The sequence below is a fragment of the Ascaphus truei genome, chromosome 1, assembly GCF_040206685.1.
Source record: "Ascaphus truei isolate aAscTru1 chromosome 1, aAscTru1.hap1, whole genome shotgun sequence".
NCBI classification, from domain to species: Eukaryota; Metazoa; Chordata; class Amphibia; order Anura; family Ascaphidae; genus Ascaphus; species Ascaphus truei.
Window position 1 is genome coordinate 84,518,546 of NC_134483.1, and position 144,179 is coordinate 84,662,724.

The 144,179-nt window shown below is 42.3% G+C and overlaps 3 protein-coding genes across 4 annotated transcripts; all 3 read right to left on the bottom strand.

Moving 5' to 3' along the window:
- Positions 1-2,434: 2,434 nt before the first annotated feature.
- Positions 2,435-64,708, bottom strand: CMYA5 (cardiomyopathy associated 5). The gene is made up of 12 exons (XM_075590747.1): positions 60,560-64,708; positions 51,996-52,091; positions 47,355-47,588; positions 45,844-45,866; positions 44,489-44,610; positions 32,680-32,829; positions 28,999-29,145; positions 16,679-16,826; positions 15,943-16,076; positions 14,391-14,490; positions 9,049-9,225; positions 2,435-5,614 (listed from the first exon to the last, which is right to left on the bottom strand). Exons 1-12 carry the CDS (start codon positions 64,706-64,708, stop codon positions 5,362-5,364), a joined length of 5,733 nt encoding a protein of 1,910 aa, XP_075446862.1. The 3' UTR covers positions 2,435-5,361.
- A 73-nt stretch (positions 64,709-64,781) lies between these two features.
- On the bottom strand, positions 64,782-74,123 carry LOC142489641 (cardiomyopathy-associated protein 5-like). The gene is made up of 2 exons (XM_075590759.1): positions 73,825-74,123; positions 64,782-65,169 (listed from the first exon to the last, which is right to left on the bottom strand). The coding sequence occupies exons 1-2, from the start codon at positions 73,941-73,943 to the stop codon at positions 64,782-64,784; spliced, it is 507 nt and encodes a 168-aa protein (XP_075446874.1). The 5' UTR covers positions 73,944-74,123.
- A 32,972-nt stretch (positions 74,124-107,095) lies between these two features.
- Positions 107,096-138,876, bottom strand: TENT2 (terminal nucleotidyltransferase 2). 2 transcript variants are annotated; one of them, XM_075590780.1, is made up of 14 exons: positions 138,417-138,876; positions 135,475-135,603; positions 130,483-130,735; positions 127,253-127,367; positions 127,038-127,129; positions 125,729-125,795; positions 125,349-125,415; positions 124,466-124,542; positions 123,646-123,774; positions 122,649-122,692; positions 117,764-117,876; positions 116,908-116,999; positions 110,229-110,308; positions 107,096-108,210 (listed from the first exon to the last, which is right to left on the bottom strand). In XM_075590780.1, exons 1-14 carry the CDS (start codon positions 138,581-138,583, stop codon positions 108,157-108,159), a joined length of 1,479 nt encoding a protein of 492 aa, XP_075446895.1. In that variant the 5' UTR covers positions 138,584-138,876; the 3' UTR covers positions 107,096-108,156. The 2 variants fall into 2 exon arrangements, with proteins under 2 accessions (XP_075446895.1, XP_075446888.1); XM_075590773.1 differs by having other exon boundaries at positions 117,764-117,900; positions 138,417-138,875.
- Positions 138,877-144,179: the final 5,303 nt, after the last annotated feature.

The window sequence follows — 144,179 nt, forward strand, 5'->3', positions numbered from 1 at the left end:
GAGTATTAAAACATTGATAGCTCCAAGCAAGTTAAAAACTAAAAAAATTAAGTTGTCCGATTCAATCAGAGAAGTGGGGAAATTTGAATGCGGAAGAGGCAGATGTCTCACTTGTAGACACTTGGTGAAAACAAATAAATTTACATCATACTCAAATGGTACCTAACATGAAATAACAGACTATATTAACTGTCTAACTGAATACGTTGTATATCTTATTTCATGTGAGTGTGGCCTACAATATATTGGCCGCACATCGAGGGCTCTGAGTACACGATTCTTGGAGCACCGAAGAAATATTCTTCATGGGTGCCAAACACATAGCCTCTCCCGCCACTTTTGTACCAAACATCTCAAAGATCCAAGATCCCTATCAGTTATGGGCATTGAATACATTCCCTCTTCATATATGGGGGGAGATCGTTTCCAGAGACTCTGTATGAGAGAAACATACTGGATGTATATTTTAGATACCACCAGCCCAAAGGGACACAATGACCATATTGACATAAGTACCATAGTGTGATCACTCTATTTAGGGAGATCCTTCGGAGGTCTGCTTCGGCATTCCCTCCGAACTTTGGTCATATGTCAGGTCTATAATAATCATTTATATATGTATACACATTATCATCATGTACATCCATTGTATTTTCAAATTATGGGAATTTGGATAGATCTCGATAATTTTGCCCTATTAGATTCATATCTCCACTGCGAATGTGTCTGTTCAAAGTTAAGTTCATTTAAATCTATGTAAAGATATATCTTTTCACATATAATTTTCACATATAATACATAATATTTATATTCATCACAATATATAATTAGTTTTGCACACTTTTTTAGGTATATATCTATTTTTAATATTTACAGTCATTATGACATATTAATATACATGTACTAGCCACGTTGATGTTCTTCTGTCCTTGCTTCAAATTCATTTCCATCTGCTGCTACTCCTCTGACTCCACATGGAATCCATATTCTAGACTAAGTATACTTTTTGTTTGTCCTATGGGTGAATAATCTGAACCAATTCTGTTACTGATTATTAAAAGTTCAAATAGGTTAATTATATGAATCACAAAGTAAATATTCGTTGTTTTTTATTTTTATTTTCAGTTTTTTAAAATTTAGGGACACTTTTATATTTACATATATTATTATTACACTATATATATATTCATAGAGAGTATAATGATTAGATTTATCACACAGCAAACTAAATACTATCTCTCCCCTGTTTTTCCATTCAAGCCAACTCCTTCAAATTCTCCAATTATCCCGTTTAAGAAAAACTAATAATAGTGGTTTAATTACAATATGTATAAACATCATTTAAAAACCCTGAACCCTGTGTGATTTATACATCTATGTCCTGTTAATAGACTGACTTTCCAGCTATTCCAATGTGGTCCTCACAATAAGTGGTTTCCTGATTATATCTGTACCATATGTATATCGTTGAATTTGTTAATTGGTTAATTAATGTATGCAAATTGCCTCCCTATATATACTGTGGAGGGGCACCCAATGGGTAACCCCTGATGAAGTCATCATAGATGACGAAACGCGTAGGGCGTGGTCTGTGAGAAGCCATCACTTGCCCATGATCATTTGCCACTGCTGGTCAAAGAACATTGGTTCCTGCTCCCCCGTGATTTTATTGCTGCCACTAAGAACCTGGTGTTGCTGTTGCTGTTTTCCGGAGGGACTTCCTGTGTCGGGCGCCGGTTCGGAGAGACGTCACTTCCGGTACCTGAATACACGAAGGAGAGACGCGAGTGGACGCCATTACTCTATCCTGACGGCACTTCTGGCACATGAGAGCCAATCTCATACCCGCTATTTTTACCTGTACTCTTGTGAGTGGGCATTTGTTGATTTTAAATGGTCTATAAACATTTGTTATTACGTTAATGCACTAGGTGTGCGCCTGTTTTCTTTTTTCTTTTTCATATATATATCTCTGTCGAGAAATCCAATATACTGGCAAAGCACAAGAGATAATCACATAAAGTGGTTTATTGGGTCCAAAATGCACACACATGCCCAACGTTTCGTTCCCCAGAGGGCAGCAACCAGAGGACTGGCAGACAGACAAAGAAGTTGGGCTCGACATCTGGTTGGGTCCAACTTCCACCACCGGCTTGGTGCCCCACAGCCACTGGACCCGGGACACTTGGTCCGGCTCCCCTTTCCTGTCAGCCCTGACTAAGCTAGACTTTTTAAGACATTCTAATGACCTAGGTGAGCAGGCTAATCAAGTCAGCCTGTTCTCGGACTCAGATTTTTAACCCATGAGCTAGGAACATGCCAATACGTCCGATGTTGCAATAAAGTTCTCGAAGCTACTAGAATAGGCCACTGAGAAGGGAAACTTTGAAAAATATTTGACACTGTCTATATATTTAAATCAATTCAAATGAGACAGAAGAGAAAAACTCTTTTATTCAATCGCAGTCTGACAATTTTGGAAAATGAAGAAATATAGACATAGCAAATAAAGTTACACATTCTTTCAAAGAAGTAGAAATGCTCTCTAAAACAGACAAATAATGAAAAGGAAAACCTTGAATAGAGGGATGATGACACCTAACTTGAGTGAACATATAAGACGGAGAAGCTGCAGAATCTGTCTGTACAATACTTTGCATTTTCAAGCTACACTAATATTAAAAAGATTTCTGCTAAAATACCAGTGTGTTATTTCTGATTATTAGACAAGCAATTGTAAAACAAGACATGCATTGGGGAGATCAAGACCACCACTTTCTATGCCTGTAACATCATATTAGAAAACCACAGAAATGTATACCTACCAGCAAGGATAGTTGAACTTCATTTATGTAGCCCCACTTTATTTCAAGCTCCATTAATGATCTGCATAGTGATCCACACTCATCCCACTCACTAAAAATGTTTTACTTTGCAATCACTCGGACCATAACTTTAAGCTAATATTGGCCACTTCAGCGCAAATAACTTTTTTTTATTGCTGCCCCCAATGATTCCACATTTAAAATGCGTATCCATGTCACGGCCCACATGCCATGATGTGCCTTTGTCCCTTTACATCAAGGATGTTCTTCGCAAAAACCATTGGGTTTTCTTACTTATGCGTTACAAATCATTGTAAGTAATACATTAAACTAGTGTATCTGATAAATGGAAAGTACTGTATGTTGGATTCATTTTTTAACTTGGTTAGAAAATGTAGTCACAGATGTGTCTGGACCATGTGTGTCAATGCAAGTGTACAAAAAAACTAGTATGTATTACACAGAGTCATTTCAAAAGCCCTATTTATAAGCCACATCATCAATGCATCCCTTAACCTAGGGGTGCGCAAAATTCTTGAGCTGTGGCCCCCTTCCCGGGAGCCGCAGCATTCGCTCCCCCCTCTCCCAATAGCTTGGGTCAAATGACGTCGCGGGTCATGTGACGTCATGTGACCCCATCGTGTCACTTGACTCGTGTTGCCACGGCGACGCTTCGCCAAAGACCCGGCTGGCAGCAAGTAAGTGAGTTACAGAGGCCTCACGCCTCCCCCAGCATTTAATTTAAATGCCGTGGGGAAGAGTGCGGGGCCTCTGTAACCGCCGCGCCCCCCTAGAAATGTCCCTCCCCTCCCCCCCCAGTTTTCGCACCGCTGCCTTAACCTTTCTAACTGCCAGAGGGTCATACATAGCAATGTATTGTAGGTCCTTCAGCAAAAAAGAACACCTGTTTTTTAATCCGTTATAACTGCACTGTGGTTCACAGATACAGCAGCACATATAGCTCTCCTACATTTTACCGCATCCCATTCCATTGGATATCATTGTTTTGTTTCCTCTTCTCTGTATCCAGTGGAGGAAATACACAAGGACACAGTGTAAAATTAGTAGCGTAGGACCTGCTGATATGGTCAACCAGGACAGAGGCGCAGGCTTGATACTGTATGTTTTGGCCAAAGGATTGAACTAAATGACCCATACTTATGAGAAGACAAAACATGTAGAAATGAACTAAATAATTTGTCATATTGGACATGCATCTGGGGCTTCTTTATTTACTGTAGTAAAAAGCACATTACAGAAGCAGTACCAACTGGGAGGAAAGAGGATTAAGGATAGTGACGTGTTTAACAGGTAAATGTTGCTGATTGATACCTTTAAAAAAAAAAATCATATTTATTCACAAACTAGAAAAAAAAGAACAGTTGCCATCCTACAAAAGGTATGTTTGCTTGTACAGTATGAATATGCAATACTGTGAGGGAATAACTGAACATCAGTTAGACATATAAACAGCTATAACCATGTGATTAATGTATACACTTCAGTACATTGCTAAAACCTAGTTTAAAAAAAACAACTTACAGAATATTACAGTTCTACTGTATGTCTTCAGCACTGGAGAAGCCTTAAAATACATGGCAGGGCAACTTCCCCAGCACTCAACAGGTTAAAGATGTTGTCCTAAGATACCACCTTTGCTTTGCTACCAGTCAGAACTGAGTGCCATTTTGAAAACACGGCCTAGAAGTATACACCAATAAAGCCTTTCGCTCCCGACTTTGTGTTTTAGCCACAGATGTAAAGCTTCCTCACAATGTGGCTGTTTCATTTGTATTTTCCAAAGTACAGGGGAAAAAAACACGATGCTTAATAATGTTAATTCAATGCCAACTGTTAACAATCTTCTGTCTAGCGTAACACAGTGTTTGGATTTCCTGTTTTAAACTGGTGGCCTTCCCGTTAATGCAGCTAATTACATTAATGTGCACACTTCAAAGAGTTTTTAGGGCATTATTGATTTGGACGGTTAACGATTTGCCCTAACAAAAAAAAAACAAAGAATAAATGTGAGGCAAATGTAAATTCAAGCATACTTAAACAGAAATGCAAGACTCACTTATCTCAGAAGCATTGACGGTGTGTTTCATTCCTATGATAATTAGCTGCTTCCCCTACAATTCCATTTAGAAGAAAAGCCAAGAACAAAACAAAAACAAAAAATAATAAAAACTTTTTAGGAAAGAAACCAAAATACAAATAACCATTCGAGAGGCCGTTTTATTAGCAAAAACTCCTCTTTCTCTACGAGATTTATGCCTAATTCCACTATTTCCACAATCTCCCTACACATTGTTTTCTGGTGGAGCAATTATTTTGTCAAAGTAAACACTATGCGGTTATGTGTCAAGGCAAAAGTGGAGCAACGCTGGGGCAAATTAACGGCACTCTAGGTATCAAAGTAAAAAACCTGTTTAAATGTTTTTGCCCCAGAATTGCTTCATTTTTGCCTTGATACATGGACCCCTTTATTGATGACTTTTCAGCAAGCAGTGAACACGCTATTGGATACAAGCTGTTAGTTGCGCCGGGCAAACTGTGGCAGTTCTATCCCAGTGTGTAGGTGAATCTCCCCAGTCGTCTCCAGAGCGAAGGTAGGGTGGGCTGCCTGTGTAAACTTGTGCCTGAAGGTGAACAGCACATGTCCCTTCTGGACATTGAAAAAAGAAAGTCTCCCAGTTTTGTAATCCAGAAGAATTCCGACTCGGACAGGAGGCTCGGTGAGCTGGACTTCACTCAGGACGTCACTGTGGAGGAACTTGTAAGAGAAACTGAAAAAAAAAAAAAGGATAAAACAAAATACAAATTATTACGTGTTTCAAGGATATAAATTAAAATAAATAATCAGCAGTAGCTGCCTCATTCACACCTTTGGCTGTAGTTGCAAAGGGTCACGTTTGTTGCATAAAAAAATATATGAGTGCTTGTCAATATCTAAAGTTGTGATAAGCAACGAACGGGGAAAAACAAACAAGGGGTTAAATGATAGTATTTTGTAAAAAAAAAAAAAAAAAAGTACAGGGAATTAATGAAAGGTGGTTAGTGAGTGTCCCAATGATCCAGTAGTCTTTCAAGCTGTAAAATAGTAGTTAATCTACAGGGAATGGGGGCTGCTGCTCACAAAGGTGGTCCAAGCACCAGTAATTCAAATGAAGATATGTAGAAGGCGAGTGCACAGCAGCCTCCAATAGTGCATTAAAATATGTTGTTAACAATATTTGTTAAAAAAAAAACAGTGGTATTAATTTGTGAGGCAATAACAAGACTCAAAGTGTACCCTGGTGCTCCTCTCCCTCAGCGTAGTGTTATGATTATCTCCGTTCAGACACCTTGGGTGTGTCCGTGCCTCTCGGCATCCTGTACTGTCAGATCACTTCTCTGGTGTCGGAGATATAGAGTCTTACAGGGGGAAGAAGATGACAGTGCACCAGGAGAGCTCCGGGATCTTTGGTTCTTCCTTTCCTCTGTTCCTACGCGTTTCACAGGAACCTATAGCTGCTTCCTCAGGGAATTGGAGTATTACACTGATGCTCCATGCATAAAGGTAAAGCAGGTGTATGCACACAAACGTTACTAGTTACTTAATGAGTATATAATTTAACATTTCTTTATATAATTATCATATTGTGATTAAAAAAAGGTAGAAAATAATAATAAATACATCCCATGAATATAAGAGAACTAACATGTCAGAAAAAATACTGTTAAAACACTTCTATTTTATATCACTCAAATAGATAAGTCAGTACAAAGGTACATATATTAGAATGTAACAACAAGACACAGGTGAGGATTTCCTAAATAAAATTCCATTCTTTGGTATAAGATTATACCTATTCATAAAACAGTATATAGTATTCAATGTATTAACCAACGATTCATTCCTACTGGATGCATGACACACCGGTTACTTATAAAGTGGAGCAGAGGGCACAGACATTTTATTGTTTTGACAAGCTGACAAAGGCAGAGGCACAGTTATACACAGTAGGGCAGAAGCCCATAGGTTACTGGGTGATAAAGATAGCTACCGGTATGAGACACTTAATAGAGACCCTACCAGCACCTATCTTATCGAGTACAAAGCCTTAGTGGAGAAAGCAACATAAATAGGAGTCCTAATGGAGTCAGAAATAAAATTTCTTAAGAACGACCACCTTAAGAGTATCAATATGTTATAATCTCCCGAATATTCCTAAACAACGTAATGACCTGCCAGGACTACCAATCATCTCGGGAATCAACTCTCTAACGAGACCACTGTGAGAATATATAGATCACTCACTTCAACCACTGGTTCAAACAATACCATTGTATCTAAGGTATACTATACACCTACAGTACTTACAATTACAGGAGCACCAGTGGAATGAGGATTATATTTGTGTATCATGTTATGTATCATCACTGTATACATGTATACCACATGACAAATGTGCCTTAGCTATCAAATATTTTTTTGGACTACCATGAACACTTTGCCTTGGAGCATAGGGGTTTTATATTAGATTCCATACGTTTTATCTTTAACATAACAATTGTTATTTTTGTACAGTACCTTATAGGTTCTCAGATAGCTGCACCCACTCCAGTAGTCTGGTCTATACTAGGTAAGTGTGTGCCCCAATCCCTTCAAACTATTGTATTAATAGGTATAATCTTCTTATACCGAAGAATGGGAGTATATTTAAGACATCCACACTTCAGTCTTGTTGTTACATTCTAATTTATGTACCTTTGTACCAAAAAAACCTTTAACACGTTACATGCCGGCATTTCATCAGAGACAAATGAAACCTCTGCACGGCATGAAACGCGTTAGAGGATTTTTGGAGTGATGCTGTGTTTGTTTTTACTGCCTCAATAAATATTTTCTACACGGATTTTTAGTCCAGCTACTCTCTTACCGGACGGCAGTGGCGTCTTTGTTTTTCTTTTTTGTACTTACCCTCGGCCTGGAGCTCGCCATCGCCAGGAGGACTTCCTTCATACCGCAGACGGAGCAGTGTCCTGGAGCTGTGAGTAATTCCTCTACATCATTTGCTTGCCTGGTGTGACCACGGAAATCTTGGGGGCAGTGGAGCTGGGAGGAGCAGCACTTTGTGGGTCTCTCGGAGCCTTTACACCCCCACCCCCCTTCCTTCCCCTCCCACACCCCACTTCCTTCCCCTCCCCCTACCTGATATATTAGCCCACGGATTATATGGCTTATAATAATATTGCTCACATCAAGATTCTACTATCTACTATCTATCTCCTGGACAGACAATAGTATTGACAATTTTGATGGACTGTTATAAACAAATACACCTGTGACTTGATTTAATATCTAGAGCATCGCTCAGCGATCATCTCCCTTATCCCATTATACTCATAGGATTTTTTTGTAATTATTTTCTACCTTTTAGAATCACAATATGATAATTGTATAAAGAATAGGAAAATGATATAGTCATTAAGCAACGGATAACTTTTGTGAGCATACACCTACTTTACCTTCATGCAGTTGTAAACTTACACTAATTTTCACATATAAATAAACATATGTTTTATTATTTAATGTTTATTCTTCTTCATTGTCAATTTTCAAATGTATTATCATTGGCATACTGTTTTGATGTGGTATATTAAATTAGTGATTGGTCTGTATAGCACATTTCATTAGGTATTATGCCATGCCTGGTATTATTATTACACAAATTCATAGTGATAAAATTTAACTACTTAAGACGGTTATTTGGAATCACTATATATAGTACCCATGGAGCATCAGTTTGATACTCTAATTCCCTGAGACGGCAGGTATAGGTTCCTGTGGAACGCGTAGGAACCAAAGATCCGGAGCTCTCCTGGTGCGCTGTTATCTTCTTCCCCCATGTAAGACTCTGCATCCCTGTCACGTCTCTGACACCGAAGGAGTAATCGAAACAGTACGCTGAGGGAGAGGAGCACCTGGGTACACTTTGAGGCTTGTGATAAACCTCACAAAACTGGAGTTTAATTACCACAGTTTTTTTTTACAAATATTGTTAACAGCATCTTTTAATGCACTATTGGAGGCTTCTGTGCGTTCTCCTTCTACAGATCTGCATTTGTCACCTTCCTAGATGCAAATAGCCAAGTTTAGCGAATAATATGGTTTTCTATACTCTAAATATATTACCCCTCTCTACATGTGTGGAAGGCCTGACAGGCTTGTGATTACCTTGCCGGGGTACTGCAGCATTGCATACACCATGAAGTGCTGTCCTGTGCCACAGGATGTTCTTCTTGTGAGGGCTGAAACGTTGCGCCAACGCTGTATGCTTTACATCCAGAAACCATTATCTCCCAGTAATGCTGTCCGCGGGCAGGCAGCAGCTCCCCCAGCACCAACGGAATCCTATATACAAGACATTTATTATACAAGTTTGCAATTAGGAATCATCATCATTTTTTTATTTTTTTACAAGTCCTAATACTCATGCAGGCTACTATTATGTGCATTAACCCCTCGTGTGCCAGAGTGGCCTGCAATGCACTGGCACACAAGGGGTTTACGTTTATAGTGGTCATATGTATAAAGGCAAAGAAAAGTGTGTTTTGCACTGCACAAGTGCACAGCATATTTGCTTACAGTTGTGTCACATGTAAGTAACAGCTTGTTACATTTGGTGCAATTTAAGAGAGATATCGGCCACTTCAGACTTGGCTGAATTTGTGTCACAGAAAAAGGAAGACATTTGTAAAGAACTACCCTGATGTGTGTGTGGTATATACAGTCATGTGAAAAAGAAAGTACACCCTCTTTGAATTCCATGGTTTTACATATCAGGACATAATAACAATCAGCTGTCCCTTAGCAGGTCTAAAAATTAGGTAAATACAACCTCAGGTGAACAACAACACATGACATATTACACCGTGTCATGATTTATTTAACAAAAATAAAACCAAAATGGAGAAGCTATGTGTGAAAAACTAAGTACACCCTTACTGCTTACATAGGAATTGAGATGCTAAGTAGCAGACAGGTGCTGCTAATCAAATGCCCTTGATTAATTGATAATCAGCAAGTGTGACCACCTCTATAAAAGCTAAAGTTTTAGCAGTTTGCTGGTCTGGAGCATTCAGGTGTGTGTTAACACAATGCCAAGGAGGAAAGACATTAGCAATGATCTTAGAGAAGCAATTGTTGCTGCCCATCAATCTGGGAAGGGTTATAAGGCCATTTCCAAACAATTTAAAGTCCATCATTCTACAGTGAGAAAGATTATTCAAAAGTGGAAAACATTCAAGACAGTTGCCAGTCTTCCCAGAAGTGGACATCCCAGCAAATTCATCCCAAGGTCAGACCGTGCAATGCTCAGAGAAATTGCAAAATACCCAAGAGTCACATTTCAGCCTCTACAGGCATCAGTTAGCATGTTAAATATTAAAGTTCATGACTACAATTAGAAACAGACTGAACAAGTATGGTTTCTTTGGAAGGGTTGCCAGGAGAAAGCCTCTTCTCTCTAAAAAGAACATGGCAGAACGGCTTAGGTTTGCAAAGTTGCATCTGAACAAACCACAAGACTTCTGGAACAATGTCCTTTGGACAGACAAGACCAAAGTGGAGATGTTTGGCCATAATGCACAGCGCCACGTTTGGCGAAAACCAAACACAGCATATCAGCACAAACACCTCATACCAACTGTCAAGCACGGTGGTGGAGGGGTGATTATTTGGGCTTGTTTTTGCAGCCACAGGACCTGGGAACCTTGTAGTCATTGAGTCGACCATGAACTCCTCTGTATACCAAAGTATTCTAGAGTCAAATGTGAGGCCATCTGTCCGACAGCTAAAGCTTGGCCGAAATTGGGTCATGCAACAGGACAATGATCCCAAGCACACCAGCAAATCTAAAAGAGAATGGCTGAAAAAGAAAATAATCAAGGTGTTGCAATGGCCCAGTCAAAGTTCACACCTCAACCCGATTGAAATGCTGTGGCTGGACCTTAAGAGAGCTGTGCATAAACAAATGCCCACAAACCTCAATGAACTGAAGCAACGTTGTAAAGAAGAGTGGGACAAAATTCCTCCACAATGATGTGAGAAACTGATAAAGTCATACAGAAAACGATTACTTCAAGTTATTGCTGCTAAAGGTGGTTCTACAAGCTATTGAATCATAAGGTGTACTTAGTTTTTCACACATGGCTTCTCCATTTTGGCTTTATTTTTGTTAAATAAATCATGACACAGTGTAATATGTCATGTGTTGTTGTTCATCTGAGGTTGTATTTACCTAATTTTAAGGAACAGATGATTGTTATTATGTCCTGATATGTAAAACCATGGAATTCAAAGAGGGTGTACTTTTTTCCTCACATGACTATATATATATATACAGTGTTCGACAATTATATACATTTACTCGCCCGGGGCGGGTGGATTTAACCCCCGGGCGAGTAAATATTGGCACAAGCAGCACACGTGTATTTTTTAAATTTCCCGCGCTCGCGCTGCTGTTTTTCCCGCACTCGCGCTGGAGAAAAAAAAAAGCCAGCTCTCTGATCACTGCCTTCGCTCCTCCCCCGCCTCTCAGCAACTTTCCCTCCTCAGCTCTTCCACTCCTCCCCCTTCCGCCAGCCAGCCCCTTTCACGCTTGTCTGCCTCAGGCCCCTGCAGGGCCATCTGTCACCCCCCCTCCCTCCCATCGGGCCATCCGCCCCCCCCTCCCTCCCATCGGGCCATCCGCCCCCCCTCGCATCGGCCATCCACCACCCCCTCCCATCGGGCCATCCACCACCCCCTCCCATCGGGCCATCCACCCCCCCCCTCACCCCAATCTCTCCCTGTGTCGCCCTCTCCCTCCCTGTGTCGCCCTCTCCCTCTCTCTGTCACCCTCTCCCTCTCTCTGTCGCACTCTCTCTGTCGCACTCTCTCTTTGTCTCTCATTCTCTCAGTGTGTGTGTCTCTCATTCTCTCTCTTTCTCTGTGTGTCTCTTTCTCTGTGTGTCTCTCTTTCTCTCTGTGTGGGTGTGCCGCTCTCTGTGTGTGTGTGGGTGTGTGTCTGTCTGTCTGTCTCTCTCTGTCTCTCTCTGTGAAGCGCCGACGTCCAGACACTGGTTAAGGGGTTCAGGAAACTAGTCATTCACATCTGGCTTTTATTTCTAGATCCGACATTGACACACACACACACACACACACACACGACTAATTGTAGTATAATGTAATACAATAAATACATTTGTCAAAAACGAATGTTGTTCTGACTAGGAATTTATTAAATGTATTTTATTTATATATTTTATTTTAAAGCGGGGTTGGGGGCGGGACTAGGGGAAGAGTTGGGGACGGGACTAGGTGGCGAGTAGATTTTTTGGTTGGGCGAGTAGATTTTTGGGTGATTTGTCGAACACTATATATAAATATATAAATGAATCATTGTTAGTGTATTGTATTGTGCTACAGTTTATAAAGTTATTATGGTTTCAGCTTTTTGTTTATATGATTTTGCTGAAATGTTTATGCTGCACATTCTTATTTTTTCCCACATGCCAAGAGTTAGTGTGGTTTATATACACACTCTACAAGCAGTTTGACATATCTTATAATATGTTTAACTTGCTCATAAAAAGCAGTTCTCCACAATCCCTGCTTACAGTACATGCTGCAGAGTTTGTTCTACACTTCCTGTATATTAGACTCTGGTGGTTGGAAACATATTAATAATCATTGTGCACATTCTAACATTTCTGCACCCGTCTCATATTTATTCTCTGCAGGGCTGAGAACAATGTCAGTTCAATATTTAACATAGTAGAATAATACAATATCTAGAGGTTAGGTGTGTAAGTTGCAGTGAGATATAGTGGCTTGCTGGAATTCAACTATAAGTTTCCGTGCAAAAAGCCAACACTTGAGATGTGGAAAGCTGATGTCAGCTAGCAGTCTCCCTCCCCCCACTAAATGTCGCTATGTTTGCGGAGGTGTGCTCACTTTTCACACATCTTTAGCCAACACCTACACCACCCCTCCTCCCTGTACAGATCTAGTAACTGTATAGGAGAAAACTGGACTCCTTACAGGATCTTAAAATGTCAGGAGGCCACAGTATGTGTTCTCACGCAAAACAACATCTATTTTTAATCCCCATGTTATCCCGAGCTATTCCAACCTGCAAATAATATTTTGTTTACAAGGCTGACAAGCCCATTAACTTCCACATAACTCAGCAGTGCAGAAGTCCCACCCAGAGTCGCAGTGTCTCTGAGGCTACTGGGCAAATACATGAACCTGATAAACTGCACAGTTCACTAGATTTTAATTCAACCACGTACGGGACAAAAACCATCTGTGTCGCCAACACAACATACATAAAAAGTAACAAGTGAGTAATCCCCATATAAAGTAGATGACTACTTACAGACGTGAGAAAAGTCAAAGTGGATTTATTGTGGAAGGCAACGGAAACAGCAACAACGTTTAAAGTCCTACATGGACCTTTCTTCAGGGAAGGAAGGTCCATGTAGGGCCTAAAACATTGTTCCGGTTTCATTTGTCTTCTGTAATAAATCCACTTTGGGGCCTATGCAGAGAGCAGCGAATTTTAAAATTGGCGAGTTTAATAAAAAAGTAGCTTTTTTGGAGAGTTTTATTCTCCATATGCAGAAATGTGCGAATTCTGCTATGTTTAACATGAATGCGTGTGGCGAGTTTAAATTGGCGAGATGCGCGCTGCAGAAATGTGTTAAAAAAAAATTGCGCCTTTTTTTCCCCTTTCCTATGGCCGCGAGCGGCAGCTTCTTGCCAACTTTTCCTGGCGAGGCAAAAAGGAGACAATCGCGCCATTTTATTGGCGCGAACAGCCGCTAGATGCCGTTCGCGCCTCTCTGCATTAGGATATTTTTAAAACTGGCAAGATGGAGGTTCTCGCCAGCCGCGAGGCGAGTTTTAGAAATAGAAAAAAAAAATTGGCGCGTTTTTCGTAACTCGCCATTTTCTGCTGTTTTCTGCGCGAATTTCTCCAAAAAATGGTGAGTTTTGAAATAGCGCTGCTCTCTGCATAGGCCCCTTTGTCTTTTCTCACAAGACGTCAGTAAGTAGTCATCTACTTTATATGGGGATTACTCCCTTGCTACGTTTTTCGTGCTTTTTTTTCAGCGAGATTTTGCTTTGCAGAGCGAAGCTCACTGGAGCTCAGCAGTCTGTGACTGTCCTCACTGCTGCCGTACCAGGGAGTCTTCTCGTTACTTTTTAACTCACTACAGGGGCAGCCTATTTTTGAGTTCCAATAACAAGGGAACCCTTGGTAACATGAAATGATTGCTAGCAGTGTTAACCCCTTTGCTGCCAGTGGGTGCTTGCAATGCATTGCTCTGCGTTGCAGCACCCCCTGTCAGGGAAGGGGGCCGCCGTCATGTTTTATGACTTAACTCCTTAGCTGCCGGCACAGACATCCCTACCCTGACCACAATCACACCCCAAACTTCTCACTGACACGAGTAATGCGAAGCAGCGCAGCAAAGAATAATATGTGCTGCGTAAAAGTTTACATTTCGCAGAATGCCGATACCAACCCAGTAATCATATTTTGTTCCGTAATACTGATTACAGTTCCACCGGGCGATATCACCATAGCTGGATGTGCGGTGTCCCTCAGTAAGTGAAATCTAGTGCCTGCAACAACAACAAAAATGGCAAAAGAACATACTGTAAACTTCATGAAAACTATTCAATGATCTCAGTATTTCAGCGTGAATAAGGATAGTCTGTTCTACCTGTTCCAGCTCTAGGGTTTCTGCTCTGCTTCTCCTGACCTGTGTGCAGCTCCTACAAATGTTGCCTCAGTTCCACAAGACGATACACATGGACAGTAGACCTGGCAACCCAGGACATCCCCGGCAATATATTTTCTCACCTGTTTCTTTCCTTTGCAGTAGTAGGTATGAGGAGTGGGCACTGTATATTTCCTTAGTAATTACATCTTTATTGTGCCAACTTTATGCCAATAAAGATGTAATTACTAAGGAATTTGTTAGTGCGCACTCCTTATTCATACTATTATTATACTATTACTATACTACACTGCTGCAGGAATTCCCGGAGTAAGGGAGCAGCGTTACTTGTTTTTGCTTCTGATTGATGCAGCATAAGTAGGCATACTCCACTGTATGCTACTCTCTGTCATTGTTATTGCCACAAAGGTTGAGAACTTAACGTCCCAGATCCACTCAGTGCTAATAACGAGATGTCAAAATCATTAATGTATGTTGTTTTCCCTGAGGTTAATGCATATCTACCCAGCTAATTATATGCAAAAACAAAGACCATTGTATATCTCATTAGCATAGGCTTAGACTCTTCTTTGCTTCAGTCCCAAGTTATTTATTTACAGGGTCGCCAACAGATTTCCTGGGCCCCAGGACTGGAGTTTTAACTCTGTGGATGGGCGTTGTTACAGGGAACACCTGTCCTGCATAACATTAGCACTAACGGCAGTTATAGTTAACACAATGCCCTTTCTAGCCCAAAACAGCACTTAACACTGCCTTAGTGAGCTTCAAAGATAACCGTTAGCACTTAACGAGGTGTTAACTTGGGTTAACAACTAGTTCAGTCAATAACAGACCTCGTGGATCTAGGCCAAAGGATCTCAATATGGTGAGAAGGCGTTCACACATAGTTGACAATCGTTCATGAACAATTTACTATGTGTTAGCAACTTGTTATTATATTGGAAGAATGGAGAAGCAACAAGGGGCCATTGTTGGAAAAACCAAGTGTAAAATAATAAGCGTAGCAATCTATTAGAACGGGGATAGTTCATAGTAGACATTAGGAGTTGTACCGGTAACACTTGTCATTCTTGCACACTGCTGTGTGTTGATTTTCGAGAGGAGTTGGTATGATCCCCAAACATAAACTGGTCATTTAAGGCACTTGCTATTAGACCAGGTTTAAAATCTGACCTGCAGATAGAAATAGAGAACTTGCCAGCTCTTTGGTAGGGAATTGTTCTACTGTACCTTACCCAATGCTGCCCTTGCTATCAATGTGATTCTTCTGTCAAAATAAAATAGAAACAGAGATGAAGTGTTGGGAGAACCACGCATGGATTGGACCTCCTACCTTTGGTTGATATAAGGGCAGCTTCACTCTGTTCACTTGACCCAAAGGCGTTAGCAGCTCTCACATAGAAGAAATAATTCTCACTCGGTTGCAATGTGACCTTCAGCTGATGATCTTTGACTCCAGAGATGGATCTGAAATGAAAGTAGTTAACATCTTGGAGCCTACCTGTCTCCCATGACAGTTGATAATTGTTGCAGCACTTGGTAATCTCCATGGAATCCAATGCTTAGTCCTTTAGGGATATCCAGAAACCGAGGGCATTACTCAATGACTGATTTATGAATGCCTCAGCCAAACATCCATCAATATACTGTAGGATTTCATGAGTGGGAATACTGGGTTGCGGTCATGAACTATTTACAAAGTATGTATATGGAGGCAGTTTCAAATTCTTTTGCCATTGTTGTAGAGCTGTATTTAGCAACACTTTGCCTTGATTGTCAGTGCCATAAGTGTATACTTCTAATACACCAATACCCCTATCAAGAACACATTTATTTTACCGACATGCCCCCCGTTTTCTATTCAAATGAGTGGGCCTCCTAGTATAGAACAGCATCAGCCCCCAAAAAATGAGATTCCCTGAATTTATTGTAATTGCAACTTTATATAAGATAAAGCTGCTTGCTTCCTGGATAGCCGCCAGCGGCTTCCTGTTGTCATTAAAAACATAGATTGCTGCATGTGAAGGTTAACCCTGCAGGGGGAGGTGCATTTTCTATGTGGAAGGTACCTCAGGCCCTCGCCTTCAGATGAGTACTGCTTACACCACTCCAGTGTAAATGACTCTGTGGCATCAGGATTTGCTGTGCTCCATCGGATGATAGCAGTATCCCAACACACTGTGCACTCCTCTGTCTTGATTACAGGCGTAGAAGGAGCTGAGAATGAGACGTCATGTTAGTAATGTCATTGGAATGCTGACTCAGTTCTAATGCACACACAAGGGGGATTTATTGTGATGTACCCGGTGCCGGAATGAAAATGTTGCAGCGCCTCTCCCTCCTTCTTCTGCAGAGTCGTGGCATCAAATGACGCCACAACGTTGTATGACGACGCGTTTCCATCACTACGCAACGCCATGTGATGTCACGTTGTCATGGTAATGCGTCGCCATATGGTGTCGCAGTGTCATTTCTCGCCGCGATGCTGCGGAAGGAGGGCTTCGAAAAGGTAGGAGACCTTTACAGAGGCCCCGTGCCCTCCTCTGGCAGTCAGTGGTGAGGAGAGCGGGGCCTCTGTATACCGCCTCCACATTTTGCTGCCGTAGGGCCAGGCCTAACGGGCCTAATGGAAAATCCGCCAGTGGATGTACCAACGGTAACCTCAAGCTGTCAAACTCTGTCTCTGCCTGAGGGGCTGCAATGAATTCCAAGCAGCCCCTGAAGTGCAGAGGGTAATACTCTTAAGAAATAAAGAAGCTTGTAACACATTGACCTGCAATGAGTTTCACATGTCTCTGGTACTAAACAAGATGATAGGTGCATCTTTTCTGGGTGGTAATGAAAGGGTTCATCTCGCACAAACATGCATTATTTCCGTTTCTTACATTTCTGAAGGTGTACAAATTCTTACAACTTTGCATTTTCTATTTATATGTAGAGCTGATCTTGTACTCGGCGCTTTACCAAACGAAAAATGAAGGAATATACAGTATGTATTAATTTAACCATGGAGTAAACTTGACATCTATACTGTGCTGACATTTCTACCTTGTCTCTTAGCGTCAATGTATGACGGTGCTTTGCTTCACTTTTGCTCCATATGCTTCAGCCTTTGATTTGAGGAATATCAGTGGGAGGAGTTAGGAATGAAAGGATGTGGGTGACTGTCTCTTTAAGAAACTTTTTCTGTAAAGCTCTTGTTTGGTGTCTGTCTCCGGTTGGTACTTTTCTTTTTCGCACACGGGGCACTGGTCTTGGGCAGCAGTCATTTACTTTCTCTGCTAAGACATCCCACTATATTAACATCCACATTCTTTACACACGATACTATTTTAAATGAGGAGATGCCATTTCTATCCTCCTATCAGACACTGGTATGAGTCATAGATGTATCACTCTATCCAAACACAAGTTGCTAAATGTCTGCCACTCCCATGTATGAGGAGACTATAACTGCTTTGAATTCTCTTTGTCTCTTTATATGAGTGGTATGGCATCTTAGCAATTAGTAAAAACCAGCTGAAGAATTACTCCATTTTTTGTGTTTCAACGTATTCCTAACTTATTCTTTATCGGGAACACATTACACAACGTGTGGAAGAAACTCCGACAGGTGTGAGGTGTCGAAAAAGTCCCTGCAAATCAGGCTCAAGTGTCAGTAACTTATATTATCAGGTTTCCTGAGCTGTGCGCACTCAGACCGAAATGCTTTTCTTTTCATTGATGTATCTCCCCAACACTGCTTAAAGAAGAGAATACAATAGGAAGCACTAAAGGCAGGCAGGCATACTGTATGTATCAGGGCAAAAGGGGTGCAATTCTGGGGCAAAACGAACTGCACCGTATGTACCAAAAAAAATATCCTACTTGCTACATAGGGGGTTTCTGTTCCAGAATTGCCCCCCTTTTGCCTTGATACACATGCCCCAGGGGCCAAAACAGTAAGAGCTTGAAATAAAAAACAAATCTATTGATGATTTTTGGAATTGAAAACAGGCCAAGGAGAGAAGCCAAATTCTAAACAGTGCTAGTGAATGCAAGGGCTCCTGGTACAGCATATTGTAAACAGCAGTATCAAATACAGTACATGTAACATGTATGCAGTTATAAGGATGCGTGCTTCTTATTTTGATATTTCCCTTTTTAAGTAATAATAGTTTGTTCTTGTATAGCGCTGCTAGTTTTACGTAGCGCTTTACAGAGACATTTTGCAGACACAGGGAGGCAAAGTGACTTGCCCAAGGTCACAAGGAACCGACACCAGGAATTGAACCAGTTTCCCCTGCTTCAAACTCCATGCCAGAGTCGGTGTCTTTACTCACTGATAACCACAGGATAAGGATTCAGTGTAGCCTATTTATTAAATGTTCGTTACTGGGGTAACGTAATTGAAGTGAAGCATTATTAGAACCTGGATTAAATGTTTAGTGTATAACCCTCCGTGACAGCTATTAACTTGCATGTGAAAGTCAGTACTACCAATCTAATTACGTTATCATGAAATTTCAATACATTTCTTACTCTAATCAAAGATAATTCTGTGTTACAATATTTCAGCATTTCTGTATAAAGTTAGAACTGGGAAATCCATTCATGAACTCCACTCTCATGATGACATGGAGTTATGTTAGTAATAGGGTGATTGTGTGTCAACAGTTCTATAATCGGCTTCTCAAGCTGCAGGCCAAGCAATATCCTATATGTGTGCTTTTTTTTTTTTTTAAATAAATCAGTTCTGTACTATGAGAAAATACTTATAGCATTTTTTTTAAACAACTCTGAAAGCATTTTTTATTTCTATAGCAACCATTTACAAAGTCACATCCCCTTCCTTTTCTGAAACAGGCTCTGGCACACCCCTTTTTGAGCCATGCCCACTCTAGCAGTGCACCATTTGTATCTAGTGACTGCCTGGTCACATGATCTTCCTCACAGAACTTTACATCTTTGGTCCTCTTCTGCTGCACCATTTAGTAAACCCCCGAGCCGAATCTTCGTCGATAGATCACAGGGGAACGGATCGATTGGCAACTAAGCGAATTACTTATCATTGTGTGGATTGTATTGATCCACATATTAAAGGGGAGAAGGGAAAAAAAACGGCAGCTTGGACTGCCGCTTTAAACTGGAAAAATGTTTTTATTACTGTACTGTAACATAGATGAAGAAGACAGAAGATCATTGTTACTGGAACATATGGGAAATGTTCAAGGTAATAAATATATGCATCTACAAAATCATGGTTATCTATAAATTTGTAAGCATTCTCTTAACATTTGGAGAAGGACTTATGGTCATACACTAAATGGAAAAGAGCCAGTGATTTTCTAATCCAGGGAAAGCTGCCTTAACGTCCGGCCAGAATTTGAGAGGGATTAGTGTTTTGGAAAATCATAAATCGTAAATCACTGCCAACAGTTGGAAGCCAGACTGTCTATTCAAAAATGCACCCGGAACAACGTGTTCGATTTCACAGATAATGATATAGTAATACAGAGTTACAGCGCAAAGAGTCTTCACACCTTTAAAGTTCTCAAATACGTCTCAGAGAAATATAGGTAATACTATACAGCCCTGCGATTGGACGCAGCTCTAAGTGTGCAGTCGATCCAAAACTCTGTAAAAGAATATCCAAAGCAGAATTGGGTGTGAATGATCTCAGGGTAGGGGTAAAGGTAGATTTAAACCTTTCCTGAAGTAGATAACATCACCTCATCTTCAATGTTGTCTACCATTGCTTAGAGATGAAAAAGAGAGAAGAATCCATAGTATAAAGCTGTTTACAGAATTAATAAAAAGGTATAAAACTCACATATTAAGACTCACAAGCATACAGTAAGTGATTCAATAGCATTGGGATGGATAACGGTCATCGAGCCTCCGTTTAGGTGTAGTTGTGGTGTCGGCGTTCTCCCAGCGCTCAGTTTGGCGCTTCAGCTCCGACCTCCCGCAGCTCCCCTGTTGTCACTCAGCAGGTCTCCTAGACTTGCTGTTCGGAATCCTCGGTGCTGCCTCATGGTCTCAGTCCCTCCAATTGCCCCGCTGAGTGTATACTGAGGAGCTGCAGGACTGGTGGGATGTCAGAGATCAAGCGGAAACGGAGCACCGGGAGAACACCGACACCACAACTACACCTAACGGAGTCTCGGGGAGACCTTTATCCATCCCAATGCTATTGACTCACCTACGTTTGTGAGTCTAAGTGGCCTATTCTAGTAGCCTCGTGGAGTGTTCGTGGAGCGGAGACAGGTTTACAGGACGGGCAGTGAAGACACGGGTCGGGTAAGGGCAGCAGGCTGTAGACTGCCGTGAGTTCATGAGGGAGGCTTCCACGGTTGCTTCTCCTCTTGCCTCTATCTATTCCCTGCATACTAGCCCCCCACCCTGGTTTAGTCTGCTATTTACCCTCCTTATTACCTCATTATTCAGTTGTTTATCCTGCAGCAACATTGCCTACTTTTCTACATATATGCCAGAGGTTGCTTATACACAAACAGTCATATACACTTTTTAGAGCATAGGACACTTGGGGTTTATTCCCCTTTCCTTTTTTCACTAGTAGCCTCGATAGCCCACTTATTGAGGCCTTTTTGGCCAAAATACCTACTGCTATTGAGAAAGCCTCGATAAGTGGCTAACCGCTAAGGCAATGAAGGGGTTTTTACCAGTGTCATGTTTATTGTGGGTAGCGGAGGTGGGGGAAGGTGGTATTTGGCCCTTGGTGGTTGTTTAGGCCTTGCTGGGGTTTGCGGGTGAAGTTAACCCCTTCATTGCCATTGCGGTTAATACCGCTAAGATAATGAAGGGGTTAACCCCTCCCGCTACCCATCTTGTAGGTCAGGGGAGCACAATATTTTGGAGCTGCGCCCCCTACCTGCTCCCCCTAGCTTTTGCGCCCCCTCACCTCGCTCGGCGGCGTCAAATGATGCCGCAGGGTCACGTGACCCCGTTACCATTGAGACAGCGGTGTGACGTCACTCCGCATTACACCACGGCGTCATTTAACACCGTGTTGCCATGGTGACGCGTCACACCAACGCGTCTGAGCCCCGGTAAGTTTGTGGCAGAGGCCTCACGCGATCCCCTGGCATTTAATATTAATGCCTCGGGGAAAAGCGCAGGGCCTCTGCAAGCGCCCCCTCAAAAAAATCCTGCGCCCCCCCACTTTGCGCACCACTGCAGTAAGTATAAACACCCACCAAGGGCCAAATACCAACGTCACCCATCCTCGCTACACACAAACATTCAAAAACACAACAACTCTAATACCCACCTCCTCTACCCCCAACAACCCCCCCCCCCAACACATACAGTACATAAATGGGCAAAATTACTGTACTATTATCCACATATGGATATTATATGGATATAATATGGGCATGATAAGCCACTATAGCACTCAAAGGTTAACCTAATACAAATCATTAAGGCCAAAAATACACAATAATAAAAGAAATTTGCAAGCACCTAAACACCCCAACAATAAAATAAATAAAAAGCCTAATGGTACACATGAATAAAATGTATCTATCACCAAGACAGCAAAATAATTAAAATTAAGTTATTCCAAAACATAAGAATAAAATTAAATAAACACCTATCCAACCAATTCAATAAATAAAAGCACTAGCCAACAAATCAATTAAATAAATAAATAAAAGCACTAGCCAACAAATCAATTAAATCATTAATTAATTAAAACCACTAAGCAACTTTAAAATGTACTAAAAAGAAGCCATCCAAATTCCACACAATTTAATCAAAACAATAAACAGAAATAGAAAAAATAACAATTCAAAACAAGCATTTGCCAAAAAATGCATTGCCTGCCACTGTATTTATCTGTACCCTAAATTGGCACAGATTGCCCATTGACTGCTAATGTATTAATCAAAAACATAAAAATAAATAAATACAATAAGAAAACCTGAAAAAAGACATTTACATATATTCAATATTTATCTTACCTTTAGAAGTCTTCACCCTCCGAATCCCGGCGTATCAGGAAGCTCTTGACCTGCGACGTCATCACCCGCAATCCGTCTCCATCCACCGTGAAGATCAGCATTAGGTACAAAAATCTTCTTTCTTTCATCTTCTTTCACCGTCTTCTATCTTCTTCTGTCATTCTTTTCTTCTATCTTCTATCTTCTTTGTTTCAATCCAAAACCCAACGGTAAATCCAAAACGCATGTTGCCACATCGAGATCTTCCTCTAAAATGCCGGGGAGACAGGGCAGAGGAGGCTTGGAGGCGTGGCCTTGAGCGGTTCGCCCTCATTGGCTGAAACACTCACGTGACACGGCCATCGCAAGAGAAAAACACATTTTGAAGTCTCTTCCCCAGCCGTCTGCTTTGCAGTATGGCGCACCACGACCATCCTCATCGGTATGAGCACTTCAAGTGGATTTATGCTACTTGTTTTGGCGCCGCATGCGCATTTTTACGTATAATCACGGCTTAATATGTGAGTTTTATACTTTTTTATTCCTTCAGTAAACACTTTTACATTATGAATTATTTTGTCTTTTTGATTTCTAAGCAATCGTAGATGACCTATCCCGCTTTGAGGACAAGGTGATGTTATGTACAGTACTTCAGGAAAGGTTTAAATCTACCGTTACCTCTACCCTGAGATCATTTGTTTTCAATTCATCTACTTTGGATATTCAGATCCAAGTCTCCTAGGGGGAACCACTGCAAATAAACGGCTCTAGATTTATCAAACAAAAATAACTCACTGAAAGCTATTGTTTTTTTTGCTACTGTAAATCTGGAGTCGTCTTTTTGCTCCTGTTTTGCCATGTTTTTTCAGCTGCGAGACTCTGATCCTAAACCTCCCTAGTATTTGTTTTGCCGCAGCTTTGCAGATGGGAGATTTTTAATACGTATTCCCATAGATGTTTAGTCTGATGATACAAGGGGTGATGAATAAACAGAAATGTACAGTATGCCACCTCACACTTGGAAGATTTTCTGACACTAGTAAGAGGTGAGAAGGTTACGAAGAATATGATATTTTCCATTATATTATGAGCATCATGTAACTCTTCCCGTCATGTAACACCTCCTCCCATTGACACTCCCCAAATTGCAAATTGATGAACATGGGGTAACAATTGTAGCAATAACTTGCTGCATAAATACTAAGAGAGACACACAATGAAAATAATGATATTTCTGTCACTTTAGCTCCAAAATTGCCTTAATTTAAGTATTTTCAGGATATTTTCTCATGAGAAGTGTAAATTTAATTTAGGAATTCATTTAGGTTTCTCACAGTGGACCCTATTAAAAATGAATCCCCTTTACTTCATATTGAATAGTAGCCTATGTTTGATTTGGAACCACAGAACTGCATGTAAATATAGGGTATTGGTGGATGACCTACAGTATATACAGTAAATTACCCTTATTTAAAGCTGCAGTTCAGTCTTTTTTTTTAAATTTATTTTTTTACTTCAATAGTTTCATGTGGGCAATCTCTAATTACCTAAAGAAGTGCATAGCTGCCGGTCAATTCGTTCTCCGTCTATTGATCGGCAAAGTTTGGCGACATCTTTAAATATGGGGAATGTAAATCGTTGCTATAGGAACAAGCATGCTTGTTAAAATAGAATACAAGAAAATTGGTCTTTCAAAGTTGTTGATTTTTAAACAGAAAATGCTAAAATTATTTTTTCTTACTACAGAACTAATTTATTTAAAAAAACACACATGTAGGATATTGCCTGAACTGCAGCTTTAAGAGAATATATAAGTATTTCACTGTGTATTTTTGTCACATTGGATGTAGCATTGGGCTTTTCTGTCTTTTCTTTTATAAATTTGGCCACACTCAGTAGCACTCCTTTTAACACTAATTTATACAGCTGAACCCCGCTATAACGCGGTGCTCGGGGTCCACATAATGAGACCGCGCTATAACCGCGACCGTGATTTAAAAAAAATGGCCGTCGCGATCAGGGGTTCCACGTCAACCGGAGGGGGAGAGCTGGGATAACTCTCAGCTATCCCTAAAGCCGGCGTCGCAGCAGCACCCCCACGTAGGACTGACCTTTTGCAGCAGCTCGTCTGTGTGCAGTGCAGGAGAAGCTGGTGAGTCTGAGAGTGGGGGGGAATGGGGGCAGGATCTCACATAGTCTGGAGAAGCCGGGATGTCAGCTGTCTCTGTCTGAGTTGCCCCCCCCCCCTCTCTTCTCCCCCCAGGCGGAGGTACAGGGAGGGTGTGTGTGTGTGTGTGTGTGTGTGTGTGTGTGTGTGTGTGTGTGTGTGTGTGTGTGTGTGTGTGTGTGTGTGTGTGTGTGTGTGTGTGTGTGTGTGTAAGTGAGATAGAAATGCTATTAAAGAACATAGACACAATGAATATAGTTTTGCTATCAAATCAGTTGTGGCTCCCACAAACTTTTGATCATAAATACCCTGAAAACCACTCTGATCAAAGAGGTCACCTCCATATGCTCAGCTATAAAACAGCAAGGAACAATAGTCTATTAAGGTCCACACTGATATTTCGCAGCATGTGGCTGGGGCTATAAAACCTTTCCTTACTTTTAATCAAGACACCAGGTTGAATTACCCCAAGGCATGTAATCTAGGGGGGAGGGGGGAGGGTGTGTGTGTCGTAGCTGTGACGCCAGAGGAGAGGAACATCTGATGCAAGATGGTGGAAGACGCTAATTAAGAGGCTGTCACAGGAGCACTATACACTGTGAGTGATTAAGAGTCAATGATCTCATGAAAGCAGAGATACATGCAACAATCTATAAATTGGATATTTGATCATAGATACCATGTGGGTTTCAGTTGTCTCATGTTAAGGGATGGTCTGGGACATTAGTTGGGCTCTGTAAATACTGTGAAGCTGGTAATAGAAGGTACTTGACCGGAGTCAAACAGAACATACTGGGAACACTGTACCCTGTTGTGCTCAGACAAAATATATGTGATTAGCTCCATGCATATATTTTGGTTCTCATGTTAGCCATTACTTTAAAAAATGTTAACTGTCTGTGAGGAATGTAGAGGTTTGGTGCTCAGTGTATATATAGTCTTGTATGAACAGAATCTATTTATATATATATTTTATTCTATATATGGCATTACTAAAATGTAGGTATTTTTATAGTGTATTTTTTTCTGCACCACCTCAACTACTGGGAGGATGGATTATGACATTGTGAATTATATATATATATATATATATATATATATATATATATATATATATATATATATATATATATATATATATACATATATATATACAGTGTTTGACAAACCTATACATTTGCACGCCCCGGGCGAGTGGATTTAACATCGTGGCGAGCTCCTATTGGCCCAAGCAGCACACGTGTGGTACTAGGTGGCGAGTAGATTTTTTTGTTCGGCGAGTAGATTTTTTGGTGATTTGTCAACCACTGTATATATATATATATATATATATATATATATATATATATATATATATATGTGTGTGTGTGTTTGTGTGTCTGTGTCAGCTATTGATGAACTCTCTACCAACCATCTTACAGAAGGTACCCGTGATGCGTTATTAAAGTTTGCAACAACAAAAAAAACAGGAGCCACGCTAAGGCCGCTTTATAAGCGGATCCGCGTTGTAGAGGATTGCACTATAACGGGGTTAAGCTGTATATATATATATATATATATATATATATATATATCTGTGGACAGAGCTTGAGAAAAGACCTTGTGGTCTAAATTTACGTCGCTCTGGAGCTTATCTGACTGCCTGATGATTTACTGAGATTAAATAACCTTTTTCTATTTGTGAGTGCTGCGGAATATATATATATATATATATATATATATATATATACATATACATATATATATATATATACCTATATATATATATACCTATATACATATATATACCTATATATATATATATATATATATATATATATATATATACCTATATATATATATATATATATATATATATATATATATATATATATATATATATATATATATACCAATACCTATGGGATAAACACCTATCTTTTTACCATTTGTCCTTGTTTACTATATATATATATATATATAATCGTGAAATTTAACTCACGGGCAACGCCGGGTCTCTCAGCTAGTATATATATATATATATATATATATATATATATATATATATATATATATATATATATATATATATATATATATATATTACCTTTGGAATACAATATTACCTTTGGAATACAAGTTTCTTTGCTCTACATCTGAGTGCTGTCGTCTCTTTTACCATCTGCCTTGGTGGTAAAGTATTATATACTGAGCTTGCTGGGATTGTGTTTATTAATTTGATTTTCAACTGGTATCAGTTGATTGGAGGTTAGTGGCCCCTCCTCCATGGGTTTCAGCTCAACCACCCCACTTTTTAAGTAGCAGGGTTTTTTCATGTTCTTGTGCAGGTCCATTGTGGCAGTTCTCCTTCCAGCAGAGGTAAATGAGAATGTGCATAGGATAGGTAGTGTTAGGACCTGCTTACTGGTCATGACTTGATGGGGCTCGCAGGCTTGTAACGCTTTGGCCAAAGGGTTTAACGAAATGACCCTTATTTAAGAGAATATATAAGTATTTCACTGTGTATTTGTGTCACATTGGATGTAACATTGGGTTTTTCTGCCTTTTGTTGTATACAGTATATACTTTATGTAACGTATGATCTGTTGCACCAATGACTAATTACTAAATATGGGAACTATTTAACATGTTGGTTCTTTCAGTGCAGAGAATACAAATCTGTACAGGGTTTTAATAGTAGATGTACAGTAGCAGATAATATAAATAGCAACTGTACAGTTTAGAAAATGACAGAAACTACTTGCAGTTAACTCGGTCCCATAGGGCAGGGGTGTGCAAATTTTTCTGTTTGTGCCCCTCTGTCTATTCTCACCTCCTGCTCGTGCCCCCCACCCTTGGGCATTGCCATTTGATGCTGCGTTGTCATGGCAATGCATCGTCAAAGAGCTGGCTGTGAACAGGTAAGAGGGAGTTACACAGGCTTCACGCCTCTCCCAGCATTTAACTTAAATGTTGTGGGGAAAAGCACAGGGCCTCTGTAAATGCCGCGCCCCACAGTTTGCACACCCCTACCTTAGGGGATCTTCATGTGACCTTCACACAAAATGGTAGTTACTTTACATGCTCCAAGTGATTATAAAATGTGTCCACATCTTGTTTTCTAACCCCCGATCTCTCTACATTTTAGTTCTCAATTGTTGTACAATTCTTGGCAGGAATGAGACTTGGGAGAACCAGAACTAGGTCATCCTAAGGCTGTAATAATAATAACTTTATTTCATATAGCTTCTTTCTCCCAATGGAACACAAAGCGCTTCATAATCACAGTATAGTGCGCACAATTGCATAGTGCAAGAAAAGAAAATATATTTAAGTCACAACATAGAGAGCAGACGTTTCGGTCCCCTACGGAACCCCTATAGAACCTTCATAAATAAAGTTTCATGAAGGTACCCTCAGTTTCAATCAATCCTCCAGTCAGTGTCACTCAGCAGCTACAGTGAATTCTTATATTACTACGGCAACATTATCTATTGTGGCAGTGTGCAGCTCAAACTTCTGGGAATATTGGCAACAAATCATCTCAAACAGCAAAGTGCTACAAAGATTTAACATTTCTGGGGAGGTGGGCAAAAACCTGCTACAGAAATCAAAGGATGATCCGTATATTGAAACTCATTAAAAATGGCATTGAGTTGAACAAAAAATAAGGTAGTGTATATATATATATATACCTTTATTTATATATATATATATCTTTATTTATATTGCCCTGACAGTGTACTCAGCGCTTTGCAAAGACAATGCACTACAGGGAATGATAATAATACAATAAGCGCAGCAAAGTCAGACAATGCTACATAACTGATTTATTTAAAAAAACAAAAAAACACATACATGCAGGATATTGTTTGGATTGCTCCTTGAAAAGGCCATTATATTTATAGACTATATTTGCACAAGAACTATATTTCTTTCATTGCCTTGAACAACATTTTACAAGATATTTTTTATATAACTACGGGTGGGGACTTTCCATGGTGTTCTGGTTTTGGTTCTAAAAATTGGTTTGGGATTTTTATTTTTAATAACGGGACATAACTGAAAATAAGCAGATATTTTTTTTAATTTTAATGTTTAACTTTTTCGGTGAAACTCTGAAGTTTGCCTCCGGTTTTGGTTTGACATTTGCTGGGATGCGAAAGTTTGTCGTGAAGTTTGGCTCGAACGCCCGAACAAACGTCTACATTTGTGGAGCGCGGGTTTCGAGCCCGCGAAGCTGCTCTATAATTATATATCACCAACGTGTAATATATGGGCGGTCTGTTATACATACCGGTCCTGAAAGTAGACTTGTCGCTGGGTAAGCTGCACCCTGTATAGTTTACTGCCATAAGCCATACACTGTAGCATTTGTCTGGTTCGAGGTCCTCCAAGATGCAAAAACTCTCCTTCACAGTGACTCTGTATTCTTCCACCAGTCCTACAGTGATTCAGTGATTAAGCAGTCAAAATTAATTCACATTATTATGCACACCGATTTCTGTACATTGATATAATTGGCATTGTGAACCAAGCACATTAAGCATTATATTTGAATTGCAGATGCAGCCTTACCTATAAAATCTCCAGTCATTTGATGTATTATTCCGTGATAAATCTTATTATTATCATTCATACATAGCAGGACCAGCTGTAAATTCCCATTTCCCCAAACATGTGCAGTTAATAGGTCATTATTTATTATTGGGAATGAAGCTGTAAAGGGATGTAATCCTACAGTACATATCACTGCTGTAAAATAAGCAATTTTAATAAACTCCTACTGTCTCTTTAAGTCTCCCAATAGAATCACAGTGGGATTCACTAAGCTGGATCTAGCGTTACCTGCCATTGACTTGCATGGGCAGCTAATGTGGAATCAAGCTCCAGTCCCGCCCACTCCCCCTCCCCCCTCAGACCATGGGTGCTCAACTTCAGTCCTCAAACTCCCTCCCCCCCAGTCAGATTTTCAGGATATCCCAGCTTCAGCACAGGTGGCTCAAAGACTGAGCCTCTGATTGAGCCAGCTGTGTTGAAGCAGGGGCTGATAGAGCCACCTGTCCTGAAACTGAGACTGACTGAGCCACTTGTGCTGAAGCGTGGATATCCTGAAACCTTAACCTGTTGGGGGATGGGGGCAAATTCCAGGGAATTCGAGAGAACCACTTTCCCCAAAGCATATTTCTCATCTCTAGCAAGAAAGAGAAAAGAGTCAAATGTGAGGATACAAGCAGACCTGTATGACTGTGCTGTTTAATACTAGGCTCCATTGGAGAAACATCTGTTTTTACAGCCACGTGAAATTAACATGTTGCTAGTAAAGAAAGAGCAGGTCCAGCCTTCAGCCCAGATCCACAAAGCTCTGTTATTGATTTAACGAGATGCCAACATAAATTAATCTCTCGTTGAGTGCTAACAGGTATCTTTAAAGCTCCCTAACGATGCATTGAGTACTGTTTTCAGCCGTAACAAGCCCATGGATTACTATAACGGACATTAGTAGAGCTGGGCGAATTCGCCCAAATTCGTTTCCCGGATTTTCGCTGATGTTACCCCCAAAAAAACATTTTGTGGTGTAAAATCCGCAAAGGAATTATATATTATCTGTAGCAATATATTTCCATTTTTTATATATGTCATAATTATATATAATAATAATTATATATTCTAAAGAAATATTAATACTTAATACATATATATATTTTATTCACAGGTATTATTCACACATTATTATATATTTTTAAGTGAATTATTATGTTGTCACAATTTGTATATATGCATGTATTTTTATTATATAATTTGTGTATGCATAGCTAACACACAGTTTATTATGAGTTGTAACTTTGCCTAATTATCTTCCCCCAATTGGTATTTATAGCTAATAGCATGAACTCCATCATAGCCCACCCCTGGGACACCCCTGATGAAGTTGACGTCCTAGCCGACGAAACGCGTATGGTTGCGTTATCACGTTGGTATAATTGAAGCAGCTGTTGAGGATCTCCCTGAGTGCTAAAGTCAGAGTGTTCAAGTTGTCCTTAGCTGCGAAGCCCTACGGGACCTACTCGCATTGCCAGACACCTTTGTCATATTTCCTCTTGCTGATCAGGTACTCCGTGTATATATACAATCTGCCAAACAGACTTTTCCCTCACATAGACTGCTCCTGGACATGGGGCTCTTAGCTGACGGGCGCGCATACAGCGTTGATCCCGAATCCGCATATTTGGGGCTGCACAGCCAGGAGTAAAGGAGATATATCCCTTATATTGGAAATTGTCTGCAATTTATCCTATACATTTTCGGAGTGATTATACCACCTCTACCACACATCTCCTGAGGCTCTATGGACTCAGTCTCCTATTCACCAACACCCTGTACATTCAGGGACTCCATTAACCCTCAAGGTTTATATCTACCTCTCCTACTTAGGAATACAGCTTTCACTGATTTCCATTTTGTATTTATTTTTATTCTGTTTCATATATGTCATACCTTCTATTATTGTTATCGGGTATAGGATGTCTGATTTTTCATTAAATATGCATACATTTTTACGCCTTGGGTGTGTGCGCTCATCAATTTGTTGTTTTACATGTGTTCTAATGCACTGGTTATTCCTTGATGAGCTGCCTTTAACTCCTCTCATTATATAGCTTTAGGTCCCATATACATTCATATTTATGGTTGTATTTTCCTCTGTATTATGCATGCACTTTTATAATCATTTGTATATCTTGTGCGCTGTTTGTTTCTGTATTTCATGTATGTACTGTATGTATATATATATATATATATATATATATATATATATCTTTATCTGTATAGCTCCATCTATGTACACAGCGCTTTACATCAGTAATACACGTGACATAATAACATAACACATAGTGGGAATAAGCGAGCCAGACATAAAAGTAACAATAGGAAAAGGAGTCCCTGACCCAAAGAGCTCACAATCTACGTGGTAAGTGGGGAGAACTTGCAGGGACAGTAGGAGGGAGTTATGGTAAGCGCGGCTGCAAGGGGCATGGTAAATTCATATGTGGTGTATAGTACTAGCCAATAGAGCTACCCAAATGCTTAATGTAAGAGGTATGTTTACAGATAGACCTTAAGGGTGGAGAGAGAGAGCGTGGTTGTTGGATATTGAAGGGAAGGGAAACACAGAGGTGTGGGGCAGTAAGTGAGAGGTTTCAGGCAGTAGAAGGCTTTAGATACAAAAGGGGTAGACGGAAGACGCCCTTGAGCAGAACACAAGAGCAAGCAGATGTGTAGTGAGAAATTAGGACTGAGATGTAAAGTAGGGCAGAAGGGTGTATAGCCTTAAAGGAGAGGAGGAAAGGTTTGCGCATAATACAGGAAACCAGGAGAGGGATTTCAGCAGGAGAGACGCTGAGACAGATTTAGAACAAGAGTGCAGCGATTCTAGCAGCGTTTAGGATAGATTGTAGGGGATACAGATGAATGGCAGGAAGGCCGGACATTAGAAGGTTAAAATAGTCGAGACGTGAGAGCATGAATGCCTGTGTCAGAGTTTTAGCAGTAGAGCGACAAAGGAATGGGTGTATTTTTTTTAATGTTATGGAGGCTTTGCAATTGTGCTTTATTATCATTTTCTGACTTACACTTGTCACTTTTGATGTCCCTCATTTGTCAAAATAACATATGACAGGTTTAATTGGTCAAAGAGGATCACAAATATCAAGAAGAAGAAAAAGGGATTGGGTTATCATTGAACAAAACACTGTTGCCCCCAGAGTGAAAGGATGGTGCACTGATGATATCTGGGCTCATTTAGTTTGTTGTACAATTCTAAGCGCATCATACAATTAGTGCTGAAGGGACATACAGCAAAGAAATGCTTTTCATGCACCTCCAGCAATGAAAGGTTTAGCCCTTTGTGTGAAATGCGTTGGAGCACTTTCAGCGGTGGCACTCAAGACTATGTGGCATCATACTGTACACAGCTCACCATTTCCTTCACGGTTTCCTTGAGGCTCCTCCATGCAGTACACTTGAAAACAGTCAATAACATCCTCCTCACTCATGGTCCAGTAAACTGTAATTGAAGTGCTGGTAGCCGAATTGGGTTCTTGTGATGTTAACATTGGCGTCCGAGGAACTGCAACATAAGAAGAAAAAAAACTGTTACAACATTACAATATTGTGACGATACACAAATTCCTATTCAGTAACTCCCGAACGATCTTATATAAAACCATGTCGAAAAAACTATATGCTGACACCCAACAATGACATTAGTCACTTGGAAAACTAGATTTTGAGGCACATTTGCCCAAACCCACAGACCATTCGGAAAAATTAGAATTTTACTTTAATAAAGGGCATTGAAAAGTTGAAAAATCTATTATTACAACTGTTAATTTCCATGTAGGAATAACCAGCGGTTAAAGTTTTATGGTGCAGAATACCGCTACTTTTTTTAAGAACATGGTATATTGTCCACCAACTATTTTGTTTATAAACGTACGGCTCCACTTTCTTCTTATGAAAGAAAAGACGTGTGAGCTACAGGGAAAAAGCTAAATGCTTGTAGGTTTTCTGATGTGTGGGAGATCCGTAGAATAGCAAAATGGACATACAGTTAGAGAGGAGGAAGTGTTGGTCTGGCATAAGATAATGTGATAACTTGGGAACAGTCAGGAAAACCAGGGGCTAAGGAGGTGGCCAATATAGTGGGTAGGTTACTTGGGAAAGATCCAAAATAAATCCCCACATTTGTAACTCTCTACGACAGAGCTCATTCTTACATTTAAGATGTCTTTGCGATTCATGTCCAGCACTGCCGACAATCTACACCCCTCCTCCCTTTTCACAACCTCCTGCAACTCCAGAATACAATTACGTGTGATTTCAAGGTTGAAAAGTAGAAGGTGTGGCAGGATTGCATTATTTGGAAAGGCCAGATATAAAAGAGGTTAGTGCCCAGGCTTGTCTTTGTTGTGAGACAACCATTCGATATCACTGAAAACCCAGTTAATAAGACTATTAGCAAGAGAAACACTATTTGCTGATGACAGAAAGATCACTATTTTTTGTGATTTAGCTATGAAGAAGATTCTAACTGGCTTTCCTTTCATGTGTTTCAGCAAAGGGTCTTCTAGCGAAAGGAGGTGGACACTGTATACAGTTAACTCCCCAGGTCAGTAAAAAGGTGAATATTTAAGAACAGCACTTTTTTTGTTATTTATACAAATATTTTATCATGAAAAATACATTGACAGTTTACCTCTCATTTTCAAGTATGTCCTGGGAATAAAATAATAAATTGACAACATTACAAGTTACAAACATGTTACAGTAGAGGTCTTGAATGAATTTATACAAGAGGCGGTTTGAGAGAGTCCGGTAATTGTTATTTTTTTTGCAGAAGTGGGGTGTTTGGTAAGAGAAGGAAGAGCGACCAGGTTCTTTATTGAACTTTGGAACCATAAGCAGGTTTCTGGAGGCAGATAAAAGGACATACATGCTGTGTGTACAGTAGGCAGTGGCAGATTCCCATTAGGCCAAGGCCTAGGGTGGCAAGATTTGGAGACGGCAAAAATTGCGGCCCCACATGCTTTTGGCGCACTCTCAGGCCTATCAGACCTAATGGGAATGCACTTGCCTGTGTCACCCTCCTTTTCCTTTGGAATCCCAGCATCAAATGACGCCGCGGACTTCACAAACGTGGTCTCACACGGCATATCGTTGCCATGGCAAGGTGACATCGCAACATCAAATGATGTCATGACATCGCGATTCTATGGCCATGCGCCGCCTTGCAATATCACATTCGTGACGTCCGCTGCGTCACTTGACGCTGGGATTCCAAAGGAGCAGGAGGGCGGCAGAGAGGAGGCGGACAGGCAGGCAGGCAGGCAAGTGCCTGGGGCAGGCGGATTTGGAAATCTGCCGCTGACAGTAGGGATAAGAAGCCTGCTCAGATAATTGGGTAATTTCTCCAGAAAGCATTTGAACGTACGACAGGAAAGATGTACATTGCATCTGGACCCATGGGATAGCCAACCTAGTCCAATTAACACATCGCAATGGTGGAATGTTAAGTTTGTGGAGGTGAATTTGGGATGATGTACCATACACTATATCCTCATAGTCAATCATTGGAATTAGCATCTGCTGAGCTATGTGCTTTCTGACCAATGGCAGTACGCAGGATTTATTTCTATGAAGTACACCCAGTTTGGAATAGTGTTTAGATGTCAGTTTGTCAATATCCAACCCGAATGTTAGATGGAAGTCTAGCCACATACCAAAATATTTCAAGCTAGTAGCTGAGGCAAGATTAGGATTAAAGCTGGTTCTGATCAGTAGCTCGCAATCGGAAGCTTTACAAATGTAGCTTTAGTCCCAAGTATCATAGTTACTGTTTTGTTAGTGTTTAAAAATACATTGTTCTGAGTGATGCAGTTTTCGACATTTGAAAAATCAGATTGCAGTACATTTTCAAGGTCAGTGAGGCTGGGGATGTGTGCATATATTATAGTATCATCAGCATACATGTGCAAAGAAGTTGTCTTACAAACCGTGTAACAAAAAACAAAACAGAGCCTTGGGGGACCCCACAGGTAATATGCGAACTTTAGATATGTAACAGGGTATGTCTATTCTGCCTGTCTTTCCACTCTATGTTATGTAAATTTTGCTAGCTGCAGGCTATGACAGGTTAATCTGTGGCGTTTGACCCCCCTTATGCCCTTATTAAGGGTGACAGAAGTGGGGTGGTGACTCATGGCCTGTGTAAGCCTATCTGGTATAGGTATAGACCATGAGCCCACCCCTTCTGGTTCCTCCTAGGAGGGAGTGGTACATTTAGTCAGTCCTGCTCTGAAGGAGTAAGAGAGCAGTTGAGCTGTGAGTCTCTCCCATCATGGGATGAGCGTGCTCACCCCCAGCCCCTGGCCTGGGGGAACATTTGATTCGATCCACAGATGCCCTGTAAGATCAGGGGCAATCACCATCCAGAGACCTGGGACCTCTGAGACTCTGCACCACTGTATGGAGCCATCTACATTGAATGCATGCCAATAAAGACCCTTGTTCATTACACTCCTAAGTATCAGCCCCTGGGCAGGAGGGAGATGTGTGCAATAGTGGGGGCTGATCTCTGGACACCCTGGAGCCCACTTCGGCTGGAGGCGCTAACACCAAGAGAAGAACTACAGAGAAAGAACCTGAACCTGTCCTGGTCTCCATACCATCGCAGATCCAACTCAGCTCTCCTGATCCTAACAGGTATCCGCACCACACACCAGGTAGCAGAAGCTGTATATCTCCCAATGTGGGGGGGGGAAGAAACAGTGCTACATATAAACAAAAATGTCAAGTCTCGTCTACAGTCAACATAACATAATAGATGGTACAAATTACAAAATATCTAGAAGATACCCCACATACCCAGTCAGGAGTTTTCTTAAAGATACATATAAAATAAAATGAGTTCCACTCAGGGGTCAGCAGGAAGTCATAGTTAATTTGTGATGTGCTTTCTGACACTGCAGTTATCACAAAGGTTGTAGTGCACTGGGACTGTATTCAAGATCCTCTAGATTCTGGAACAATGTGTTCTTCAGGGAGTGTTTTACATGGTAATGCTGATAACATGGACAGGTTTCTGCTGTTCTGAAAGATCCAAAGCCTAGAGAGCGTAATGAGGTACCTTCATGCACGGCAGCCTCCATAATCCACCATCATTATTATGATTTGTTGATAAAGTGCCTACTGTACATATTCCGCTGCATGATATAATGTATATAAACAGAATAACGTACCAAAAGGCAACGAACAAGCACTAACAGACACAAAAAATAATGAGGGCACTGATCACAGCCTAGGACATTTGGTCGCAGCCATTTCACCACGACCAAATGACCGTCCGTGCTTAGCTGCAGCTCATCTCGCCACCCAGTCACTCAGCTTCGCTGCTAAGGTAGGTCACTAACCATAGCCCTTAACCTAAACCCCCCTAAAATTAACACTACAGCCAACCCTAAAAACCGTAATCCCTTACCCTAACAGCTAAATCCCCTAAAGTTTACCCCCTACCCTAAAACGTACCTTCTCTAGAAGCAGCCAGCGGCGGAGCGGCTGTGGTGGAGGGTCCCCTGTGGCTAAACACTGGCGTGGAGATGGTCGAGGCAGGACGGCCATGAGCAAATGTCCCAACCCGCCCGTTCATGGGAACTTTTTTTTTTTTGTTGCAATTTTTTATTTTTTACATTACCTGGCACGGGGACCCTTTCCAGAACTAGAAATTCTTGCTGTGACGGTCAACAAAAAGCCACAAAGTCATTGGAACGTGGCCATATTGATTATTTTTTTTAAATATATATTTACCAGAACATAAAACAGTGAATACACTGTATCTCTGGAACCAGGAGGGTCCCCAATTACACATTACTCCAGGTAGCACCCTAGTTAGTGTAATAACGCAACCGTGTGCGCGATTCTCGGGCAGACAAAACATTTTGATTTGCTCGCGCGACGGCCGGGTCACATGTGCGTGGTTCAGCCAATGATGGGGAACCGTTCACGTGACGTCACGGGCACGCCTCTGCAACACCTCCCCTTCACTGTGGATCACAGGCCAAAGATCGCTTGGCTGACAGGCGTGCGCGACGCCATGCGCTCGTACTATATCCGCAGCCTTAGGCTTCGGGCATGGTGCCTCCAGCCGCACTCCTCCGTGCTGCTGCTCAAGCCCGCCTGCTCAAGCAGGAGCTTTTTAGGTGTCCTGGCAGGCGAGGCAGCGAGCGCGCTTGAGAAGCGGGTGGGAATTGGGGCGCCGATGTGACGGGGTGCCATTGGCTGTTTGCCGTCACGTGCCGGCCCTCCGCTCCCCTCAGCGCGCAAATTTTAAATGGAGTTGTCTCCTGCAATTCTGCACGCCTCCGCACGCCTGCGGAAGCGCCTGCTAAAGCCGCACTCATATCTGATGCAGAGGGTTGTGCTGGCTCAGTGCGGGTCAGCGCTGTCTTTTTGACCATGGCCCCGGCCTTGGTGATCATAGCCACCTCTGCAACTCCGCAGGAAGTGCGCAATGCTATTTCAGTGAATGTGTTTTTCGATTAGATTTTGTGTAACTCCTTACACTCATACTGTATAAACCTTTCGGAGACATTTTGCAGCGACATTTTAAAGAGTGTGTAGTTTGCCTCTCCATATCCGCACCATTTGCATCCCATTGCTCATCCTCCTTTCGCAAACGCGTTATGAAAGGGAAAATAAATCTTGGTCCTGCTTAGCAAAACATTTCATCTGGCCACCAAGGTGCATTCAGATGAGAAACCGGCTGTAATTAGAGGAGATAAAGCTTTATACCTCACTAGCAATGGCTACAGTGGAACACACGGTATTGATTGTGTTCATGTTCTTCAATTCGGAACATCTAGAAAGTGTTGCTATCAACAAAAAAAAAAGAAAACATTCTGTTGAAAGTAATGTGCAAAGTTGACGACTGGGAGCCATAAGGGCCAAGGAACTTCCAATAAAGATCCCACACTAGGGAATAGTGATACATGTGATGACACTAGAAATCCAGAACTGTCAGCAATTTTCGAGCCACCGCGTACAAGTAATGTGGAGGATATTTATTGCAGCTGTGGACAGCTGCTGAGTAAACAGGAAAAACCAAGAAACGGAAATATGTTTATTATTTACTTTTCCCTCCGAGGCATCAGTGATACTTGTTTAAGATAGATCTGCATCAGTTAACAAAAAAAGATGTAAGTTATGGCACTGGGGGGAAACAAAATATAACCGTATAAAGAAACGCCGCTGGTTTACCGCCTCTGCCTCACAGATTCATCTATGCAGTCTCTGCTGCTGCAAATTAACATGGAAACGCCGCGGATATTCATAACATGATCACCTCTGTAGGTTATAAGCAATGACCCAGTTTTAGAGAGGTGCAAAACATTTGCGAATATGGCACAAATCAGATATTCACACCCATGAAATGCACATTCTGTTACTTAAATAGAGTCAGTGTCAGCGTGCTAGCTTATATAGTGTCACATTTCCTCCTCCCACACACAACATCCTCCCATTCCTGAGTATCTCAAGCTGCACCCACCTCTGGAATTCCCTCTCTGTCACCCTTCACACATTTAAATTAATGAAGTAAAGATACCCTGACACCTTCCTCGTATCCTGGCTCTTCCTTCTGCAGCCTCAACTATGGCACCTACCAACCAATGCGAAAGAGACAATGACCGTCCCAATTTCTAGGTTCACAGCGAGCAGCCATGAACCTCAGCCACACTAGTCTCTCTCGCTTACTAAACATCGCTCTTCCTCCCTTATCTTGTAACATCCCTTTGACAGGTTCCCTCATTACCTATGGCATTCGTATATATCAACATGATATATTTTTTAATGTATAATATTCTTATTGTTTTTTTACACCATTGAACACTTTGACGATGATGTTGGTGCCTTATTACTTTTTGAGCACAGTATTACTTGTGAGCAGATTCACATGTCTAAGGCTAAGGCCCCGGTAACTCAGCTGCAACGCACGCCCGCGAGATTGGCGGTGCATGCAGCCGATTACCTGGTCTGCAGGGAGCTGCAGGAAGAGAGACCAGGGGGGGGGGGGGGGCGTGCTGGGGGAGTGACGGGGGCGCGGCCATGACGTCACCCGGCAGGTTCGCCCTCATTGGCTGAACCGCCGGGGGCGTGCCGTATCGCTCATCGCGAGTCCTGCTCTCAATTCTATTGAGAGCAGGAGCAACTCTCGCCCCAGCGCTGCGGCCCCCCCTCGCAGCGGGCCCGGCGCCATTGAGGGGAGGGCTCTCGTCCATGCAGCGTCCGCCACAGCGGGCGCTGTAGTAGGCAGCGGGGGCAAGGCCTAAGGCTGAGTCCATGCTCCCTGCTTGCGTGCTGATGTGCGCTGAGGCTCAGGGAAAGCGGGTGCTTTCCATGGCCTTGCGGTTGCTTACCGCACGCGCCGTCAGCGGGCCGTCAGGGGGCAGGCGCGTCACTGGCCGGAGACGGGGCAGTGACGTCACGGAGCTGGTTCGCCCTCATTGGGCGAACCGCTCACGTGACCGGCCTGTCGCGCCGGCAAGCGGGGGAATTTTAAATTCCTTTAAGTCCTGCGGTTCCCCAAGCGCGCGGAAGCGCAGGTGAGCCGCTACTAAAGCCGCTCTAATTGCAGCTGTAGGGGCTCAGTGCTGAGCGGGAGCGCGCTTCAGCACGCTTCCGCCAGCAAGCGGTTAACATGGCCGAGGCCTTAGGCTAGGTCCATAGTGCCTTTGCCCGTGCGGAAGCGTACACAGCCGTGACGTCACCCGCATTTTTTGGCCATGGTACGCGCGCCGTCCGTGGGCATGTCCAGGGGCGTGCCAGTGACGTCACGGAGCTGGTTCGCCCTCATTGGGCGAACTGCTCACGTGACCGGCCTGTCGTTCCAAGAAATCAGTTTGAACTGATATCTTGCGCAACGCGCTCCCCCTCCGCGTCCGCGTGCATGTGCCCGCACACCGCATGGGCGCGCAACACTGCTTTTCACCATTATCACCTAGCATACAGTGCTCCACAGCAGCAAGGGATTCTGGGAATTCACATGCGAATGAGCACACAATGTCACCTTTTCTTAAATATATATGTACAGCACAAAAGATAATGACAAAAAGTGGTTTATTGGGTCCAAAATATACACATGCCTGATGTTTCGGTCATACATTTATATATATATGTATAAAAATCAACCCCACACTGATGAGACCCATCAAGGTCGAAACAGCTGTCTGTGGGTGGTTTTCTGGGTATGCACCTTAACCCTGGCTGTGCTCAAAGCTGTGACCATGCAGCAAGCTTAAGCCTATAGGGAACCATGTTAAAAATGGTTATTGAGGCAAAAAGTGACACTGTGTGCTCATTTGCATGTCATTTCCCAGAATGCCTTGCTGCAGTGGAAGTGCTGTATGCTGGGTGATAATGGGGAAAGGCGGGGTTGCAGACCTGCCTAAGGCCTCGGTCCCGCTGCGCTCGTTGGCGCGGGCGGCAATGTAGCGAGTTCCCCACCAGCAGGGGAATCCTCGCGAGCCGGTCCCGGTCCCCACTGGCGGCACAGCTGACTACACGCTGTCGCGCGTCAGCCGCTGGAGACACCAGAGAATGGTGTTTTCTAGCTTTGACGCGTGACGTGTGTGGCTGTGAGCCAATGGGGAGGGGAGGCTGCGGGAGGAGGAGAGGCTTCGGGGAGCGGGGAGGAGTGTGGAGTGAAAGCAGGTGAGTGCCTTTCTCTGTGTGTGTGTCTGTGTGTGTGCGTGCGTGCCTGTCTGTGTGTGTATGTGTGTGCCCGAGTGCGTGAGTGCCTGCCTCTGTCTGTCTGTGTGTGTGTGTGTATGAGTGCGTGAGTGCCTGCCTGTGTGTGCGCGCGTGTGTGTATGAGTGCGTGAGTGCCTGCCTGTGTGTGTGTGTGTGTGTGTGTGTGTGTGTGTGTGTGTGTGTGTGTGTGTGTGTGTATGTATGTATGAGTGCCTGCGTGTGTGTGTGTTTAATACAAACCGAAGCTCCAGCTCCAGCCCGAGTCCGTGGAGGGAGGGGGGGGGGAGAGTAGCGGGTCCCTCCGCTCAAGCCACGCCCCCCCTCCCTGTCAAACCGCCCACCACCCGCCCACCTCCCGCTCCGGCTCCCGCTCCCTACAGACCACATATCGCGGTCTGTGTATCTCAGCGCACCGCCTGTCAGCAGTGCGGGTGCGCTGACTCTGGGAGCGGGGCCTTAGCCTAAGACATGCAGATGAGCATACAGCTATATTTGTATATATATATATATATATATATATATATATATATATATATATATATATATATATATATACATACAGAGTGATAGAATAGGAGAAGTGCCTCCTATGCAATGCTCACAGGGAACGTCCATGCATAAATATATCCTTATATCACACTTTATTGTCTTTCCAGAAAAAACAGCACACTTGAAATCAGACCTCCAGATTTTGTGTACTATATTCTTTGACAAAGGCCCTTGCGGCTGAAACGCGCCAGAGTGCTTGCTGTGCTGTTTTTTATGTGCCAACAAACTTTTGTACCCAGTATCCAGCAATTTCTGGTCCCACGTTTTTTTCAAAGGCAGTTGCATCGCCATCCACGACTTCCTGCATCTTATATATATATACACAGTGGTCGACAAATCACCCAAAAATCTACTCGCCGAACTAGTAGGTGGGAAGTTGAGTAGTGTGGGGGGGGGGGGGTGAGGAGGGTGGGGGGGGTGAAGTTGTGGGTGAGTGGGTGAGTTGTGGGTGAGTTGTGGGTGGGGGGGTGAGTTGTGGGTGAGTTGTGGGTGGGGGGGTGAGTGGGTGAGTTTTGGGTGGGTAACTGCAGCATGTTTTCTCAGCGTTACATCAGCGCAGTCCCCCGGGAACCCCCAGTGAGGCCTTCCAACCCCTACACCCAGACAAGGCCGCGGCTGCCACAGGGACATCGTGAGGCCTCCCAGCCCCCACACATGAGACAGGGCCGCCCTGGGCCTCACTGCACCCGGAACATGGGAAGAGCACGAGCTGTGGCGATGTCCCGCTTCCCCCCCAGGGCACACCCGTTACCTGGCCTGGGCCCTCCCCGTAGTGGGACCTGCGGATGACGGAGGTGGTGAACCTGCAGACGCTCTGACCCAACATGATGGGGCCGGCGGCAGATGGCCCGATTGAGGTGGGGGGGGGCGGCGGATGGCCCGATTGAGGTGGGGGGCGGGCGGTGGATGGCCCGATTGAGGTGGGGGGCGGCGGAAGGCCCGATTGATGTAGGTGTGGGGGGGAGGGGCGGATGGCCCGATTGATGTAGGTGGCAGGGGGGGGCGGATGACCGATTGAAGTGGGGGGGGCGGCAGATGGTCCAATTGAGGTGGGGGGCGGGCGGCGGTTGGCCCGATTGAGGTGGGGGGCGGTGGAAGGCCCGATTGAGGTGGGGGGGGGGGTCGGGCGGATGGCCTGATGGGGGAGGGGAGATGGATGGCCCGATTGGGGGGGGGGGGCAGATGGCCGATGGTGGGGGGGGTGGCGGATGGCCCGATGGGAGGGGGGGGGTGACAGATGTCCCTGCAGGGGTCTGTGGCAGACAGAGGCGCGGAAGGGGCTGGCTGCCGGAAGGGGGAGGAGTGAAAGCGCTGATGAGAGGAGGGAAAGTATTGCTGAGAGGCGGGGGGGGAGGGAAGGCACTGCTCAGAGAGCCGGAGGCGGGGTAATCTCCCTCGACAACATGAACCCGCCTCCAGCTTTTTTTTTTTCTCCAGCGCGAGCGGGGGAAATTAAACAGCAGCGCGAGCAGGGAAAATTAAAAAAAAAAAACACGTGTGCTGCTTGGGCCAATAGGAGCTCGCCACGGGGGTGTTAAATCCACTCGCCCGGGGCGTGCAGATGTATAGGTTTGTGTATATATATAAAGCATTTTTTTAAAGATAATTAAAAAATTAATTTGTATATTCTAATTATTATCAAATCCTTATTGAAATGTAGTCAAAAACTGCTTTGCCATGTTGATCAGGTCTAGGATCTTATGAATTGAGACACATTACCATTTTTTTCATGGCGTTACAAATGCTACAGGTATAAGAGCATAGAAAGACAGCATAAAGAAAAATAATGCAGATATCCTCATGCTAAACATATACATTAGATGCATAGACAGCTCAGTTATCACTGCACTGAATAGAATTTGGACTGGAAACCTATTTCAACTCCTTGTGACTTTGAACAAGTCACTTTATTTTCTCGCCCCTCCGGTACCAAAATTAGATTGTACAATCTTCTGAGGAGGGCCTCGTTGTGATTTTGAAAGTGACAAGACATCCTGAACTTCATATCACAAGGTGAAATCAAGAATGATCGTTTTCATTTCATACATGTGTTTAGCCATCTACTTGTTATGGGACAGGCAGCTGTAAAGTTCCACGTCACTGGACACTGAAGGCGATTCTTTCATCTAATCCAGTACTAATGTTAAATCCCTAATGTCAGCATTGCAATCACGACTGTACCTGTGAAATTCCTCATGTTTATAAAATACCGTTGGCTGTTACCAAAGATCAAGTAATAGTCACCCTATAATATTACCTGATAAGCTCTGTGGTGCTACGGGTTACATACACATTTATTGTATAGCACGTGGGTAATATGATCACTCCAGAATAGACAGGAATGAATGGGAGGCAAAGTATTCATGTTACAAATACATTTGCTGGCATTGCCCAGGCTGAGAATCCATTCCCAGTCTTGTCATTCATTAAAGGTACCCTGTAACGTCCCATACGCAGCTCCACAATGTTATTGTTTTGCTTTACAAATTGCTTTTTCCTCCCTTTATTTTGTCCCGGTAACACAATTTCTATGGGTTTAAAGCAGTTTAAATTCTACTGGGCTTATTCTATATCTACCCAAGTGGATGATCAGACCATTTTTGGTCCAAATTCCACATGGAAGTCAACTGCAAAGACCTTCACTGAATTTACTAAAACCTTAAACACATTTTTCAATGGTACTTTAGATACTTAAATGCTGACATACAGTATGTCATACAATGCTGTGGATGCTATTGAACATACTGTAAAAGTCTAACATCCAGTAGTAGCCTTTAAAGCCATGGAGTATCCCTACAGTTATAGTGCTTTAAAGATCCTTTATGCTAAAGAAAATATAAATCCATTATGTAGTTATGTGATGTATGGCAACAGAATGGACCTCTGCAAAATATCCAGTATTAACTTTGTAACTTTAAGTCAAATAAAGTTCCTACCTGGTACAAGTTTCAGCATCCTCTGAGCTCCTCTAGAAGAGCTTCCAGCATAGTGTTCGAAAAGCGAAAAGGCGCTGGGCATTTTCTCTAGAGACACAGTGCTCTCCATGGCTGAAAGAAGACTGCATGAAAAGATCACATTCTGGTAACCGTGCTTAAAATACCTGAAAGCAGACAAACTCGCCACAGAGTGGTACGCCAATGGTGAAAGGGTTAGGGCTGCTGCCGTTATTGTTTTATGCATGCACGTTGTTAATTAAATCAGCAATACATTTAAATAGCTCTATACAGCACGTTGCTAAGTGGGGAGGAGTTAGACCCACATCATTTTAAAATATATATAGGCAAAAGAGTGGACAGGCACTGCAAAAAAGGTCGTTTAATACTCAACGTTTCGGCTCTCGCAGGAGCCTTTTTCAAGAGCGTTTTAGAGGGTTTTACAATCTCTAACTAATGTCTTCTGGTAGGAAGACTAAGCCAACTACAGTCATGAGTTGTTTCTGAAACATTTTTTGGACCCGCTTGGATGAACTGCCCCTTCGAGCATCTAAGAGCAGGGATTAGCTTCTACTAAGGTTACTAAGGTACTCTTATCCCTGAATTGATTTACAGATGTAGCAAACATTATTACCCCTGTTAAAGAGGGAATCCAAGCGATTTTTTTTAGTTGGGTTCATGTAATGGCGGAGTTTCAAAGCTGACGCACCAATAGGAAGCCGTGACGTCATCAGGTTCGGCTTCCTATTGGCCCACGTGTTGTGGGAGCTCAGGCGTTGGATATAATTGTTATATTACAGTTTAGTGTTGATAGCGTGTCGTGGCAAACTAGGAAGAGGGGCGGATTTGGTGTAGAAAGTCTGTGAAATTCCGAGAAAACAGATTTCGACTAGTTCGCCTATCACTAGTAATGGCTCTGTACCCTGTGTACAGCCTAAACTTGGTATTTTTAGGGAAATCTATCTCTGGTTTGCTGTCCTGCTGCTAATTTCCCCTCTAACCCAGTACCATTTTTGTTGACGGGAAGAACTACTGAAGCACTAAAGAAAGTTAAATTAGCTGGAGTGATGTTGGGGCCCAATCAATAGTAATATGCAACCGGAATCTGGACTACATTGGGATGCTAGTTTATTACACCCAGAAGACTTCTTAGGGCTGTTTTGTAAGTGCTGACGACAGAACCACTGCAGTGAACCTTCCCTTTATTGTGCTCCTGTAATAACATCATTATTTGAGGTTATGAGATTTATATGGAATTTACATAGTCTCCATTGAATAGACTCCAGTATTTTAGCAGCTTTTAATAGGCATGCATTGAACCAATGACTCTCTACAGAGCTAAGCAACTTGCCATGTACCTGTTATTGATTTCGTCATGTAACTAAAAGAAGAAAAAGGAAACATCTGTGAGATGCACAACTCCAAATAATAAACTCACAAAAATAGATTTGTACATGGATCTGTGTGGCCTGGAATTCGGTATTCAGCTCGTGCACATTTATAAATAAGCAGGGAAATCAACTTAATCCTACTGTATGTATAACCAGAAATGGCACGAGTATTCTCCTTCGCGAGTCATACCAATGTGCCAACAAAGGGGGGGAAAGTGTCAGGAGAGCGTAAAGCTAACCAGAACATTACATCATTATTTTCCTACAGTATATAATACTGGCACAATAATCAGGCACAGTGAGCTTATAATTTAGTTTAAAGTTGACAACAAGTTACAATTTAAGTTTTGAGGGCTGTGGCTCAGGGAGACACAAAGGGCCATATTTACTAAGCGCTGCTATTCCATAAGATACCTGTGCCAATATGGCTTACCTGGAGCAAAGCAGACATAAAACAGCACCGGGTTTGTCAATGATACTATCGCTCTTAATGTGATTTCTTTACTTGAAAAATCTTGTGCTATTTATTCCCACCAATTAGATACATTTTTATACAGAAAAACTTTGATTATACATACCCATAGACTCCCCTTTATTAAATATAGTCTCATGTTGTTAAAATGTTCTTCTACGCCAATTAAATTTGAAGGAGGTTGTCTTTGCATTGTGATGTCATTTATGACACCGTAAGGCAGATGTCCACAAAAAAACATTACTCAGCACTCTGCCTTCTGTGTCTTCTGGAACACCACAAAACTGTCCATTCTCTCACCATCTGATGTTTTAGGCAGCAGTAGTGAGGAAAAGGCAGGTTCCGGCATTTCCAAAAATATATGAACCAGAAAGATTAGCAATGAATCTCAATGTACTTCAACCTTTTAATGTCCTAAATTACATCTCAAAACAAAGACGGCTGTCTCCAGAAAACAGAGTAAAAAAAACACCTAATTATTTCTTAATTATTTTATTCTAATCGTAACTTTGCACATCTCCTATATACATATATTGTATACGTGTTATGGCTACATTTTAAAAAGTGTATAGTGCGCCCAGCAATCCCCCATTACCAACCCCACTTCTTTTTTACTGGATGTACAGCTCCGACAAAGCTTATTCTAACAAAAGCCGCCAGCACGCATCCTGCCGTCCGGCTTTTGTTAGAATTAGCTGTGTCGGAGCAGTAAGGCTAAACTCCAATAGGATGCTGTAACCGTTGACGTTACGGCTTCCTATTGGGGCATGGTTTGGTGGCCAATGTGTTTCCCCTGGAGGAGATTTAAACACTGTAACAACACCAGTAAGTGTCTCTCGGGAACAGGGAGGTCCACGAAACAAAAACAAAATAAATACAGTTGAAGTCTGGACAACCCTTTCCCTGGTTCCCGTCCTGTAAACAAAAAAACTGGGGTACAAAAAAAAGGAACGAGTAGGAGGGACTGCGGCTTTAAGAACTACACCGAGAAATACATTTGACTTACACTGAGAAAAACAACAGGATCAAGCTCTTCAATCTCCTTTACAGCTCTCTCTAAGATCTCTTTTGCTGTATCAACATTTAGCTGGAAGCTAAGCATCTGGTCATACAGGTATTCCATCTTCATTTTCTTCACTTCCTCAAAGCCCTCTCTCTTTGCAGCATGTTGGGCAACTACCGCCTGAATCATCTTTTCATTCTGATCTTCTAAAAGCATCTCTGATTTTGTACAGTTTTCCTGCATGATACAAAATATTTATATGGTAAAATGGCAAAAATACCATATGCAAATAACAACACACACACATAATATACCCACAAAGGCTATATATATATATATATATATATATATATATATATATATATATATATATATATATTGGAAATATAACTGTATGCTCATTTGCATTCTTAGATAGGTCTGCAACCCCGCCTTTCACCATTATCACCCAGCACACAGCACTTCCACTGCAGCAAGGGATTCTGGGAAATGACATGCAAATGAGCACACAGTGCCACTTTTTGCTTCAAAACCATTTTAAACATGGTTCCCTATAGGCTTAAGCTTGCTGCATGGTCACAGCTTTAAGCACAGCCAGGGTTAAGATGTATATATATAGTCAATAATATAACAGTTGGCACTACCATAAATTCCAAGTGATCCTAAAGCTTATCCCATAGAATACAAAAGAATACATAGAATACAAAAGTTACCAGATGTGAGTACAGTAGAAAGGAGACAGCACACAGATGAGTGTAATCCAAAAGTATGTATTATAAATACAGGGCACCGCAACCGACATTTCGGTCCACGTAGAGGGACCTTCCTCAGGGTTGTGCGGCAATTGAGTGACTGGGACAGACATTTATACCCTCACCCATATGTGTCCCAACACCTGACAAACATTTAAAAATCACCAAAACCCGCGAAAATGGTCCGCTGTAGTCAATTGGCTGATACATGCCAGTAGTCCGATATCCTCAAGATCCATCTGATTGGTGCGCGTGCAGCCAACGTAGACCGGAGCCCACCTATCAGGTGAGTCCTGCACCTGACAACAAGAAGGCATCATCGGATTGCCATAGTGCTATTATCTCGGCATTCGCAGCGTTCCACACATGCGTAATGGGTGGAAGCGCCCCCCTGTTGCCATGATACATGTCCTGTGGTCTGCCCAGCAAGATGCGCATGCGTACTGGATCCGAGAAAATGCTCGGCATGCCAGAGAGAAGTATAGTGTACCAAAACACGAGGGACACCCAACATATAAGGATGAGTGATAAGGAGTGGAGGGAGTGTGTGGAAATGGGGAAAGGTAACCATGGAACCCAGGAATTAACTGTAGAGGTGGAGAGGTACCAGACATGAAGAAGTAAAGCATGGCTACATGCTTGTATGAAAGAGGTTATTGCCCTAAAGACATTGAGGATGCTCTTGTGAAAGTGAGACAGATGGACAGAGATATACTGCTTACTCCCTCTGAGCGAGATCTTGGTTTGTACTACTTTAATATAGTGAGCACTTCCAGTTCTATCAAAAGGAGCATATAGAAAAACTGCCACATATTGGCCAATGACAACATTAGCAATTTTTTTCAACAACCACCATTGCTCTGCTATCGGCGTGGGCATAGTTTGGGGGATTTGCTAACACCAGCTGATCCAGTGACCAAATATGCACCCTCTAAAACATGGCTGGCAAGAAAGCCTGGAGCATACAAGTGCCTTGGGTGTACTAACTGTCAGATCATGCAGACTGGACCAACATTTTCGCATCCTCACTGGTGCTTCCATTAGAGCAGAAGCCTGCTGGCCCCGCCCCCACACTCCTCTGCAGCCATAGCCAGACTGGCTTCTGCTCTCTTCCCTGCCGGCCCTGCCCCCCAGCATTATCCCTGCAGTACAGAGAAGGCAGCCAACAGAGGATGCGAAAGAGCAACACGGGACCAGGCGGACGGCTACAGACATGGCAGGGTGATGTGGCCCGGCTCCATGGCGATGTGCAGAGGCGGGACCAGAGCCGTGCAGAGGACCTGAGGCAACAGTCGATGGAGGGTGTCGGACCTTCCAGGGGTCGACCCAAGCGAGGGGGTAAGTGCATTTGTCGAGCCCTGATAATAAGGGTGTTTCAGGGAAAACCTGTTGCAGTCTTGTATCTTCTTGGAGAATGGGTTGTAGTTTCCTGGCGATCTTGCGTAGGGCTTCTAGGTGTGGGTTATATGTGACACCAAAGGTACGCTGTCGCTTGTCTCTAGTACAAAATCAGAGGAAGGTTCACCTGTTCCTCCAGCAATGTCGTGTACCTTATCATGTGCATGAAATGCCCAGGGGGCTGCTACTACATAGGTGAGACGGGACAGAAGCTAAACAGGAGAAATAATCTGCATTGCCACAGCATCACACGCGGAACAAGAGACAGTCCTATCGGTGAACATTTCTCTGGCTATAAGATGAACAATCTGAAGGTGGCCATACTCAAAGGTAATCTTAGAACACTGAGAGACGGTTGCATGAATACAAAGTTATTAAACTGTTCGGGACACTTAGCTGTGGACTAAACCGAGACTGCAGTTTCATGAGCCACTACACAAGAGAACTCTCTTCCCATGAGTGCTAAATTCCATGTCTATAAATACTGCGCTATATGAATGCACACACACCTGTCTCTTGCACATACATATGTACAATTTAATTCTATCCCTATATACCAATAGGGACTACATAGCATCCACACACATTTATAGTAATGCAACACCCTCTTACATTTCAACACCCACCAGCACCATTGGTATTCACTCCCCCTCCACACACACCTTTTGTAAAGCTCTGTATACACTGTGGGCGCTTTATGAATGTGTATTTACACACATACACACACTTACATCACAAACATTCAGGGACCATTTATCACCTAAAGTCATAAATCGCATACTGCACAGGGGGGAGGGATAGGTTTCATCCACAGATAACATTCCAGGCTGTTTTAAAGTAAAACTTTTCTTGCTTTATCCATTGTAACATCGCCCGAAGAAGAGATCCGTGTATCTCGAAAGCTCACACATAAAAAGCATTTCCTTAGCCACCGAACGGTATAGAGTATTTGTTTTTGATTATTAAGCTCGGCTAACACAGTACAGATATCTCTACCTCTATAAATATATATAAGCTACATGTATGTATATGTATATATGTAGCTTTTATTTATATATATATATATATATATATATATATATATAAGCTAAAGTGTAGACAGCGCTCAAGCAATGATAAATGTTGAAAATCTTAAGTGATACAAGTGTTTAATAATGTAATAAATATATAGTGAAGTGAAATATATACTTGATCAAACTAAAAAATTTTTTTTATCATAATGCAATAATAGTGCAAAAAAAATAAAAAATATGTATGTGTGTCCCAAAAAATAATACACAAATAGGAAAACAAATCAGATTTGTGAAAGGGAAAATAATAAAAAAATACATCCAGAGAGGTTAATAAACAGGGGCAGCTTCACATCAGGAAAATATGAACAGCAATGATGAGAAGTGCTCTCTCCAAGGTACAGTCAGATGCAAAAATATTCAATAGCTAAGAATAGCACAGATAAAAAATGCACATATAATTGATCACTTGAAATGTATAAACTGGCAAGTGATTAACCAGATAACAATCCCTCTTGAATAAATCCCCAAAATACAGTAAATAAACAATAGCATACAGCAGATGGAATCACCGTAGCAGATATTAGGCGTCTTTTGCGGATCCAAATGTAGTGGAAATCAGCAGGAAAACAACCATCAGGACAACTCCTCTGTAAACACGACTGGCAACAAGATGAATCCTCGTGCAGAAAAGTCAAATTAAGAGCTCTCAGGAAGGCAGGATTACTCCCAGGAGTGTCTGTGTATATAGTGCTAGCAGTGTCTATGCAGACTGCTTCAATGCACAAGTAAAACGCAAATATCAATGCAGCTAGATGGATTAGGTGCAGGAGTGGGCAGAGAATGATCCTGACTGAACTGAATGATCCAGAATAGTGTCCGCTCGAAAGGAGTAAAATCTCTCCAGTGTGTTAGAAAACAACTGACAGTGAAAATGTGGAAGTCCGCAGATGTCACGTGTCACTTGTCAAGAGCCCAACGCGTTTCGTCACTTCCGAAGTGACTTAATCAGGGTTATTTTGTGCTGATTTCCTCTACCTTTGAATCCACAAAAGAAGCATAATATCTGCTATGGTGATTCCATCTGTTGTATGCTATTTCTTATTTACGGTACTTTGCTGTGAACTATTCAAGAGGGATTGTTATCTGGTTCATCCCATGCCAGTTTATACATTTACAGTTATATACCTTAAATAATATCTACAATTGTACAGAAATATACATCAATTGCCCATGATATATAAGATTTTTTACATCAGGAGTTTCATAAGCATGTTTAACTCCTTTCATGCCAGAATGCACTCATCCATCTATACTTTCTCTCTCTACCAACATACACAATATTCCCAACTTTTTATTTTCTAAGAAGTATGTTTCCATGCGAATTTTCTCTGCAGATTGCAGTAATAACAGGCGTATTTATTAGGAAACATGTCTGTGTTGCAAAATTAACTTCAGCTGAAGCATGGAAGCCTGACACTTACTTCAACTTCATTAAAGAGCGATTCTATTGTGCCGACGCATTCCTCCGTTTTCAGGGAGCGCTCCTGCAGGTTTTCTAGGAGTTTCTCCAAATTATCCTTTAAAAAAACAAAGCAAATAGTTATCAGATTGGATTTGAAAATGTATGTTTTATTTTGTTTTTTTAATTAAAAAACAGAAGGTCAAGGGTTTTAGATGTTGTGGACAAAAAAAGACATTTGCTAATGGAAACAGCATGTGATTTGTGAGAGCGAGGGACTGTTGAAATCTTTGATACTGTTGATGCTTGGAATGAGAGACTGTGTTCCAATGAGTGACACTAATGCCAAAGGAATGAGGCTGGGCAGGGGAATGAGACCTGGCTTAAAGGTGCAATCCTCGAAGGTGACAAAAAAAAAAAACTATATTCGGGGAAGAATTTAACAAGCTTCCTTAAAGAAATGTAACCATGATGGAAGCAAAAAATGAAACGACAGCTTTTGTTCTGTGAAAATGAGACATGATTTGTATTTCATCTGACTGCAGATGTGTGAGACTTGCTTTGCTAATGTTTCGCTGAAACGGTTGAGATTTTGAAAAAAGCGCGCTACAACTTTGCATCCTAAAAAGAAGCGAAATTCGACATTTGTGACCGAACTTTGTCAGCGGAGGAGAGAAGCAAACCCCATATTTCAAGCTGAGGAGACATTTACTCAGAGAACTGCTTGCAAGCTTTTAAAAAGTTAGACTTTCTGCTATCCACTTTTCCCCCCCGAATGTGCAAGTGAAAAGTTCCCTCATCTTTACTTCTGACCTGTGAATAGGGAGGGGAGTGTTTGCCAATGAAGTGTTTCCTCTTCCCTTATCTCACCCTGTCCTTATTAGAAAGCCAATTAAGGGCAGAGAGGGACTTCAAGCAGCAATTCCGCCTAACTAACCCCCCATTCTTTTACAGCATGGGAGTCAGGGTATCCCACGGAGCTGAACAGTGCTAATCAGCCACGGGGACCATGAGGACCCCACCTCCCAGTTCCCTGAAATAGTGATGTAGCTACCAATGCAATTTTAATGTGCTATGAAGCCACTGTCATTAGATTGGGGATGAAAGCTTTCCTAACAAGGGGTTCATAATGAATAGGGTCCACAGTGAGAGCCTAAATGAATTCCTAAATTAATTGTGTTCAGACAAGCCATTAAATATTAAGGTGGTTATGTATAAAGAATTGGTTGTTTTTTTTTAAACGAATTGAAAGAGTACAATGCATCATAAAATGTATTCTGCATATTGTGGTATATGTAATTATTCCTGTTCTTACGTTAGCGACGCACGCTTGAAATGTTGTAATACATATCATTTGCATATGTGCACCTGCGGCAGCCTCCAAACAGCACCTCTAACTCCACACCATAGTGACATGTGTTTCTTAGTGACAGGAAGTGGGCGCATGTGCCAAACAACAAAATCGTTTTTAGTCATTTGCGCACTGAGGCGCATGAATTTGTTACTGTCGTGTTAAACTTTTACGACAAAACTGCTGCTAGAGACTCGTTACACATAGGCCCCTAGGTATCCAAGTATTTGGTATTTATAAAGTATACTATGCACTAAGAATCTCAGGAGCCAGGGGAGCCTGAAGCAGAAATGAGAGATTTGCCTGATTTATAGGGCGACCCTGAATATAAGGCGACCCCCTCGATTCCAGCCTCTGCTAATTTAAAAATAGGTAAGGTAAAAATGTAAGCTATTAACACAGTAGGTGTCTGCGCATGCGCTCCTTTCGGTCCTGTGTAAGCTATTAACACAGTAGGTGTCTGCGCATGCGCTCCTTTCGGCCCTCTGTAAGCTATTAACACAGTACGTGTCTGCGCATGCGCTCCTTTCGGTCCTGTGTAAGGTATTAACACAGTAGGTGTCTGCGCATGCGCTCCTTTCGGTCCTGTGTAAGCTATTAACACAGTAGGTGTCTGCGCATGCGCTCCTTTCGGCCCTGTGTAAGCTATTAACACAGTACGTGTCTGTGCATGCGCTCCTTTCGGTCCTGTGTAAGGTATTAACACAGTAGGTGTCTGCGCATGCGCTCCTTTCGGTCCTGTGTAAGCTATTAACACAGTAGGTGTCTGCGCATGCGCTCCTTTCGGCCCTGTGTAAGCTATTAACACAGTACGTGTCTGCGCATGCGCTCCTTTCGGTCCTGTGTAAGCTATTAACACAGTAGGTGTCTGCGCATGCGCTCCTTTCGGTCCTGTGTAAGCTATTAACACAGTAGGTGTCTGCGCATGCGCTCCTTTCGGTCCTGTGTAAGCTATTAACACAGTAGGTGTCTGCGCATGCGCTCCTTTCGGCCCTGTGTAAGCTATTAACACAGTACGTGTCTGCGCATGCGCTCCTTTCGGTCCTGTGTAAGGTATTAACACAGTAGGTGTCTGCGCATGCGCTCCTTTCGGTCCTGTGTAAGCTATTAACACAGTAAGTGTCTGCGCATGCGCTCCTTTCGGCCCTGTGTAAGCTATTAACACAGTACGTGTCTGCGCATGCGCTCCTTTCGGTCCTGTGTAAGCTATTAACACAGTAGGTGTCTGCGCATGCGCTCCTTTCGGTCCTGTGTAAGCTATTAACACAGTAGGTGTCTGCGCATGCGCTCCTTTCGGTCCTGTGTAAGCTATTAACACAGTAGGTGTCTGCGCATGCGCTCCTTTCGGCCCTGTGTAAGCTATTAACACAGTACGTGTCTGCGCATGCGCTCCTTTCGGTCCTGTGTAAGGTATTAACACAGTACGTGTCTGCGCATGCGCTCCTTTCGGTCTTGTGTAAGGTATTAACACAGTACGTGTCTGCGCATGCGCTCCTTTCGGTCCTGTGTAAGGTATTAACACAGTAGGTGTCTGCGCATGCGCTCCTTTCGGCCCTGTGTAAGCTATTAACACAGTACGTGTCTGCGTATGCGCTCCTTTCGGTCCTGTGTAAGGTATTAACACAGTAGGTGTCTGCGCATGCGCTCCTTTCGGTCCTGTGTAAGCTATTAACACAGTACGTGTCTGCGCATGCGCTCCTTTCGGCCCTGTGTAAGCTATTAACACAGTACGTGTCTGCGCATGCGCTCCTTTCGGTCCTGTGTAAGCTATTAACACAGTAGGTGTCTGCGCATGCGCTCCTTTCGGTCCTGTGTAAGCTATTAACACAGTACGTGTCTGCGCATGCGCTCCTTTCGGCCCTGTGTAAGCTATTAACACAGTACGTGTCTGCGCATGCGCTCCTTTTGGTCCTGTGTAAGGTATTAACACAGTAGGTGTCTGCGCATGCGCTCCTTTCGGTCCTGTGTAAGCTATTAACACAGTACGTGTCTGCGCATGCGCTCCTTTCGGCCCTGTGTAAGCTATTAACACAGTAGGTGTCTGCGCATGCGCTCCTTTCGGCCCTGTGTAAGCTATTAACACAGTACGTGTCTGCGCATGCGCTCCTTTCGGTCCTGTGTAAGGTATTAACACAGTAGGTGTCTGCGCATGCGCTCCTTTCGGTCCTGTGTAAGCTATTAACACAGTACGTGTCTGCGCATGCGCTCCTTTCGGCCCTGTGTAAGCTATTAACACAGTACGTGTCTGCGCATGCGCTCCTTTCGGTCCTGTGTAAGCTATTAACACAGTAGGTGTCTGCGCATGCGCTCCTTTCGGTCCTGTGTAAGCTATTAACACAGTAGGTGTCTGCGCATGAGCTCCTTTCGGTCCTGTGTAAGCAATTAACACAGTAGGCGCCTGCGCTCCTTTAACTCCTGTGTTAACTCATGCGCAAGCGTGAGTACATGCGGCTACTGTGTTGCTGCCTTACGCAGGACAAAATTGTCCGCAGCAAAATGTGTGGAGCCTGATTATAAGGCGCGTAAGGACTTTTCAATCTAACTAGTAATCAGGGAATCGCTACCCAAGAGATCACGTGGATGTGATCCCAGAAGTGTTCAGGCATGGAAGGAGTTAAAAGAGAGTGGCGCTAGAAAGCCCCATTACTTGTTTGGGGGAATGTCTCCCTGAACTGGGTGCAACAAAAAGCAAAACAAGGAAGACAAAGCACATTCAATCATTTAAAGCTTATTTCCCATTAACAAAATAGCTACCGTGACCTATTCTTACTGAGGCAATGAGAGTGACAGGGAATGCCTTATTGCAAGTAAGCTCTCTCCTGTTGGTTTATGCTGTTGGCAAAATAGCTGTGAGGGAGCACAAAATAAATATTTAGGTTTCCTCCCCCTTTAACCAGCAATCCAACCGGCAGCATCTTTTGAACTAAAGTAGCAATCTAATTATAAAAGTTATAATTAAAGTATAATAATAAATTAAAGTACAATGTTATAATTAACGTATAATGGCTTATACCATACTTTTTGTATGAAATCATTACTCAAGGATCTTTAAGTGTTTAATCAAAAGTGTGTCCACTTCCAATTCTAGTTTAGGTTTAGGTATATAAAGATACACGGACATGTACATCTTTAGTTTTTGGACGTACTAGGCACCATTTTTTCTCGTCAAATGCAATGATGCAGACATATACGTAACATCTTATGTTGGAGCTGCAATTAAGTGGAAAAACTCGGCCATTTAATACATTACTGCTATTTTTCAGAACTTAACATATGTCCAATAACATTACAATCTCTGAATGGCAAAACTACTGAAAAATCATGTTACTGGGGGATGTCACATATACGTGATTGGGATAAGAAAGAGGTAAGGGTAATCTGAAATGTAAATACACACATATCCATAATGTACATACACATACATAACCATACTGTACATACACATACATATCCATTTACAGTACATATCCATACTGTACATACACCTACTGTACCTGAAAAAAGTAATCAGCACTCAAAAAGATAAGTATCAAAAGGTATATTGACAGGAAGATGTCAGGACATACAGCAAACACAACTGACAGCATCGTTTCAGGTCTCCGTGGCCCTTTCTTCGCATTCATACGGACACAAATATCATTTGGACTGAGTAAGGCTAGTATTCAGTATGATGTGACGCTCCTTCCTAGAGCTGGTAAAAAAAATCAGATGCATTCAAATGAATGGGACAGATATCTTCTTCTTCTTCTTCTTCATTACAGGAAAGTGGCTTAACAGCATATTGAATAAGGGCTTCAGGTTGGTTCTTGTTCCTAATCTTTGCCCATATGTAATTTCTCTGTTTTTCTCACTGAGAAGTTCAGGGACTTTGAGTTAGACTTCCAGTGATATTTGGTATTTCCATTACTGCTATTACTCTTCTCCTATGTCACCTACTGTTTCTATTTCAGGCTTTCTAATGTAAGACGTCTGAGAGAGCAGATGAAAGATAGCTGAGATATCCGTAGGCTAAGACTGTCACTAATCTTAGCTGGTATCAACCTGGTAACTTGCTTAAAGCTGCAATGCAAGTTACACTCACGTGGGGCTCCATTGCAGCAAAGCCACTGTACATCATAGAAACATGCTAATAGTAGATAGATCTGATAATACATAAGGCCACCATTCACTATTTTCCAAATCTGTACCAAAACTATAGACGCCAGATCTTCCAAATCTGAGGTTCTCTTGTGTCAGTCCCAACTACTGCACTAATTTACTGCGTTTACCCCAACCACTTCTGCTGGTAAGCGGTTCCATATCTCTTCCACTCTTTTAGTGTAGAAGAACTTCCATCCATCATTTTAAACCGCTTTGCTGCCAGAAAGGCTTTTGTGAAATACTATCCTGTTATTGAAGGAGTTAGTATACAGAAAGGAAATTAAGGGCAGCGGAAATCACGTGAGGTGTTTTATTTCCCATCACAATTTAAAAACCTAGCTTGGCTGAACTTGTTCAAGTGATCTGGTAACCTAATGGCAGGTTGGAGTCAGCATTATCTCAGTGTCTTCATGCTAGCCATGTCCAGAAACCCAATCAGCTGTTACTGTAAAATACTACTGCTATAGTAATGAGGCAAAGAAATGTCATTAATATATAGGGTGGCACAAGGCTTGAAACTTGCCTTCCGAAAACCAGGAAGAACTATATTTAAAAATGTAATGTGGCTGAGGCTTTCATTTATGTTTTAATTCAGATTATAGCTCTATTGATAGCGTTATGCGGTTCAGGATGTTACACTTTTCCTTACGTCTTTTAAAAACAGTAGGGTCTTTGTATCAAAGATATTTTGGAGCAGAAGTAGGGGGCACTGTCACCCTGTGCTAATGTATCAAAATACTTTGTTATGATTTCCTGTCCCCTTCTCCCCCCCACCTGCACCATCCTGAGGTACATGGGTACATCCTGAGGTACGAGGTACATGGTGCGCATATTATAATGGGATACATCACATTCTGCATCATTCTCTTTTGTCGAAGTGTAACATTCCGCATAGATGTAAGAAACTGATTCTTACATATGACGCAACTATGCTTCAAAAAATTAAGCAGTGAGTCAAAACACACTTTTCTTTGAGTTGATACATGCAGGGCTGTCGACAGGGCGGGGGGAAGAACTGAGACAGGGTCCCTGTGGGCCTGACCAGCTGATCCTGGAAGCGTGGCCTGGCCCAACTCCCGCATCCGGCCACCTGGGCCTCTGTGTGCGGCAGGGGGGGGGGGGAGGCGCATCTCGCCTCAGCTGCGGAGACTTCTCATGCCAAACAGAGAAATCGAGAGGGGAGAGAGGGAGAAGGGGCAACGTGAGAGAGAGGAGTGAGAGGAGGGGAGAGAGATGGGGGGATGGTGAGAAAGGGGGGGACTTGGAGAATGGGAGAAAAGGTGGGAGTGCGACAGAGAGGGAAGAAAAAGGGGAGTGTGAAAGGGGGGAGTGTGAGAGTGAGAAGGAGGCGAAAAATAGCGAGGGAGGGACAGTGAGAGAGGGGGATGGGGGAGTGTAAGAGAAAGAGAGCGGTCGGGCTCGCAGGCCCCACAGGGGTCCAGTTGGAAAAACTCTAGTCCTGAGCCCCACACAGCTGTCGGTGGCTCTGGGTACATGAACTGCAAAGGGGTTTCTTTGAATGGAGTTTCACAAAAGATAGAAACCTCTTGTTGTACAGTATATATCCTTGTCATCCTAGCAGGTGTACTATTACTGTTTTATGTTATGCTCTTTGTATCTGCTTAATTTACTCCAAAGTGGATGCTCTCCTTTTTATTATCCTTTCACCCTTTTTTCTTTTCTTTCTCTCTTTGGTATCCCCAAACTCGGTTTATACAGTATGTTGGCTGATATTTACCTTGATAAACTACAGCTCTCAGCCTATCTGAACGGCTCTACCTCGCAATTCTCTGAGATTTGGGCTCCTTGGTTCCGTCATGCAGGTATATCCCCATATAAAGACTAGAACACTTGGAACAGAGTGATACATGTGGTATTTAAATTGTTGTTTACAGTGTTATATTGTTACAAATGCTGTCCCTTCCCCCCCCTTCCCTGATCTCCCTCCCCTTTATTGTTTCATAAACAGTTTATTTTTATTATTGTATTCCCCCTTTTTTTGTTTTCTGTTTTGCATGCCTTACTTTTTTTATGTATACAAATGATCAATAAAAAATGTAAGTAATAAAAAAACCATGGGCTGTATCTTTATGTCCTGGTGATTAGAAGCCTGGTGATAACCTTTATAGCTCCAGATCTGTCGGACTCAACCAGGCTTCCTTTTGCATTCTCATCGGCACATGCAGCTGAGCTGTTTTTGTAATAACACCTGCTGTGCTGGGACTGGTGGAGTCACAGACCCACAGAGCTCTGTTAAGTGCAGGCTCATAATGTCATGTTACCTAAAACAGTAAAGGCCATTATTTTTCCTGCGGTCACAACATATCCACAGTCACCATTTAACGTATTAACATAGGCTAATATTGTAACACAATACCTGTACTGCGTTATCTGCCAATAAAGTCATGCTAAGTATGTCTTGCTAAAGGTGGCTTTCCTCCCATCCAGATCTCTCTCTCTCTCCCTCTCTTCCCCTCTCTCTCTCTCCCCCCCCCCCCCCCCCCCCCCCCCCCCCCCGCTCTCTCTCTCTCTCCTCTCTCTCTCCTGTTATAGTGAACACAATGCTCCTTCTGGGAGAAAACATAACATAATGTTACACTTATTACACTTGTGAATTAGGTAGTAGACATGTTACTCCAGTTGTTATATCACCTAAGGTACAGTATTAGGTATCACCTAATATTGATATGCTCATTTACTCTGCAATTATTACCCTTTCTTTATACAGGTAAAGGCTCAACTTAACATCACTTAACAGAGCTTTGTGGCTCTGGACTTAAGTCTGCGGATACTGTTAAAGCATGGAAGGCAGCCCTGGAGAAGCTCCCAGTTATAACTTTTATGTCCTATCATTAAATCCCTTACTGGTGCAGATCCTTCAACAACTAAAAAGAAAAAGTGTTAAACTTAGGTGACTAGGTGATAATGAAATAAAAAGCAAAGTTAATGGCTGTAGGGGTTTAGTTTCAAACTGTACTTTCCTAGCCCCAAAAATGCATTTGGGGTGGGGAGCAATTTTAAAGGGGAAATTAAGAAAATAGGTAAAGGGTGAAGGATACATGGACCATGATTAAGGTATTGATGCAAAAACTTACCGTCATCTCGGTGATTGCCTTGTCTAAGGTTGTGACGTCATGGTTCGTATGGTCACCAAAAATCTTATCAATGGCAGATATGGGACTTCTACAACTGTAGCAATAGGTGTCAATTTGAGGCTTCTTCACGTCTGATTGTGATACTTCCGATAACTCTGATGGTGATTGTACATGTTCTATCATCTCAAAGCTAGAATCTTCATGACCCTGAGCGCTTAGTTGCTCTGCATCCATAAAGAAGTCATAGCCACCATCACTGTCTTGCTCCAAAGATTCTCTGTCTTCAAATGTTATCTCTTCAGGTGACATCTCATCTTGCAGTAGTTCGTCATGGTTGATGATTTCATAGTCTAAGGATTCAGCAGTTACCTCATCGTCTTCTAGGAACAGTTCTTCTACTCTTTCATGCCTGACTGTCTCAGTTGACAATGTCTGTAAATCCAATGTAGTTTGTGCTTCTTCACATGGCTCCTCTGCTTTTTCATGTTCTGCATTCACTAGGACTGTATCTTGTGCTTCTGGTTGTTCAAGTATTGTTTCAGTAGCATCAGTTACCTCTTGAGCTATAACATCTCCATGTACTTCCTCAAGCACATCTTCTGTTCTGTGCTCATAATCTAATGTGGTTTCTATAGGTTCATATTCAGAAATAGAAAACTGCACACATTCTTTTATTTTTTCCTCCTCTAAATCTTTTACATCTGTCATTCTCTCATTTATTGGGCCATTTATAATTACTACAGGCTGATAATCTAGCTCTAACCCTTCTTGGTTGTTAATATCAAGTGGCTCATTTATGGCAGATGGTAAAATATTTCTTACGTGTGTGGAAGATTTATCTTCTTCCGTCTCAGATTGCAGAGTTTCAAGAGAGAGTTCTACATCACTTATTGGACTCTCTTCAGTGACTTGATTTTGTTGGTTGTTATCAGCTGATAATGTGTTGCTGATCACACAGACAATATGCTCCAGCACTTCATCAGCAATTCTCTCAACAGATTCAACGTTCGTCTCATGTTCTGTTCTTTCCTGCAAACAAGTTTTGGCTACAGGTTTGCCTTGAATCAAAGTTTGTTCTTTTTGACATGCAATTGTATTTTGATCTAGTAACGGAACAGAATCATCAGGCTCTGTAGTTTCCAATATATCTATTGTTGGAAAAGCAGATTCTATGCCTTCTTCATTTTTGTTTGGTACTGATTCTACGCTTACTTCATTTTTGTTTGGTACTGATTCAATGCCGCCTTCATTTTTGTTTGGTACTGATTCTACGCCTTCTTCATTTTTGGTTGGTACTGATTCTACGCTTACTTCATTTTTGTTTGGTGCTGATTCAATGCCTTCTTCATTTTTGTTTGGTACTGATTCTATGCCTTCTTCATTTTTGTCTGGTACTGATTCTATGCCTTCTTCATTTTTGTTTGGTACTGATTCTATGCCTTCTTCCTTTTTGTTTGGTACTGATTCTATGCCTTCTTCATTTTTGTCTGGTACTGATTCTATGCCTTCTTCATTTTTGTTTGGTACTGATTCTATGCCTTCTTCATTTTTGTCTGGTACTGATTCTAAAATGTTTTCCTCTACAGCACAAGACGGCTCCTGCATTGGTTCACAGGTCATTATTTCATCTTGATATTGTGATAAGAGTTCACAACTTGCCTGTTCCTCATATGCTTTTTCCTCAACATTCACAAAAGCTACATTGCAAATATCATCAAACTCGTTCTCCTCTCCTTCCAGATGCTTCTCCTCAATACCCAGATTTTCAGGATTCTGAGCCTGAATGTCAGATACAATTTCACTGTCAGATGGCAATTCTTCAAGCTGGTAAGAATACTCTTCTACATCATCATACCATAAACCATCTGTACATTTGGTCTCATCAAATGTAACTTCATCTTTAAGGTTGTATTTTTCAAAATAGATTCCTGTTCCATAATCGTCAGAATTCCTGCTATGAAACGAGTCTCCAGAAGCGGTGCTTTCCTCGTCGGACTGCTCACATTTATCTTTTGTTTCATCCCCTATTGCTTGTTCATAAAGGTCTTTGTAGAGAAAGGCTAAGGCGGGCGGTTCTTCTAGAAGCTCTGGGTTGATCATTTTAACAGAAATGGGAAAGAGCATGGATCTCGTCAATACACTTTCTTCCTCGTTAAACAAGGATATTCCTGTTGCCTTCACATCCCTTTCTTCTACTCTTCCATCTCCTTCAATATCATGACAAGACTTTTGAATATTAAACGCTGAAGTCATTGTGTTATCATCATCCATTACACCATAGAAGCACTCGTCTAAATGTTCTAATAAGTAAGATTCATCTTCCTCAGTTGTCGCACTTTCATTTACAGGACCCCACTGTGTTCTTCTCGTATCATTAGCTAATTCAAGTTCATCGATTGGTTTTACAAAGTCAGACTCAATAGGTAATTTGTCATCAATTAAAGTAAATTTTTCGAAGTAATCTATCTCATTAGTACTTTTATCTGGATTTATTGCTTGCATTATCTCTGAATTCGTGTCTGTTATCTTCATAGATCCATTACTATTTCCACCTTCTTTTAACTGTTTGGTTTCTTCCTGATTTCCCGTTGGAGTGGCATCTACATGTATATTATCATTAGAGTCATAATTAGTCAATGTATTTTCACCTTCAGGAAGCTGTTTTGGTTTGAGCATGGGGTTTTCGTTTAGATAATCTAGTTTATCCTGCATGTGTTCACTTGCCTCTTGATCAATGGAAGACATACATTCTGGAGCGAGGATATTTAATATTTCAGAACCATCAGAAATAATATTGAACACGTTTGATTGAGTCTCAGAATCTTCTGTGCCATTTTGCTCGCCTTCAAGTTCAAAATGTGTTAAAGAATTGTTTGCTTTTAGATATCCCTCTTGAGTAAAACTTAGATTAGCTACGTTTTCCGAAACATTGTTACTTAAATATAAAGGACTAGACATTGATGTTTCTGAGATTTTTTCATTAAATAGCATACCAGGCCTTTCTTGATGCCACTGTGCTTGACCTAAAATAGAAGGTGCAAAGCTTTCTTTTTCTTTTGACACCAACTTCTTTTGTCCTGGTGAATAATCTTGAACATTACGTTTGCCTGTATCATGATTAATTGGTTCATTTATACTCTCTGTTACTTTTTCGATAGGAGATTGTAAAACTGATTTGTCATCTGGATGTTTGACATGATATGATGTTAAAGACTGGTCTCCTGTTGGGATTAAGTTTGTTTTGACTAATGCTGTTGATTGAATTCCTTCATTTACCGCTATGTCATTAAGATGTTGCTCATTTGATTGTTTTAACACAGAATCCGTTTCTTCATTTAAAATTGATTCAACCATGTGCATTTCTGGTATCTGCTTTTTTGGGAGGGTAATTGAACTAACTTCGCCATGTGTCAACTTGGGAGTTCCTAGGGATGGTGATTGATTGTCAAGTGTATTTACAGCATCTGGAAGATATAATGATAAAGATTTAGGTTGTTTAGATAATGACTCTGGTGCAGTTGGATTATGTGATTGAAATTCTTCTCCGCCTAATTTGTCACTCAAAAATGATGAACTAGTATCTGATTTTACTGGCACCAAGTTAGGTGCCTGGGGTATACAGGACTGATTCTCTATTAGATTGGCTTCATAAGGTAAAAATGATGAATTAGTTTGTGCCTGGTCTGACACCCAATTTACTGTCTGTGATGAAAAAGGACGAACTGCTTGATTATCTTCTTGATTAATAACATAAGATGAGGTGGACCCTGACTGCTTTGACAGCCCATTGACTGTGTCATCTAAAGAAGGTACCACTCCTTCCACATCTGTTTTGTTTAATGAATTCGAGTGAACTCTATTGGAATATTGGTTACGTTCAAAATTGTTTGGTACAAATTGTATACCATTTGTAGAAGCCTCCGTAGAAAATTGCACAGAGGCATTTTGTAACGATTTCTCATTGATTTCTGGTTGTCTACTGCTCATGGAAGATGCCATGGAAGATGTCAACACTTGGGCCCTGTCACTACTTGTATTTAAACATTTTGAAGACAGGGCTGCCTGTTTTGGCAATGTATTGAACTTGCAAGTTTTTGCTTTAACATATCCTAGTTTTTCTTTCTCTGGTGCATTGCCTGAATTTTCCATAACAGGAGAATGTTCCAACGGCTCTTCAGTAAACTCTCTATTTGTTCTTTCTGTGTGTGTAGAGGACTGATATTTAGCTTTTTTCCAGTGCTTGTTTTAAGGCTTCTCCCATATTTTCTGCAACCTCTTGTTTTTGATGACCCATATTTCTCTTGAGATGTGAAGACTGCCGGGCAAGCTCTGATGACGATGATGCTCTGACTTTTTTCCGGCGTAGTTTGCCTTCGTCGATGATAAATATAACCTTTCCAGGAGGAGAACCTACAGATGAACTTTCCATGCTGAACACATCAGAGGTAGTGCTGGCCTCTGATGCCCATGGTGTTGAGCATCGACTTGAGCTGGTCTCCCAATGTATTCCACTGTCTTCACACTGCACGGTTACCATAGAAAATGAAGGGCTTGACATAATGCACTGTAGCTTGGGTCTCACGTCTTCAGTATGAATAACATCCCTTAAACTGAAACAAAGATATGCCAAGTTAGATGTAATGAAAGTGAACTACAAAGCCCTAAGAAAAATTAGCTACTGATGCTCCACATGTGTGATCACCTGAAAACTGGCATTGACATGAATGACAGTTTTCGATGGTCGCAGTGTAATTGACGGTTAAAGAGCTTTATGAATTAACCCCTTTATCATGATATATGTCATGATGCACGTATGTTATAATGTATACAGGGAAATATGTACATGAAAAAGTATTTAAAACTATATGTATATACTGTATAATATATATATATATATATATATATATATATATATATATATAATCAAAAAATAAATAGATGATACCGTTCTGTGGCTTGCTTCATTCATTGTAAACATCGCCGGAAGAAGAGATCAGTGTATCTCGAAAGCTCGCAGAAATAAAAGCATTTCGTTAGCCACAGAACGGTATCATCTATTTATTTTTTGATTATTGAAGCTCGGCTAACACGGTACTGATACCTCTACATGTGTAATATATATATATATACACATGTAGAGGTATCAGTACCGTGTTATATATATATATATATATATATATATATATATTTACAAAGACGCAGACTGCTCTGGAATTCTCTGGTGGAAGACATTTGTTTTCTAATATGAAGCTTCTGAATTTGAGATAATATAAGATTATATGTTGTGAAATAGATCTATTCATTGTTCTTGTAAAAAAAATGAAAGCATCGGAAAGACAAAAAAAGTAAACGCTGATTTTACAAAGAATGTATACCAAAAAAAACCAGAATCCCTAATACAGTATTAACTATGTTACAGTAAGTGAACACTCAGTGTAATGCTTTCTATAGGGCAGATCCACAGAGCTCCACTAAGTCAGAGCAAATAACGTGACTAAAAATGTAACAGATGTATTTTCCCTGAGTTAAACTGGTATCCACAAAGCTAAACATACAGTATGCAAAAACAACAGCCATTATTTGTCTCATTAGCACAGGCTAATACCAAGTAAAGTTAGCCCTGCCTTGCGTTAGCTTCAAATAACATGGAGTTAAACCCGTCTTGCACAAAGGCGGCGTTACTCCCATCAAGACCCTGAATAGGTGTTTAATAGGTGTTTAAAAAGGAGAAGACAGGAGAGGGAAAGAACCCCGTAAATAGGTATGATTAGGTATGATTTAAGTGTGGTCTTACACTTATCCAGACCCTGTAAAAGACCTATTTCAGGGCCTGGATGGGAGTGTCATGGGAGACCAGGACAATTACACCAGGGATCCTTACACTAGACAGAACTGCAGAGTTGAACAAAAGTGAATTTATTGGAAAAAGTTTCCACAAACTTCCAGTACATAAGACCCGCACACAAACTCACCCAACTGGGGGTAACAACCTAAAGTCTTAGGTGCGGGGACCTCAGTCCTGAAGCTTACCCCAATACGCTTTCCGCACTGTTGTCCTCTGTAGTATGGGCAGCACAGCCTTGCTCTCCGCTAGCTAACAGCTCAGGCCGACGCTGCACACACACACTGCATCTCTACCAGATGCTTCATACCCATGTACTGGGTCTCCTCTATTTCCTTCTTCTGACTCCCTCTCAGCTATATCAGCTCTATCAGCACACAGCCTTCACAAAGGTTAACAGGTCCGGAATTACTCAGTTGAGACCACTTTTTGCTAATGACCTAATAAACATATCGTTAATTCCCTGCGTTAACTATAACAGAGCTCTGGGGATATGCATTGTTAGAGGGAACACCTCTTTTGCATAACATTAATACTAACATCCGTTATAGTAATGCAAGTGCTCGTTACGGCTAAAACCAGCACTTAACACTGCGCTCGTGAGCTTTGAAGATACCCGTTAGCACTTAGCAAGGAGTTAATGTCTTGTTAAGGTAATAACGGAGCTTTGTGGATCTGCCCCTAATAGTGCCAGAAAACATAATGACCAATAAATTCAACGTTAACTGGTTTAAAAATAGGGATAACTCTGATTCATACTTAAAGTAATAATGCCATCCAACTTTATCTTATATTTTCTATATCATTAAGTGCATTCGTTTAAAAAAAAAACTATAATAATTCCCCCTAATTTGTACGTATTTAGTTTCTGAACCAGGTGATCCTCCTGGAAGTAGACCACTTGTGTCTGCCCACCGGGAGTCATTAAATTGGGAGAAGAAGTGGCTCAGTGAGTAAAGACACTGATTGAGCCTGGTTCAATTCCTGGAGTCCTTGTGACCTTGGACAAGTCACTTTATCTCCCTGTGCCCCAGGCACCAAAAAAAACATAGATTGTAAGCTCTACGGGGCAGGGACCTGTGCCTGCAAAATGTCTCTGTAAAGCGCTGCGTACCACTAGCAGCGCTATACAAGAACATGCTATTATTATTATTATTATTAAATTCAAAGCAGCGTCCCAGGTTTTTGGAAATCAAGATGGCCGCTCTGCAAAGACTCCGTGGAACGTCGAATAACGTGTTTCACCGACGCAGCTGAAGCCTATTTTTTTTTTTTTCAACAGTTCCTGCTGAGGAATTTCTCCTGAACCTGGGCGTTCACAGTGATAATAAAGCAGCAGTTCTGATCAAAAATATAGATATTTAGCAAGGGCAGCTGCTTGAAATGTTGTGTACTGCCACCCACCCAGGCAGTCACTCACCCACACACCCAGGCATTCACTCAGTCACCCACCCAAGCAGTCACCCACCCTCCCATGCAGTCACTCAGTCACCCACCCAGGCAGTCACTCAGTCACCCACCAACCCAGACAGTCAAGGCAATCCATCAGTTACCCACCCAAGCAGTCACCCACCCTCCCAGGCAGTCACTCAGTCACCCACCCACCCAGACAGTCAAGGCAGTCCCTCAGTTACCCACCCAAGCAGTCATCCACCCTCCCAGGCAGTCACTCAGTCACCCACCAAGCCAGACAGTCAAGGCAGTCCATCAGTTACCCACCCAAGCAGTCACCCACCCTCCCAGGCAGTCACTCAGTCACCCACCCACCCAGACAGTCAAGGCAGTCCCTCAGTTACCCACCCAAGCAGTCATCCACCCTCCCAGGCAGTCACTCAGTCACCCACCAAGCCAGACAGTCAAGGCAGTCCATCAGTTACCCACCCAAGCAGTCACCCACCCTCCCAGGCAGTCACTCAGTCACCCACCCAGTCAAGGCAGTTAGTCACCCACCCACATAGGCAGTCAGTCACCCACCAAGGCAGTCAACCACCCACCCTGGCAGTCGGCAGTCAAGTAAGTCACCCACCCAGGCAGTCAGTCACCCACCCATACTTAACCCCCCCCGCAGGCCCATACTTAACCCCTTCCCTCCCCCCAGGCCCATACCTAACCCCCTCCCCCCCCCCCCCCCCGCCCCCAGGCCCATATTGAATCCCCACCAGGCCTTTTGTCACATTGGATGCAGCATTGGGTATCTTTGTCTTTTGTTCAAAATATAAAAATAAACAGATTGCATTGTAATGTTTTTTTCCATATTACAATAAGAAGAAAACAGTTAAGTAAAAGTTGCGCACTAAAAAAAAAATTTCAGTGGTAGGTGCGCTATGGGTTGGGTGGGGGGTGGGGGCTGCTCCTTTCATTTGTCCTGCGCTATGGGTTGGGTGGGGGGTGGGTGGGGGCTGCTCTTTTCATTTGTCCTGGGCCCCATGATTTCTGTTGGCGGCCCTGTTTGAAATCCCTGATCACGGCAGATATTTATTACGTGAAACTAGTTACAGCATTACTATAAATATGAGCTTACATCACATGTCTTCAAATGATCCAACCTTGCTAATGGAAGTGTCAGGCAGCCAATTTTGTTTCAAGTGTTATTGGTATTGCAAAACATGAAAGTGCACACACATGTCATAGGTAATTTAATATACCCTGAAGCAGCCGATGGCCCTGCGACCCCTATTCAAGTCATTGTGATGGGCAGCTTCTGGGTACATTGGAGTCATGATATCTTTCAGCCCTAAACATGAGCAAAAATCACACGGTGTTCGGGGAGCATCTCAAATTCCTTACACACGTCAGCTGGTCCCTTATAGTTAAACACTAGCACCCTTTGAAAGATCATGATCATCTTTACATACTGTACATCACTTGTCCTTATAGGCAGAATTCCTCCCTAATTAGGAAACATAAGAACTGCCAAAATCTGGACTGTGCATCAATCCCAGTATATGGTCTCCAACAATGGCTGGCAAGGACTGGAGCCACGTATGGACTTTCCCTCTTTGAGTAGATATACAGGTAGTCCTCGTTATCCAACGTTACACTTTACAACAAATGGCATATCTAACGCTTTACAATGCCACCCTATGGGCCGTTTTTCAACGCCTGAATACGCTACCCAACACTCACTGCCACTGATTAACATGGGACTCACTTTACAACGGTGTCACTATCCAACGCTACCTCCAGAACGGATTCCGTTGGATAACTGATGACTGCCTGTATTCCTCATTTAAAGCTATTACCACTATTTGCTGTAACAGGTTCTAGTAGAAATTGGTTTCGTAGGTTTGCTGTGTGCTCAGTGAAAAACTTCAGCAGTATATTACTACAGGTGCCCTCAGTTTTATAGCTATGGACTTCAAAGTGCCTTGTATTGAAGCAGCCGTCCAAGCTGCCGGTTCCCCTTCCCCCCCCCTTTAATATGTGTATCAATACAATCCACACAATGATAAATAATTAGCTAAGTTGCAATGATTCGTTCTCCTGTGTTCGATCAGCGAAGATATGACTCAGGGTTCACTAAATGACTGTCAGTGCAGCAGAAGAGGACCAAAGATGCAAAGTTCTGTGGGGAAGATCATGTGACCAGGCAGCCACTAGATACAATTGGTGCACTGCTAGAGAGAGGGCGGGGCTCAAAAAGGGTGTGCCAGAGCCTGTTTCAGAAGAGGAAGGGGATATGACTTTGTAAATGGTTGCTATAGAAACAAAAAATGCTTGTTACATTATAATACATTAAAAAGGTCATTCAGAGTGATTGGGAAAAAATGCAACAAGTATTTTCTCATAGTACAGAACTGATTATTATTTTTTTTAACACACATGTACAGTAGAATATTGTTTGTCTGCAGCTTTAAGATGGAAATAAAAAATAGCCTCCTCGCAAGTCAATGATAAAACAAGTCACAGTGATATTCCAGGGCCTTTGTGGTGGCATCCATTTTTATTAGCTAGTAGTGTCAGGACATAAGAGGTCCATGTCTCCAGTAGAGGATGGTTGTAATGCTGACTCGGTGCTTCCCTAGGAAATCCACAGGTTCAAGTCATTTTGCTTCTTTAAATTGTGAGATCCTGGCAAGTGTGGTGTTGTTAGGCTCTTACCAACCCTTCCCATAATTAATATAATTATCATATTGCTCAAAATCTTAAAACTACAAATCTAGAGATCTGGAAAAAGGGGAAATGTCTTAATCTTTATAGACCTACACTGTGAGGAATACAATCCTATCTATAGTAAAGGAAAGTTGGCATCAATCGTGTTTATAGTGCTAGTGGGAACTTTATTTTTTTTTATTGCGGGTGCCTTGGGGATGTTGTAGCTCGGTAAGAACTGGGTCAAAAGACTGTGTTACAGACCTCTCCAATTTAAAGTGTGTACAACCAACACTGACGTGAGTGAATTTTCAGAATTGTATTTATAATCTAACTTTTTTTTTATAATCATTTATTACAAACTGCGAAAATTAGATCTTTCAAGCTATCCCTGCTTCAGCACAGGTGGTTCAGTCAATGACTGAGCCACTGATTGAGCCACCTGTGCTGAAGCAGGGAAATCCTTAAAACATGCCCTGTTGGTGGCCCTTGAGGACTGGAGTTGGCCACCCCTGCAGTAAGGTATACCATAGCAACTAATGCCACAGGATATACAGAACATGTAGAGATGTGCTAGGGGCAAGCTGTAGGCTCACATAGAACTGATGACAGGTTGCTGCAGTGATTCCAAAGTTGCAGTAATCAGGTCTCTTAACCTCTTTGCTGCCAAACGGACAAGGGATTAAGAACAAAGTGGCCTAATTTTGAAGAGTTTAATTAAATAAATCATTCACCAAAACAGAAAGCTGCTGGGGGATTTGTCCATAACGGAAAACGGTAAGAACATTGTACCTTTAAGGGGTTAGAGCCTGCATAGGCCCAGTGAGAGCTGGGTCAGCTCACGCCCCTGACCACACAATCGGTATTTTAACCCTCTTGCGGTCACAGGCGCCAGCAATGCAATGCAAAGCAAATCAATAAGCTGCTGATCCCCATGGCAGTGAAAGGGTTCTCCCGTGCCAGTCTCGGCAGCAATGATGAATGCTATTGCACGAAAGTAACCTGTGACCGAAGCTCCACGAGAACTGAGACGATCAGCAAATCAAAAAGATCACAACCAATAAACCGTTCTGGGCACCGCGCGGCCAAAGACACAACATTTTACAGGCCTTGCAAGCCAACCTATTCAGATCTCTACTTTTATATCAGATAAAGGGGAGCCCTGGGGATTCCTTAAGCCAGGGGTGCGCAAACTGGGGTGGGGGGGGGAGGGGGCATAACATTTACGGGGGGCGCTTACAGATGACATTGTGGGGTCACATGATGTTGTGTTGCCATGGCTATGTGACGTCACATAATCCGGAGAAAAGGTGAGGGGGGGGGGGGAGCAGGCAGGGGAGAGCATTCAAAATGTTTGAGCCACGAATTGAGCCACCTGTGCTGAAGCAGGAATATCCCTGAAAACCTGACCTGTTGAAGGGTCTTGAGGACAGGAGTTGAGAAGCCCTGCTTTAAGGACTCTGACTGATATAACCAAATGATAGCCTAACTCCTGAGACCCATTCTGCTTGAGAAATCTGTCTTAATAAGGGTGTCTGGAGTGATATGAACAGGAGGCAACCCAATTCCTGAGAGTGAGACCCTTACTGGACTGTAATTATATCCTATTAATATGACCATGAGGTGCTTTTGACAGGTGATATGAACTCTTGGGTTCCTTACTGCATTGCAATCATATCTTGATAATGAAACCAAAGCTCATACCACGAGATGGTATTAATAATGCAACTCGTTCTTTACTGTCTTTTAAGAAAAGACAATAATGAAATGTGTCCATAATCTGTGCCAAATAACTCACACATTTGGTACGTTAGTCCTTACAAATGATTACTGCCATTTGTATGGAAAACTCAGACGTTCCCAATAATCTTACACAGTGATCCAGTCCACAAAAATCTTAGGTCTGAAATATAGTGCGCGCACGTTTCGTTTGTATGTTGCCAGCGGTGATGCGCACGGCAAGGAGAGCGTAGCTCTGACGTCACAGCGCGGCCTAATGGCTCACGTGACGCGGCAGCTGGGTGAAAATACAAATTTCTTGTATTTGCTCTGATCCGCCGCGCGACTGCTCAGGGCCGTGCGCGTGCGTCTCGACTATCAACGTAAGCCTCCCACAGTCAATTACCATTGAGCACTATATTACAGACCTTATACGGCTCCAATGTACTAAGGGCTGGTTGCACTAAGCTCCATTAAATCCGGACAAATATATAAACATCACCTAAAAAGGTAACAGGCGTTATTTTCCCTGAGTTTAACAGGTACCCACTAAGTTAATAATATGCAAAACAACATACGTCACCTAAAGCAGTATTGCAGCGATAAATGCATTAGCGGGTACATTAATAGCGCAGAGACACGTTAATCAATGCAATCCACATGCGCATTAGGAAAAACATAACGTGCATTACTGATAACGCACTGCCACGTTCCATACGTGTAACACGTGTGTTTGTTAATCTTATTTATAATATATATTTTGGTCTGACACAACATCATTATTTTAGTAGAAAGCTCTAAATAACAGACCCAAAGAATATATTCTGGGACCACTTTTTTCTTTTACTCTAACATGGATTTGTCTTCATGGGGAATTCTATGAAATAGCGTTAGGATAATCATGGTCTGGCTGGGAAGAACGGCAAGTGTTGGTGTGGCCTATTAATCATATTGTCATTTCCCTGCGCTAACATTAACGGAGGTTCGTGCATCTGTGATGTTAGGTTAGTGGGTCATTGGCATCCGATTTGCAAAGGAGTACAAAATGTATTGATACGTTATTTCACTGGTTAACTCAAAGTTATGGAAACGCTATTCTCTTTAGTGTAGGCATCATTTTGGTTAACGGTATGTTAAATCAGCTAACAGCGCTTCGTGCATCTGGGCCTCAGCGTCTACTTGGCTGTAGACGTTTTACATGTATACCATATACGGATTAAAAGTTCTGAGCCTTGAAAAGGGGGGTTTAAACAGAAATGGTCAGTCAACCCCTAACCACGAGAGCACAGCAGCAATAGATAGATGTTATGTCACCATGAAGCTCAACCAGCAGGAGACATTGCACAATGACACAACGCCCATGAGAAAATAGGATCAATAGGTGACCAAGTGCCAGCCGGGGAGGGCAGGCAGGGGAGGACTCTCCAGCTGTCATTTCTGATGCCTTCTTGAAATAGAAAAACCTTTCCACAGCCAGGCACTGAAAAAATAGACCACATACACTTTAAGTAAGCTCAGGCCGGACAATCTGTGACTTTCCATGATATGATGGTGTTTTGCAACAAGTGCAATGCTTCCTACTACTGCATTGGTGAAGGGGGGTGATCAGTACCTCTGTTTCAGCTCCTCTGCTTCTTCGGGGTCCAGGGCAGTCTCAGAAGTCGCTTCATCGTCCATGCAGAAGGAGATCTCAGATGCCCTGTCACAGTCAGCAGGACAGTAGCTTTCCATTGTCCTGATCAGTGCTGCTGCTGCCCCCCTGGTGGTTCTTCTTAACTCCCCCCCAAAATCAAACCTCCCCAGGGCTTCCAGGAGAGACTGGTGTCATCCTAGCAGGAGCAGCGGGGTGAGCAGCCGATGGCTTCAGTGCTCCTGACTCAGGGGAGTCTTAAAATAGACTGAGAGAGAAAACAGGCTCAAGCACACATACACATTACAGCACCAAGTATTGCCTGGCCGTCCCCTTCCGTGAGTCCCACTCAGGGTCCTAGAGCTACAATGTTTAATCAAAAATAAAAAAAAGTATTTGCAACCCAGGAAATGGGACTTCATGGGATAAACAAATGAATGCGTTTTATTTAACCTCTTTAGTTGCTTTGAAACACCACATAATGTGCACCAAACCCTTATGGAAGCAAAAGGGGCTAAAGGGGTCAAAATGACCACTGCGTTTCTATTAATGATACAAGTATTCAATATTCACGAATTCATTCAGTTTTTTTTTTCACCATCTGTTTTTATTTTTATTTTATATCCATACACATTTTCACAACACAACAATAAGGTTCAGCTTAAATGTAGCCAGGTTCCCCAGTTCACCCTTGTCTCCGTTTGCCGGGAGAATAGGGAAGGTTGCAGCGAGGGCAGGGAGCGCTCCGGTGCACCGGAGGCTCCGCGGTGACCCGAGCGTTCAAGGCGCTGCCATGTTGGATGTTCGTGCATGCGCGGTGAGCCCGTGGAGGTGGTGATGGAGGAAAGGTCGCGCATGTGCGGTAGGGGTTGCGTTAGCCCGCGAAACAGGAACCAATCTTAGAGGGCGTAGCGCGCGGGACTACGAGTCCAAGGAGCCTCAGCGAGACCAGGTGACGCCAGGGAGCCAATAGGGCGGGCGGATTAGCGGAAGGAAGAGTTAGGAGGTTGCGCAGGGGAGCACGTTGGTCAGAGAGGATCGGGAGGAGGAAGGAGAAGGAGCTCTGCGTGTAGGGAGGTAAGTAGCCCCTACACTAGGCCCTATACCCCAGGCCCAGTTAGACCCTGAGTCAGTCAGCGAAGTTGATGCAGGGACAGGCCCTAGGATAGGAACCTGCCCCATTAGAGTAAGCGAGAGAAGTGTATACCCAGAGACTGCCGCGGTACCATACAGAGGTTTGGGCTCAGACCTCTACAAGCACAGCAGCAGACCACCGGGTGGGATCGCCCTGGAAGGTATCCCTGGAGTGTCTTCATCGTCGGATCTTTGTGAAGTCAGTTTGCAGGCCCGAGCGCTGGAGCGCTCGGCAGGTAACATCCATAAGTGCACCAACTATAAATCAGTACATAGTGGCTGCGCAGTCACACACACACACACACACATACCTTACTTTGGGGTTGTGGTGTGGGGAGTTGGACACGGTGTGGGAAACGGTGAGGGGTCGCGTCCTGCGAGACGCGTGAGTTATTGTGTCTCCTATACAGAGGGACCCTTACTGTATGTCATGCAAGGTTATGGTTACCAGTAGTAAAGTCACCGTTTCGGTTATATGCTGTGTGCGTAGTATTACATTATTGTCCTGTGAGGAACCACTCCCACTCTGCTAGGAGCCATCACAGGTGGATGCGCTGCACTTGGTAAGAGGTTATCGGTATACATAGGTGTTGCCCCAGGCTCTCCGTGGCAGAGGCTTAGGCCCTGCAAGCCAACAGGTTAGACAGCATTGGTAGCATACTGTATTCAGTAGGAAACAGGGCTACATAAATATATCAGAATTTAGTAAATGAAACCGCAATCACCATATTAAACCTTTTGTTCATGAACAGGTGCTTTAGAGGATAGTTGTATGATATATACAGTGTTGATCCAAAGAAGGATCCAAAGATTTCCCCTGTAGTATAAGCACTCATGCCATATATAGTTACAATAATTGGACTTGATAGTCCAGCAGTCAAATACTGCAAATCCGGTTAGGTAGCCCAGAATCACCGAGGAAATCAAAATTAATAAAAATTTATTACTTCTTCATAGAAATTATTAAAAACACAGATACATTATTAAAAGTCCCCATTCAGTGTGGCATTAGGAGTCAAAAGTCTGAAGTAAGCTAAGTATGTGTAACTAAAGTCTACAATGACTCCTATTACATCCAATATTTAGAACAACAATATAGCAACGAGTTTCTTCAATAACACCCTTTAATAGGTATTTGATCCTCCTTGTATTTGCCTTGTGCAGCAGTCACACTCCTAGAATCTTTCTAAATATATCTAACATACAGGTAGGAGAACAGCAATATAGGAACAAGTCTCATGTGTAACACCCTTATTAGGATCTCTTGTCCTCCTTCTGTCTACCTTATGCAGCAGTGACGCACCTTGGATCTGTCTAATGATGTCTTACTTAATAAAGGTACATACATGAAACAGGTGTATCCTTCTGTAATGTGCTAACCCTTAGAGAATAGTTGATACGGCAGATAAATAAAAATATCTATGATAGCAAGTACTGTGTATCTTGAATACCAGGATTAATCACATAGAGTAGGAGTATATAACGGAATATACAAAGAACAAGTAACGTCAAACAGTGCAAATTCACTGTAACTTAGTCTTCTCTCAGGTAGAGAATCGGACAGAGACAGGAGAGACTGCTGCAAATACAAGCCTGCTCGTTGTAGATGAGGATGTCGCCACTTCGAGTGACGTCCCAACAGTGACGCACTACGTTCCCGACGCACGTTTCACGTGTCCACCACGCTTCATCAGGAGAAGGAGGGATTTTGATTTCCTCGGTGATTCTGGGCTACCTAACCGGATTTACAGTATTTGACTGCTGGACTATCAAGTCCAATTATTGTTACTATATATGGCATGAGTGCTTATACTACAGGGGAAATCTTTTGATCCTTCTTTGGATCAACACTGTATACTACATAAATATATCACAATATACATTTTGAGGTATAATAAAACTTTACATGGGTAGCCAGGTCCCCCTTGCTCCTTACCTCAGATGCGGGTGCAGGGGAGGCTACTGCGGGTGGAGTAGGAGCCGCCAGGTAGAGCTTGCAGGCATGCGACCGGGTCGCCGGACCTCCGCGGCGCACCCAACAGCGAGGTCGCCATTGTGATAATCGTGCATGCGCAGTGCCCTAATAGTTGCGGCGGCCAGTCAGCAGGCCCCGCAAGGGGACTACAATCTCCAGCAGCCTCAGGGGCTGTAGCTGTCATGGGCACGAACAGCCAATAGGGCCCCTAGAATCTCAGCAGAGATAGGATACATTTGGCGCTCTCAGGGGACCACGCCAGTCGGAGCAGGGACAGCAAGGGGTAAGGAGGTGTTCAGAGTGCCAGTGGCCTCTGAACTAGGCCATAGACCCCCATATATCCCAGCTAGGTCCCGTCTCATCTTAGCTTGTGGCAGCTGCAGGCATACACTAGTACACTAAAAATGGATTAATGTTTTTAATGTACTAGTGCCTATATCAGCCTTTAATGACAATTGTGCTCCTTTTCTGCATTATTGAACCATCGGTTTGCACTTTGATATCTAAACCGGGACACTGCCGTATGCCTAAGTGCCATTGAAAGGCTTTATCCGAGCCTTGTATTACTGGGACAATTATTGCGCATGACGCATGCGCAAGGGATTTTCCATCACGTGACCACTAACCATCGAGTGGCGACGCTGCTTTGCACCCTGGGACTCCGATACTTCCGTCCCTGAGAGGTAGTTCCCACCGAGGAGATCCGGCCTAAGGGGAAGACGGAGTTCACAGCGCGTCCCCTGCACGGGTCGCGGAGCTGACGTCACGATTCCAGTCCAAATCACCAGAGGGCCTATTCCATCTGCCGCAGTCCGATTGTGTGGTAACCTGTTGTGTAATTATACACTATATGCCTATGATCTATCTATCAAATGTACGCAGAATACTCACCTTTATTTTACTAAACTTAACTGATTCAAATTTCATCTGCCATCGAGATATATACCCTATTGAGTATCTTAATGTGAGGTTTTTTGCATTACTGCTCCAAAAATAGATTTCATGTTAGACTCGTGATGTTCAAAGAGCATGTCAATTGATCATAATTCAGGAAAACTCTCTTCCAGGACTTATATGTATTTTACCATTTATGCTCGGCCTTAATCGTCAAGATTGAATTATATCAAAAGTTTTGAGTCAAAATGTAATTAATTTCATCATGGGTAAAGCTGAGTCTATAGCATTTGCTTCCCAAATATCTGGGTGTTGTTGAAGCCAGATTGGGCCCATCATATTTTTCAACGCCAGGCAATCCACTTCAATACCAGTCCACATGTTTTAATCACTTGGGGAATGCCAAGCAACAGATGAGAGGCTATATAGTATTTTGTTTTATTAGGTATACCCAGTCGTCCTATCTGTGTTGATCTAAAGAGGGTAGAAAGTTTGATTCTTCCTTCCCAGCCACAGGATTGGGGAAGAGTACCAATATTCCATATCATTCTTTATCTTGGCAAGGATGGGAGGGAAATTGGTCTGGTAGAGCTGGCTATATGTTTTAGTAATATTAATGCTCAAATATTTTAAACTTTTCGGTTGCCATTTAAAATTGATATGAAGCAATTTCACATCTGGTTTTGGAATGTGGAAATCAAGTGCGTCCAACTAGCTAATATTCATTTTATATCCAGAGAGGGAACCATATTCTGAGAGTTCCTGAATTTTTCGGATTTAAACCCAATGGTTTTATATTTTCATTAGCACAGATTTTAGTTGCAAGGTGTTCAATAATTAGGGCACAAATGAGTGGAGACAGTGGGCAACCTTGTCTAGTACTGTTGTGTCTGGAAAAGGGCTTGGAGGATTAGCTATTCATCAGGACTGATGCTGATGGATTGTGGTTGAACGCTTTAATAGCATCAACATTTTTCCTTCAGATGCCATAGCTTTCAAGTATCTTAAGCATAAAGGGCCAACTAATCCTGTCAAGTGCCTTTTCCACACTCAGACAGAGAACCACAAAAGGGATTGATTTATGGTTGATAAAATGAATGATATCTATTGTGCATTTTGTATTATGAAGATCTAGTCTATGAGTTACAAACCCCACCTGGTGCAGGTGCATGAACTCTTGCAGCAACACATTAAATCTGGTGGATAAGATTGTAGCAAAAAAATGTAGGTCCGAATTTAATAGTGAAATTGGTGTATAACTGGCACAGCAGTTAGTGTCTTTGCCCTTCTTATGGATTACTATGATATTCACCCTTGTGGTATGATCATGAAGTTCACCATTTTGGACATTTTCTTTTAAAGTTTTGAGAGACACAGGACTAGAACTTTGGAGAAACATTTATATAATGTGTTGGTCAAGCCATCCGAACCATGGGGATCTGGCCAACTTTGGCATTTTAATGGCCAGGCTACCTCTTCCTCTAATATTACGGAGTTGAAGGCTGCTAATGCATTTTCGTCCAATATGGGAAGATTGCATTCCTTAAGATAGTCCTCAATCGTTCTCAAATGACTGCTAGCTGCTGTTTGGGATTTGGATAGATTATAGAAAGATTGGTAATAGTTTACAAATTCGTCATTTATTTTATTTGGATCAAATAGGAGCAGGCCCTGTTTGGATCTCATAGAAGTAATGTTATGAAAAGTTTTCCTATCCCTTAGTTTGTTGGTTAACCGGATGTCAGGTTTGTTTCGTCTATGGTAATATTTTTGATATAGCCAAAGCAACTTTCCTTCTGCATTTCCAGACAGCAGAATTTTAAGCTTGACTTTTATATTATGAATTTTCTTATATATCTTTGGGCTTAATGTCTTTTTATTTACCCCCTGCATAGTTTTGAAGACCTCCGTTCGCTCATTAACTTTTAGTGTTCTTAGCTTTTTCCAATGTGTGGCAATACTTATTATTCTGCCTCTGAGTACAGCTTTATGTGCCTCCCAGACTGTTGGGTACGGAACATCCTCTAGTCACATTGGTCTCAAAATAGTTTATTAGTTCTTGTTTTAGGGCCAAGACAATTTCCAGGAATCATTAACAAAGACTTGTGTATACACTAGCTGAATCTTTTTGGCGAGAAACCATCAAATCCATTGTGACCAGGACCGGGGCATAATCCAACCATGTAATATATTCTATCTGTGAAGAAATAATGTTTTTAGAGGAGGAACTTGTCAAAATCATATCTATATGTGAATGTTTTTTGGGGAGCTGAGTAAATGGTTAATTATTTGTTGTAGAATTAGTGAGTGTCCAAGAATAAATCATGGTGTGTTCCCTAAGTAACCTATTAAGATTTTTGTTCCGTTGCTATTGCAAACTCACCTGGCTTAAGGGAGAGGCACAGAGTCTATCCAGTTTATTATCAAAGACTGTGTTAAAATCACCCCTCAATAGCACATGACTTTTTTAACATTAGCCAGGTTCTTGAAGAAGTTAGCTAAAAACATAGATTGACCATCGTTAGGGGCATAGATGGAGGCCAGGGTAATATTTATCTGGTTACTCCTGCCCATAATTATTATATATCAACCCTCCCTATCACAGATAGTTTGTTCAACCATAAAGGGAAAATGTTAATGGATCAATATTGCTACCCCTCTTCTTTTTTTTATAGGCACCAAAGTGTAAAAGACCTGTAGGAAATTCTGACTTGGAGGACCAGATCTATGAAAGTGTGTTTCCTGAATAAAAATAATTTTGCCTCCCATTTTATTGAAAGTATTTAAGGCTAATGATTTCTTAGAAGGCGTGTTCAGGCCTTTGACATTCATAATAATCAATTTAACTGCCATTGGTACTACTGTACCTAACTGGAGGAGATTCTTCAATATTCAGCTTGCCAGCATACCGTCTGGGTTGGACACTATGGTCTGTAATTTCCCTACCAAGGAACCGATTGTTACATGTTGGACTATCCCTCAAAAGGGAAAAGAGATGATAACTTGTATTGGGACTACATGGGGAAAATGGAGAAACACAATGGGTAAAGAAAGGGGGAAAAGAACAATCAGGCCACATTCTTTGGGCCTTGAGATACTTGTTCTGTAGGAAGGACAGGGGGAAGGGGTGGGAATAGAGCTCAATAGGGCAAATTGTATGCCACACATGGTCAAGCTCTTCAAGAGCAGTCTAGAGTTGATGGTCAAAATGTAAAATGGGATTCTAAATGTCAGACTTTAAAAAAAAGATTTTCTCCCCTTACCTCTCTCCAATACCTAATCCTAACATGGATATCCTGAAGCCAGGGTCACGAATGGTGTGTGAATGACTCCAGGTAGCTTAACTCGTGTCTCACCTCTTCCAAAGCACAGACAAGTCCTTTTCTCTTTCTTGGTTTTATTGAGGGAAAACACAGGGAGATAGGTGCTTGTAGATGGAGTGTGGGGAGAGAGGGCTTCTCTGTCTGCTGTGCAGTGTATCAATAATGAGACAGTGTAAAACAAAAAGGCCTTGCTGGGGTGATAGCAGGCAGTTACTCACTCAGAGTCCAGGGTCAAAAGGAAATGAGGAGTAAGGGTCACACTAGATAGGAAGTGGGACTATACTAACTGTCAGCAAGGACAGGGGGGTAGGAATAGCCCACTCTCAGCTAGGAGAATATGAGCTGCAGGCAACCAACACAGGCTGTGTAAACGACATGTTGCAATAATGTTGCATTTTACATACAGCGTTGCTGCTGGGACAGGGGAAACTGACAGGCAACTAAAGAAGGGAGAAATGAATCCCATAACTAAAGGGGAAGACAGAGGAATATGGAATCTAGTTCCAGGACACTCCCCGTCTGGTATCTGGAGATACCACTATTTTAGGTATGTGTGGAACATATGTGCAATACAACATAACATGCAAAACTCATGTCCACATAACGATGGGATACCGTCCGGTACCACCAGCTTAAGTCCTTGTCATCTCGGTAAGGTAGGTGAATGCACAGCTCTAGGTTAGCTTGATGCACCACAATGTCTCTCAGAGTCCATAGAACTGGTAGCCAGTTCTTCTTTGTGATAGTCCGATTTTGGCATTAGGAGGATAGTCTCTGTGATAGGTCTCAAAAAGGTCTTAACGACCCCGTTCTGGGTCACCCGAACTTCCACTTTGCGGACCCTTTCATCTTCGCTTGGGAAGGTTTTGATTATAAGTCCCATGGGCCACTCGTTTCTTGTTACCTGTTTGTCTTTTAACAAAACCACGTCTCCTACTTGGATGTCCGGTTTAACCGTTTGCCATTTATGGCGTTCTTGGAGTGTCACTAGATACTCGCGTCTCCAGCGATCCCAAAATGTGTTAGCCAAGTGCTGCACCTGTCTCCACTGTCGCTTGTACATATCCTTAGAGTGGAAGCCTTCGACTGGGGTGGGGATGTTCCCTACTTTCTGGGTTAGCAGCATTGCTGGCGTCAAAATACTTGGCGATTCTGGATCCGTTGACACTGGAATCAAAGGCCTAGCATTGATTATCGCTGATATTTCGGCCATGAATGTGGTTAACACTTCGTGAGTGAGTCGAGTCAGGTTGCTTTTTAGCATCATAGAGTCCAAGATACGCCGGACTACCCCGATCATGCGTTCCCATGCTCCGCCCATGTGAGAGGAGTGAGGAGGATTGAATGTCCACGTGCACTCTTGGTCGCGCAAGTATCTTTTGATACTATTGTCTCTATTATCTTTAGTGTCTATTTGTAATTCCTTGCATGCTCCAACGAAATTGGTACCACAATCGGAGCGTATTTGTTTAACTGGTCCTCTGACTGCAAAGAACCTTCTGAGGGCATTTATGAAGCTTGAAGCATCCATAGATTCTATAACCTCGATGTGTATAGCTCGTGTACTCATGCAGGTGAAGAGTACCGCCCATCGTTTGCTGTTTGCTAGTCCGCCCCTAGTTCTACGCGAGATGACCATCCAGGGCCCAAATACATCAAGTCCTACATAGGTAAAGGGGGGTTCTGTATTAAGTCTGTCGACAGGTAGATCCGCCATCCTTTGGTCTTGGCTTTTGCCTCTCAGCATTCGGCACCTAACACATTTGTGGAGATTACTGGCCACGCACCTTTTCATGCCAACGACCCAAATGCCCGCCGCCCTAATGGCGCCTTCGGTGAAGTGTCGTCCCTGATGCATGACTTGTTCGTGGTAGTGGCGCACCAACAAAGTGGCGATGTGATGCCGGCCAGGGATGATAAGAGGGTGGCTTTCCTCCCTGCTCAGTTGGGACTTATTGAGGCGGCCTCCTACTCTCATGAGGCCGTCGTTGTCGATGAAGGGATTCAACTTCCAAAGTGGACTGTTTTTGTTAACACTCTTCTTTCCGCGAATGCAATTGATCTCTTCCGCATATGTTTCCCTTTGAACATGACTGAGAACAGTTTCCTTAGCCTTTGTAATTTCCTCTACGGTGCGCAGCTCTTTGCAGATGTGCCAGCCGTGGCAACCGGTAGTTTTACCGTCTGGTGTCTGGCGGAAGGAGGAGGCTATATGCCCGAGATGGGCTACTGTTCGCAGAAGGGCCGTCCACTTTGAGAAGCGTTGGAATCGATGTGATCCGAATGCGTTTTTGTGCGATACATTGGTGAGTACCACGGATACTTGTGGGGGCCTTATCTCCGTATCCTTTTCGGGATCCACTAGTTCAAAATCGTCAACTGGGGTTGGTAGCGTTTCCGCAGGCTGCGCAAGAAACATTGGTCCTGTGAGCCACGACGTATTCTGCAGTTGAGATGCGGGTACTGATCTGGTGGCGTGATCTGCGGGATTTTGCTCTGTGGGCACGTGGTGCCATTGTTCTGGTTGGGTTGACTTCCTGATTCTTTCTACGCGGTTAGCTACGTATACGTAGAATCTCCTTTTCTTATTGTAGATGTATCCCAGTACCACCTTGCTATCTGTGTAGAGTTTGACGGCATCTGGTTTGCTGTCCATCTCATTCTCGATAAGCTCCGCCAGTTCTACTGCTAGCACTGCACCACACAGCTCGAGTCTGGGTATAGTATGGTCAGGTTGTGGCGCCAGCTTAGCTTTGCCAAGGATGAACCTGATGTGGCAACTTCCATCCACGTCCGTGGTTTTTAGGTAGGCCACCGCTGCTATAGCTTTGGTGGAGGCATCTGAGAACACGCAAAGCTCTTTGCTGTGTGCGGCGGTGAGAGATATAGGTGAATAGGGGCGTGGGATTTGAAGTTGCTCGAGGGCCTTCAAGGAGTATTTCCACGTTTCCCACTCTTTCCGTTTTTCTGGAGGTAGTGGGGTGTCCCATTCCTGTTTTTCGAAGGACATTTCTCTGAGGAGGGATTTCCCTTGTATAGTGACAGGAGCCACGAATCCTAGCGGGTCGTAGAGACTGTTAACGGTGGACAGGACTCCGCGACGTGTGAAGGGTTTTTCTTCGATGGCTACCTGGAACGTAAAGGTGTCTGTTTTAAGATTCCAGCTTATCCCCAGGCTCCGCTGTATGGGAGGCGTGTCGGTCCCCAGATCCAAATTCTTGAGATCTGGTGCTTGATCATCTGCGTGAAACGCCTTCATCACTGTGGCACTGTTGGAAGCTATTTTGTGCAACCTTAGGTTGGCCTTCGCTAACATCTTTTGTGTCCTCTTGAGTAGATCTACGGCTTCTTCTTCGGTGGGAACTGATTTTAATCCGTCGTCCACATAGAAGTCTCTTTCGACGAAGCTCCTGGCGTCTTTCCCGAACTCTGCTTCTCCGTCTTGGGCCGTTCTTCTGAGGCCGTAGGCTGCCACTGCAGGTGATGGGCTGTTCCCGAAGACATGCACTTTCATGCGGTACTCCGTGATTTCTTTTTCTACGTCGTCATCTTGGTACCACAGGAATCTTAGGTAGTTACGGTTGTCTTCTCGCACAAGGAAGCAGTGGAACATCTGTTGAATGTCTGCGGTTACGGCGATAGGTTCCTTGCGGAAGCGAATCAGCACTCCCAGAAGACTGTTCGTCAGATCCGGCCCGGTGAGGAGAACATCGTTTAGGGAGACTCCCTGATGCTGAGCGCTGGAGTCGAATACCACTCGGATTTGGCCAGGTTTCTGGGGGTGGTAGACGCCAAACGACGGGAGGTACCAGCATTCTTCGCCTTCTTTCATTGGGGGCGCCGACTCTGCATGGCCACTGTGGAAGATTTTTTGCATGAAGGCCACAAAGTGTTCCTTGGTCTCCGGTTTCCTTTGTAGGTTACGGCGGAGCGAAGCGAGCCTAGACATAGCATGGTCTCTGTTGTTTGGGAGGCGTCTTCTTGGCGAGCGGAAAGGTAGTGGGGCCACCCAACTGCCCAATTCGTCCTTGAAGAGCTCCTTATCCATTAACCTCAAGAATTCTTTGTCTTCCATTGATGGCGCCTGTTTGTCGTCGTCCTTTGTTGTCTGGAACACCGTACTCCCTAGGTCATTGGGGTATTTTCTTGCCACAGGCGCGTCTCCGTAGTTCCTTTTGGTCTCGAGCTTCTCGTGGACCTGAAAGTGGTTCGGACAAGGTTTGAAGTGAGATATACGACCGTTCTCCAACAAGTTCGTCTGTAGGGCGCCTACGTTGTCGGGTCCTCGTATCCTGTCTATGCATACTTCTCCAACTACCACCCATCCTAGATCGAGCCTTTGGGCGCTTGGGCCGTTGTGGTCCCCATTTCGCTGTTCGCGGATCTTGTGTGCTCTCATGATGTCTCTGCCAAGTAGCAGCAGGATCTGGGCATCTTCGTCTAGTGGTGGGATGTGATCGGCAATGGTTTTTAGATGGGGATGGTGTCGCGCCACGTCTGGCGTGGGGATCTCAGTCCTATCTTCCGCCATGTGATTGCACTCGATGAGTGTGGGAAGGGGCATGCTCACTTTGCCGTCTATTGAGCATATGGTGTAGCCATTCACTCTTCTCCCTGTAGTCTCCATTCGCCCTGCGCACGTTCTGAGAGTGTACGGAGAAGTACTGTCTTGTATGCCGAACATATCGAAGAATTCTGACCTGACCAGCGATCGGTTGCTCTGGTCGTCGATGATTGCATACATCCGTTTGGCTCTTTGGGGTTGTCCCTCTGGGTGCACTGCTACCAGACATATTTTAGAGCAAGATCTACCGTCGTCTCCTTCTCCGCATACTTCTGTGCATTTGGATGCTACTGACGTCGGGGGGGGTGTGTCTCCCACTTCTTCCTCCCCGCCCTGCTTTGTCGGAGGGTTAGGGGCTTTGCTTGCTTTGGGCTTCATAGCTTCCGGGTGTAGAGCGGCTATGTGCCTGTCGCTATCGCACTCTGTGCATTTCATAGCTTCTTTGCAGTCCTTGAATAAATGAGTTGTGGAAGCACAACATTTGAAACAGGCTCCCCATTCCCTGAGTAGGTTCTTTCGCTCCTCTATGGGTTTCATCCTGAATCCGAAGCACTTGTTAAGTGGATGCGGCTTTTTGTGGATAGGGCATTCTTTGTTAAGGTCCCTTGGTTTTTTGTCCCTGTCGGCCGTCTGGCTGGGACTCGCGTGGGTCGTAGGGGGCACATCCGTCCTGTGGACCGAGATGGGTGTTCTGGAGTCCTTGCACCTTGCTGTTGACCTTTCGTTCCTCGGGTGGCTAACGCTGGATGTGGTTTGCGCCCCTAAGACGAAGCTGGGGTCGTTTCTTGTCTTTGCCGCTTCGCAGATGAAGCTCACGAAGAATGAGAATGGGGGGAAGACAACCTGCTTCTCCCTTTTGTATTTGGAACCTTGTGAAAGCCACCTTTCTTGGAGGTTGAAGGGTAGCTTCTCCAGGATGGGTCTCACTCCACGAGCTGAATCTAGGGCGTTGAGACCTATTAAGGAATGGTCTTTCCTTGCGAACTCCAGTTCTTGCAGCAGGTCTCCAAGATCTCGTAACTTCGAGTAGTCTTTATTCGTGATCTTGGGGAAGCTCTCGATTCTTTTGAAGAGTGAATCCTCGACTGCTTCAGGGCTGCCATAGGTCTCTTCTAGCCTTTCCCACACTAGGTCCAGACCTACTTGGGGTTGATGTGCGTTTGCCGTCCGAAGTCTCTGCGCTTGCTCCCTGGATACGTTCCCCAAGAACTTAACTAACAGGTTGAGCTCTTCCCTTGCTGAGAAGTCCAAGCTGTCGATTGCGTCTTTGAACGTGAACTTCCACGTCCGGTAGTTCTCAGGGCGGTCGTCGAAGCTGATGAGTCCTGCGTGCACCAAGTCGCGCCGGATCATGTACTTGGCTATGTCTGTCAGACCTGAGACGTCGGCGCGTTTGCCCCGTTCTGAGGTAGTTGCTGGGACGGTCTGTGCGGTCGCCTCTTCCTTGGCGTGGACGCGTGATGGCTGCTGGCCAGTGTGAGGGGCTGTTTTCTCCCGCGTGGGTGTACCTGGATTACGAGCCTGTTGTGGTGCATCCGTGTGCGCTCTGGCGTGTGGATCACTGTTGCGGCTGTGGCTATCCCAGGCAGCGTGTGCCATTGACGGAGCAGCGTCTTCTTCTCGTGGTCCAAGCGAGTCTTCGTTGTCTGTGGTGTCGCTCCCTCCGTGTTGAGATGGTGCGCTGGTGTTTACACTGAAGAGGCTCCTTACATAGTCTTCAGTGCGTTGGGCTGGATCCTCTGAGGCAATCCGTCTGTAGGGTAGCTCCCCGCCGTCCTGTCTCGCAGCTGCTTCTAGGACTTCGGCTTGGGCTATGGCGGCAGCGGCGTCTTCTTCTTTGCTTAGAGCCTCTAGATCCGCGTCTAATTCGGCCTTTCTACGTGCATTGGCAGCGGCGGTGGTAGCCGCGGCGGCGGCATTGGCAGCGGCGGCGGTAGCAGCGGCGGCGGCATTGGCAGCGGCGGCGGTAGCAGCGGCGGCGGCATTGGCAGCGGAGGCGGCGGCGGCGACCTGCTCCTCCTCTTCTATGCGCGCCTTTTCTGCCCTTACGGCTGCCTCTCTCCGACCATATTCGGCCCGGGCACGTGCGGCCTCTGCAGCGGCTCTCGCCTTGGTAGCGTTTGTGCTTGCGCTGGACGCGTTAGACTGCGCTGATCTTGCTGACCTTGATGAGTGTCTGGATGTGCTTGAGCGCTGCGATGCGGTTTCCAGCAAAAGGTCCTTTCTCCTACTCTCAGCCTCCGTGATAGTGGTACGTACGCGGCTGTGTCGTGCCAGGTCAATGTTGCTCTGTAAGTCTCTTTCTTGCAGGCTTTCGCTGGTGTTGGCCCTGGTCAGGTAAGTAACGTATGCCTCTGATAGCTCTTGATAACGCGAGTGATCAGTCCTTAATTGCGTTATTGCCTGCTCGAGCTGCTGCGCATAGTTGCCAATACTAGTGACATTGCGTATTCCCAGTGTGGTTGTTTCCCAGGCCAACTCTAATTTAGCGCGGTGCGCTTCAATGTCGCTCTCATATTTTTCGCGGGCCTTTTGTGTCAGTATGACTGTCCGTTTAGGCCTTGCGCCTGCCTGCGCCTGTTGCAGTTGCGCGGCGGTCTCTGTGTCTGAGAGATCGCTTTCCTGCGTGATGTCTGGTGAGGCTCTGAGTTCTGCCATGCTGTAGGTGTGTGTAGGCCTTTTGCCAGTGCGTGTGGCGTGCGGTCTTTACCTTGTCAGCGTAGGGCGTCTGTCTCAGATGGTGCCGAGCGGTGTCCTGCAGCGTGCAGCGTTGGGGTAGCTGTGCTTACAGGTGTCCGTAGGCTCCTCACTGTGGGGCTGAGCAGCGGGTGGACTCAGACAGAGAAAAAGGCAGTTAGGTTTGTGTGTACAGTCTGTTTGCAAAGCTGCTGCCTTGTGTGCAGGGACTATTCTGAATAGCATAAAGTCTTTGAGTAGTAGCTGCTGTGTGATTCCCCAACACAGGTCTTTGTTTTACTATCCTGAAGCCAGGGTCACGAATGGTGTGTGAATGACTCCAGGTAGCTTAACTCGTGTCTCACCTCTTCCAAAGCACAGACAAGTCCTTTTCTCTTTCTTGGTTTTATTGAGGGAAAACACAGGGAGATAGGTGCTTGTAGATGGAGTGTGGGGAGAGAGGGCTTCTCTGTCTGCTGTGCAGTGTATCAATAATGAGACAGTGTAAAACAAAAAGGCCTTGCTGGGGTGATAGCAGGCAGTTACTCACTCAGAGTCCAGGGTCAAAAGGAAATGAGGAGTAAGGGTCACACTAGATAGGAAGTGGGACTATACTAACTGTCAGCAAGGACAGGGGGGTAGGAATAGCCCACTCTCAGCTAGGAGAATATGAGCTGCAGGCAACCAACACAGGCTGTGTAAACGACATGTTGCAATAATGTTGCATTTTACATACAGCGTTGCTGCTGGGACAGGGGAAACTGACAGGCAACTAAAGAAGGGAGAAATGAATCCCATAACTAAAGGGGAAGACAGAGGAATATGGAATCTAGTTCCAGGACAATGGAAGTGCATTAAAAGTACATGAACAGGAAGATTGAACATAAAGGTGTATTGAGCACTGGGAGGGGAGGGGGAGGCTTAACATAAACAATCTTACAGCATAAACATTGAAATATATAACCTTTAACAAAAGGGTCCTTTTCAGGTTCTTATATCACATCTAAACAGTTTGGAGAAAATAAAGTGTCAAACTATCCAGAGGATTGTGTCTCGAGCAGCTAGGCTAAGCATGGGTCAGTACTGTGCAATCAGAGGCTGGAGACTGTTAGGTTTCAGGTGTTTCAAATTCTTTTGCTGGGTGGAGTGATCTCTACATTTTCTCAGGAGCTATAGCCAGGCCGAGTTTAGCAGCTGCAGGTCTTCCTCTGCAGTCTTTATTGGCAGAGCCCTTCCCTTGTACAGGATCAGGAGCTTAAATTGGTACCCCCCATTTGTATTTGATTTCGTTATCACGTAGCACCTTAGTGATCTGCTTAAGCTTTTTTCCTTTAAGTATTGTCAAAGGGTCAAGATCATTAAAGATCTGCAGAGTTGCTTTTTCAAACGAGATCTTGTTAGGAAGCTTTCTGACCGCCACTGAGATTTGTTCCTTTGGCCTCAAGTGGTCTTAGCATGAGGGTTCTGTGTTCCCTATCCATCTGTTAAGTTCCAAGCCAGGTGTAAAAATTATCTCTTCAGGTAGGCCTCATTTTTTCTAGGGTTCAATGCTTTTCGGAACACCTCATAATTTAATTTATTATTTTAGCACGCTCTATTGACATCTTCCCGATGTTACCCGAGTTCATCCAACGCCCAAATTTTGACCCCTTGTCACCCTCTGAAATTGAGTAACTTAATCTACCTTATTCTCGATAGTGTCCATCCTCACACCGAGGGCCTCCACCTCTGCTGAGGAACGAATGCCAATAATAGGAGCACTTTTGGTTTTCAGTTATCGAACAGAGCAAAAAAAATTCTAATTTGCGCCAACACATATTTTTAACAATTTTCATCCTCAAAAGCTGACAGAGTACAACATTGTCCCTAATAAGCAAACCCAGGCACAGTAAATCTGGATACCCAAATTCTGTAATCAATTACTCTTTCATATATCCACAACTTTTAAATAGAAGGTGCTAGGGAGTGCACCAAATAGCATGCCAACTACCATTTATGACCAACCTATGGCACATGTGCCCAAAGTGGCAAGCAATATGAATTTGCTTGCCATGCCATAGTTACATGAGCCAAGTATCTTCAAGGCTTCCGTAGACTGATGCTCAAGTGACGTCACCAGGCTACGTTATCAAATACCACATCAACACACCAGTCAGAAGATCAGGTTGTGTTATCAGATGCAACATGCTTTACATTGGGATGTAAGGTATCAGCAGCTTGGAGGGCCAGAATTGTGCTCTCCACATCAAGCAGGGAGTTCCTGTGTACTGTATTTAATATTTGCTGTCCTGGTTGCTGCCATCAGAGGTAATCTTATTTGGCACTCCAAATATTTATTGCATTATTCTTTTTAGTTTCATAGCACTCAAGTTAAAAAAGTTTTGCCATCACTGCCGCCTAAAGTTAAAACAGATATATACTACAGACAAAGATGAACATATAAAGACTGAATAAAATAAGAAGAGGCAGACTACCATGAAAAGTAATACATGTGTAGCACCTTTCCCCCCCATCCTATATGAGATTAGTGTCGCTATCGGTGTACTCTGGTGCTGGTGCGTACCTGTGAGGCCGGAGAACTCTGCAATGGTATAGGGAGTGCATCAGGACAGACTATACGGAGAGTTCATCGTCAGTGGCAGCGCCTCCAGCCCAAGAGGATCCTGGTGCAGTCAGGATGGACCTAAGGGGCACGTCTTCTTGGGTTGGCATACTCCAATTAGCACACCAGAAATTGTATAACTGGGGTTTATTGAACAGACCAGGATACACAGGATACATTACAGGTCATTTGCCTGATGGCAAGTACCCAGGGCTTGAGGCCCGGAACACCCCCCCTAAGCACACCTTACCCCCAACAGGGCAAGGCCTCCGCCTACTCCTTTTCAGGAGAGACTCACTGCTACATCCTCATAGCATGGAGGGCAGCCCAGAACTACTCCAAGAAACACATACTCTATCTCTAGAAGGAAACCCCCTCCTTCCCTGGGGAGTGGCTTGTAAGTCGGTCGACCTACAGTAATAGACCCCCTTACAATAACAGGCTACTCCTGAACTCTATTGATAACACACACAAAACTAATATAACAGACCCTGCAGGAATTACTTCCAACACTGCCACTCTTATTGGGACTTACAGTGTTAGAGGGGCCAGATAATCAGTAGTCCAAGGGGACTTGGCTACACATGGAACAGGCGGAGAGTTGTAACTTTCAGAGACAGAAAATAACAAGGGAGATAAAAGTAGATACTTTCCCAAATGTAATTTTAGCATTTAGGCAAGTTCTATGTATAAATTCTCATAGGCATAAGAAACATAGTTCTTCTTCCGAAAGTTGACCAAGTTATAAATGCTAAAGGTAGATTCTTACCTGACATTTCTTTTGAGCATACCATAGGAATTCAGTGCCGTTCTAAAAAGAATTCACTACTCTGTATTAATTAATAATGTTTATTTTTAATTGCCTTCTTAGAAGCTATTACAGGACTCACTGAGCAAAAACATTATTTCCTATGGAAACAAAGGCAGCTATTTTACACATCTAAACATTACAGGCAGATATTTCATAAATGGGGTCACCAACTTTCAGACAAGGAAAGTATGACCATTCTTTCATGACTAACAATGGTGTTTACTGGGGGAAAGCCTCTTGTGGCTCACATATTTGAGATGTGTGACTAGAAAACATTGTGTTGCTGTCATCACTTTAGAGAGATACCTTGGCAAACTGCCTTCCTTTCTTTGTCTCTTTCTTCCCTTTCTGCCTCTCCCTTTATATGATGAAAAGAACAAAGGTGCGCTCTGAAATATTTGTGAAATGTATTAATATAGTGATTTAGATTTTTAGTATAGAAAGGAGGAGAGCATTAACCCTTAATTGCTATGAGCAAATGCTCAAAAAGTGGAAAAAATGCAGCTAGTAAAAAAGATGGCTCAGAGCACCAGAGACAAAGTGGAAAAAAAACAATACCAGCGCAAATTTTCATCGAATATATTTGTAACGCCTGTATGTCCGCAGACCTGGCCAGTCCCCAGTACTGAGGTGGGTAAGGGTATAACACGCACCCACAGCAGTGCGGGCTGCCCGGAGTGTGGTAGTTGCGTTGCCGGGCCTGGTGAGTAAGGGTTAACGTTATACTTGCTGAGTCCGGGGCGTCAGAAGTCGGAAGGTATTCCCACTCTCAGGGGAACTTGCTTGCTTGCAATATGATTGTGACAAATCTAATACAGGGTGCTTTTCCTGGTAATGTACAGGTGAATAAAAGCTTCAATCAGACTTAGAACTTTGCAACTAATATTGACAGATTTATTATAAATCCTTCTTCCTGGTATTGCACAGGTTATTAAGAATTTATATTAGTGTTAGGGACCCTTGAAACGTGGTCTGCCGTGCAGTTGGCTCAAGGGCTTACAACAATTTGGCCAAAATGTTAAACTAAAAGACCATTTTATTTAATAGATATTTATACATATATATTTAGGCACTGTACCGTGTATGAGTTTCACTGGATGTGCACTGAGCTCTGTCTGTGTTTTATGTTCTGTCTCTGGTTTTAAGCCTATATAAATATAAAGATACATCTGGGGATTGTCAGCTACAATTGTATCCGTTTCTCTGCTGATGACCACATTTCAGGTCTATAATGTCACAGGACTTATGGTCTATGGCTACACTTTGTGTATAATTCTATTTTCCTTAGAGCTTACTATATGTATACTTAATAACTAATTATATACTAATCTGGGGGTGGGGGAAGGGAAGGGGACAGGGGAAGGGGAAGCTCCCGCGTCAGCAAAATGAGGATAGTATATGAAATCAAATAACACACAAACTGGTGCAATAGAGGATAAACTATAATAACAACATAAACAGACAGACAAGTTCCTCCTTGAATGCACTCAGAAAGGTAAGTCAGAGCGATATGGTTGATAACATTAAAAACCTTTTAATCACCAAATAGTAAGAACATATTGTATAGAGGGAAATGGTAGAAGTAGTCCACGGCCAGTCCCTTAAAACAAACCAAGAAAAGATCTTCCTAAATAGGTGTATGGAAGATAGTGGGGACAATAGTTAATAGCTATGTATGTGGTTTAATTTATGTTATATGTATTACTCTCCACATCATTCGTTGACTTCATTTGTGTTCTGGAGTTGACACACACCCCCATTCCTTGTGGTCTATGTATACGGATGTAAGGGCTTTATTACTCACGAACTGTATATGAACCGCCTCTTCAGATCTAGTATCAGCATACTTTTTTTTATAGGTGTGCCGGTTTTTTGATAATAGAATTCCTGCCAACAGGACAGGTTTTCAAGTCTGAAGTTACTTTGTGGCGAGACTTTGCAGTTTTCTGTAGCCCACACCTTCTTCAGATCTAGTATCAGCATACTTTTTTCTACAGGTGTGCTGGTTTTTGATAATAGAATTCCTGCCAACAGGACAGGTTCTCAAGTCTGAAGTTATTTTGTGGCGAGACTTTGCAGTTTTCTGTAGCCCACACCTAGGTGGTGTATTGTCCCCACTATCTTCCATACACCTATTTAGGAAGATCTTTTCTTGGTTTGTTTTAAGGGACTGGCCGTGGACTACTTCTACCATTTCCCTCTATACAATATGTTCTTACTATTTGGTGATTAAAAGGTTTTTAATGTTATCAACCATATCGCTCTGACTTACCTTTCTGAGTGCATTCAAGGAGGAACTTGTCTGTCTGTTTATGTAACTAATTATATATCTGATCTGTGTAAGGAGTCATTCACTAGAGACTCCATAGTGTTTTGTGTATTTACCTTGCTCATATGTGGTGTGAATGAACACACACATTTCTTTCATGCATATACTTGCACACTTGATGCATATATCTGAAGCTATAGAAGAACGTAATATATAGGCATACTCCAGTGCTTTCCTTTTTAAATGATTTTATTAATATACATATAAAATTTCATAAATACAATTTTGTTAGAGTTAGCATAGATTAATAAATATTTTTTTATTTTTGGTGTTTTTAACCTCCTGGTTTTCTCTATTATAAGAATGTTGGAATTTATTATTCCCTTAATACTGTTATGATATAAAACAGTACATATAGAAAGCATAAATCACATCATATATAACACACTATTACAAGAAGTTTATAAAGCAAACCATAGCAATATGTGTATCTACACATATATCATATAAAATATAGAAAATATATATAAACATAAAAAATTATTAATATTAAAAAATGATACATGATTAGTACCAATATGCGATAATATAAAATCATATGTAATCATAGAATCGTATGGAATCATATCGGATCATCAACTCGAATTACAAATAGTTCTGTATATCACCATTAGGTGAGAGGGTGCCCATTTCGTGGATGCTAAAGGTCTCCCTCAGGCATAGTTTAAGAAATCAATCTCCTCCTTGGGCATCGAGCATGTAGAGATGGGTGCCAATCACCTGAAGTCAAGGTGGATTCATGTTGTGCACCAATTTGAAAAGTTTTGATACACCATGAGGTAAAACTCAAAGGAGTTGGGTACCAAAGGATTGAATGAAGGAATAGACTTAACGTAATTTTTACAGTAATAATAATAGTATTAATAATGTTTTTAGTGATTAATAAATTGATAATAGTACATTTTAATTACATTTTATACCTTGTAAAGAATTCCATAAATATGTTATACAATAATTATTGAGTATTAAATTATTATTATTATCACTATTTTTGTGCTACACTACTGGTCTATGTGCCGATATACAGAATTATTTGTGATTCCAGTTGATGATCCCACCAACTTTTAAATGAAGGGGCAAATGAAGAGAACTCTCATCACCCTCCCATTTAACAAGAATATCATCTATGTAACTCTTCCACAGAATGAGCTGTGGGGGTGGTACATGATCCACTGTTTGGGACTCCCACCATGATCCCATACGATTGCATATGATTTTATATTATTGTATATTGCTAATATTCATGTATCACTTTTTAATAACAATCCCCCAGGTCGCCCTATCATTTCCGGTATTAACTCACTCACATCCAATCTTTCCCAGTATTCAGATTATTATTTACAGACTTTAGTTTTAGAACTTTCGTCCCATCTCAAGGATACTACTGCAGTGTTACAAATACAGCAGGGAGTAACATGGAAGAATGGATATAGGCTGGCAACCTTGGATGTCCAAGCTTTATATAAATAATAAATTATCTAGTTGCTTGAGCACCCAGACACCCTTTTTACTACTCCCTGGATCAACATCCTTCCCATGTTTACTTCCTTTCTAAAAAGATGTCCAACCTTTTTTTTGAACATATCTATTTTATCTGCCATCACAATATCCATGGGTAATGAATTCCACATTTTAACTGCCCTTACTGTAAAGAACCCTTTCCTTTGTTGCATAGTAGCTCAGTTTAACCTCAGCCTGGCAGATTAAGCCTGGCTTGGATTAAGCTTTTGTCCAAGGTTTATATATGAGCATTCCCCATGTTGAAGGCTGTTTAGCCATTAGCAAGGAGCAATTATGCACTTTCTGGAATCCAGCAATTTGTTGCCATCTACTCAGATAGAATTCATTTTTGGCCTCTATTGAGTTCATCTTGAAACATAATTTTTTTTGTTCGATTCCAACTATTATTTACAAGTCCTGGGTACAGCCATGGGCACCAAATGTGCCCCTTCATTTGCAAATGTGTATATGGTGGGAGTCCCAATCGGTGAATCATGTACCTCCTCCACAGCTCATTCTTTGGAAGAGGTACATAGATGATATTCTGCTTATATGGGAGGGTGATGAGAGTTCTCTCCAAAAGTTGTACTTAAACTAAATTACAATTTGTACAATCTTAAATTTAGTGGGGAGAACAGTGACAAGGTTATATACTATCTTGACCTTGAGATCTGTATAGAAAATTATATGATATGCACCAGAACATTCTTTAAGGACACAAATGTCAATTCATAGTTGTCACTATAAGTGTTGGGTCAATAACACCATATAACTAATTTCTTAGACACAAAAGGAATTCCACATGAGGAACACTTTCAAGATCAAGTACCCTTTTTGACAAATAGATTCCTCCAGAAGGAATACAAAGAGGAACTCATTGACCATCCGATAGGTAGAGTTAACCAGAAAAACGTAACAGCCTAATATGATAATATAATATGCAAAGCCTGTAAGCAAATGCTGACTGGGAAAAAGACTCCCTCTTTTGTCACTAAAAAAAGCTATAAAATCAGAAGCTTTATCAACTGCTTTACCACTCATGTGGTCTATCTCATCTAGTGTGAATGCAGATTTCAGTACATTGGTAAAACTAAGAGGAATCTCAAGATCCGCACACTGGAACATCTTAGAAATATTAAAAATATTCCTAAATTAATAGAGAAAAACTAACCTCTCACCCATCTGCTCATGCATTTTGTTCAAACCCATAATTGCGATCCTAGCAAATGAAAATATATGAGTTTTGAGATTATACCTCCCCATTAGGGGATCAGTCACCATGTTTGACCTAGGCTCCCCATTATGGCATCAGTCACCCCCTGTCTGACTCAGGCTCCACATTAAGCAGTCACCCTTTCTGCCGTAGGCTCCTCATTAGGAGATCAATCACCCCACTCTGACCCTGACAGTTGAGACCGCTTCCGTGCATGCGTGGAAGAACCAGCAACCTTCTGCGCATGCGCAAGAGATAATGTGAACGTGTGCATGCGCAGACAGTGTAGAAAAATACAAAATAGTGGGGCTCCCGGTGCTATAAGTACACTTTACCCTTGTCCATAGCATTGTCCATAGGGTTCCACAGTCCTCTTGACAGTTGATGCCGAAAAGACACAAGGAAATTGCTGCTGACTGGCCCCTTGATGGTTCTCCTAATGACAAATATACAAAGAAAAACACACCATTGCGCAGTACCAAGCCCTGGCTACAATTCTAAGAGACAGATGGCAGTGCCTACTTACAAGAAAATTTCTTGGTGCAGGCAGGAGCAATTTCCTTGTGTCTTTTCGGCATCAACTGTCAAGAGGACTGTGGAACCCTATGGACAATTCTATGGACAAGGGTAAAGTGTAGTTATAGCGCCGGGAACCCCACTATTTTGTATTTTTTTGGACTTTGTTTGCAAATTTGTGAGATAATTTGCTTGGAGGGATTCCCACGGCAGCTTTACCAAATATTCACAATTTTTGGACTTTCAGTCATTCACACTATATCAAGTTTGATCTTCATTGACGTTCACTATTGGTTGAAGCGCTGAGTTATAGGGTTTTTAGTTAGGTTTTTGCAGACAGTGTAGACTGCTTCTGTGCATGCTTGGCCATCTGTTTTTATGACCCTCTTTCTGCGCGTACGCAATTCCTTACCTGAATAACAATTCTATGTCTGGTCATGCGCGTTTCCTCACTTCCATAACAATTTTTGTCTCCATGAAGGAGCTTTGCACCAATGACATTTTTCAATGTGTCCGTGCCAGGTAAGAAGTTTCACTTCAAAAATGCAATGCCAAAGCCGCCCGCCAACTTTATTATTATTCAAAGATTATTCTTTCATCTACCACTGAGGTCCCGTCAAGAACAATGGAGTGGCCATACTTTTCCAGAAGAATCTACATTTTAAAGTGGATACATTCAAAACCGACTTCTAATTACTATGAGCTCCTTAGATTCCATCTATCTCACAATCACTAATATCTATGCCCTTAACAATAATCTAGAGTCTTATTTCCAGGAGTACCAGAGTTAAGTGATAATTCAATATAGTCCTTAGCAGTCTTTTCAGAGATTTTTAGCTAAAAATCCACATTGACTTCAATGGTGCCTATAGCGAACTAAAGGACCACTTTGGATAATATAGAATAAGGCCCTTAAAGTGCATTGGTTTGAGCAATGGTAAAAGTACCAAAAACATAATTATAAAAATGTACCATCTAACTTATAAGGAGATTGCACATGTGCCAGACGCTGAGCATGTTAACTCTCAGTTAAATGAGTGAAGATACTGAATGTGATCTGCTGGATGGCCTGCAACATACTGCCCATCAAACCAGCAGCAGCAGCTAAGGGCTTCATAAGGTCAAAGTGCCTACGCTGCGAGGGAAATATCAGTGCTGTCTAATGAATGTCTCCATGAAAACAGGCAAAATATAAATATTAATTTCACTGTACTAACCCATTGCAAAAAAATAAATAATAAAATCTGGCGCTGTATTTTAAGAGTGTGTGTTAGTATGATCAGCACTTCTACATCTATTCCATTCCTCATTTGTTATGTCCCTTTAATTCTCACTAGCTTCTGTAGTTGCTCCATTTGTCCTCTTTAATCTGACATAAGCACTGTCTAGTGAGCCCTAATTAAGATGAATCTTTTATTTGATACAGCGTGACTGCTCGCTGGCACAATGCTTAGCCTCTGTCACTGGAAAAATCTCAACTAGCACACTTTTATTTTTGGAAGTGGCAGATGTGCTGGCAATGTCTTGTGCTGAAAAAATATCCAATTGTTGGTACAGTCTTCTTGCAAAGATCAAACTACGTACAGCGTATGGTCCCAAGATACTATTGCTTATTCCTAATGTTCCAATTGTATGAAGCATGTGAGGCTTAGCGATTGCAGCTGGGCTGAAGGGGCAGCTAAGTGGTAATGTCTGACACTTAGAAGTGTTCATATCCCAGCACCAACTCTCCCTGTGGCCATCGGTAAAGTATGTCACTTTATCTCCCACTGCCTTAGGCACCAAAACTATATTGTAGGTTCTTTGGGGCAAGGGCTCACTGTGCCTGCAAAATTCTATATGGTCAGTGTGCTATATAAGAATTAATAATAGTGTTACTTCTAAATGTAGAAGCTGGTGGGTTTTATTCCATCTTCAGCCATTTATACTAACTGTACATTATTAACTAAACTGCACTTTTCGCATAGCAAATGCTAACACCATTCACTTTAGCTCTACTTCGGTATATAGTGCCTTATTTGTGATATTGTATAAGTAATGTTATTGCTCTCTGCCTGGGGCAAATAACATGTGATAATAATATTCTTGAGTTGCAAATTGTGTCTAATGCACGTCACATTATTATAAGAATGTGTTTATTTCATGTATATGTAACCCCAGTTTCTATAAGCCCCAGACTGATACCTGATTGATACCTGTTGCTGAGGTGGGCAGTAGTTTTCAATTGAAAATCCACATTGACTTCAATGGAGATTAAAGTACAATGGTTGAAGCAATGGTAAAAGCAACAAAAAAAACGTAATTATACAAATGTTCCATCTAAGGAGATTGCACATGTGCCAGACGCTGAGCACGTTAACTCTCAGTTAAGTGAGTGAAGATACTGAATGTGATTTGCTGGATGGCCTGCAACATACTGCCCATCAAACCAGCAGCAGCTAAGGGCTTCATAAGGTCAAAGTGCCTACGCTGCGAGGGAAATATCAGTGCTGTCTAATTCATGCCTCTATGAAAACAGGCAAAATATAAATATTAATTTCACTGTACTAACCCATTGCAAAAAAAAAAAGCTGTGTGTGCTGTGCACGCGCATAGTAAGTGAAACTTCTTTGGCTTTTGTCACAGAAATTGACTTATAACGCGCGTGCTCGGCACACATGTGTCAGTCAGTGCGTATGTATGTGTGTCAGTCAGAGTATGTATGTGTGTTTGTTTGTGTGTGTCGGTCAGTGTGTGTATGTGTGTCGGTCAGTGTGTGTATGTGTGTCGGTCAGTGTGTGTATGTGTGTCGGTCAGTGTGTGTATGTGTGTCGGTCAGTGTGTGTATGTGTGTCAGTCAGTGTATGCATGTGTGTCAGTCAGTGTGTGCATGTGTGTCAGTCAGTGTGTGCATGTGTGTCAGTCAGTGTGTGTGAGTGTGTCAGTCAGTGTGTGTGTGAGTGTGTCAGTCAATGTGTGTGTGTCAGTCAATGTGTGTGTGTGTCAGTCAATGTGTGTGTGTGTCAGTCAATGTGTGTGTGTGTGTGTGTGTCAGTCAGTGTGTATGTGTGTCAGTCAGTGTGTATGTGTGTCAGTCAGTGTGTGTGTATGTGTGTCAGTCAGTGTGTGTGTGTGTCAGTGTGTGTGTCAGTCAGTGTGTGTCTGTGTATGTGTGTGTGTGTGTGTGTGTGTGTGTGTGTGTGTCAGTGTATCTGTGTCTCTCTTTCTGTGTCCTGCCCCCTCTCTCCTGACTCCCCCCACCCCAGGCGTAGCTGCGGAACCGCGGCGGCTCTGTCCGAGTCTCTCCTCCCCCCCCCCTCAAAGGCAGGCAGAGCTGCGGACCCGCGGCGGCTCTGTGAGTCAACCTGAGGGACTCGGCGGTCAAATCTGCGCATGCGCCTCAACCTCCCATGTCTGTGTGGACGTGTGGGGGGAATGGCGGCTCTCCTCCTCCGGCCCCCGGCGGCGCTCAGTCAGCGGGACACAGGGAAGGGGAAGCGGAGTTAGGGAGGAGAGAGGCTGAGCAGCGGCTCCTCTCACAGCCGGAGGACTTGCGGGGCTTCCGCCATCTAACTACACCCACACCCGCAGCACCGGAAGCTCTGCGCCAGCCATCTTTGTTCACCCATCGCAGCGGACGTGTGGGGTTAACGGCGGCCATTAGGAGCACAGCGGGTGCATGGGGGGAACAGTGGCCGTTAGGAGCGGCCACATGTCACAGCAGGCATGTGGGGGGGAGGGATGGGGGAGCCGTGACGTCACTTCCGTTTCACATTTGTCCCCCATCTCTCCCGTTTTACCCCATCAGAATAGGTGCCACTAAAGAAGTTTCACTTAAAAAAAAAAAAAAACCCTAACTAAAATCTGTCGTATTTAAAAGCTGAGAATCTCAACAGTTAATTATCAGATTTAATTTGGGTATTTATTTTCCTGGCTTCCTGCCACTAATTAGTTTCCCTGCTGCTAAGTGCTGAGTGTGTGTGTCAGATAATATCAGACAGGGAGATGGCAGCCCTCTTTCATACGATGGTCAGCTCTTCTGGTGAATGAAATTAAACAACGTCTGGTGGCTGCTCCTAAACCCTCGTTTCATACAATAAAAGTGAAAAAGCTCTTTAGAATCCAAAACATGTTTTCATTGTTTAACCTCTGAAAACAGAAAAAGGGAGAGTTTTTCAAATATATAAAAAACAAAAAGCTTATAAACAAACAAAATAAGTAGCAGCTCAGGCTTTGCATGAAATAATGGCAATTTGACCCCTTGGTACACTAAGGCCTCGGCCAGGGTGGCGCTGAGCGGGTGGCGCTGAGCGGGCGCACTCACGCTAGCCTCGATGAAACATTGCGGAAATGAGCGTGGCCAGCGTGAGCAAGCAAATTTGAATTTGCCGCTCGCAAGCGCGTCACGTGAGCGGTTCGCCCAGCGAGGGCGAAACCAGCTCCGTGACGTCACGGCCGCGCCCCCAGACGAGCGCGCCTAGCCAGCCACGAATCGCCCGGCAGAGCAGGGCGCAGCGCGCCATTCCCTGCCTGGTCGCAGCCTTACACTGCAGCACGATCTGACATTTCACCAATGTACACATGGTACAAGAGCGGAGAACCTTTAGGGAAAGAAATGAAAATATAACATTTACAGCAAGATGGAAAAGTGGCCACTGCAACATTTCTGGAATATTATGAATCCTGCAACGTCATAAAGCCATATACCAGAGGTTCTCAACTCCAGTCCTCAAGATCCCCTCCTCCCCCTATCACCCCAAACAGGTCAAGCTTTAAGGATATCCCAGCTTCAGCACAGGTGGCTCAATTTTTGACTGAGCCACCTGTACTGAAGCAGGGACATCCTTAAACCTGACCTGTTGGGGGGGGGGGGGGGGAGATCTTGAGGACTGGAGTTGAGAATTCCTGCCATATACTGTACTATAATTAAGCAAAAGTAAATTCTTCCACACACACCTCAGTTTCTTAACTAAATGTTTACTCCACTGTTATTTGCTCCGGCATCCTAGGGGTTCCTGCACAGACTGTGAAGCTTCAGCCATCAGGTAATGATGGGAGGTGAAGGACTGACTCAAATGTGTGCCTGCTTGGCTCAGCAGCATCATCCCTAGTTGACTGCTCATGTGGGTAGCTGTCTCATATCATTTACATGACTAATATACTGTCAGCAAGAATTTGTCACTAAGAAAATACATTCTATATAGATTCCATAGATAGGAGACTAAAGGACTGATTATCTGGCACTTTTACTCAATTACTTGCAATACTGTGGCAATCCAGAGACACATTTATGTCTAATTCCAGTCCCACATAATCAGAAATATCATAACTTCTATTCTGTTTGTGAACACCTGTCTCTCTCCCAGAAGAAAGGTTTTTAAGAACACACATTAAATGGAAGTGCTGCTCATACGTTTAGAACATTTTTTTTAGTTATAAAAAAACCCATTTAATTACAAACAGTATTAAGCATGTTGTCCCAAATAATATTATTATTAGACATTATAGAAATAAATATTTGTATTAAAATTTAAGGAAGTCTATAACAAATATATTTCTTTATACTGCAACAGAATGAAAAATAAATCTGAAGAGGACCATAGAAATGGATTATTAAAACACCACCAGAAATGTACAATACCAGAGTGGGAAGAACGGCTTCTTTAAAGACAATGGTATGATGCTAATATGCTGCTTATCCCACACAGAACTGGTAGTGACGGTTTCAGGTATTGGAGATTTGGGACTGATTCATACTGTACCTGTGTTCCTGCCTCAGCTTTTCCATTCACATTGTTACCAGGGCCACATCCCTCTCTGTGCTCGTCACAGCTTCCCCACTGACCGGATTACTCCAATATTATTGTTCCCGTCTACTCTTCTCCTTTCAGCAGCAGCAGCAGCTATGCAGACTACTGACATTAACACACTAGATGTTAAGCTTCATACTTACTATGTCAGTGTATGTTATTGTAATTTATACCCCATTGTACTGCACTGCAGAATATGTCGGTGCGTTACAAATAACTGATGATATTTGAACACGCGTTAATACTGTCATGGTGAATGCCGACTTTTCCAAACTAATAACAGTTTCTCATCCCTCCGTGGACGTTACTCAATTTGCGCGGGGAGAAGTGCTGCTGCTACATTAACAGAACTGTGTTATGTAATCAAATGGAGTAACCCATGTGCCATATAATACTAAGTGGTCTTGTGTTTGATGCTGGCTGAAAAGGATCAGCGCTCACAAACCAAATCACTGCGCTGAAGCCCACTGAACCACCACCAAGAACGTCAGATGCACTTGTAAGAAATACTATATTACCACACATTACAAGGATGTTTGTTCATGTACATGGCAGATCCTTGGGACAGGGATTCCATAACCTGTCTTGTCCCAAGTACCATTCCATGTAAACATTACAGCGCTGAAGAGACAATCAAAATCGGCACAAAAAAACTACAAATAATTGGGAAGCAGAGTGGCCCTGGAGGAGCCCAAGGGAGGTCGCTGGTTCCGGGGAGAATAAAAGTAATAATATCCATTTGGGAGGTGGCGGGCGTTGGAAGAGAACTACTGCCTTAACACTGTATACTGTATGATGGACAAAGCATCCGATTATGGCAACCACGGGGTATTTGAACCATACGTTAAATAGGCAAGTGAAATATTTAATGTTGTACCGGTTAATGTATTTTCTCCTGGTAATATATTTAATCAATAAATATGAAAAAAAAATGTTGTTGAAGGACAATTCTACTGTGGTGGAGTACAGTCGCTATTATATATATTTCTTTTAAATTCTTGCACGTACCTCTCTTTGGCAAGTCAGGAAATGCTATTACTCGTGCTCATACCACGTAACAAGTTAGCAGAACCATAATAGGACATTTCAGTGAGGTCACTTTGAATGCACTTTAATGAGGACTAGGCAATTGGCAACTGTCTGGACCTCTACAGCAAAGAAGGGGATGAAAGAAGTTGCATCTATCTATAGTCTAATTTTGAGTCTTCACTTAGATGTTGGGTGTGCATCTGAACGAGGCCCTGGCCTTTAAGATTCTGCTTTAAATATACGGACGCCTAGAACTGTTTATGGTTTAAAACAAACATTTGTTAAATAGGTTTTCAAGGAAGACTATTTTTTTCAGGATGGAGTGCAAATGACATTGCATAGTACCTAAAAATAAGCGCTTTTGAAATAAGGTCCTGAGAAATACTTTAAATGACACTGGTTTAAAACACCCGAATTACCAACCGTAAGCAGCGAGATTTTAATATCGTATATAACCCACCCCCCCCATATTACTTTATAAATATCCGAGAAAACCTGCGTGACTGGAGAAATTGTTGCCAGGAATTGTATTCCTTTTCATTTATGGATAAGAAATAATGACTGAAATGTTTGCATTATGTACCCCACTATTCGTGTTCCTATTAATATGCAAGGTTGTAAAGAACATGCTTAACAAATGGGTTTGCAGACTATCAACTTTGTTCAAGCCACGTCCAGTGAGTAAATCCCATGGGTTCGGCAGTAACCCCTTGGAAGGATATATACCATCGGATTACCCACTGGCTTGAGAAAGGACTAAATTGGGACTGAAATGTAATGCCGTCTATTTCTTACATAGGTATGCAACTTTTTTTTGTGTGTTGTGGTCTAATGTTGCTATTGAAACAACTTTTTATTTGTTTGAGACTACATAAAGCAAATATATTTCCATTTCTGAAGGCAGTTTGTCTTTTTTGCATAGCGTGCTGGAACAACCCATATAATATAGTATCCAACTTCTTACAGACATAGTAGTAATTATCTGCTGCGCCATGCTCCATTTCTTTTTCCCTGGCCTCTACAACCCTGCCACTTATACTTTTCATTTTTGCAGTGCTGTCTGATAACCCCATATTTTCAGGCACTGCTTTTTAGGGTTCCAATTTCCATTTTTAGAAAGATCTTCCCCCATTGAAGTAGGGGGTCCCCTGAGCAAAACCACATTAGTTTTAGCTATGGGGAACCCACCCACGTCCAGAGATACCTCCGATCGGCTACCAGAATTCACATTATGGTCGAGTTAAAAAGCTCCTGAGCCCTGCAGGCCAATAGCAAGCCGCGACGTCATCAGGTTCAGCTTCCTATTAACCCACGTGACATGGGAGCTTTAAACTTTAAAGCCCAGCTAGCTCAGCCAGAGCAGTTACCGGCACCCCCTTCTGAGGCAAGGAGCTCTAAAAGCAGAAGGTACCCGGAACTGAAAGGAATGGGGTTCAGCTGCGGAGATCCCCCGCTTCAAATCTGTGTTCAAAAATGAAAACTTTAAAAAACAGCATGAATTGCTCCTTTAAAATTTTAATTTCAGGGCAAATTTAGAGATGTTTAAAAAGATTACTATTGCATTAACAACGGAGGAAGAGAGGGAGTAGGTGGTATGATACCTTTTATTGGACCAACAATAAACAGATGAACTGCTAATCACATCCTAATGTTGGGGTGAACCCGTCTCCATGATCTATTGTTTATCTAAATGGTAACCAAGAACGAACACTCAATTGTAACACACCAATTTGTTAACATCCCAATCATAGGTTATTGATCCTATTGCCCATCCTAATCATGACTAATTACTTACAAGACTTTGGTTAAGATCCACAAAAGGGAGCATCTGGGCCACTCGGATAAGAGTAAAGGCGTGCTGCTAAAGCTTATCACGCTTTTGTGGATCTGGGTTTTTGTGACTTCAGATATGTTCTCGCATGTTTCTTGTACTTAAATCAACCAATTCTCAACACGAGGTTCTTAAAGTTTCCATCCTCGCGTATGCCGAAATGGCATTTGAAACATCTAGATGGCGTTAATGATAGGAATGTTGACCAATGCATCAAGAACTTTTTTGAATGTAATATAGGGGATGAATGCCGTCCTACCCTCTTTCCCCCCCCCCCAAAAAAACACAACATATTGCAACATGGTCTGTTACTTTTGGCTCACGATGTCACATAGTAGATTAGGTTGGAAGACATGGCCGAGTTCAACCTATGCTAAATTTAGACTAGATACTTATCCTACATTTGTATATACAGTATATAGATCCAGTAGAGGGCAACCAAAAACCCAGTGAAACATTGTCCAACGATTTCCAATGATGATTATCATTATATCCGAATGATGGACTTTACAAGTACTCAATGACTAGATCATATTAAACAAATTTAATTGAGACATGGAACGTAACATGGGAGTAACAAACTTTTCAGATTAGTTTTGGAGGCAAACATCTCGGAAATCACAGGTCCGCTGAGCTGAAATAAGCGCGCGGTTCAGCTCGGAGACCACCTGCTTTATACCTGCTAGAAAAAACAAAACCTATGCAGAACCGTACCTTTAAATGTATATTTTTTTTATTCTACTTTAAAGTGTAACGGGATATTACAGGTCTGAGAACTGGTTTTAGTTTTGAATCTGCATGGTCTTGGATCTAGGCCCGTCCTCACAACCTGGAATAAAATGGCAGCACCACCTAGTTTTGTGATTGTAGAAATTCAATAGCTGGAAAGGGCAGATTTATTCCTCGGATGTGGGGGAAGGAGCAGCATTACTCGGGTAAGCTTGCAAGTGTGTGTCCCGATGTGACAATGTACGCAGATTACCATTTTCATATAACTTGGCATCGCTTCACACAAAAAAGGCGGTCGGAATAATGTTTAGAACAATTACTGGAGAGCAGGGTGGTAGTATTTTTCATACATAAACTTTATTCCATATGACACCATACAAAAGGAAAAAAAACCAGAACAAATATAGATTTTTCTGATATGAACAAAAAGAACAATAATGTTAACATAGATATTTCTGCAACAACAAATGACAGAGGCACGAGCTGTGCTGCAACAGGTCTAAACCAAACGGTGAACACAGACCTTAAAAGTAATGTCACACATTTCATTTATTTTCATGGAAAAGTTAAAAATATCTTTCAAGATTTTCCTCACTTAAACTTATATTAGGTTACAGATTTACAAGTATTTACATAGATATTGAAAAACAAAAATCTAGTTTTTAGCAGCAATATCAGATACCACCACTACTTTGGGGAGAGTTCATAGCAAGCAAAGGAAATTCTCTTACTTTATCTATTAATGTCACGTGGGTACAGTTTACATAATTAGGGAATCTAGTGTGCCATATAGATGGAGACCATTTATCAGTGCTCTCACACAATACGACCTTTATAATGTCACAAACGTCCTGAATTTAAATTTTAATGAAGAATACCAGGAACTAAGGTATATTTGTTCTACGACCAAAGGTAATGAAACTAGGAACAACGTGTACAGTAATTCCGCCAAAAGTAGCACAGAAGCTATGGACTTAAAAATATTTCCGTGTTTTGTAATCTCTAGAACATTTGATGTAGATGAGCAAGGAAGGGGTGCTGGGTAAGGGAAAGCCATTGCCTGTACAGGCTATAAATGTGTACGTTCGATCTGTGTAGTGCAATCCCATAGCACATTTATGATTGGGGGGGGGGGGGGGGAGGAATAAATCTTTGTAAATGTTTCAGTCTTGTATATACAAAAACACTGACATACACAGGACTGTAATAACATACAATGAAATCAGCTATATTTGACACAAACTTTCACTTTATAAAAGTTTTTACTTACATATTCATTGAGGGGGCTAAAAAAAAAAATCCAATGAAAGTCGAGGCGTAAGCATATTGCAATATGAACAATTTCCTTTATGTCCCAGCAGATTCCAGTTATAAGACACTTTTGCATCCCAATGGTCCCTCACAGAGGCAGAACGCTGTTCAAATTTCTGTTGTCCCTCAATCTGACCCATGCCTGAACATAGTTGGAAAACTGGGATTAGTAGGGTAGGACATGGTTAAACAATCGTAAAATGTATACACAACATAGCTTGTATTGACCTGCTATACAACTCATTTCATACCATGCTTCAAAGTCTGACGGTGCACATCCCCAAAGTGTACAAAAGGAAGTGGTCTGCACAATGAATTACTCTTGCGAAGAGATGCTGAGAGAGGCAGGCGTATTTTAAACAGTTACTGAATGTTTGACATTTACAAAAGGTGACGTACAGCTCAACCCCGTTATAACGCAATCCGTTACAGCGCGAATCCTCTTACAACGCGATGCAAGTGTGGCTCCCAATTTTCGTATTTAGGAAAACTTTACAACACGATTATTAGTATCTTAAATACTTTATTGTACAATGCATACAATTGTACATTACTTCTAACGCGATCCGCTTATAACGCGATGTGATTCTTTGGACCCCAAACACAGCGTTATAAGGGGGTTGAGCTGTATTGATGTAGAGCAAGAAAAACTTCCATCACATTTTTGCACATTTATCTAAGAGGTGAGGGGACAATTCCAAGATAAACTTTCAAAACGGATTTAAAAAACCTTCCGATTCTTCACTGTGCATTATCCTCCTCATTGTAACCTATTTAACATACCATGGTCATTATTTAACTTTAGTCCTACATTTATGGGGCGAACAGAAACTGTGTCTTTTGACATCTTAGTGAAGACAACCCAACATTTTCTGTAACACAATGGAAAGTATACATTGTACCAAGGAAAGGTATCAAGTGGCCAAATCCATTATAGAAGACAATCTTCTGCTTTAATATTTTAACAGTTTATTTGTTTCTTCAGGAATCTTGATTAATTGCATTACCCTTTAATAGCAAACAGAAACATGCCATCAAATAATACTTTATGTAAAAAGGCACACATACATACACAAAATGATCATGACGGGGTAACTCCCATAAAAGTTATATTTATTCAGCTCACATAAGCAGTAACAGATAAAAACAAACAAACAAACAAACAAACAAAAAAAAAAAAACACAAAAAACACACCTACGTGGTTTTTGCATAAAAATGTAAGTTTGATTCATTTACCTCACACCTTGATAAAGCACAGGAGTGCAAAACGCGTAGGTGTTTTTTTTTTTACCTGTTACTGCTTATGTGAGCTGAACAAACAAACTTTGATGGGAGTTACCCCAGTCATTGTTCCTGTCCCGTTGAGGTTGTGCTCCGTTTCACACAGACATTGTTTGGTCAGTAAACTTCTTACCCATGCACAGCATCCCATTTTTAACCTGAAAATACATTTCAGAACTGATGACATTCTCGGTTACAAAATGTGGTGGTTACCATGTGTGGTGCTTAGAGAAGTTTCATGAAGCTAGTTAATATCTGTTGAAGTGCAGCATTCCAGAACAGGGATGCACGACTGGTCTTCTAACAGCTGTGACTTAAGACCAACTGTGACTTGTGCATTTCAATTGCAATAAGTGCCTCAGCCGTATGCACCCATTTGTGGATTTAGGGGTAACAAACGTAAACCTAGATCCCTCTCTCCGGTGGCACTAAATTACTTCAATTCAAAACATCGTATCTGGTCAAAATGATTCTAAGCAGTAAGAACTCGGGGACTAATCCTGCACACATCTTTGGATTAGTAAATAACTAGGCCAGCCTATTTCTACGTTTCACATAATGCTAATCTAATATCACGTTTTTCCTTTTAAACAAAACTAAATTACATGAGTATTATTTAGCCAGTCAGGCCTAAATCGACAGAATTGTAGCAACAGATCCTAAAACACTTAAATACATTTTTTTTTAATGAAATAGTGCCCACATCCAGCAACAAATGCCTCAAATGTTTGACGGCGCTTAGTACTCACACTCCATTTTATTGAAGTGCTTAGAACTGTACTGCACAATTACAAGCTGCACACGAGGGTACCTCTGAATAACAGCTTATATTCCCCCCCCCCCCCCCCCCAGTACATTTTAGTTTCTCGTGTTCATACCTTGAGAAACTCTTCCTGGATCATGTCAAACTTATGTTTCTCATGGACAGCTCTAGCAGTGTTTGTTCTATCAAACGGCTCTGCAAAGACAGATAAAACATTGAACTTGCAAGGAAAAGGAGAGAATATTTGAGTAACTCATCTGTACAAAGCATTGCCGGAAATACCCCTACACTTGCAGCCTGATGTTGAAAAAGGACATATCGTCGTTGTAGAGGTAAAAGTCATTAACTATATTCTGAGTACTGAGGAAAAGGCGATTAAATGTTCTTTTTCACATTATATCAAAATCATACTTAATGAGTTTTATGTTTTGGTAACTCAACTGACTAAATAGGCACGTAATGAGTTTTTCCATACAAATATCAAGGAAGTCCAAGTCAGGAAGTGCATTCAGTGAATTTTTTTGCCAAAAATGCACTTAATGAGTTTAACTGTATGACGACAATCTGTACATCAAATTCAACTTATGCTAAATTTAGACGACAGATACTTTATCCTATATTTATATTTACAGTATTTTGATAGAGGAAGGGAAACAAAAAAAAGCCCCAGTGAAACATTAGCCAATGATGTCTCAAGGGGAAAAAGAAATTCCTTCCTGGCACCAAAATAATGGCAATCAGATTTCTCCCTGGTTCAAAATCTTTCCCATGTTTACTCATTTGGTATATCCCTGTATACCTTTCCAAAAAGATGTCCAACCTTTTTTTGAAGATATCTATTGTATCTGCCATCACAGTCTATGGGTAATAATTTTAACTGCCCTTACTTTAATGAACCCTTTCCTTTGTTTCTTATGAAAATCTCCTTTCCTCCAACCTTAAGGGATGACCCTGTGTTGTTTGTACTGCCCTTGAGATGAATTGTTCTTTTGAAAGCTCCTTGTACTGTCCCCGAATATATTTGTATATAGTTACCATATCCCATCGACGCCTCTTTTCTAATGTAAAAGAATCTAAACTAGCTAGCCTCTCCTCATACGTTAGATTGTCATCCCCTTTATTAATGTGGTGGCTTTTTTTCTGCACTTTTTCTTGTTCCATAATGTCTTTAATGGCATGGTGCCCAAAACTGTACTCCATATTCAAGGTGTGCTCTAACTAATGCTTTATAAAGGGGCATTATTCTGTTTACTTCCCTTCCATCCATTTCCCGTTTCATGCAAGATAAGATCTTAGTTTCCTTTGCAGCTACTGCATGACATTGGGCACTATTGCCAAGTCTGCCATCTACAAGCACTCCTAAATCCTTCTCCATCAAGGATTCTCCGAATTTATCCGCATTTAATTTGTAAGTTGCTTGTTTATTCTTGTTTCCCAAATGCATAACCTTATATTTACCTGTATTATATCTCATCTGCCATTTACCTGCCCAAGTTTCCAGTCTATCCAACTTTTGGAGACAAGTTACATCCTGCTCTGATTTTACTACCTTACCCAATTTAGTGTCACCAGCTCCCTCATTTGCCATCTATGCCAACCTCAAGGTCATTAATATATAAATTTTAAAAGCAGGGGTATCAGTACCGATCCTTGAGGTACTCCACTCACAACTTTACCGCCACCTGGAAAGGTTCCATTTATGACAACTTTTGCCTATCCTTAAACCAGTTTTCAATCCAGGTGTAAATATTTTTCAAGTCCAATTTGCTTTATTTTGTACACTAGCTTCGTGTGGAACCGTATCAAAAGCCTTTGCAAAATCGAAGTAGACCACATCAACTGCATTACCCTGGTCTAAATTCCAACATACCTCCTCAAAGAAACTAATAAGATTAGTTCGGCATAACCTATCCTTGATAAATCCATGCCGACTATTACGAATAATTTTGTTATCCTTTAGGTATTCCCAATTATCACATACTAGCTTCAAGTAGCTTCCACACTATTGATGTCAAGTTTACAGGTCTGTAATTCCCGGTTATAATCTAGCTCCTTTTTAAAATATTCTGTAGGCAACACGTTTGCTTTACACCAATCTTGTGGTACTGAGCCTGTGAAAGTGGAGTCCTTGAATATTAAATGTAATGGTTTGGCTATTACTGAACTTCGCTCCTTAAGAACTCTTGGATGTATGCCATTGGGGCCAGGTGCTTTATTTACTTAAATTTTATGAAGCCGCCTAGGCACTTCCTCAGTTAACCAATTGTTTATTGATACAGAGGTTGTGGCTTCCTCCTGTGACACTATTTTTGCAATTGATTTCTCGCTGGTAATCAGCAACTCCCTATACGCAGATTGTGATCAGTTCTGGTGTTCATGACATACAAAACCAGCTGATAAATCAGGTGCTAGATAAACATCTGGTTAGTTATACTACTACAACAGCCAGTGTGATGAAGAAGCAAACAGGCCATGGTTGCTGCATCTGTCTGCTTCAAACTCCCCCAACACTCGATCAGCAATTCAGAAGCGAGGTGATAAAAACTAGATTCTCCTGGTTAATCTCTGCATTCCTCAATACTGTCACTAATCTGAGACGGTTAGTCAAGCAGTGCTGTCAGTCTCGCTTACTAATAAGTCACTTGGCAAGGAGTGAATTAACTGTTAGACACCAGGATTTTAATAGGACGTGGCTACTACAGCTGGTGTGTATTGTTTGCAAATATATAGAGGCTTACTCGTCATTCTCACATCCCCTCTGCTACACAGTTTAAAACTATTAACAAAGTGGTTTTTTGTAGAGTTCTTATGAACTTCTTTCCCACAAATGGTTCTAGATTTATCTTTTTAATCTTCTTTGAACCATGGCAATCACCCTGCTCATTCATTGTTCCCCAGAAACCCCCCATTTACAGAGATTTCTATTTTTGTGTCGTTCTGATGCCACAAAAACCCCCAAATATGTCCGCCAGGCTACAAAAATTGTCACGCGTAACCCACAGAAAGCCGAGACGTTCTCTCCCGATGACGTTTCAGCTTTTCTATCGTCACGCAGGGCTAAACCCTGACCACACTACAATGGTGCTTCAGGTATATATTTTGCCAGGGTATGGGAGTCAGGAGTTCCTAGACTTTGGGAGATCACAGCAGTTCTGGGTGACAACCTTGGTCTAGCCAAGAAAAATAAAATGAGTAGCGCAAAATGCTGCTTTGAATTGTACTGTACATTTGTGCACTTGATCTTCAAACTTAAAAAAATAAACAAAATCTGGGAATAGATTCCTATTTTTTTAATTTAAAGCTGCAGTTCATTTTTATTTATTTATTTATTTTTTTACTTCAATAGTTTCATGTTGGCAATCTCTAATTACCTAAAGAACTGCATAGCTGCCGGTCAATTCGTTCTCCGTCTATTGATCGGCAAAGTTTGGCGACATCTCTAAATATGGGGAATGTAAATCGTTGCTATAGGAACAAGCATGCTTGTTAAAATAGAATACAAGAAAATTGGTCTTTCAAAGTTGTTGTTTTTTTAAAACAGAAAATGCTAAAAGTATTTTTTCTTACTACAGAACTGATTTATTAAAAAAAACACACATGCAGGATATTGCCTGAACTGCAGCTTTAAGTATCAGTGTTTATTTTTTCCCTTACTTGCACACATTTTTGTATTTTACCTTTTTTTCAATGACTCCTTTAAAATTCCCTAACAAGGATTCTTGTTACGCAGAAACAATATGGTGTCAATAGTAAGCCTTGACATGGTTTGATTTTTGCACCTTCCAATTTTGTGACTCCAGCAGCAAAAACAAAAAATGTGGAGTGTTTGCTGATTTATAGACGGTAAAAAAAGGAATACTTTATTTTTAAGAGCTCTTCTGAATACACTGTACTGTATATCTTGTGATAATCTTGGCAAAATGCTAGACAAGTCAGTATACTAAATCCATTAGAGCAATGAAAATGCATGTACACGTAGTACATTTCTTACATAGGCCAAGATTATAGTGCCGGCGACGGCGACGCTGATGTCACGCTGCGGTCGCTAAAAAAAAAAAAAAATCTAATTGACTTATAGCGATCGCGACCAAACCGTTGCGCCGCTCCTACTATAAGCGCACGCAACACATTTGTTTTGACGCGACGTCACGGCACTATAATCGCGGTCTTTGAGCTTATCTTTCCTACTATATAAATTGGCATTTCCTAAAGCGGACAAGCTTGGAAATAGCAACAGCCATACTGCGGCCATGAAGATGTGTTACTAGCCTAAAACGGTGTATTTTACAGGACAATTTACAATGTTAGGGGAGCACTTCTAATGAATCTGCCCTGAATAAGCAAACTGCATTGATCGGCCTATATTTCGCAGGGATGCACTAGTTTACCATGAAGGTGGGCAAACGTTTTTTTATGCGTCTACTAAACTGGAACATTTGCTGCAGCTGAAATGTCTTCTAGTAACGTAACAAAAAGGTCGAAAGGATTACACGAAACCCTCCGAGGGAGCAAACACACAGAAGATAAGAAAACGGCAAGCAGCACCCCTTTGGTTATGGAGGCCTTACTTAATGGGTTAAACCGCTCTCTGCCAAAAAAGCCAGCAACGTATCACAAAGCAATACATTGCTGGGCCTCACAGCAGGGAAGGCAACAAGTGTGTAAGACTGGAGAGGTCAGGAAAGCAACACAAAGATAAGTCATTTCAGTACAATTTGTGGATTTTAATTCTCCGCTAAAGGAGGGTCCTAAATGCACATGCCCGTGTCAATGTATTGTACCTGCTACACCCATGGGACTGCGCTGCTTATGGATATCATCTGTATCATGCATACATCATCCCTTGGAGAAGGACAAGCAGAAGCATGGACAGTAGGAGATTAGGGCACTTTGCCACTACAAGTGCAAAGCAAGAACTGCTCCACATCCTGACATCACACACAAGGGTGCAGAGACATAAAGTGGCACACTTCCAGGTTGCCATATAAACCATCTCACTGCCAACAACGGAAAAATAATTTAAGAATGGTTACAGCAGACCACTAGGAAAAAGGCATCAATTGCCAACATTACACGCACTAAAAAGCATGTCCAATGGATCAATATACTGCAAGTACAAATATAGGATAAAGTATCTGTCATCTATATTTTGCATACTGTAGGTTGAAATTGAGCGTATGTCTTTTTTCAACCTCATCTACTATGTAATGGGATTGATGCACTATCTTAAAGAAAGACTATAGATTAAAGAGAGTGAATTTAAGGATAGGTTTACACAATAAAAAGTTCTCCCCTTTATGGGTGCATTGTTTAAAACTTTAGAAACCGAGTACTATAAGGGCTGGGACCCGCTGCGCGGGCAGCCGCGTGAGCGCTACTCGCCATTGCCTTGTAGCCTCACGATCCGGTCCCAGTCCCTCCTCACTGCCAACTGACTACGTACTGTGACGCGTCAGCCATCATGAGGCACCGCCCCCCACATCATGACACCCCGCCCCCCACATCATGAGGCCCCGCCCCCCACATCATGACACCTCGCCCACCCGACCCGTTTTGGTCTCGCCCCCACCCCCGCTCCTAAAAAAGTTTCCTACAGACCGCATGTCCTGCCTGTCAGCGCGCCGCCTGTCTGCAGTGCGGGCTCGCTGACTGAGGGAGCGGGGCCTTAGTCTAATGGAAAAACAAATCCCATCTATATGGATTTAGAAGCCATAGTATGATCCTTAAATGCGTCAGGAAACATGGTATATTACAGTAACCCTCTAGCTGTACTTTTCCATATGTATATGTAAATCTGTGCACTTGGCATGGCTCACCCTGTATGTGTTAGCATCATGAAATGTTTACATTTGTATATGTAATTCTGTGCACTTGGCATGGCTCACCCTGTATGTGTTAGCATCATGAAATGTTTACATTTGTATATGTAAATCTGTGCACTTGGCATGGCTCACCATGTATGTGTTAGCATCATGAAATGTTTACATATGTATATGTAATGCTGTGCACTTGGCATGGCTCACCCTGTATGTGTTAGCATCATGAAATGTTTACATTTGTATATGTAAATCTGTGCACTTGGCATGGCTCACCCTGTATGTGTTAGCATCATGAAATGTTTACATTTGACTTGCAACCAATATTATTAGTATTTATGAAATATTTTTGCTGCAGAGCTGTATATTACCTCTAATTGCATCTTTCCATTTTACTCTGAATCTAAATATTGGATATCTGTTTGCGTTGAATATTATCCTGACAGCACGTTATGGAATGCATGGTAACTAAAATCTTGTAGGCAACTACTGCAAAGTAAGGCCAGGTTCCCGCTGGCAACTGCAGCGCCCGCTGTGGCGAACGCTGCAGGGACAAGAGCCGCCCCACAATGGGGCCAGGCCCACTGCGAGGGGGGTGGGTGGGGGCGCGGCGCCGACAAACTCCTGCTCTCAAGAAAATTGAGATCAGGAGTCGCGACGGAACGCTCGGCCACACCCCCGGCGGTTCAGCCAATGAGGGCGAATTTGCCGGGTGGCGACACAGCCGCGCCCCCCGTCTTTCCCACTGCAGACCGGGGGACTCAGCTGCATGCACCGCTTCCCGCACAGGCAGCACAGGCAACGGGGCCACAGCCTTAGTGCACACCTACAACCTCATTTGTAACTACCAACCAGTTTGATTACGCATTGAGACAACAGTGGCCTAAACATTTTGCCTCTCAGAACTTCGCAGTTAGATTCGAGTCATAGAAAAATGTAGAATATATATGAAAAGTAATAAATACATTTCTACTTTACCTTCCACGCAGATGTATTTGTTCCTCCATTCAATGCCATCTGTTCTTGGAATAGCTTTGGCTTCTCGCACTGAAATCATCTGTTTGTTCCAGCTAATGGTAAAAATCAGTATCTTGTAAATAGGAAAATATATTTATGTAATCATAAAAGAAACTATTTGGTAAATGCAATTATATTTGACATGTGAACATCTAGATCAAGGCCCTGCAATAATTCAGAGCTCATCTGAAATGTATAGGTTTCAGAAAAACAACGATGGCTTGTTGCTCCAGTCCAAGTTTGAGCTTTAGAGCAGATAGGGGACGCAGACTACGACGTTAGTATTGCGCCTCTCTGCATCAACGTATAAAGGTCGTGGCCCCAATTTTTGTACTTCTGTACATCGCTTTCTACTTTCAACCTGCAGCACAAAATCTCAACAGGTTTGAGGTGAAATAAACCTTTTTGTTTAGCAATCAGAGGCAGATGAAGAAACAGGCACAGCAGGAGTACTACATGTGAAACAACCATGGAGCACAAAACTATGCAATAATACAGGTTTTCCTGTGTGTTGATAAATAGACCCCCATAGAAGTCCTAAAGAGAGATATATTAAGTTGAAGATCAGGAAATAAAAAAAGTATGTAAACCAAATCAAAAGATTCAAATTATCCACAAAGGCGATGGTAACAGGCTTTAATTATATGAAGACAGCTTCTATGGCAAAGGAACATCCTCCCACCCCTCACATTACCTATTTGCTTACAGACTATCCACAAGCAGAAAAAGGGAACTGTTGCATATTACACAATATCTGCATTTCACTGAACATATAGTAGTGATCACACATGAACATCAAGTTTAACAAACCACTTACTCAAATTCCACAGCAAAATATTTGAGGAAGCCCACAAGAAGGTCTCCAAGGGTGGATCCATTTTTGGAGAGGTAAGGAGGGACAGAGCGAGGAGCATGATGGACAAGGTGCAACTGCATAGTAAGATTAAAACATTCCTATCAGAACAAAAAGAAAGTAAAATCATAATAAAGCATTTACTTTATAAGAAACACCAAGTTGTGAAACACTATACAAACCTACAAATGAGTTACATGTCACATTGGTTTTTTTTGGAGAGCACTAATGTATTCTATATGCCCGCAGATTCTTGGGAACAGATATATCTATATCTATCTATATATACAAGCGCACACACGAACACATATATACATACACCAACTGTATAAACTAAATGAGAAACGGAGTCAGATCTAGCAAGTGTTGGTCTCTTTATTTTCATAGAACAGGAATGGATGCAAAATTATTCACTTACTATGCCATATTTATCAAAGACTGATGAGAACCATTGATGCAGCAATTGCCACCACATTACTGTGAATTACATTATGTACATATGTGCAATTGTGCAGATTTTAACAGAGAAGCAAACTGATGCATGTAGCTCATCGTACCTCACAAAATTAACCATGCCTAATGTTTAGAAATATTGGGTGCGTTTAAAAAAATTAAAACAAAGTTACAAAATGTATTTATTTTTTACAAGATTGGCAGCAGCATACATCACATATACTTTTAACAGTGTGTGATTTCTGAAATGCTCTATCATGCCAACGGTCAGCACTTTAACTTCAGTGAATTATACAAGTTTTAACAGATATAAATACCTACCGTATCAGGCAAATAAATAAATAAAATATTTAGATAGTGTCACTGCCAATCAATGCTAAAATGAGTTAGATTTTTTTACTTGCTTATATGCTTTTGCATTGCCCGTTAAATCACCTGATGAATGCAATTTCTTCTCCTGAAATCTTACCCATGAAAGGTACTGGCAACAAGCTACATTTTTTTTTATAGCAGATGACTATTGTAAAAGTTTTAAAAGAGCATTTCCTTAGAAAAAAAATATATATATATCCCATAGATGGGAAGCATGGGGTCTCGGGAGCTGCACCACATTCATTTCAGCTCCGGGGACCCCGTGCTTCCCAAGATACTCATCTCCGTCGGTCATGCTGGTATCTCCTGGATGTTTAGAGGCCCCATGTCATGCTTATATCTGTTGCGGCGTGCGCGCCGCGTGGAACTGCAGGACGGATGTCTCCTGGCGCGATCCTCAGATTTGTTCTTGGCTGGCGACGCCGCGTCACGTGAGCAGTTCCAGCCGATGAGGGCGAAGCGCTCACGGCCACGCCGCCGTCTCTGCTTTGCAGTTTCCCTGGTACAATCAAGATGCCGCTCGGCGGTAGCGTGAGGGTGACGTCACCGGATCGCGTTGCCGCTCGGCGGCATCTGGTATAAATATAGACCTTAATCTATGCAAATAAAAGGTCTAAAAATTAAATCAAGACTCTTAAAGGGGAGTCGGCTCTTGCCCCTTTTTTTATTCATTCTAATAAAAAGCAGCAGTTCTCTACATTTATGGAAATGCAATTATCTAAGCTGCTGATCGATCAGTGAAGATCCTGCTTCCCAGGGTTCACAATACGGCTGCCTTATTTCAAAAGAGGAAGTGGTGCGGGTTACTAAACGGTTGCTATAGCAACCCAAGGAAGAGGAATACATAAAAAATAAAGGACAGAGTTGGGTAAATTTAAAATAAAATAGGATTTTGAATGTAATTATTCTTTAAATGGCTTGCCAACATTGTGAAATCGGAATATAATACAGTTGATCTTAACATACATAGATGTTGTAGAACGTTATTAAAATTCTATTGTCATTTATTTTCAACGGCCACAGTCCGCAGTGGAGAATTCGCATAGCAACAACTGCCGTTTCTGCGGACTTGCTCCACTCTACTGGGCAGCGCAGACCTGATCGGAGAAATGGTCTATAGTCCGGAAGAGTTAAGCCACATTAAAGCAGATTTTTCTTTTTGAGAGGGGAGATAGGGGAGTTTGTAACCATCGACGGGGCTACCGGGAGTTTTGCAGAATTCAGCCGTGCAGATCCGTTTCCAACAAATTACTTGGGAGAAGACCTCCGCCACATCAACCTCAACTCCAGAAATTAAAGCGCCACAACATGATTGGGAGATGGCGTCACGGCTTTCTATTGTTGACCACTGCGCCAATATTTGGAACCTTTTAAAAGTTACAGTCACTCGCAAATTGGGGGTCCCTTCGCTTTGGGGGTTTGCGGCTTTCAGTTCTATTTGCAAAAACAATTTTAAAATCAGTGTGACTGGGAAAAACAGATACCCTGTGTACAGTACTGTGACAAAAATGTTACCAACACGAAAAGAAAAAAAAGGGTCAAGGATAGCTGAACCTTTAATGCTACCTTTCACCCCCTCTGCTTCCTCAGATATGTTACACTGACACTTCAACAGCAGTTCCTTCAAATACTTCTGCCAGTCTCCAACCACCACTTGCTTAATTGTAAGCTCTTCAGTGCAGGGATTCTGTTCTCATTACTGCATTTATGTTCGGGTAACTAATACTGTAACGACAGCTTGTAACACGTTATTATCGGTGTTTGCATTGCACAATGGAAAGCCCCATGTAATACTAATCTGATGCAGCAATGCAAGAACGTGAATTACGCAATGAAGCCTGTGCAAACGTATTGTCTACACATACCAAATGTGATAAAAGTACTGTGTCATTTCTATACTGTTGAGCCACTACACGGCAGACCACATCTCAAGGGTACCTAACACTAATATAAATTCTTAATAACCTGTGCATTACCAGGAAGAATGATTTATAATAAATTTGTCAAAATTAGTTGCATAGTTCTAAGTCTGATTGAAGCTCTTATTAACCTGTACATTACCAGGAAAAGGACTCTGTATTAGATTTGTCACAATCAAACTGCAAGCAAGCAAGTTCCCCTGAGAGTGGGAGATGCAATGGAGTGCGCTTTTAACAATTTAAATGTGGGAGGGCGTGAGCTTCAACTAGGTAGGATGAACCACCTTCCAATCAGCTAACACCAGCTGAACAAGAATTGTAAAACATACACATATACACTCCCCCCCCCCCATCACACCCGTGTATAAAAAAAACTTTCCTCCCCCACCCCTCCGTGTATAAACACACTTTTTACATAAGGTTTCATAAGAAGCACATTAATATTCATGCAATAAACAACTTTACTAGAGGCTTTTGCAACACTATGCAGCATTACAAGCACATTCTCCCCAAATATCAACATCGGTCTGAAGACATTATATACAAGAGTGGCAGTTCTTAATCACCGTGCCGACGTCAGCTGTGGACGAAAGTCCGCATCCAGGAGTCACCGGGGTGTCATCCGGGAGACAGACAATTAGATGCCCATCTGGTTTGCCAAGATATATCTTTTACAAGCTGATCTAGCTGCCCGTCTACTGCTATGTTTCCCGCCAGTTTTACGAAGGTCATTCTTTTCAAACATCAAGAAAATCAATTTGACAGTTTCTAAGTTACATTACACAGCATACTATTGAAGGTTAACATCAGCATAGCTTGCCAACCTCTATTTTGTATTATTGCCCACTGATGGGGATTATCATTATTCCCAGAAGCCTACAGATGCTTTATTGTGTTTAATCAGAATTTTAAAGACATCTCCAATGCTTTTGATAAAACTAGGGCACTCCTGCTGTTTTGAAGCACGGTGCAAACACAAAACCTCTTGAGAACGGACTTTCAAGGTCAAAGAGGCACAGAATAACAAAAGAAAAATAGCTCAAGAAAAATGTGAGCCACGACATGCACAAATAACTTTACTGCACAAATAACTTTACTGCACAAATAACTTTACTGCCCATTTTTTTTGCGTGCGTTTTTTTTTTTAAATTATTATTTTTCATTCCTGGGCTAATGATATAGATATAGAGATAGATAAAGATAGACAAACACAAACAAATATATGCTGCTCTTTAGATAGCAATGTATTATGCTGTCAACATATTTGTCAAACAGCTTACTCCACTCCACTCCACTCCACTCCACTCCACTCCACTCCACTCCACTCCACTCCACTCCACTCCACTCCACTCCACTCCACTCCGAAATATTACTGTATACCCATTTGCATGTCTTAGACAGGTCTGCAACCCCGCCTTTCACCATTATCACCCAGCACTTCAACTGTAGCAAGGGATTCTGGGAAATGACATGCAAATGAGCACACAGTGCCACCTTTTGCTTCAAAACCATAAACATGTTCCCCTATAGGCTTAATCTTGCTGCATGGTCACAGCTTTGAGCACAGCCAGGGTTAAGATGCATAGCCAGTAAACCCACCCACAGACAGCTATTTCGACCTTAATGGGTCTCAGTGTGGGGTTGGTTATACTGGCTATGCAAAAAATGAAGCAAGGGATAGGTTTTATCATACTTAGTTAAGTTAAAGGTGGCACTGTGTGCTCATTTGCATGTCATTTCCCAGAATCCATTGCTGCAGTGGAAGTGCTGGGTGATAATGGTGAAAGGCGGGGTTGCAGACCTGTCTAAGACATGCAAATGAGCATACAGTAATATTTCCAATTGAGACACAGACACACACAGACACACACAGACACACACAGACACACACAGACACACACAGACACACACAGACACACACAGACACACACAGACACACACAGACACACACAGACACACACAGACACACACAGACACACACAGACACACACAGACACACACAGACACACAGACACACACAGACACTTTTCTGAACAGTTATAAAAAATACTTCCTCGTTAAATCTTAGGTTTACGTTACAAAAGTAATTCCGTCTATGTACTTACTGGGTAAGTTTTCTGGAGGGATGGAAGAATAGGTTCAGGTAGGGCTACGAAAATAAAGAATACATCTGATTGACTTCTAATAAACAAACACACACACACAATATTGTAGTTAAATCTAAACGAATATGCAATATTTAAAAAAATAAAAAATAAACACTCCTTCCCCCCCTCCCCCATGCTCCTTGAAAAGACTAAAATAGCCGCCTACATGTAAAATCAAATATTTAACAATAATTGTCATTCTTATGAAGACATTTACATTGAATCTTCGTATTTAAAGACTAATCTGTAATCGGCAGTAGTCACTGCATGAAACAGTTCTGCTCGCTCAGAAAACAATCGCTATGAAACCACCCTCTGAAGAGGCTTGTTTAGTTGAACGCTTATATAATGATTTATAAGTTATTAGGGGGTAAGGAAAAAGGAAAGGAAATGAAAATGAAGGAGAAAAAAAGCATTGCAAATGAATATCACAGATGGCTTCAAGTTCCTTTTACATAAAATGCTTTAGAGCTACTGCTGCTTTAATGAATACATCCTAAGAGATGTTACAATTATCAGTACACCATGTAACGTACAAATATACAAATATACAAAGTAGCATGGACTTCTGCAGACATTTCTTCCCCTCTCATTTTAGCCCACTCCATTTCCTCTCACCAGCTTTCGACAAAGCCCTTTGCCTTTTATATATAGTTAATCATGCAAACTGCGGCTTTATTCACTAATGACTGTTCCACTGCAGATACACAACAGCTGTGAGCAAGTCAATCCCACCGGGAAGAAAGCAGCTTTGCCACACGCTTAGTCAGCCCCCACAAGACATCGAGCAGTGTTCGCTTTCCAAACAGATCGCTACAAGTCCTTATACAGAGTCATTCTGACACACACACACACACACACACACACAATGCTATCGTCATCTATCTGAGCTGAGGTCCTCAGTTAGTGGAGATCATAGGCAAACATCTAGAATATACATACAGTAATAACTTACTTTGTAAATAGTGCAAAACCATTAAAACGAGACTGTAGCTGCTCAATGTCCCATGACTGGCATTGTTGATTCCGTGATGACTTGCCCACTTCTTAACAACCAGTACTAATGGACGAACGCGGTTCTCTACTGCAAGAGAGAGTTTATACTACATAATAGGAGCTATCTTCAGCCGAGAAACTGATTCTTTCAAAATTACCTTTCAACAGAAATTAGACAGGTCTCCATAAATCTAAAGACATTCAAAAACAATCGTTTGTCTTCAAAACAAAAATAGGAACAGTCAACACTGCTGTGTGTGGTTTATTTAATAAACAAATGCAGCTACTGATAACAACTTGGAATAGGAAATACAGTTATATGTTGATTGTCTGCCATAGTAAATGTGGTCAAAAATCATGTCGGGTTTACAAAATAGCAATAAAATTTCAAGCCTTTCCCTGCTATACACAAGGCCTAAAAATGGCATCTTTCACAAATGTGATGAGAATTTTTTCTGCATTAACAGAACTTATGTCTATATGGAAATAGCTTTACACAGCAATATTACAATGCTGCTTGAGAAAGTGCCTCAACTCTGACAGTGTATATTGGGACTAGAAGTAAAAAACTATTTTAGGTTCTGTTCCATTTGATCCTGATAACAACAGGTACCAGTGCATCAGACACAGGAAGTATGGATTATAAACCCAAGAGTTCTTTCTAGGTGCTGAAAACATTTGGACCAGCGCCTTTTGTTTGTGTTACTGGACAAATAGAGAATGGTTCTTCAATACAAATGTATACACTACAAATCCCAGAAATAAGGCCATAAACTTACCGTGTGCATAGGTTCTGAGAAGGAATGTATTTCTGATTCCTACAACATTGTTTACATTCAAGTCAAACTCCACACCACTAAAAAAAAAAAAAAAAGTGAAATATAATTACAATTCTTTCAATAGACTTGTTTTTCATAAGAAGTATGCACACAAAAAAGACCACCCTGAGCCCCAGAGGAGTGGTCTATCATAAATAGACTTGCTTTTTGTAATATGGCCATCTAAAATAGTTGTCAACAAGGAATAGAAGAAAATTGCAGCTGGTTTCTCCAGGAAAACAGTTGAACAGTGCATGCTATTCTCAACGGACTTGAAATCTAAAGTAGTCAAAAAATTACTATGCTATCTAAAATAAATGACAATTTTGTTTTAACCGCAATAAGTGCCTGGGGAAAATACAAAACAGTACAATATTACTCATTTTAAGCATGGAAATCTTAGAACATTTCTTATATGAACGATAACATGCACGTCACGCACAGAAGCAGCCGTGACACGCACCACGCACAGAAACAGCCATGACACGCACCACGCACACAAGCAGCCATGGCACGCAACACGCACACAAGCAGCCGTGACACGCACCACGCACACAAGCAGCCATGGCACGCACCACGCACACAAGCAGCCGTGACACGCACCACGCACACAAGCAGCCGTGACACGCACCACGCACACAAGCAGCCGTGACACGCACCACGCACACAAGCAGCCGTGACACGCACCACGCACACAAGCAGCCGTGACACGCACCACGCACACAAGCAGCCGTGACACGCACCACGCACACAAGCAGCCGTGACACGCACCACGCACACAAGCAGCCGTGACACGCACCACGCACACAAGCAGCCGTGACACGCACCGAAGATGCCACATTACCTGACTTTATCCCTGAACTTCACAATTGGCACTTTAGCTCTGATTAGCTGAGGTCTCTCAATATAGGCTGTAACAAAAACATGCAGGACATTACAATTTACTAATAAAAAATTGCCTAATGCAAACATTGTGCTGAAGTGAACACTTTCTTCGTACATGGGAACACGCTTTCAAGAACGTATTGGTCTGTTTGGGGGAACACGATGGTTTATAGGCAGAGAGGGGATCAGTGTGACAAAGACGCTATGGCTTTGTATGGTAAATCGAAAGCGTTCTGCAGCACACAGCTCCTGAACATTCATTGCATTAGCAACAAGTCCATACTGAAAACAATGTTTTAAAGACTCATTTCGTATGCAAGCTAAAATGTATAGACTTACAAAGCCTAGTGTAGAAGTGTTTTTGGAGTACGCTGAGTATATTTCTTGCTTCTGTTTTCTGATTCATCTGCAACAAGAGACAGACTGGTTTAGTAAATATGCTTGTTTTGCACATGCCATTTTCAACATTTTAAAGAGAACATAAAGGACCCAGACAAGGAACAGTCACGAAAAACAACCCTGGATAATCAGAATGTATGGAGCCCAAGTTTTGTACACACGCGGTAGCAGCATAGAATAATAATGCGTGAATAGTGTGTGTAATAAGCAGTTTCTGCTCGCTAAACATAAGGTTCTTGTATTGGTGTTTAAAATTCAGTAACGCGGTATGCCCAACGTGGAAAGTTGATGGTCATGTGAAGGTGTCGTTTGGTATAAATCAGGGAATATAACGCAATGTTACCTAAAACAGGAACGGATGTTATATTCCCAGAGTTAACGCTGCATTCACCAAACTAATTATATGCAAAGAAAACATCTGTATTACATCTCATTAAAATAGATTTAATGTCATGTTATTTTATTACAACATCACGTTATCTTCCAATAACGTGACATTACGTTATTCTTGGCGTTACTCATACACAGACCCTGAAATAGGAGTGGAAAGAGAAAAGAGGAAAATAACACTTTGAAATCATGCCTCACTGGCGTTACATAATGTCCGACACGGCAAAAGCTCTATTACAGGGCCTGGATAGTAGCAATGACAAGTTTAGTTATCTTTAATAGTAGATATGACACCACCTAATTTTCATGTCATCGTCACAAACAGCCGTTAACGTTAACCCTGTGCTCTTTACGGGAGAAAACATAACTTAACACTATTGTCCTTCATGGATATTAATGTTACGTTAACATCACGTTATGTGGCCTGACGGATCTTAATCAATCTTAGTCTAAGTGTTTATTGTTTGCACTGAAACCCCCCCCCCCCACAAAAAGCAATGATGCCGGTGGACGTTGATGCCAATTTCAGTGCTAGTCTTCCCACGCCCATTGATATACTTACTTGGAAGAACCCAACATAATGCACAGCGGAGTAACTGGGTTACGTAACATTTTGGTGTCTTGTCTGTAAATGTTTTATTAGAATTACTTTTCCACAGTTGAAACAGGTGTTTCCTGTATATAACGGCACTGGGCATTACTCTGGAAGACCCCATGTTGCAAAGATGACTTTTGTGTCAAGTATGCTGGCATAGGTTGATAAAAGCACCTTTGTTCACAGTACATTTATGACAATAGACAAGAACTTCATACATCAGTCAGATAATGCTCATACACATATACAAGTATCAAAACTTACTGGCTCCTCTTTAACAACCAAACACAAATCTGCATCACTGCTTCGTGTGCCAAATCCATTAAGGGAAGAACCAACCAAGTAAAGTCGGCTCTCTAGAGAGAGATAAAAAAAAGGATCATGTAATTAGAACGTCGGTTAAACTGGACTGATCGTTGTATACATAGAAATATATTTAAACAGCTACATCGAAATTTTCTTATTTGCATTGGACATACGTGGAAATATCTGCTGAATTTCCCTTTGGAGTTCTGCCCGACAGACATCTTTCTTCTTCAAGTCGCAGACCTGCTGCTGACATGCTTGAAACAATGCCAGTATTTGCTGGCTCAACTGCAGTCAAACAAAGAAAAAATAAATCATGTGTTATTCTTGTGAGAGAGAGTGAAACTTGTTATTTAAGTGATAACGTGATAATCTTGGGAAGATTTGCTTCATTCATGTAAAAGAATTTAGACCCAGTGAATTATATTTTCTCCCAAGTGCAGAAGAAGCTTGGAACGGATCCTTTAGATTTTCTCATTGGTTTTAAATGAATGGTCTTGCAGATCGAAAGGTTCAAATGAGTGAAATTAATGTTCTGTGGATAATGAAGTTTATTGTTAGCGACTTGTAAAAATCGTCCATTGATACTTATGATCTGCTCGCTTTAAAAGGGATAATCAAAAAATGACCGCCGCAAGCCTGTAAGGCATAGGGCAGCGGGTCAGGCAGGCATGGAAGATGTGAAGGGAGTGGAAGGGTCCAGCACTGATGGTCCCCTCGTCCCGCCTCTCTCGGCAACCGTATAAGAAATACACAAAAAAGGGCGCTGGGGAGGTATATTGGGGGACCCGCCATGGGATACGGGGAGGGAGGCTTGACGCTGATGGAGAGTGATCTTTCCTGTGTGTACTGGAGTGGAGGCCCTAAGGGTATCAAGGTGAGGCAGAGTCACAAAACAATATGTGCTAAATTAGTGCAAAAAAGTGCTGGTGCCACAACAAAATAAATACAGTGAACTTTATAAGTCCCGTATGTTGAAGTCCTATAAGCTGGCTTGAAAAGTCAGCAAGGCTGTCAGGCAACCAGTTTGGATTACTGTAGAAAGCAGACCTTTCTGGCGCTAGGATAGCAGAGTTAAATAAATTCCTTTGAAGCTTGTCTTGATTATTTTATCCCAATTGTGGATACAACAAGGAAGAGACCCGCGACTGAGTCTCGAAACGCGTAGGATTGTGGCACAGCATGGATACCGTACCTGAGGGAGTTTGATCGTGACGTCATCAGGAGAGGACGAGTAGGCGACGAGTGAGGAGTCGGAGCCACACGCCCACCTGTTAGTCTGACCCTGGAGCAGGCGTGCTAGGATATTTTCACCAACTAAGGCTTATGTCCTAGTTATATCTTATCCACAATTGGGATAAAAGAATCAAGACAAGCTTCAAAAGGAATGTATTTAACTCTGCTATCCAAGAGCCAGAAAGGTCTGCTTTCTACAGTCACAAAACAAAGCAGACGCAGGTCAGTATTGACCAGGCACAAGTAAACCTACAGTTAAGGGACTCACAGGGGGGGGGGAATGTAATCCCCTCAAATGATTGGTGTTTGACAGCTTTCTTGGAGCAGCCAGCTAAATCTCCTTATGTTACCTGTCCTTTCATATAACAACCCCATACAAGACAAAATGGGTAAAACCAAGGTAGACAAAACACCCAAATCCATCAAGGACTACCTGAAGGATAAGTCATCTGATAATCGTTAAATATGCCGGGTTTAAACTCCCCAATTAAAACGTAAACAAAATTATTTCTGCCCTCAGGAGAGAGAATCCAGGGATTGCTTTCTTACAAGAAACACGTCTCGCTGATGTTGAACACAAAATTGGTTGAGAAATAGGGTGGCGAGGGACAATTCTCTGGTTTTGTGTCTAAAAGAAGAGGTGTCGCCACCTTAATATCAAAAACATGCCCATTGGTGATCTCAGATTACCTCACTGACAGAGGGTCGCCATGTAACCACCCGAGGCGCCATAGAATTCCATTCTATCCCCCTCAAATATTTATGCACCCAATGGTAGCTCCAATTTTTTTTTTAAGTGCTCAACTCACTAATCAAAAGAAAACTCAAGGATTATTAATCCTAGTAGATTTCAATGCAATCATCTATTTCAAAGACAGATCCGGAGATGGAGCCCATTTTACAGGAGCTGTCCATACATTACTTAAACTTATCTCCGTCGATATCTGGGCTAACAAGTATCCTAGCTCCACGGATTACACATCTTATTCCCCTAATCACAAAACATACTCAAGAACCGACAGATTTATAGCTGACAAACCAGATTGCCCAGTATCACATGACTTAATATTTGCAGATTACTCTCCGACCATGCAATATCTATATCCCTCCATATAGGTGTGCATGATAAACCACCGTTTCGATAGTCCCCGAATAGGTTTATTTTCAAAAACCCCAAGAATAGTGATCAGATACGTCCCTGGTGGGAAGAATATATATCTCCTTTAATGATACTAAGGGTCTCCCTCCAGCCACAACATGGGAGGCGGCTAAGTTAACTTTCCAAGGAAGATTCATTGTTGTAGAAACACATTAAGAGGCAGAAAAATAGAGAAAAACGATCTAGAAGCCCAAATTAAGCACCTGCAACACCAACATAAAAATGATGGTGGGGAGGCCACACAAAAAAAACATAAAACTAAAAAACACAACTCCTTGAATTAGATTTAGATAAAATCCATCACTCCCTACGCCTAACGAAACAAAGGTATTAGGAGCACGGAAGTAAAAACTCATCTCTACTGGCCTGGCCAACTAAAAAAAACAAAGAACTAAAAACCACATCACAAAAATTAAGATAGCTGAGGATTTGGTATATACACACTGCGGAAACACATTGAAGAAGAATTTGTCAAATATTATTCAGACTTACACACAACTCAATTTAAACAGCCTGGTATCCCACCGACCTTTAAGCATCCCAACAGATATTAGATCACCTAGTCAAGGGGTCGTCAACCTGCAGCTCCCGAGCTGCATGCGGCTCTTTCCACTGCTACTTGCAGCTCTCTGCAGTTTGCCGACCCCGAGCTGCTGCCTCTCTCCCTCACTATCCTGGCAGTGGCTAAAGGGAGGGGCTGGCAGTGGCTAAAGGGAGGGACTGGCAGTGGCTTCAGGAAGGGGGCCCGGCCGGCGCCGGTTGGGCTTTTTGTTGCCGCCGGGCCCCACGTCTCCCCAGCTGTTTGCCTGCCTCTCTTGTATGGTCCACGCCGGGTTCTCATGCCAGTGCACGCCGGAACTGCGTGTCGCAAGTTCCGGTGCGAGCTGACGTCATTGAACCCGGCGGTGTAAAGATGTCCCGTGTGCCCCCCTGGAGCGGCGAAGGACATTTAAAAGACGGAGATGCTCATTGCCAGTGAAACTGGGAACATACTATTTAAACAAATACCTTGTCTTTAGCAACAGGCAAAGTGGTTTCTGCGTAGTCATACAACCAAGAGTCTGCCAAAGGCAGAACACGTCCATTCAATTCGGGAGTTGAAGGTGCTGGCAGCAATGGCAACGCAATTGACGCTGGAAGTGAATATCTGCGGTCATCTCTTAAAGGCACGCTTTGGTGAACTTGAGTTGATGCTTGATGTGGAGACTGAAACCTTTGCCGCTTGACATCATAGGGAACATTTCCCTCATCGCTCCGTCTCCTGAAAAAGAAAAAAAGCACAGACTCACTGCTTCTAATCTTCCATTTAATCAATAACCATCACCCAACACTGAACTGTATGCAGCGGGAACAAACCGTGAAACGAAGAAGGATACTCAGTGTAAGAGTCATTGGCCAGAGAGCTAAAGATCATCTACATAGAAAGCCGTCGCTGGCAAAATACTAATGTAATGCGTGTGATATCAGCAACTCATTTGTTACTGTAAAAGTGATAACATCACTTGGACTAGTAATAAAGTACAACTGCAACACACAAAAAAACAAACGCTTTTTTTCTAAAATGCTTTACAATAATTTTTGTACGCGCACAGTGAAGAGCTAAGTGATTATATTAACCCCCTTCCAATTACAGTGAAAAAACGGATAAAATATGAATTGTGAAAAAAAAAAATTCTTACCGTAATAATGATTCAAAATGTAGAATCTGCCTGTGTAGTTTAGACTGTACATAAAGTAAAAATGGTGATCTGGGCAAAAAAGAACCCATATTCACTGTGCAAGTCTTCCCAAGCTTAGTTATAAAGCATGTTTCTAGCAGTTATATGTTTTGTAAAAAAAAAAAAACTAATCAAAGTACCCGTCATTATTTACATTACAAAGATTTTTGTCAATTGATCCATTCGTTTACTGGACCAACATGAATGTTCTCCAGAGAGAGTGAACACGGTCGGTAAAACAACAGGTAAGCACAAAAGAAATCATTAAAAACTCGTCACTACACCTGCAATTGTTGTACACTGATAATGTGCAAACATTAGTGAGGATACAAAGAAAGTACTTCAGAAATGAAGTAACGGGAAACAAATAGTGTTGTACTGTACTGGAGGCCTCGTTAGCACCGGAGGAGTGAAACACTGGCGCATTATAGGCAGCTAGTAATATCATCAATTCTTTGTTAAACTGCTTTGCTGCCAGATGGGTCAGCAAGTGTCATGCAATGTGGCTCTTCTGGAAACAAAGAGGTTAAACAAAGAGCCTTCTTCTAGTTTGTTACAAAGGTTAGACATTCGTTGGTGATATAATATATAGATATATCAGATCCCACACAGCAACACTAGCTGTAATTGAAACAAGGAAGTCAAGTGTGGGGGAACTGAACATACAGAACAAGTTCTCAGGATACAAAAAAAACTAGCTAAAGCAGAGGCTGCTTTTCTGCAAGTTTTATATTTCGGTTTCAAGCAGTGTTGGTCTTAAAATAAAAAAAAAAAGCAAAAAGGGGGGTAGGACTTTCGTAAATCAGAAAACCAGAACAATAGTTTCTGTTCAATCTTTTACAAACCAACACAAATTAATGTTCTCATTCTTGGTTTCATGTTGAGTAATAGCAACAAAATTCAGTAACACACAATATTTGTTACTTTTGAGCATGTGAAATTCTTGGTTCATGACACTGCGTAAATTGACCCAATATACTATAGCTCAGGGCCTCATCTCATCGTATGCAAGAGTAAGCCCGTGTAACCGAATAAGTCAAGTATTAAATCACAAGGGCAGAGGCACACTGGCCAAGTCTGTAATTAAATCTACCCAATAATACAAGAAATAAGCAAAAAAAAAAAATCTAAAATAAATCGAACACCTAAAAATATCATTAATATAAAATACAAACATATATATACACATTTGCTTTTGTATTTCTGTATTTGATAGTCTGTTTTTATCATATTTAAATGGCCATTGTCTTCTTAAAACAGGTTTACTCCTTTCCTGTGTTAGTATATTAGGGAGGCATGTGTCACCGCTCCTTATTTAATATTGCATTACACTTCAGTGCCTCTCAAGCCTTGGGGAGCAGGGGGGTTGGCAATTTAAGCTTTATTTTAGGGGCAACAGAAAAGTATATAGGTCCATTCTTTATAGCCCCTTTACTACCAGATATTTGGGGTTCCCATCTGAGAAACATCCTATATTATTAGCCCAATAATGCCTTCGTTGTTTAATACAGCGATTTAAAAGTAATATAGTATTTATTCCTCTTAAAGGTTGGATAACTAAACACTGTGACAAAGCAATGCATCCAAGAGACATAATGGGTGGGATAAAGCCAGCTCATTTTCAATGTTTTACATGAGATTGAATTCCTGAACATGTGTCCCATTAAAAGGACACGTGCAATATCCTACTTGTATTTTATTTAAATAAATCAGTTCTGTGGTATTAGATAATACTTGCTACACTTTTTTAAAATTATTATTCAACTCTTAATGCCATGTTAAATAAGTTTCAATATACTGAGCATCCTTTGATTTCTATAGCAGGTTTTAGCCCACCGCCCCAGTGCAAGATATTGGCAACACTTTCCTGTTTCTCATAATTGGTTGCCAATATACCCAGCAGTTTGGGCTGCAAACTGCAACAAAAGACATTATTTTAGTAACATAAGAATACATTGTAGTTGCAGAGTTACTGACTAAAGGATTGATTGAAACTGAAAGGCGGCCATTAAGTGAACCCTGGGAAGCAGGATCTTTGCTGATTAAAAACAGGAGAACAAATCGATCGGCAGCTTAGGTAATTAGTTTTCAATAAAGGTAATCAAAGGCTGCATATATTAAAACAAAAATGTTGTCCGACAATTTAATGATTAAAGCTGCAGTTCAGTCAATATCCTGCATGTGTGTTTTTTTAATAAATCAGTTCTGTAGTAAGAAAAAATACTTTTAGCATTTTCTGTTTTTAAAAAAACAACTTTGAAAGACCAATTTTCTTGTATTCTATTTTAACAGCCATTTGCTAAGGCACTGCCCCTTCATGTCCTGTCACAAGCCCTGGCACACCCCTTTGTCAGCTCTGCCCTCCCTCTAGCACATGTCAGTGCAGGAGTGCTCATGAATATTCATGAGCTTCCACTGCCAGTCAAGCAGATTATAAACAAATCCCAGCTTTTAATATGTCACCAAATTTCGACCTATCAATACATGGAAAACGAATTGACCTGCAGCTATACTGTTCTTTAGCTAATTAGAGATTGCACACATGAAACTATTGAAGTAAAAAAATAAATGTAAAAAAAAAAAGACTGAACTGCAGCTTTAAGTGTGTATTAGAATGTATGGATTGTTACTTTGAGTAGGAATTAAGTCAACAATTTTCTGAGAGAAACCAATTTCACATGTTTTGATGTTGAGTTAGACTAGCCGGGAGCGCTAGTTCGTACTGTATTTACAGTAGTAAGAAAGCCTTTTCCATCTTCATAAAAGCTATTTAGGTTATACGGCAGAGCATAACAGTCCCATTGAGACCTTGCTTGCTACACAGATGCACACTCCAAGGAGATGAAATCCTGCAGAGGTTACAGATGTGACCCTGTGCATCTGGGCGTTTAATCCTCCAGGCAAAAAATAGGGATATAATTATCACTTGTTTAAAAAAATTTTTTTAAAAATTAAAAAAAAAAAGGAAGAAACAGGAAGATAGAGATCCAAGGCTCCAATGTAGTGTGTATTTTACAAACTAATGTTAAGCTCTACATACAAAAAGTACACTGAACTACTGTGTTTGTTGTGGCCTAATATAGAGAATATATCTATTAAGACACAACAGATGCTAGCTGATTTATTTTTGAGGGTGCAGGGTGACTACAACAAAGCTATTTTGGTCTTTAAGTAAATGAATAATTTTTGACCGTAAGAAATGTGCCAATGGGGAATTTTTAGTGTAACTCTTTTTGGTTGCAGTTTCAGACCTCTCCTTCCTGCTTCCAGCACCTGTGAATGACCAGTCTATTAAGAAAGCTCTTCCTCCATTAGAGAGGCCGTGGGAGCTTTTTGCAGGTGCGGCAGTGTTAGGACCTACACAGATGGGCCATAACATGACGTGGTTGTAGGCTTAAATACTTTGGCTAAAGAATTGAACTAAATGACCCTTGCTTTTGAGAAGATAAATCGGATAACCAACTGTATAATGTCATGTTAGATATAGCACTGGGGCTTTTGTCTTTTGTTCAATACATTAGGTCACAATCCCAGCAGCACGGCTTGACACAAACCTATATATGATGTGGTGGGTTTGGATTCTGAGCTTACAGGCGCTGTGCGTGCCAATCATTTTAGACCGCAAGAAATGTGCCAACGTGGCATCTTTCGTGTAACTTTGTTTGGTTGCAGTTTCAGAAGCCCTCCTTCCTGCTTCCTATTAAAGAACAGGCTGCATGGCAGAAACGTAGAAATACCTGGAACTGATCCAGCAACACGTGCAAAAATCCTGTTTCCTCTCCTTGCCCGTGATACCCATAATGAACAATTTGCAGTGAAATCAACCCGCTGCACTAAAAACTGTAAGCAAAGAACTACGTGCAAACAGAGAGAATAAATAAACGCGATATATTCCGTCATAACCAGTAAAAAAAAAAAAAAGGCTCAAGTCAATGTTCTTTCTAAAAGGAAAGTGTAAATGGCAGAGGTATGAAACGCAGAGGTGAGAAACGCACTGCTCGGAGAAACGCAGAGGCGAGAAACGCACTGCTCGGAGAAACGCAGAGGTGAGAAACGCACTGCTCGGAGAAACACTGCACACTCATTCATGAAAGTAGTTAAGAAAATCTACCTGTGACCTCTGAATGATGTAGTGAAAGGTGCAAATAACAGCATTACCCCCTGCAGCGCCACGGGGGGGGGGGGCAGCAATGCATTTATCTGCTATTGCACTGCTAGCCTCTTTGGCAGCAGGAAGGTGGAAGCAGAGCCTTAAAAACAACAATATTTCGCCAAAACTCACTTCCGGTTCTGGAACGTGGAGGACGATGTGCCAGGTGTGACCAAAAGGCTTTGATTCCCATAGGACCATGGCTGTGGCGACACAGGAGGGATGGACAAGAGATTCCCACTCAGCAGCACCCTAGAAAGACTGAAACATTTAAACATTACTGAGGTAGCCAGGATACAGCTTTATAAACAGTCACTGTTTCAATGCACAGCAATCTAACTTTTGACAATAAGTATGACCACATATACGCAGGCTCTAATTGGTTATCTGGTGAGGAGTTGAACTGATGAATCCAGCAGGCAGCCTGCCCTTAAGTTGGTGTACTGGTACTGTACTTCATTAACCCAGAACTGGTTGTACAAGCTGCAAAATGTACCAGACTGGAGCTTTATAACATATTCAGTTTTACCTAGTAGTCCATGATCGAGTGGTTGTGGATAAGCAATTTGAGATGTGGCTGCAACAGTAGGAAAGACATTTGTGGCTGAAAAAGAGAGGGGCAGCACAAATAAAGTGTGGCTGCCATTCTCTCCCAAAAAGAGTTAATGTGAGACACTAATTTCAATGAAAAAGAAACATAGCCGAGTGTATATCTGGAGTTACAACATTGCCTGGTGAATCTGTGTGAGATCAATGGCTGTTTCTCCAGCATCCTCATTTCAGAAAACTATACAAAATTATATTACCTAAAAAATGTTTTGCCTTTACTTTATTCTTATGAGACACGAGCTGTAATGTCATGTGTATCCGAGAGGCTGTAGTAGGGTGCAAAGCTCTTCCATACCGTTACAATGCAAGAAACCAGGGGATAAGAAACTAGGGTTATGTTATTCCAAACAAGAGAAGAGCACAGTGAGTAATCTATATGCGCTGCAGCCACTCCAATAATGATGCATCATTAAAACCAGAGTCTGCATATTGCTGTTATGTTTACTGTAAAAGATCCTGTATTGTCCTTTCACTGGGTGTTTTATTATAAAAGTCTGATGCTCAGTTCAGGAGATGGGAGCAGCAGAAAGATTTGGTGTCTGGGACATCAAAAGAGAGATCAGCCCATTGCCCAGAGCAGTTTGGAGGTTACAAATGGTAACCACAGACCCTAGAGCAGGAGTGGCTAATTCTAGTCCTCAAGTGCCATAAACCGGTCAGGTTTTCATGATATCCCAGCTGAAGACTGCGCCACTGATTAACCCACCTGTGCTGAAGCAGGGATATCCTGAAAACCTGACCTGTTTATGGCCCTTGAAAACTAGAGAATTAGAAAACAATGATTAACACTAAAAATACAAAAAAAACGAGCACGAAATGCCCAGGAGACAAGATACTATTATAGGAGTTAAACGCATAGGCGTCTGGGGAAAACTGCAGCGTTACAAACCTCTCAGTCTTTTGAAGAAAAAGAGCAATGATGAATGAAATATTTAAGATTTCAATCTGTACTTCTCCTTATGCACGTTGCAACATTGTAAGATTGTTAAATAGTTATTACATGTAAAAAAAAAAAAATTGACTTGCCTTTAAATCAGTTACATACTTTTGCACCAAAAAAGTTCTACATATTACTTTTTCTGAACCCAATGACCTACATCACTAAAATTGTTACATCGTTTTCCATTTAGAAACCCAACGTAAAAATGGGGCTTGTGTATGGGTTCAGGATCCGCTTCAATAGCCGCTTTCTGTGTAGATGTGCAACTGGTATTAAAGTATACAATGTTACTTCATGTCTCCAGAATTGTAGGCTTTATGCCAAATATCACAGTGTTACACAATAAAGATAATAAAATAAATAAAGATAGTTCATACATCCAACTTAAAGTTCAAAAATGTTTTCAGACAGCAGATTGTGATTGGTGACACGCAACCAGAAAGCCATCTAAAATGTGTGCTGCCATTCACACGTGTTAATATTAATAGTAGAAGGCACGTGTTTAGCCTTATTTAACCGTGACAAGAATAAATAAAGGGACTTGCTCAGCCTAACTCTTACCATTGCCCTTACCACAACGGGCCAGCCAAACCCGTTACAAGAGGCCAGCCAAACCGCTACTCTTACATGCCAGTCTAAACTTTACCCAAAGCAGTACTCAATCCTAATAATCTGGTAGAAAATAATTGCAGGCTAAACAAGAGGAAGAAAGGTGGTTATACAGCTGGCTGCCGGGTAAATAGAGACTTCTTAATATTCATAGGCCCAAAGTCACTAAAGAGTGCCAAGTTTTAGCACGCCCTAACGCCCATTCAAATGAATGGGAGTTGAGACATGCTAAAGCTTGGCACCCATTAGCGAACATGGGTCAGCGAGCTGCCTGCAATCTCCCTTGGCACCACCACATTCTCCCTCTATATCTCCAAAACTTTCATTTCTACCGCCTCCTCTCCCTACATCTGTCAGTCCCTCCTCATCTCTACTCACTCATCTGTATTCACTCTTCTCTCCCTGCGTGCATCTCCTGTTAAATCGCACACAAGACACTTCCTACTATCACCAAAGTATGTACATGAAGCGAAACAGCCCCCTGTGAGCGTGTCTCTAGGTATGCATCAGTCTTCCCTCTCTCTGTTTGTGTTTTTCTCTCTCTCCCATTAAAAATGTGCAATCCCACCTGGGGGGAGGAAAGGGGAGAAGATGGGCTCTGGCTGTGCAAACTGAAACACACCAACCTCAGGCAGAAGGGAATCCAACCAAGTATCATCTCAACATGTTTTCCACGATTAAAATAAAAAGGATTTATTTAGGTTGACATACGCGCGTGTATATTGCGATTATGATAATTATGAGGAAGGGGGGGGGGGGGTTGGCAATCAAGTGTTTTCTGTATCATTCTCCTAGCCTGTTATGTTAAGCCTGTCTTATCACAGAACAATGTGCGTGACATTACCGTGTGTACATTATTGTGTGTGTGTGTGTGAACATTGTGTGTACATTGTGTGTGCGAGTCTCTGTCACTTACTTGACATTATTTTGGAAGTTGATCTGGGCCTCGATCAGCTGCTGGGGGTTCAGTCTCAGGGGCAGTTTGCTGAGGAGGCTCCCGCGCTGCTGCTGCTGGGGAGGAGATGGGTGAGGAAGGGGCAGGCGGAGCGGAGTGCGGCCCAGGTTGGGGGAGTTAGGGAACATGCTCCTCCCGGCTGTGGGTGCACATCAGGCTGGGGTCGTCAGGCCGCACGCCGCGACCCTTGCGGAGCCCGATCTTTGCTTACAAAGTTCGGCCTTGTGTACGGGGGGGGTGGAGGACCGACAACAAAGTCTTCACCGGCTACGGGGGGGGAGAAAATGGCCGCCGATCCACCGCTAGGGTTTAGTTGGGTCGGTGATCACGTGCCCGCGCGCCTGGAGACGAGCGCTTCCGGGTGACCCTGCGCCATCTGCGGGCGGGTGGAGCCTCCGCAGCTGCTGCCATGGTAACCAGCGAAGACAATAGGAAGAGGGGGAGCGGGCTGCAAAGTCACGTGGTAGCAAACGGACCACTCAGCTGCTGCCAGTATGCAGGAGCGCCCCCTGCCGCGAACCTCTGCGTATCCCATTCCAGACACGCATTATAGCAACGCTGGCAAACTAACGTATAGTGGGCAATCTGGGGCTTAATCAACAACACCATGACGATCTCTAAATGTCACCCGCCCAGGCCTGCTTCATGTTTTGAAATCTATGTGTATCCACATAGAAAGTAATGTACACGGTCATGTGTGCCAGGTCTGAAAGGGTTTGCCACTTTTGCGAATGCTGTAGCAAAATGTGCAAATCATGTGATATGTCGCTATGGTGTTAGCAAGTTGTGAACATGGGCATTCTCTCTGGTCCAGGACACATAACACGTGAATGGTGCTCTGATAGGCATAGGCATTCTCTGCCAAAGGTCTCTGAAAAAAATATTGCACAGCGCATAGGGCTAATTGCACAAACGTTGAAACGTCTCCTCGGGTCCCACTGGGAAAGTCAGAAAATATAACGAGCACATATTTAGTCATGCAAGGTCCTGAAAAAGAAGCGAAATATTATAAAGTTCGCACCTCGACGAGAAAGAAATAAAGGCCATGATAAAGGACATGGGCCATATTTACTTGGCACTGTCAAGCCAAAGGCCCACTCATTTAAATGAGTCTTACGGTTTAGCGCTGCTTAGAAAATGTGACCAATAATATAAAAAAAAATATTCTGAAATATTCAGCCTAGGGGTTTAAAAGCCCACGTTAACTAAGCAGTGGTATTTCATACCTTCTGGCATTGGAACACACCTTACAGCTCATTCAGGAGAATGGATGGACGGTGTATTCCAGCACTTCACAAGACATGAAGTACAGTGCAAAAGTTACAAATCAATCATTGAAATGACCTAAACACAACTCCAACTTTTCAGGCCTTATCTAGGACGTGATGTCATTTCACACACTACGTTGAATACATTTTTCCTTTTACTGTACTCTTTACATTGTCTTTCTTTTGTGCACCGTATATTAGGCTATTTTCCTTAGCATTAAAAAGTACAAGATAGCCAAAGTATCCCTTTATGTGAGGGAGAAGCCCAAATATTTAGCTGAAAAATTAGGAATTTCTATACTTTAGACATGTAAATCTCCAAGGTACCAAATCAGTGACATTTTAGTGTTTATGTCCAAGAGAATGGCTTTTTTTTAATATAGCACTGGCCTCTACTAGTGAGACTTCAATGAAGTTGGCAGCCATCTTGACCCTTCCCCCTCAGGGGTCCCATGTTAGTAGTTCCTAAATCAGGGTTCCATAGACACCTTGGTTCAAAAAACATCAAGTGGTATTCATTGAGTTTTTCTCCAATCTCATTTTACTACTGCATGACTGTAGACCAGTGGTTTCCAACCTTTTTTTGGTTAAGAAACCCTAATTCTGAGGAACCCCCAACCCTCTCTAATTGCGCGTCTCAGATCAGATGAATTGTAAGGAAACCCAACTCTCTCTAATATTGTGTCTGAGATCAAACACCTTGTAAGGAACCCACAGAAGATCATAATGGTTTAGTTAGTTGTTTCCTTCGACTTCGACTTCATATCCACAGTTCCTGTTTTGTTTAAGTTCAAGGAATGGACTCACATACCACATTTCAATTGTGAGGAGTACTCAAAACAGTTTATGGCTGTTACCCTGCCCACAATATTTTTTTTACATTTTTTATAGGGGCCTCATCTTTATCATAATTTAGGACCTCGCAAAGTCTTAATCCGGCACTGAGGGTGATGGGGGGGGGGGGGGAGGAGGGAGGGTTAGGCAATTTGGGTGATGGGAGTAATTGCCCCACGGTGGGTGTTTAGGCCTCTGGGAGGTATGGGGGTTTAACTCCTTCTTTGCTTTAGTGGTTACTAAAGCATTACCAGCTGCAATATTAACTCAATTTTAACGATGCTTGATGGGTCCGGACCTAAGAGTACAACAGACATCGGGAGACATGCTGTGATTTTATTGTATTAAAATGACTTGCGTAAAGTACTTGTGAGCATTTCTGAAAGCTGTTAAGTAGTATTTAGTGACCTCAGTCACTGCAAATCTGAAACATTCAACTTGCTTACAAGTGTAACCATCACAGTCTTATGGGTATCATTATATTTTCAGTGCCTTAGTTAGATATGCCTTCTGTCAATTGCATTGTCAATAAATGCATTGTATTTTTTGAAGCCAAGAACATCATGTAGCATCAGTTTTCCAGATCTAAATTTTTGTATCAAGCTACCTTGTCAACTGTTTAACTCAGTGATTATCAACTGGGGTTCCACGGACGCCAGGGAGGGAGAACTGAAACAAGAGGTCCCGGCGGCCCCCCAGCTCAGCAGCAGCAGCCCGGTCACTGTGATCCTTCCTGCCCCTGCTCCAGTCGGTGCCGGAAGTCGCACTCAACTTGCGGCTGATAGGAGGAGGGAGCTTTGGATCGGTGAAGCACCACAAGCCCCAAGGTAAGAGTGCGCGCTCTGTCTGTTTTTCTCACTGTAGGATTTTTTGCCGCGTGCCCCAACATCTCCTTTTAAACATTTTTTAAAAAAAACATGTGCGTGTCTGCGTGCGTGTGTAAGAGAGAGGGGAGAGTGTGTAGAAGAGCGAGGGGGAGAGAGAGTGTGTTGCGGGTGGTGTTTGCGGATCTTCTGCTGTGGCGTTTCTTCGGCCTGGCCTGGTGAAAACTATCTGAGACAGGTACAGGCTGCTTCAAGATGGCCGCCGGGACCGCACGGCATGCATAGGCTGCAAAGAGTGGACCGGAGGTACAGGGACAGGTGGGGTATGCATCAGGATCCCCAGGGTGTGCTCAGACATCCTCTGCCATGGTATTCCTTAATTGGAGCCGGCGAGGAATAAAAGAGGCAGGTGCGGCTGCATCACAGGAGGAGCGTAGCCTGAGTAGAGTCTAGTAACATGGTCAGGGAGGGGGGCCCTGCAGACAGGGGAGAGCAGAGCAGGCTGCCACTGTGCAGAGAAGCCCCCACCAGTGATAACCCCCCTTACAATCTGAAGGATACACAAGCGGACAAATATCCACCAAAAGTCAGATCCCTCACATAACCCATATCTATTATCTGGCCTTAAAAAACCTGGAAATTATTATGCAACTAGAGCAGTATGCCGCCTAGCGGCCTTACCACAGCCTGAAGGATCTAGTTTCAGCATCCCCTATTATTTACCAAAACAGAAGGAACTCGCTCCCTCTATTAAACTATATCAAATAAAACAAACCAACTTTAACTGACTCTGGAACAGACTTTAAGGCCACTGTAACCTCGGCACATTGTTAAAACCCCGGACAGTCAGAGGAAAAGTCAGTGAGGGCGAGGGAACGCCCCCAGTAGTCCTGATTCTGTCCACATGAAATAGACTGACTTAGAAACCAGAAGGACATGTGAATGAAATGCCCGGAGGGGACAGGACCAGAATCAACTTAAAATATATCAGACACAGGCTTAGCGTTGAACAAGATGACTACCATATAGCCTAAATTCTCACGAGCTCAGTGGAATTAATAAAACTCAAAATTTCTTTCATTTAAACTTGCCACATATCTGTAATTTCCTAGCGTCGTGGCAAATTGCTTTCTAGGAATATGCTGACACTTTACGCTGTTTCCAATTTATACAGTATGCAGGATCCTGTAGAGCACAAAACTCCAGCAACGGGCCAATCATATGCAAGTTAGAGCTTACCAAACCATAAGCCAAGTCATATGTGTAAGTAGTTTCCATGGCAGGTTAAATAGGAAGTGAACCTTTAAGTGAAGTAGCCCTGTAATTTTTTCATGTACTGTTCATCAACATGCTCCCCATGCAAAAGTCTCCTAGTTGATGACCAGCTACCCTCCCACTTCTGCACCTCATTTTTTTAGCAAAGGATGTAATTTGGGGAATTCTACAATTACAGTATACCATGTCATATCAACAACTATAGAGACAAGACCACCTTTTGCATTTATAATGTGGAGTAGCCATCAATCAATTGCCGACTTGTGGGAGGTCTTCTATTCTCAACTGAACTGACAGGTCTCCATGAACAGGATTCACCCCTCTGTTTTTGGAGAAACTCACTGGCAAAGCCTTGCACAAAGGATGGGGGGCGGCCCATGTAGCCAATGAATGAGGGGAATGCCACGTCATGGCATATTCTTTTCATCCATTGTATTATTGCCGATGACGCTTCCAACATAGTAAATACAGATAATACTAGAAAACTTCTAAAGACTAAACCAAGTGGGCGCAGAAAGGAAGGAGCAGATAAGATAATAGTACAGGCTGAAAAAAAACTTAAATGCATGCTTGCTAAAGCAAGAAGCCTGACAGATAAAATGGGGGAGCTTGAATTAATAGCTGCAAGGGAGCAGTATGATATCATAGGCATTACTGAAACATGGTGGGATGAAACTCATGACTGGACAGTTAATTTAGAGCAAGCATGTCAAACTTAAAGGCTAACACGGGCCAAATAAACAAGGTTTAAGTTTATGTGGGCCGCAAAAAAACAAAAAAACTTCAATTTTCATAGAAACTTAGGTTTATTTTGAAAAGTACAGTATTAAAAAAGAACGATAAAATTAATGATTTTTTCCTGACACTTGGCATCTCTGACTCTCTCTCTCCCTCTCCGACTCTCTCTCTCCCTCTCCGACTCTCTCCCTCTCTCTGACTGACTCTCTCCCTCTCTCTGACTGACTCTCTCCCTCTCTCTGACTGACTCTCTCCCTCTCTGACTGACTCTCTCTCTCTCTCTCTGACTGACTCTCACTCTCTCTCTGACTGACTCTCACTCTCTCTCTGACTGACTCCCTCCCTCTCTCTGACTGACTCTCTCTCTCTCTCTCACTGACTCTCACTCTCTCTCTCTGACTGACTCTCACTCTCTCTCTGACTGACTCTCACTCTCTCTCTCTGACTGACTCACTCTCTCTCTGAGTGACTCTCACTCTCTCTCACTGACTCTCACTCTCTCACTGACTGACTCTCTCTCTCACTGACTGACTGACTCTCTCTCTGACTAACTGACACTCTCTCTCTCTGACTGACTCTCTCTCTCTGACTGACTCTCTCACTGACTGACTCTCTCTGACTAACTCTCTCTGACTGACTCTCTCTGACTGACTCTCTCTCTCTCTCTGACTGACTCTCTCTCTCTCTCTCTGACTGACTCTCTCTCTCTCTGACTGACTCTCTCTCTCTCTGACTGACTCTCTCTCTCTGACTGACTCTCTCTCTCTCTCTCTGACTGACTCTCT

Coding starts and splice junctions, on each gene's coding strand:
- LOC142489641 (XM_075590759.1), bottom strand. CDS start 73,943: ATGGAAAGCTACTGTCCTGCTGACTGTGACAGGGCATCTGAGATCTCC. Junction 65,170..73,824: donor GCAGAGGAGCTGAAACAGAG/GTACTGATCACC, acceptor TCTTTGTTTCAG/TTTAAGGGATGTTATTCATA.
- CMYA5 (XM_075590747.1), bottom strand. CDS start 64,708: ATGGAAAATTCAGGCAATGCACCAGAGAAAGAAAAACTAGGATATGTT. Junction 45,867..47,354: donor ATCCTGTTGTTTTTCTCAGT/GTAAGTCAAATG, acceptor TTCTTCTTTTAG/TTACATGACGAAATCAATAA. Junction 14,491..15,942: donor TGCCCTTATATCAACCAAAG/GTAGGAGGTCCA, acceptor TTGTTGTTGCAG/GCACTAGATTTCACTTACTG.
- TENT2 (XM_075590773.1), bottom strand. CDS start 138,583: ATGTTCCCTAACTCCCCCAACCTGGGCCGCACTCCGCTCCGCCTGCCC. Junction 125,796..127,037: donor TGGTTGTTAAAGAGGAGCCA/GTAAGTTTTGAT, acceptor CTCTTGTTGCAG/ATGAATCAGAAAACAGAAGC. Junction 122,693..123,645: donor GGTTTTGCACTATTTACAAA/GTAAGTTATTAC, acceptor TTATTTTCGTAG/CCCTACCTGAACCTATTCTT.